The 104,009-nt window shown below is 42.6% G+C and overlaps 1 protein-coding gene and 1 long non-coding RNA gene across 6 annotated transcripts; one reads left to right on the top strand and one right to left on the bottom strand.

The window, feature by feature from the left end:
- Window positions 1-15,623: 15,623 nt before the first annotated feature.
- Window positions 15,624-102,633, bottom strand: LOC129862557 (potassium voltage-gated channel subfamily G member 4-like). The gene is made up of 3 exons (XM_055934335.1): window positions 102,027-102,633; window positions 97,293-98,197; window positions 15,624-22,429 (listed from the first exon to the last, which is right to left on the bottom strand). The coding sequence occupies exons 2-3, from the start codon at window positions 98,040-98,042 to the stop codon at window positions 21,551-21,553; spliced, it is 1,629 nt and encodes a 542-aa protein (XP_055790310.1). The 5' UTR covers window positions 98,043-98,197; window positions 102,027-102,633; the 3' UTR covers window positions 15,624-21,550.
- On the top strand, window positions 39,001-44,757 carry LOC129862558 (uncharacterized). 5 transcript variants are annotated; one of them, XR_008760787.1, is made up of 5 exons: window positions 39,001-39,086; window positions 41,225-41,301; window positions 42,434-42,577; window positions 42,741-42,824; window positions 44,097-44,757. It is a non-coding gene; the product is annotated as an uncharacterized LOC129862558 (long non-coding RNA). The 5 variants fall into 5 exon arrangements; XR_008760786.1 differs by having other exon boundaries at window positions 41,225-42,577; XR_008760783.1 differs by having other exon boundaries at window positions 39,029-39,086; window positions 40,267-42,577.
- Window positions 102,634-104,009: the final 1,376 nt, after the last annotated feature.

The following is a 104,009-nucleotide window of genomic DNA, read 5'->3' as shown; positions in this document are numbered from 1 at the left end:
TTCATAACTTTCGCATACTACTCTGTTATTCAACCCATTGATTCCAAAGGTGTTGTATCACAGGTTGATGATTACAAAAGCAGGGCCTCTTTCACAAGCACTGGTCATGTCCCTACGCACGGTAACTGTAACCTCATGTAACTCAGCCAAACAAGAGGACTCTCATAACCAGGCCAGACATATTCAACCCATTCCTAGCATATCTTTGTGTAAGGACACTCGCATGCATAAGTCTGTGCCTTCAGATTTTTCTACTCTGTTATCCTGTTTGCGCCAGAGGGAAAGAGGTCCTCTCTCCTCTGATAATATGGTGTTCTGTAGGCTAAATGAGCAATAGAGACTGAGTTACTGGTAGAGACCAGCTATATTTAATCACAGATTAGACCCTAGCGGTTTACCTAAACCTCAGAGGGGGACTGTGACGTGGTGTGCTGGGAAGGAAGGCCCAATCTGTCCCCAAGAAAACATACAGCTTTGAACTGGATGAGAAAGTTAGTATTTTCAGTATTGATTTATGAAGCTTTTGCTGAATACTTTGTTTTTGTCGAACTTTGCTATGTTCCACTGTCTCACATCTTTTACTTATTAACCTACTGAGCCAGACTAGTGCTAAAATAGCATCATTTCTCACTCCAAGGGATTCTGGTAACAAAATATTTTATGTGGTGTTATAATTCGCTATGAGGGATTTCGATAGTCTCCTCTAAATTCTTGCAAAAGTCATTCTGGAATCTCCTGTTTGGGGTTTAAAGCTTAGAATGAAAAATTAAATACATCTGCTGCATCCCCAGTTGGATAGTAATTTCAAAAGGAACAGATCTCCCTGCCTGTATTATGGCAACATATCTTACAGTGGGGCAAAAAAGTATTTAGTCAGCCACCAATTGTGCAAGTTCTCCAACTTAAAAAGATGAGAGAGACCTGTAATTTTCATCATATGTACACTTCAACTATGACAGACAAAATGAGAAAAAGAAATTCCAGAAAATCACATTGTAGGATTTTTTATGAATTTATTTGCAAATTATGGTGGAAAATAAGTATTTGGTCAATAACAAAAGTTTATCTAAATACTTTGTTATATACCCTTTGTTGGCAATGACAGAGGTCAAACGTTTTCTGTAAGTCTTCACAAGGTTTTCACACACTGTTGCTGGTATTTTGGCCCATTCCTCAATGCAGATCTCCTCTAGAGCAGTGATGTTTTGGGGCTGTTGCTGGGCAACACGGGCTTTCAACTCCCTCCAAGGATTTTCTATGGGGTTGAGATCTGGAGACTGGCTAGGCCACTCCAGGACCTTGAAATGCTTCTGACGAAGCCACTCCTTCGTTGCTCTGGCGGTGTGTTTGGGATCATTGTCATGCTGAAAGACCCAGCCACGTTTCATCTTCAATGCCCTTGCTGATGGAAGGAGGTTTTCACTCAAAATCTCACGATACATGGCCCCATTCGTTCTGTCCTTTACACGGATCAGTCGTCCTGGTCCCTTTGCAGAAAAACAGCCCCAAAGCATGATGTTTCCACCCCCATGCTTCACAGTAGGTATGGTGTTCTTTGGATGCAACTCAGCATTCTTTGTCCTCCAAACACGACGAGTTGAGTTTTTACCAAAAAGTTATATTTTGGTTTCATCGGACCATATGACATTCTCACAATCTTCTTCTGGATCATCCACATGCTCTTTAGTAAACTTCAGACGGGCCTGGACATGTACTGGCTTAAGCAGGGGGACACCTCTGGCACTGCAGGATTTGAGTCCCTGGCGGCGTAGTGTGTTACTGATGGTAGGCTTTGTTACTTTGGTCCCAGCTCTCTGCAGGTCATTCACTAGGTCCCCCTGTGTGGTTCTGGGATTTTTGCTCACCGTTCTTGTGATCATTTTGACCCCACAGGGTGAGATCTTGCGTGGAGCCCCAGATCGAGGGAGATCAGTGGTCTTGTATGTCTTCCATTCCTAATAATTGCTCCCACAGTTGATTTCTTCAAACCAAGCTGCTTACCTATTGCAGATTCAGTCTTCCCAGCCTGGTGCAGGTCTACAATTTTGTTTCTGGTGTCCTTTGACATCTCTTTGGTCTTGGCCATAGTGGAGCTTTGAGTGTGACTGTTTGAGGTTGTGGACGGGTGTCTTTTATACTGATAACAAGTTCAAACAGGTGCCATTAATACAGGTAACGAGTGGAGGACAGAGGAGCCTCTAAAAAGAAGAAGTTACAGGTCTGTGAGAGCCAGAAATCTTGCTTGTTTGTAGGTGACCAAATACTTATTTTCCACCATAATTTGCAAATTAATTAATTAAAAATCCTACAATGTGATTTTCTGGATTTTTTTTTCTCATTTTGTCTGTCATAGTTGAAGTGTACCTATGATGAAAATTACAGGCCTCTCTCATCTTTTTAAGTGGGAGAACTTGTACAATTGGTGGCTGACTAAATACTTTTTTGCCCCACTGTATATTACAGAGTATTACACAAGATTTCTCATAAGCGAAAATCTGTGTGGCTTCATAGTAATAGCTTTCGCAGAAAAGCTTGTTTTGTCATGGTGATGGGACAGTAAATAATACATTTCAACTGCTGGTCAGTATGCTAAAAGGTTGATAGTGGTGAGACATGATTGAATTATACATATATGGTGGGGATACATCTGCAGAATAATACAGTAGATTGATAGTGGGCATATACAGGACGACCCCTGAATAATGGATCCATGTTGGTGAAACCCAGGACCTCCTGGTGAATATGGAGGAGGAGAGGCAATATACTGTACTACAGGACCTGTGGTGGTGTCCGGTTGTCTGTATGTGTGCTGCTGGATAGCTCTGTCTTATTCCCCTACAGTGTTCATTATTGTGAACTGATGGTTGTTTTCTGTATCCAGATGTTGCTGGTGTCCTGTTCTCATGGGATCAAATGTAATGCATGTTATAGCACTGAGTGGTACAGCAAGATCACACGTAGTCATATGTTGTTTTTGTTTAGGATAATATCAGCAGCCTTCTAAGAACTTTGTCTTGAATCAGCAGTGCAAACATGTCTGTTATTACATTATTCCTACATATCTGTTTGGGTTTGCTTAGTCAGCTCTACTCACTAAGAACCCTATTCAATCATGAATCTACACATTCATTTCTACACTCTTAGGAAAAAGGTGCTATCTAGTACCTAAAAGACTTCTTCAGCTGTCCACATAGGAGAACCCTTTAAAGAACCCTTTTAAGTTTTGGTTCCAGGTACAACTCCTTTGTTCCATGTAGAACAGAGGAGGCTGGTGGGAGGAGCTACAGGAGGACAGGCTCATTGTAATAGCTGTCCAACCTCCATCAATGTCTAACCTCCAGCCAATCAACGAGGAAACCTTGAACATGGGCTAATAAAAGAAGGTAACGATAACAGAACAATGAGGTGTTAATAACTCATGGGTTATTCCACAATCCACAATCCTTGATTAGCTCTCAAATTGGATTCAGTCCAGTGTTTACATTGGAAAATCAGGCTAAATGTGTAATTAAAAATCTTATCTGATAATTACCTTTCATTATTGGAACATACAGATTTGGACAGCAGGGTGTTTCTTCCCACCCCATCAGTTACAGTGGGCAGTCAATGTGTTTGTGATGACCGTGTTCTTGAGCTTACAGTCTGATCTGCCCATCCATCTGAGCCCCACCTCTTTCACTTCCTCCCCCAGAATGTTTAAGTCAATGCCTTGATCAATCAGGAAGGTCCCACGGCATGCCGATGCCTGTTTAATAATCAGAGCACACAGAGCAGCCTGATACTTCTGCTCTGCTTCGTCTAACCCATAGTGTGTTCACAGATCAGATTTGTTTTTTAGCAGAGTGTGAATTATTCCACCCAGCCAGCGAAGACAAGACTTGCAGCGCTCGGGGCTGCTGACAGCGCCAGCCACAGCCCTGTCAGAAATACTGCTGACTCAGGCATCTTCAGGGAAGACTTGGATTGAGGCTCTGGAAATGGATTTGACCTTTGAAGCAGTTAACCATTAATCCATGGCAAAACTTTGAACGTGCCCTCCGAGGGGAGGGGTGGACAGGGAGAGCAGCCACGCGTCACAACCATGACCTGTAACTATTGTAAAGTGAAATTGTAAAACTAATGCCTCTGTCTGTCCTGTCATAACCTCTTTTATCCGCTCCGGATGAGAATGAGTTGGATATTCTGGGGCATTCTCGTCTGGCAGCCCTTCAACTCCTGTGGCATTATACCAAAAAGCACAGTTTTCTCTCGGTTTATAGAGGTGGTTCTACTGTTAGATGCTGTGTAGGAAAACCAGAAGTACAGCCAAATTTTTATAACCTGTCAGGGTCATGTAACGTTCGTCTGTACCTGATCGAAGAGTTTTCCCTATTATCATGCTGGACCAGACAGATGCTGTTGGACTGGTAATACTCCAACAGACAATGTTTTACAATGCAAGATTATAGAAATACAAATATACAGTGCATTCGGAAAATATTCACACCTGTTAGATGCATTCAGGACAAAGAGTTCAATCTTAGTTTCATCAGACCAGATAAACTTGTTTCTCATGGTCTGAGTCCTTTAGGTGCCTTTTGGCAAACTCCAAGTGGGCTGTCATGTGCCTTTTACTGAGGAGTGGCGTCCGTTTGGCCCCTGCCATAAAGGCCTGATTGGTGGAGTGCTGCAAAGATGGTCGTCCTTCTGGAAGGTTCTTCCGTCTCCACAGAGGAACTTTAGAGCTCTGTCAGAGTGACCATCAGGTTCTTGGTCACCTCCCTGACCAAGGCCCTTCTCCCCGGGTGGCAGCTCTTGGAAGCGTCTTGGTGGTTCCAAACTTCTTTCATTTAAGAATGATGGAGGCCACTGTTCTGGGGAACTTCAATGCTGGGGAAATGTTTTGGTACCCTTGCCCAGATCTGTGCCTCGACACAAACCTGTCTCTAAGCTCTACAGACAATTCCTTCGACCTCATGGTTTATTTTTTTCTTACACTGTCAACTGTGGGACCTTTTATAGACAGGTGTGTGCCTTTCCAAATCATGTCCAATCAATTGAATTTACCACAGGTGGACTCCAATCAAGTTGTAGAAACATCTCATGGATGATCAATGGAAACAGGATGCACCTGAGCTCAATTTCGAGTCTCATAGCAAAGGGTCTGAAAACTTACAGTTGAAGTCAGAAGTTTACATACACCTTAGCCAAATACATTTAAACTACATTTTTCACAATTCCTGACATTTAATCTGAGTACAAATTCCCTGTCTTAGGTCAGTTAGGATCACCACTTTATTTTAAGAATGTGAAATGTCAGAATAATAGTAGAGAGAATGATTTATTTTAGCTTTTATTTCTTTCATCACATTCCCAGTGGGTCAAAAGTTTACATACACTTAATTAGCATTTGGTAGCATTGCCTCTAAATTGTTTACCCTGGGTCAAACCTATTTCCTCCAGCATCTTCACAAGGTCCTTTGCTGTTGTTCTGGGATTGATTTGCACTTTTCGCACCGAAGTACATTCATCTCTAAGAGACAGAATGCGTCTCCTTCCTGAGCGGTATGACGGTTGCGTGGTCCCATGGTGTTTATACTTACATACTATTGTTTGTACAGATGAACGTGGTACCTTCAGGCATTTGGAAATTGCTCCCAAGGATGAACCGGACTTGTGGAGGTCTACAATTCTTTTTCTGAGGTCTTGGCTGATTTCTTTTGATTTTCCCATGATGTCAAGCAGAGACACAGAGTTTGAAGGTCGGCCTTGAAATACGTCCACAGGTACACCTCTAATTGACTCAAATGATGTCAATTAGCCTATCAGAAGCTTCTAAAGCCATGACATAATTTTCTGGAATTTTCCAGGCTGTTTAAAGGCACAGTCCTACTTAGTGTATGTAAACTTCTGACTCACTGGAATTGTGATACAGTGAATTATAAGTGAAATAATCTGTCTGTAACAATTGTTGAAAAGATTACTTGTGTCATGCACAAATTAGATGTCCTAACCGACTTGCCAAAACTATAGTTTCTTAACAAGAAATTTGTGGTGTAGTTGAAAAACTAGTTTTAATGACTCCAACCTAAGTGTATGTAAACTTCCGACTTCAACTGTGTGTAAATAAGGTATTTCAATTTTTTTTAAATGCATTTTCTAAAATGTCTAAAAACCTGTTTTTGCTTTGTCATTATGGGGTATTGTGTGTAGATTGATGAGGAAAAACAGTTATTTAATCCATTTTAGAATAAGGCTGTAACGTAACAAACTGTGGAGAAAGTCAAGGGGTCTGAATACTTTCCGAATGCACTCTACATGTATATCAGATCCATTGTCCGTGCGTTTATACTCTGAAAAATAAGAGGTATCCTATTCATCTCATGAGAAATATGGAAAAAAAAATCATTTTCAAATAATTGATGATGTGCCTTTGACAAAAAAGAAAAGGTTGTCCAGCTGCTGTTGATGAGGATGGATATGGATCTCCCTTCTTTGTTGGGTGTGCAAACAGACACTGGAGAATTGTCTTGCTTCCCCCCTACTGTGTTGTCTATCTTAGTTTTCAAGATTACACCTGTCCTTACATAACACAAAGCCATGGTGTGTTAACGAAGTCTGAGATTTTAGCCTAAACTATGCATCGCTGTAAGATTCTATGATGATCTTTCACCCCCACCTAAAGTTAATTAGCACTCTCTCATTGGCTCACAGATACAGTGGGTACACAGGGGATTTTAATGGGTCGTGTGCGTGTGTCTGTTGCAGGTGCTCAGCTCTTGGTGACCATGGTGACAGTTGCCATTTCTTGAATCTGTTGCAGGATTTCCATTTAAACACGTCTAAGAGCTTCAGGGTAGGTAGTCACAATTCACTTACATCAGTTGAGATAACATTCATGCACATTCAAATACAAACTGTGTCAATTTTGGGGAAAACGTACATCAAAACATTCATTTTGAGCAATCTATATTTGAAATCTCATGGTAAGGAATTTGGGACTAGATTAGAGTCAAATTGACACTGTCTAAATGTTTAGGACAATGAGTCTTACCTGTAGATGCTCACCGTTGCCCTCCAGGTGTAACCTCAAGAGTTGTCCTCCCACTAAGTGTCCTGATGGTAGAAGAGTGTTTACAGGTTAACAGCAGAGGTGTTGGGAAGGAGCCTAATGAGGGTGGCTCAGGTAGGGTAAAGTCCCTGAGGGGATCTCTGCTCTGAGTTCATTATAAGGCTGGGATTCAAACCGATCACGCTTTGTCAACGATGCACATTTTAAAGGCAATGTTTCTGCGATTGCGGAGAGCATATTCACAGTGAACACTGCATATGTCTGCTCAATAGAAAATTACCTTTTTTTTCAAGCACACATGAAATTGGATCTACTGGTGATTGGATTAAATTCTGGCCTACACAAAAAGGTTGGTCGGAACCGATCCAGAACAGTTTAAAGTCCCCTAAATAGGGAACTTAAAGTGTAAACCTAATTTTCGGCGCTATGAATTTAATCCCGGCAATGTCCATAACCACCAAATTTATCCAGGAGTTGTGGTTGTGGCATCTGGGCCCATAGCAAGGTAGGTACAAAATAGGTTTTCTAAACTAACAACTTCCTTGTGCATAATGACTATAACTCACTGTTGACTGGGCTTTGGATGAGCCATGTTACTCCTTAGGGCTTGATTCTATCCATATTGAGGAAGTTCAGTGCTGTAGCACGATTGAAATTTAAAGGCAATGTTGACGTATTCGCGAAGACTGCATTCACAGTAAACGCTGCATAGGGGAGTTCTGGTCAACTAGCCCCCCTTAAGCAAAATATCTAATTGCTGACACAGAAAAAGCAAAGTTACGCTTTTTCCACATTTTGTTGAGTTACAACCTGAATTGAAAATGGATTAAATTTAGATATTTTGTCACTGGCCTACACAATACCCCATCATGGCAAAGTGGAATTATGTTTTTTTTAATACAAATTATAAGAAATAAATTGCTGAAATATCTTGAGTCAATAAGTATTCAACACCTTTATTATGGCAAGCAAACATGAGTTCAGGAGTAAAATTGTGCTTAACAAGTCACATAATAAGTTGCTCACTCTGTGTGCAATAACAGTGTTTAACATTAAAAAAATGTATGACTACCTCATCTCTGTAACCAACACATACAATTATCTGTAAGGTCCCTCAGTCGAGCAGTGCAATTCAAACAATGATTCAACCACAAGGACCTGGGAGGTTTTCCATTTCCCCGCAATGAAGGGCACCTATTGGTAGATTAATAAACAAACAGACATTGAATATTATTAATTACACTTTGGATGTCATTACAAAGATACAGGTGTCCTTCCTAACTCAGTTGCCGAAGAGGAAGGAAACCACTCAGGGATTTCACAATGAGGCCAATTGTGACTTTAAAACAGTTACAGAGTTTAATTGCTGTCATAGGAGAAAATTGAGGATGGATCAACAACATTGTAGTTATTCCACAATAATAACATAATTGACGTTGTGAAAAGAAGGAAGCCTGTACAGAATAAAAATATCCCTCCAAAAATGTATCCTGTTTGCAACAAGGCACTAAAGTAATACAGAAAATAATGTGGCAAAGCAATTAACTTTTTGTCCTGAATACAAATGGTTAGGTTTGGGGCAAATCCAATACAACACGTTGCTGAGTACCACTTTCCATATTTTCAAGCATAGCGGTGGCTGCATCATGTTATGGGTATGCGTGTAATTGTTAAGGACTTGTGAGTTTTTCAGGATAAAAAATAAACAGATTGGAGCTAAGCACAGGCAAAATCCTAGAGGAAAACCTGGTTCAGTCTGCTTTCCACCAGACACTGGGAGATTAATTCACCTTTCAGCAGGATAACCTAAAACACAAGCCCAAATGTACATTGGAGTTGCTTACCAAGAAGACAGTGAATGTTCCTGAGTGGCCAAGTTCAAGTTTTGACTGATTTACTTAAAAATATATGGCAAGACCTGAAAATGTTTGTCTACCAATGATCAATAACCAATTTGACAGAGCTTGAAGAATTTTGAAAATAATAATCCAGGTGTGGAAAGCTCTTAGAGACGTACCCAGAAAGACTCACAGCTGTAATCGCTAACAAAAGTGCTTCTACAAAGTATTGACTTATGAGTGTGAATACATATTTAATTTTTTTATTTAATTTGCAATAAATTTGCAAACAATCCCAAAAAAAAATGTTTTTACTGTGTCATTATGGAGTGGTGTGTGTCGATGTGGGAGAAAATACCTATTTAATCCATTTTGAATTCAGGCAGTAACACAACAAAATGTGGAATAAGTGAAAGGGTATGAATACTTTCTGAAGGCACTGTAGATCTAACTTCAAGTCAAATCAAAGTTTATTGGTTGTGTACACAATTTAGCAGATGTTATAGTGGGTCCGGCAAAATGCTTGTGTAACTAGTTCCTAACAGTGCAGTAAAATGTCAAACAAGTACGCAAATAAAAATTATTAAAAACTAGAAACAAGTAATCAAGAATGTAGAACGAATCCAAATAACAGCACAAATAATAATGTATCAGTAATCTAAATGCAAGCTATGCATATATACACCAACAAGCATTTGTGAGTTCGATTACAGGCTCAAAATGGCTAGAAACAAAGACTTTCTTCTCAAACTCGTCAGTCTATTCTTGTTCTGAGAAATGAAGGCTATTCCATGTGAGAAATTGCCAAGAAACTGAAGATCTTGTACAACGCTGTGTACTACTCCCTTCACAGAACAGTGTAAACTGTCTCTAACCAGAATAGAAAGAGGAGTGGGAGGCCCCGGTGCACAACTGAGCAAGAGGTCAAGTACATTAGAGTGTCTAGTTTGAGAAACAGACGCCTCACAAGTCCTCAACTGGCAGCTTCATTAAATAGTACCCACAAAACACCAGTCTCAACATCAACAGTGAAGAGGTGACTCCGGGATGCTGGCCTTGTAGGCAGAGTTCCTCTGTCCACTGTCTGTGTTCTTTTGCCCATCTGAATCTTTTCTTCTTATTGGCCAGTCTGAGATATGGCTTTTTCTTTGCAACTCTGCCTAGAAGGTCAGCATCCCGGAGTCACCTCTTCACTGTTGATGTTGAGACTGGTGGGTTTTTCTTTATTTTTACTATTTTATACATTGTAGAATAATAGTGATGACATAAAAACAAAGAAATAACACATATGGAATCATGTAGTAACCAAAAAAGTGTTAAACAAAACAAAATATATTTTATATTTGAGATTCTTCAAAGTAGCCACCCTTTGCCTTGATGACAGTTTTGCACACTCTTGGCATTCTCTTGGCATTCTCCAGCTTCATGAGGTAGTCACCTGGAATGCATGCTGGTGACACTGTCAGGGATTTATTTAGAATTCAAGGCACACTTAACCAGCATGGCTACCACAGCATTCTGCAGCGATACGCTATCCCATCTGATTTGCAGGCTGTGTAAGGGCTATTTGACCTAGAAGGAGAGCGATGGAGTGCTGCATCAGATGATCTGGCCTCCACAATCCCCCAACCTCAACCCAATTGAGATGGTTTGGGATGAGTTGGACTGCAGAGTGTAGGAAAAGCAACCATCAAGTGCTCAGCATATGTAGGAACTCCTTCAAGGCCGTTGGAAAAGCATTCCAGGTGAAGCTTGGGAGAGAATTCCAAGAGTGTGCAAAGCTGTCATCAATGCAAAAGGTGGCTACTTTGAAGAATCTAAAATCAAAAATATATTTTGATTTGTGTAACACTTTTTTGGTTACTACATGATTCCATATGTGTCGGTTCATAGTTGTGATGTTTTCACTATTATTCTACAATGTAGAAAATAGTACAAATTAAGAAAAACCCTTGAATGAGTAGGTGTGTACAAACTTTTGTCTGGTACTGTATGTAGCGTTTCTAAATTAGGAAATATCAGTTCAACTTACCTCAGAATCATTTATTTGGAGTGACATTTTTTTTTAGATGAGACAGATTACATTTTCAGCTGAGCAAGAGCAGTGGCAGTCAGGGAAAGTGTTTAAAAAGAAATTGGTGACATAAAGTGGTTTCTGTGAGAATTGTTAACCCGGTGGGCTAGTAAGCTCACGTTACCCTATGTCGGCTCAATAGGAAATTACTTTTACATTTAAATTGTGCATATGGCATTTTGAAGACATAACCAGCCATGTAGGAAGGTAACACACCAACTGAAACGTTCATTTCGATTAAAAATGAGTTTGTCTGACCTTTTCTGACCACCCAAAAGGCATCTTTTCCACTATTTGCTTTTTACTTTAGACAAGCCATCCGAGAATTATGAGAGCAGCAAATTTGAATCATTATGTCCGTTCAAACGGAACCTCAATTCAATTTCATCTTATTAATGGAAGCTGGATCTAATGTAAATCTATTTGACAAATGGAGGTAATATTCCAGAGTATCATTTCCATCCCACTCAGCCCTGAGGTGGTTCACATTTTAGAGAATGTATTTCATAAAACACTGCCAAATGTTATAATGTTAAATGTTCGTTGTACAGTGCATTCGGAAAGTATTCAGGCCCCTTGATTTTTTCCACATTTTGTTACATTGCAGCCTTATTATAAAATGGATTCAATAGTTTCCCCCCCCCCTCCTCAATCTACACACAATACCCCGTAATGACAAAGCAAAACAGGTTTTTAGAAATGCTTGCACATTTATTAAAAATAAAAAAACAGAAATATCACATCCCCATAAGTATTCAGACCCTTACTACGATTACAGTCTTCTTGAGAATGACACTACAAGCTTGGCACACCTGTATTTGGGGAGTTTCTCCCATTCTTCTCTGCAGATCCTCTCAAACTCTGTCAGGTTTGATGAGGAGCGTCGCTGCACAGCTATTTTCAGGTCTCTCCAGAGATGTTTGATGGGTTTCAAGTCCGGGCTCTGGCTGGGCAACTCAAGGACATTCAGAGACCCGAAGCCACTCCTGTGCTGTCTTGGCTGTGTGCTTAGGGTCGTTGACTTGTTGGAAGTTGAACCTTTGCCCCAGTCTGAGGTCCTGAGTGCTCTGGAGCAGGTTTTCATCAAGGTTCTCTCTGTACTTTGCTCCGTTCATCTTCCCCTCAATCCTGACCAGTCTCCCAGTCCCTGCCGCTGAAAAACATCCCAACAGCATGATGCTGCCACCACCATGCTTCACTGTAGGGTTGGTGCCGGGATTCCTCCAGATGTGAGCCTTGGCATTCAGGCCAAAGAGTTCAATCTTGGTTTCATCAGACCAGAGAATCTTGTTTCTCCTGGTCTGAGAGTCATTTAGGTGGCTTTTGGCAAACTCCAAGTGGGCTGTCATCTGCCTTTTACTGAGGAGTGGCTTCCATCTGGCCACTCTACCATAAAGGTCTGATTGGTGGAGTGCTGCAGAGATGGTTGTCCTTGTGGAAGGTTCTCCCATCTCCACAGAGGAACTCTGGAGTACTGTCAGAGTGACCATTGGGTTCTTGGTCACCTCCCTGACCAAGGCCCTTCCCCCCCGATAGCTCAGTTTGGCCGCGCGGCCAGCTCTAGGAAGAGTCTTGTTGGTTCCAAACTTCTTCCATTTAAGAATAATGGAGGCCACTGTGTTCATGGGGACCTTCAATACTGCAGACATTTTTTGTTTTTTGTTACCCTTCCCCAGATCTGTGCTTTGACCCAATCCTGTCTCGGAGCTCTAAGGATAATTCCTTTGACCTCATGGCTTGGTTTTTGCTCTGACATGCTCTGTCACCTGTGGGATCTTATATAGACAGGTGTGTTCCTTTCCAAATCATGTTTTATCAATTGAATTTACCACAGGTGGACTCCAATTAAGTTGTAGAAACATCTGAAGCATGATCAATGGAAACAGGATGCACCTCAATTTCGAGTTCCATAGCAAAGGGTCTGAATACTTTTGTAAATAAGGTATTTCTGTTTTTTATGATTAATACTTTTGCAAACATTTCTAAATACCTGTTTTCGCTTTCTCATTATGTGGTAGATTGATGAGCCAAAACATTTATTTAATCAATTTTGGAATAAAGCTTTAACGTAACAACATGTGGAACAAGTCAAGGCGTCTGAATACTTTCCAAATGCATTGTATATTACTGTACTCTCCCTTCTCCTTTACTGGGGGGCACTGTTTTTTTCTGTATGTATTTTTCATGACAAAGTCAGCCAATGGGTTATTCTGATTATTTTCATAACATATCAGAAAAGGGGCAAGCCTCCCTGATGGTTTACACTGATTGTCATCCTGTATCCATCCCACTCCAGGACTACACTGTCTGAGTGGGTCTTACTGGACTGCCATAGGGTACTTGCACTCAACCGGGACATCGTTGACAATTCATAGTGGCTCTTCTCACCCCAATGCTTTGAGTGTGTGTGTGTGCGTGTGTGCGTGCACACTGTGAGAGTCTAATGTAAACTGATAGGGTTTCTCTGCATTTCCATCATGGGAAATTAGAGCCACATTAGGGGTAAATACTCAGTCTCAACCAATTTTCAGCTGATTAAGACGCAATTGGGCCCAGTTTTTCTCTCTTCTTACTGCACCTCTCTCCCTCGCTCTATTTCTGTATCTCTCCCCTCCTCTCTCGCTCTCTCTCTTTCACCTTTATCTTTGAAGGTAGAGAAAATGTTCAATCAACTTGTTGATATTCATCTCTCTACTCCTGTAATTGTGTTGCAGTTCAAACTGTGGTTGCATAGTTTTATGTACAAAGTTATGAATCCCTGTAGTGAGCCACAATCCCAATAGACAGATTCACCAAGATTCATTGCCATTTTCATTTGATTCTTGATTCAACATAGGCAAACAGGCAAGAGTAAACACTGTGAGATAATATCTCTCAGAGGACAGAACAGGCGGATGATAATGGAAATTAGGAGAGAAAACAGACAGATAGTTGTGTGAAAAAACAGGAGAGAAAAAGAGGTGACCTTCAAAAGACCACAGGTCCAAAGGTTGAGTTCTACAGCTAGCTGGTCTCATGCTGTTTCATTAACAGTTCTAGATTAAGGGAATTTAATACATGAACATACAGTACATGTGAATGTTTTTGATCATAAACCCATTTTCAAAGGTTTGAGGGTTTTTTGAAACCCCATTTCAGCAAACCAAAGTCTGGTGGTAAAACTCCATGTGGTCCAGTCTTCTGTCATTCACTACAGTTATCCAGCTGCTGTAAGAGATAACGCTGGTGCTGAACAGAGAGGCACTTGGAGGGTCAGTCGGCGTAATACCTGTGTGATTAAGTCATATACACCCAAATAGACGTCCTTTAGGCCTACAAAATCCCCTTGGGCAGGTCGACGGAGAAGCTATAGCAATAAGCGGTGTGATTCCCAGGACCACCCGTACATAAAATGTATGCACGCATGACTGTAAGTCGCTAGGAATAAAAGCATCTGCTAAATGGCATATATATAGTATATTATTAAGAGTTGGTGTCCTTTAGAAATGGTCTGATCCTTCCTATCTGCCCAGTGTTGTATTTATGCTTAGGTGGTTGGGTCTGTCAACATGTTGACCAGGTTGTGCATGTTGAGAAACATGTCAGAGTCAGTCTTCGTGGTGCAGAGGGAGAGAGAGGCAAGCCTCTCCAGCCTCAGTCAGACCAACTGGGATGCATACTCTGACAGAAGGTTTCTTCTCAGTTTCATGACCTGTGGCTAATGAGATTAGTTCTTACTCAACATATCAGCGTCCCCACTTATAGCCGTGGAAACACTTGAATCTTATGCAATGGTATGTTGACACTAAAACAACCACCTCTAACCTTACACAGTATAGTATGTTTTTTACTTATACAAAGCTGCTCATTTTTGTCTATTCAAAATGACCCCATTTCAAAGGAAACAAGCACTCATTAAGATCAGGTGTGGCCAATTAGTGGGCTTGGACCAACACACCTGAACACACTTAACAAGATAGAGGATAGAGTTTTCTTGTGGTTTTTATGGAAAGTTTTCTTAAAGTTTTCTGATCAATTTGAGACATGACTTGAAATAGAACCATGATGAAACCTGTAGAAAAGGTTATGCTGAAGTACTGAAATTAAAACAGAAGACCATTTGATAACATTCCAAATGTCAACCCAGTTGGAGAACATTCCTAGAACATTACCAAAATTGAAATTAAATTGAACTTATAGGAAAACTTTCTGTTAAAGTAATGAAATACACTGTACCAAGAAGGTAACTTTTTTTTGGTGAAGTTCCATAAATGTGCTGAGAATGCTCCAAAGTCAATCAACTATCCTGCACCATTCCCAGAAAGTGGTGGGAAGGTTGTATGCAAAATAACCATAGAACAACCCCGCTCTCACCAAGTTCTAAAACACATATTGTTCTCAGAACGTTATGTGCTACCTGGGATTGCATTGCAGTGTCTGACTATATATCCTTGTTTGAACTGTCCTATATCCAATCAGAGGAGTTAATGACATAGTATTGATTGATAAGTCTCACCTAGGGGTTCTGAGTTAAAACGAATTATCCTGTCTTTTGCAATGACATTGTTCACGTAAATCTGCAATCTCTCTTTACAACCTGCTCATGTCTCAAATCTCTCTCCAATCTTTGAGGTTTCACACGTCTGATAATTGCCTGTCAATTCAATTCAATTCAATTCAATTCAGTTCAAGGGGCTTTATTGGCATGGGAAACATATGTTAACATTGCCAAAGCAAATGAAGTAGATAATATACAAAAGTGAAATAAACTGCAATAAATTGCTTGTCTCTCTGTCTGTCTATTTGCCTCTGTCTTTGGGAAATGTAATCACTCACAGGATCTTGCAAGGATCCTCCCATCCCTTGTACAGACCTCTCAGTCTATCATAAGGACACATCATAACAAGCTGCTGTCATTATAGTGCACTCAATTACATTTAAATTAGATTTCAATTACAGTTTAGGTACAAGAATTGCATTTACTCATTGTTACAGGCTAAGATTAGTGGTTAGGGTTCAGCCGGGGTGTGGGCATGAAGCTAGGGTTAGGTTTAGGATTAGAATTAGGGTTGAGACTAGGGTTAGAGTGGAACCAGGATGAGATATGAAGCTAGGGATAGGGTGACGCTTAAATCTCAGCCTAAATTTCTAAATAGTCCCATTGAGTAGAGTTATTAAATTGACCTAACTCAAAACAATAACTACAGTCTAAATACAGTTTTTGTTTATTGCATGAGCCACTAATATCTCCAATAGCTTTCTACTGGTTGATTTTGGTGCATTTGATTACTTCTGTCAGTAACCAGAAGTTCATTGGCAAATTCTCTTCATGATAACACCCCCAGCTGGTCTAAACGTGACATAGCATGTGGACAAGTGACTTGGCACTCATACACTGAGTATACAAAACATTAAGAACACCTGCTCTTTACATGACATAGACTGACCAGGTGAATCCAGGTGAAAAGTATGATACCTTATAGATGTCACTTGTTAAATCCACTTAAATCTGTGTAGATGAAGGGGAGGAGACAGGCTAAAGAATTTAGACTATTGAGACATGAATTGTGTATGTTTGCCATTCAGAGGGTGAATGGGCAAGACGAAAGATTTAAGTGCCTTTGAACGGGGTATGGTAGTAAGTGCCAGGCGGACCGGTGTGTGTCAAGAACTGCAACGCTGCTGGGGTTTTCCCACTCAACACTGTCCTGTATGTTTCAAGAACGGTCCACCACCCAAAGGACATCCAGCCAACTTGACACTGTGGAAACCATTGGAGTCACAATTGGGCCAGCATCCCTGTGGAAAGCTTTTGACACCCTGTAGAGTCCATGCCCCGACAAATTGAGGCTGTTCTGAGGGGCAAAATGTGCAACTCAATATTAGGAAGGTGTTCTTGTTTTGTACGCTCAGTGTATATCACTCACTCAGTTCATCCTCCTCTACTGTAAGATTAAGTATAAAGTATAAAATATACACATTAACGTGTCAGCTTCTTGGCTTTCCTGTTGTGTTGTCATACATACAAGCTGCTGCTCACAATTACAATTACATTTGAGGTACAAGTATTGCATTAACAAGTATTGCATTTATTCTACTGTACAGTAGAGATGTTGAAAGAGCTTGGAATTTGGTTGACCTCCTCCCACTCCGTAGAATGTTATGTCACTGGGGATTGCAGAAATCAGTTTCTCCTAATGTGTTTAACTTGGAATATGCCCAAGTTTGATTTTCAAATAAATCTGGTGTTATATACAGTACAGTTTGGATCAATGCCAGCCACCGGCACAACTCAACTTAATGAAGTGTCATTAAAAGAAACAGAACTACATGCATCGATCAATACCGAAGTAGCTTAACTTTTCACTTCACATTTAAAATCCAACGTCATACCTCTATTAGTGGGTTCTCCTCTCCATTCAACTTTCATTTCCCAACTTTCCAATCAATCTTTATATGTTGACGCCAATTAAGTAAAATGGTTAAAGGGGATTAATAAAAATAACCTTTTAAGAGATAGGTAAAATGGAGGCTGACACAATCAAATGGTTCCAAGTCTGGAGTAGAGAGGGACAATATGCTAAATGACTGGGGCTTTGAACTTAAATGATTACGTTTGATAGACCAAATAATCTGAAGAAGTGCTACGTCAATAGCCTTATAGAGCAATACCTCATGAGATATACTACTAAAATAATCTTCAGAGCTAGGTTTTGTGCATGCAGAGGCATCCATCCACCAGTGCAGTTAAAATACATCTAATAAGCCCAAGTGAACCATTATGATTACATTATGACATTACTCAAATTTAGGATAATATGCCAACTATGCAAGTTTGTTACATTATAGAATGTCTTACATCATTCTAAATGATAGACCATATACAAGGAATTCTATGATTATAAGAGTCCTGTGTGATTGAAGTGGATTGGATCCTAAAACAATTGAAAACAACAGAGGGTGCATTTGAGTGGTGTACCGTAACTAAGTACCTGTCCTTCTGATCTGCCTGTTAATCCCCTGTATCATCTAGATTACAGCCACAGCTGTCTAGTGGGCCCTAGCTGACTCCTGCCCTCTGCTCTCCGCACCCAGGGTTTAAGGAGATTTGTTGGCCCTCTAACCCATGGACTCAGTTCTTGGAGAACCTAGACATACTGTGAGGAGGTAGGTGCTGCCACAAAGATATCAGGTTATTAAAGAGTGGTAGCGAGGTCAAAACAAAGCTATGGCCATGCTGCTTCATTCATGCTAGATGACCTTGGGCTTGGAGGATGTGATCTTTATAATGTATGTAAAGATAAGTATTAAGAAAAGCCACAGAGGATGTCTGCCTACAGAGTAATGCTACATTAATGATTTGTATAGGTAAAGGCCCCTACACACTTTTCGGAAACTACACAAACACAGTGAATGAGCATCGTTGTCTACAGTGGAAGTCGGAAGTTTACATACACTTAGGTTAGAGTCATTAAAACTCGTCTTTCAGCCACTCCACCAATTTCTTGTTAACAAACTATAGTTTTGGCAAGTCGGTTAGGACATCTACTTTGTGCATGACACAAGTAATTGTTCCAACAATTGTTTACAGACAGATTATTTCACTTATAATTCACTGTATCACAAATCCAGTGGGTCAGAAGTTTACATACACTAAGTTGACTGTGCCAATAAACAGCTTGGAAAATTCCAGAAAATGATGTCATGGCTTTAGAAGCGTCTGATAGGCTAATTGACATAATTTGAGTCAATTGGAAGTGTACCTGTGGATGTATTTCAAGGCTGACCTTCAAACTCCGTGCCTCTTTGCTTGACATCATGGGAAAATCAAAAGAAATCAGCCAAGACCTCAGAAAAAGAATTGTAGACCTCCACAAGTCTGGTTCATCCTTGGGAGCAATTTCCAAACGCATGAAGGTACCACGTTCATATGTACAAACAATAGTACGCAAGTATAAACACCATGGGACCATGCAGCCGTCATACCACTCAGGAAGGAGACGCGTTCTGTCTCCTAGAGATGAATGTACTGTGGTACGAAAAGTGCAAATCAATCCCGGAACAACAGCAAAGGACCGTGTGAAGATGCTGGAGGAAACAGGTACAAAAGTATCTATATCCACAGTAAAACGAGTCCTTTATAGACATAACCTGAAAGGCCGCTCAGCAAGGAAGAAGCCACTGCTCCAAAACCACCATAAAAAATCCAGACTACGGTTTGCAACTGCACATGGGGACAAAGATCATACTTTTTGGAGATACGTCCTCTGGTCTGATGAAACAAAAATAGAACTGTTTGGCCACAATGACCATTGTTATGTTTGGAGGGAAAAGGGGGGGGCTTACAAGCCGAAGAACACCATCCCAACCGTGAAGCACGGGGGTGGCAGCGTCATGTTGTGGGGGTGCTTTGCTGCAGGAGGGACTGGTGCACTTCACAAAATAGATGGCATTATGAGGGAGGAAAATTATGTGGATATATTGAAGCAACATCTCAAGACATCAGTCAGGAAGTTAAAGCTTGGTCGCAAATGGGCCTTCCAAATGGACGATGACCACAAGCATACTTCCAAAGTTGTGGCAAAATGGCTTAAGGACAACAAAGTCAAGGTATTGGAGAGGCCATCACATAGCCCTGACCTCAAATCTATTGAACATTTGTGGAAGAAGGCCTACAAACCTGACTCAGTTACACCAGCTCTGTCAGGAGGAATGGGACAAAATTTACCCAACTTATTGTGGGAAGCTTGTGGAAGGCTACCCAAAACGTTTGACCCAGGGTAAACAATTTAAAGGCAATGCTACCAAATACTAATTGAGTGTATGTAAACTTCTGACCCACTGGGAATGTGATGAAAGAAATAAAAGTTAAAATAAAATAATTCTCTCTACTATTATTCTGACATTTCACATTCTTAAAATAAATTGGTGATCCTAACGGACCTAAAACAGGGCATTTTTACTCTGATTAAATGTCAGGAATTGTGAAAAACTGAGTTTAAATGTGTTTGGTTAAGGTGGATGTAACCTTCCGACTTCAACTGTGTATTAAAGTAGTAAAAAGTTAATTATTTTGGAAGTTTACAGTAAATAGAAGTGAAATAATCTGTCTGTAAGCAATTGTTGGAAAAATTACTTGTGTCATGCACAAAGTAGATGTCCTAACCGACTTGCCAAAACTACAGTTTGTTAAGGGTATGTAAACAACCTAAGGGTATGTAAACTTCCGACTTCAACTGTATGTACTTTTGTGCGGCAAAGATTTTGGAATGTACCAAAATACATGACTGGACCATTACATTGACGTCCCCCCCTCCATTTGTTTTGTACACTGCTGCTACTCGCTGTTTATTATCTATGCATAGTCACTTCATCCCTACTTACATGTACAACTTACCTCGACTAAGCTGTACCCCTGCACACTGACTCAGTACCGGTACCCCCTGTATATAGCCTCGTTATTGTTGTTATTGTGTTACTTTTTATAATTTGTTTTACTTGAGTTTATTTAGTAAATATTTTCTTAACTCTTCTTGAACTGCACTGTTGGTTAAGGGCTTGTGTGTAAGCATTTCATGGTAAGGTCTACACTTGTATTCGGCACATGTGACAAATAAAGGTTGAATTAATGATGCTCCATCACTCTGTTTAAGTAGGCTGTTCATGTAGGGTGTGTAGGGCCCTTAAAGAAAGAAACAACAACTATCTTTTGGTATTTATTTCATCAGTCCATTGTTGATATAGTCCCAAAATGTTTTGTATGTCAGCAATCAAGTTTTCAAGATATATAACTTTCAAAACACAGAAATACAGCTGGTATTGATGCATTTTGCATCATATGATGCTGCGTCTTGGCAGCTTTATCGCACTTACACAGACTAATGTTTCAACCCGGCACATACCCTCTCTGATTGATCTTTTCAGGGAAAAAGATAGGATATATCTTCCCAGAAAGACAAAAAACTACGACAACTGCGTAGTTGAGATTACTTGTGTTTTGATTTGGAGCCTTACAAAGTTCATTCTATGCAGATGGCTTTCTGTCTCCTGAAGATTATAAAAAGACTACGATCACTGCTCGTCCAATATCCTCTTCCTGCTGGTCGCGACGGAAGACGTGGTGGAGTGGCAAATAACTCCGTGTCCATGACTCCAGACACTCAAGCAGCCAAATCCAGTGTTAGTCTGTGTGTGTCTTTGCATTTGTTGCAAAGGGAGAAAGAGAGAGGGTTTATTCAGCATGGGAGAGTCGGAACCATCCATCTGAGATATTTTTTAAGTACAGCTTTCAAAGCCTCTCAGAAATCAAATCAGCGTTGAGCTCAGTACAGATGGGTCTAGGGTAGACAGATGGCTATGGCTTCCATTGGCCCAGGTCTGCACATTCTGATCTCGGATAGAGATTGAGACTAAAATTAAAACAATTATGTTGTGGGTGAGCTACGCAATATTTTCAAAGATAAAGACAGCCATGGAAAAAATGACTTTGGATTGGATCTTTTACTGCATCTTCTATTAAGTCTGTGATTAGTAAGCCTGCTGAGGCCTCCCTGTTCCTAGTGTGCTGTGAGGTCTGTGGGCCGGGGCAGGTGAGGCCTGTCTGACTGTCTAGAAGGCTCCAGCTGGCAGCCTGGGGCTGTGGCTATGCTGGTTATTCCCTGAGACCACGCCACCGTTCTCAAGAAGGGACAGGGACTCCAGAGAGCGAGTGCTCTCCGTGTCTGGGCACATGTGGCGCAGCCCTGGGGGAGGGAACTCCTCGCTCCCCTCCTGACCTTCCCTGCTGGTTGCCGCCAGGGCCGCTGCAGCCGCACACTCCTCTTTGAACAGGCGGTTGTGCTCCTGCTTGAGCTCCTGGTAGCTCTTAGAGAACATGTGAAAGATGGAGGTGGCAGGGAAGGCCATGATGAGGATGCCACTCAGAATGCTGCTCAGCGCCACCACCTGGCCCGGGATGCTGCGTGGCACCATGTCGCCGTAGCCCACTGTCGTCATGGAGATGATGGCCCACCAATAAGAGGCGGGTATGCTGCTGAAGTCCTGGGCTCCGGTCAGCTCGCTCTCGGCCAGGTGAACCAGCGGGGAGAAGAGGGTGACGGCCACACACAGGAAGAGCAGCAGAAGGCCAAACTCTCTGGTGCTCTTCCTCACCGTCAGGCCCAGGGTCTGCAGGCCCAGAGAGTGACGGGCTAGCCTCATCACATACAGGATCCTCAGGGCCCTCAGGATCCGAAGCACCAGGCCCAGCTTGTCCAGGTAGCTGGTCCCCCCGGCCTTCTCATGGTCCAGGGCCGGATCATCCTCATCCACCACCAGGGACACATAGTAGGGCAGGATGGCCATGGCGTCGATGACGTTGAGGGGCCCGCGGATGAACTCCAGCTTGCTGCGAGCCTGAATGAAGCGCAGGATCCACTCCAGGGAGAACCAGGCCACGCACACCGTCTCCACGATGAACATATGGCGACACTTCTGAGAACACTCACCCTGTGGCACAGATAGACAGAGAGAGAGATTAAGAGATTAAGGAGAGAGAGAAAGAGGGGGGGAGATTTGGACAAACAGAGAGAGCAGTAGGTAGAGAGTGTTGAAGAGGAAGAGAGAGAGAAAGGCACACACAAGGGGAGGGACAGAAATCAGCAGGTTAGATAATCATCTAGGGAGGAATTACACATGCCTAAATGGAACTTCATTCCTTTTTCATGCACTTTCCTCTCTGCGCGCCTTCTGACCTTGAACTTTAGTATGGGGAAACGCATGTGCCAGCCAGCTATTCATTTGGGGTGGAGATCACAGAAATGGAGGTATGGCAGAGGTGTGTCTACAGATAAGTATATTCTGATCTTGACTTGATTCCCTAGTAATTCCACCACCTTTATGTGCAAGGAAACCCTGAATAAGGTCGAGCAAACCCTGTCGGTTTCAAGTGGAAAAACATCTGCTTTCTTTTCCAGAGAGAAATAACAACCTTCTCTATTCACTGTAATGTATAAATTGATAAGAGCTATTGATAAGCTCTAGTTAAATGAGTAATCCGCTTGAAGAAAGGGATTGCAAATACAATAGCAGTTGTTTTAAATTGTTTTTCCTTATGATCCTTATGATTGTGAAACCAGTAATACGGCAGAAAACTGAAAAGCATATCAACATGACACGTATTTCTGCCCCTTTCCCACAGTGAAGTACAAAATGTGGTTTTAATGTGGGCAATGTTGCACCAAATGTAACCTTTGTGCACTCTTGAATGTTTAATTATATACCCCGACTTTCTGTTTCCTACTATTTGTATCATGCTAAATATTATTAGCCTCTATCAGTAGCAACTGTCAGTAATAAATACACATTTAACTGCCAATTTAGTGTTAGTTCCCATTCAGTTGGTAGCCTACATTTAGTATCATTCCAGTCAATGTTTCGTTTAACTTAATTTGCTTCCCTGTAAATTCTGTCACAGCCATGTAGTTGTTGCTGAGGATCACTAATAGTGGATAATATTTTAATGCAATAAAATTGTACATGAAGGCCTACGAAGCAGAAACAAGAACTGCCCCTTCCTACCTTCAGGCTATGCTCAAACCCTACACCCCAACCCGAGTACTAAGTACACCTCTGGTCTCTTGGCCCTCCCACCCCTATGGGAGGGCAGTTCCTGCTCAGCCCAGTCCAAGCTCTTGTCTGTTCTGGCACCCCAATGGTAGAACCAGCTTCCCCCTGAAGCTTGGACAGCAGACTCCCTGGTCATCTTCCAAAAACATCTGAAACCCTAACTCTTTGAAGAGCTACCCTCCCCCACCTCCAAAAAATTAAGCCTTTCGTGAACTAACACTCGTACTTCACTTTTTTCCCCTTTACTAGCTCTGGCCTTGCTGATTGCTACTTTATTGAGGAAAAATGTACTTACTATGACTGTGATATGTGGTTGTCCCACCTAGCTAGCTTAAGATGAGTGCACTGTAAGTCGCTCTAGATAAGAGCTTTTTCTAAATGACTCGAATGGAAAAATTATATTAAATCATTATGGACCGCAAACCAAAATGTTATTACATTTTGAACCTGACGCATGGCGCAATACTTGATGGTTGTCATTACACAGTTCCATGATCAGTGCGGGCAATAGGGTATATGCAGTGCATTCAGAAAGTATTCAGACCCCTTGACCTTTTCCACAGCCTTTTCCACGTTACAGCCTTATTCTAAAATGGAGGTAAAAAAATCCCTCATTAATCTACACACAATACCCCATAATGACGAAGCAAAAACAGGTTTTTAGAAAATGTTGAAATATAATTTACATAAGTATTCTGATCATTTACTCAGTACTTTGTTGAAGCACCTTTGGCAGCGATTACAGCTTCGAGTCTTCTTGGGTATGACGCTACAAGATTGGCACACCTGTATTTGGGGAGGTTTTCACATTCTTTTCTGCAGATCCTCTCAAGCTCTGTCAGGTTGGAGGGGGAGAGTCGCTGCACAGCTATTTTCAGGTCTCTACGGAGATGTTTGATCGGGTTCAAGTCCGGGCTCTGGCTGGGCCACTCAAGGACATTCAGAGACTTGTCCCGAAGCCACTCCTGCATTTCGTTGGCCCTATGCTTAGGGTCATGGAAACAGGATGCACCTGAGCTCAATTTTGAATCTCATAGCAAAGGGTCTGAATACTTATGTAAATAAGGTATATTCTTTTATTTTCACTGTTTTTGCTTTTTATTATGAGGATTTGTGTGTAGATTGATTTGGAAAACAAGTAATTTAATCAATTTTAGGCTGTAACGTAACAAAATGTGGTAAAAGGGAAGGGGTCTGAATACTTTCCAAATGCCCTGTATTTATACTATTGTACACTATGCTCCCTATTCTAATTCAATGTACAGTCCATCATAACCATGGGTTGAAGAATGGTAAAAAAAAGTCATAGAAGTCTGAACCGGGCCCTTAGTAATTAATAAATCCTCAGCTAACACCTACTCTGCATGCTACACAGATAGCTAAGTGAGACACAATCAATTCATTACGCAGGATCAAAGATTAATTCGACACACTGGGCATGACCCCAAAAGACAAAAAAGACGGAATCCCCTCTAACCGCCTTAAGAGGGGCAGGTAATTAAAAACTCTTAGGCCAGGAAAGGAAAAAAAACTGCCTCCAGCTATATCCACTGATCTCACACACACACACACACACACACACACACACACACACACCTCATTCCTCACTCTCACCTGTCCCTCTCCCATCAGCCCTCTCATCCCTCACTCCCTCCCTGGCTAGCTTCTATCCCTCTTCCTCTCTCCCACCTTCCCTCTCACACACATACCCTGTTTTATCCCTCACGCAAACACTTGTTTTCTCACCCTCATTTTTCACCTCCCTCCCCTACTTTCTCTCCTTCTCACACATCCCTCCCCCTAATCTCTTTCTCTCTCTCTCGCTCTCTCAGAGCGGGAGTCATTGTTATCTTTCTGTGTGTACTTCGTGCCTTCTTCAGTCAGTACAGTGGTGGCTTTAACCCGAGGCTTGCTGTAGGGTTATTAGCCTCAATGTAGAGAGGTTACTCACTGTCCCTCCAGCTCCTACAGGCGATCATGCACCTGGCCACTGGAGGGGAGATTTGTACTTCTCTCAGTAGGACTTTTACCTTTCCTATGCTAAAGGGATCTGGGAATCTTTCCCCACTAATGGATCTTTAATCTCTACTCCTCCTGTCTCTCACTCACATTCAGTCCATCTCTTGCCCATTTCTCAACCCCTGGGACTTCTCCACCTCTACTTCTATTCTATCTATTCATCCCTCACTCATTCTCCCCCCTCCTATCTTTCCAGAGGGCTGACCTGGGCTAAGAGATAAATAAATATTCCTTGTGCTCTGGGATTTTGAGCACAGTAAGGCAGAGTGATGCCCTCCCACTCATCTGCGTGATGCTTGATTTCTCAGAGCTAAGGCATTCCCTCTAATCTTATCTCACTGACTTGTTCTGTAACAAATGTCAATGACGTCTCATTTTAACAGCAGCAGTCAAATCAACGCGGCTACTGCCAACTTGCCTCTGACTGGAAAACAAATCATCAAGATCAGTATTGACAAATTCCAAAGTCAGAATGTGTCAAGTAATGACGGAATTTAATAATTAAAAAGGGCCAATGGGAGTAACATAGTGTACAACCAACAGCTGCAACTGGATACTATTGCCTGACATGTATGACAGCTTACTTGGCTAGTCAGAAAGGGTTAGCAATATTCTCAGAGATGCTTCTAACAGAATAGCAGTGTTGTATCACTCAATGGCACCACAATTTCTAGTGTGAAATTTGTCTACTCATTTGCAAGGCTTTGGTTCAAAACCTAGAGAAATTATACATTAAAGGGATAGTTCACCCAAATTACTAAATGACACATTGGTTTCCTTACCTTGTAAGCAGTCTATGGACAACATATGACACGTTGTATAATTCAAGATGAGCTGTTGTTCAGGAAAACCTGTTTTTTAACATCTGAGGTTAAGAGACAGTGAGACAATTCTGATCATGTTCAATGTATTTGCCTATCTATCTGTATTTGCCAATATGCTGCCTATCTTGGCCAGGACGCTCTTGAAAAAGAGATTTTAAATCTCAATGAGCACTTCCTGGTTAAAAAAATAAAAGAATAATAACATTTATTAAGCTTTTAAGCAATGGAGAGATGATGAATTCAATCTTCATCCACATGGCTATAGAATCTATAGTATAGCGAGTGAGGAGAATAAATAGGATTAGCTACTGAGGTTGTAAGACCTAATTGTACGTCAGTCAGGATAAAGGCTCCATTAGTAAATTCTTAAAATGTTTTTAAAAATAAAAAAGAGAAAAAATATGTCTTCTGCTTGGTGAACTCTTCCTTAAAACATTTTACTGCAGTGGGCTAGATCAGGAATACACAGAGAGTTTCTTGTTAGTCTTAAACAAATCTACTTTGAAACAAAAGTATACATGTCACACATACAGTTGAAGTCGGAAGTTCACATACACCTTAGCCAATACATTTAAACTCAGTTTTTCACAATTCCTGACATTTAATCCAAGTAAAAATGCCCTGTCTTAGGTCAGTTAGGATCACCACTTTATTTTAAGAATGTGAAATGTCAGAATAATAGTAGAGAGAATGATTTATTTCAGATTGTATTTCTTTCATCACATTCCCAGTGGGTCAGAAGTTTCATACACTCAGTTAGTATTTGGTAGCATTGCCTTTCAATTGTTTAACTTGGGTCAAACATTTCGGGTAGCCTTCCACAAGCTTCCCACAATAAGTTGGGTGAATTTTGGTCCATTCCTCCTCACAGAGCTGGTGTAACTGAGTCAGGTTTGTAGGCCTCCTTGCTCGCACACGCTTTTTCAGTTCTGCCCACAAATTTTCTGTAGGGTTGAGGTCAGGGCTTTGTGATGGCCACTCCAATACATTGACTTTGTTGTCCTTAAGCCATTTTGCCACAACTTTGGAAGTATGCTTGGGGTCATTGTCCATTTGGAAGATCCATTTGCAAATGTTAGGGTTCGTTCCTTTCGTCCTTGTCAATCATCATTGGCTCATTGGTGAAATTAGCATTATGACAATATATTTAATTAAATCATTCAAAAACCTTTATTAAAGCAATTGCAGACAATCAGGAACATAGCACACATGTTTCCGAGTAAGTTCTGCATCAAAGGAAAAGTCCACGTTGCTTTTATCATGCTTGTAGTCAACCCCCTGTGATGTCACTTCTTACATCATTACCTGCTACTCCTCAGACCAAGCCCATGCATACACAGCTATACTAACTTGCAAGAGATACAATAGTTCCAGTGTTTTCTAAGGCCTCAACAGTAAATGTTCACTCCCTCAAGTTGATTTATTGTGGAATGTCTGACTTAGTCTCTTATCTCCCCCACTCCCCTGCAGAGCTCCTTCTTCACAGTCACACATTTCTGAGAGGGGCCCCTTTATTATTTTTTATTTTTTTTATTTTACCAGGTAAGTTGACTGAGAACACGTTCTCATTTGCAGCAACGACCTGGGGAATAGTTACAGGGGAGAGGAGGGGGATGAATAAGCCAATTGTAAACTGGGGATTATTAGGTGACCATGATGGTTTGAGGGCCAGATTGGGAATTTAGCTAGGACACCGGGGTTAACACCCCTACTCTTACGATAAGTGCCATGGGATCTTTAATGACCTCAGAGAGTCAGGACACCCGTTTAACGTCCCATCCGAAAGACGGCACCCTACACAAGGCAGTGTCCCCAATCACTGCCCTGGGGCATTGGGATATTTTTTAGACCAGAGGAAAGAGTGCCTCCTACTGGCCCTCCAACACCACTTCCAGCAGCATCTGGTCTCCCATCCAGGGCCTGACCAGGACCAACCCTGCTTAGCTTCAGAAGCAAGCCAGTAGTGGTATGCAGGGTGGTATGCTGCTGGCTTTATAATGAGGCAGAGAGAGAGAATTAGAAAACTTCCGACTTCAACTGTATGGTTATGGCCTTAAAAAAAAGAAGACACTGGTACCATGTCAGATATAGAATTTAAATATATTAAATGTTGAGTTTGCATCCCAATATTACAGAAGACTGAAAATTAACAAAACCGTCCGATATAGAAACACCGGATTTTGGGCGTTTAAAAAACTCCAATATGAATTAATTATGAAATAGTGAAAAATATAAATAACATTCCACCCATGAGGCCACTAGGTCGTTTGACTGTAGGCACTGTTCTGCTCAGATACCCCCTGTCCTATCATGCCTTCACTGCTTATCTATAGCTGCTTTAGTGTTTACAGTTGAAGTCGGAAGTTTACATACACTTAGGTTGGAATCATTAAAACTCGTTTTCAACCACTCCACAAATTTCTTTTAAACAAACTATAGTTTTGGCAAGTCGGTTAGGACATCTACTTTGTGCATGACACAAGTAATTTTCCCAACAATTGTTTACAGATTATTTCACTTGTTATTGACTGTATTACAATTCCAGTCGGTCAGAAGTTTACATACACTAAGTTGACTGTGCCTTTAAGCAGCCTGGAATATTCCAGAAAATTATGTCATGGCTTTAGAAGCTTCTGATAATTTGAGTCAATTGGAGGTGTACATGTGGATGTATTTCAAGGCTGACCTTCAAACTCTGTGTCTCTGCTTGACATCATGGGAAAATCAAAAGAAATCAAGCAAGACCTCAGAAAAAAAATGTAGACCCCCACAAGTCTGGTTCATTCTTGGGAGCAATTTACAAATGCCTAAAGGTGCCACGTTCATGTGTACAAACAATACTACGCTTGTATAAACACCATGGGACCACGCAACCGTCATACCGCTCAGGAAGGAGACGCATTCTGTCTCTTAGAGATGAATGTACTTCGGTGCGAAAAGTGCAAATCAATCCCAGAACAACAGCAAAGGACCTAGTGAAGATGCTGGCGGAAACAGGTTTGACCCAGGGTAAACAATTTAAAGGCAATGCTACCAAATACTAATTGAGTGTTTGTAAACTTCTGACCCACTGGGAATGTGATGAAAGAAATAAAAGCTGAAATAAATCATTCTATCTACTATTGTTCTGACATTTCACATTCTTAAAATAAAGTGGTGATCCTAACTGACCTAAGACAGGGAATTTTTACATGGATTAAATGTCAGGAATTGTGAAAAACTGAGTTTAAATGTATTTGGCTAAGGTGTATGTGAACTTCCGACTTCAACTGTATATAGTCTCTTGTGACAGCCTTAGCTGATTCAGTTCTGGGTGTAAAGATGACTGTTTCAATCATTGGGTAAAACTAGCCTAATTTCTCTGTTCACACAAGAGGCTATTACAAAACACCTATAAAAACATTCAAGTCTCATGGTCACAGTCAAGACTTCCACAAAGTAAATACCCATTGAAATAGAAGCTCAAGTAGTGTAAGAGAAATAAAATATTTTGTGGTATTGATTTTGTGATTGCCCATGTAGATTTACTGTGTGATTCTGTCCATCTTTCTCTCTCTCTGTCATTTGTCTTCAGTGGTTCTCTGGCCCTAACAAGGAAATTGATCCGGATTAACCCCATTACCATAATTTGTAGTGAAATTATGGTTTGTCTGCTATTATAACTGTCTGTGTCTATGGCTGTGCACATACAGTACGTGAATGTGAATACAGTACTGTATGTGGGCAGATTGTCAAAGAGCTGTGTATGTGCATGCGTGCGTGCGTTTTTCTGTGCAGAGACACCCTGAGTAACAAGAGCAAGCTCCTCTTATTGAAGTAAGACTGCAGTATAAATAAGTGAAGACAGTAGACAGGGCCGGGAGCACAGTGGATAGATCACAAACCAGGGGCTGCTGCTTTATCTTAGAAGAAGGTCTTATAAGAATGTCTATACTTTGGCTTCTGCCTCTACTCTTTTTGTCAGCTGGTAACTGTCATGTATATAACTGCTGGTCTCACAGTAATTGACTGTTAATTAACATAAACACGTTTAGCATCTCCGGGCTAGTGCATAGCCTACAAGTCACTGATGCAGACCTTTGGAATTCTTCCTTATGTTCGGCCCTGTTCTGGCTATGCCATATGCCAGTGGGCTACATTAGTTAATTTAGCAGACAAGATTTTCTTATAATTCCCATGGAATTATTTTATAGTAACAAGAATACAATTGAACATAGCTGAATAAAAAATAAAGGATATTTTTCCCAAACGATTTCCGAGGGAGTGCGCATGTCGCTATTCTGTGTTGAGCAGTTAACAAAGTGATCATTTGAAACAGGTCCTCTTATATGCTAAATTTAGAAATATTTATGGAACTTTAGTTGTGATACAAACCTTAAACTATATGTTTTGATTTCTAATACATTCTAAGGCTGCATGATGCAACTAATGATGTTGCATGAAAGGCATATGCTTGGCTCTGTTTCTTGAGCAGGCTACACACACCTAATCAGTCTCTTCACAATTTGACAAGCACTTAATAACATTCTAACCCATGAGACTATTCTGAATTTAATCTGGTCTTTAGATATAGCCTACAAATAGGCTACATGTGTGGAATAATTCTTCATTTGGAATGGGCCACAAAAAAAAAAAACATGTATTCTGTTGCCTGCACTCCAATAGCGAATGGAGGTTACGTTTTTAATATGCCAGGTAGGCTATACAAGTTTTAAAGCAGACTAATGTGCTTACTTTTAAGAATTGAGTAATAAATATAGCAGCAGAGAAAGCTAGGATCATAATTTAAATAGTGTCCAGTCAAAACATGTTTCAATAGGCTCTGTATAGGCTATGGGCTCTCCAATCCTGTTCCAGGGGTCCTAGGCCTATTTGCGTGGAGTTATTTGGCCACTTTAGCTGCGATACTAACCTTATCAAAACGTATAGGCCTTTGGGCTAGGCTACATGATGCATGTGACTATGATTTGAAAAAGTGTCAAAAGAATGCATTTGCTGTTTCTTGCCTTAGATTGCACACGCTGGGCATCATTCACAAGTGACGATATTCTCACCCACCAGACTATTCTCAATGTAATCTTGTATTTACATATAGCCTACTAAATAATATAATGCACCTCTTGGAACAGGGGGGAAAAAGATGTCATCTGTATGCATTTGAATTAGAGGTCGACTGGCCGATTAATTAGGGCCAATTTCAAGTTTTCATAACAATCGGTAATCTGCATTTAAAAAAAAAAAAACTTTATTTAACTAGGCAAGTCAGTTAAAACTTGTCTAGGACTGGGTTCCGCTCACATTCCACTGAAAATGCAGCGTGCGAAATTCAAAAATATTTTTTTGAAATATTTAACTTTCACACATTAACAAGTCCAACACAGCAAATGAAAGATAAACATCTTGTGAATCCAGCCAACATGTCCGATTTTTTTAATGTTTTACAGCGAAAACCACGTATATTTATATTAGCTCACCACCAAATCCAAAAAAGCACAGACATTTCTTTCACAGCACAGGTAGCTTATACAAAACCCACAAATAGAGATAGAATTATTCACTAACCTTGGAAAATCTTCATCAGATGAGTCATATAACATCATGTTACACAATACATTTATGTTTTGTTCGATGTGCATATATATATATAAAAAAAATCTCAGTTTACATTGGCGTGTTATGTGCAGTAATGTTTTAACATCTGCTGAATTTGCAGAAATACTCATAATAAACATTGATAAAAGATGCAAGTGTCATTCACATAATTAAAGATAAACTTATCCTCTATGCAACCGATGTGTCAGATTTCAAAATAAACTTTACGGAAAAAGATTAATCTGAGAACGGCGCCCAGAGCCCCAACCAGCCTGTCACGCCCTGGCCTTAGTATTCTTGGTTTTCTTTATTATTTTAGTTAGGTCAGGGTGTGACATGGGGAATGTTTGTGTTTTGTCGTTTTGGGTGGTTATATGGTAAAGGGGGTGTTGGGTGTAGTGTATGAGTTTGTGTTGAGTGAATGTGTCTAGGTATGTCTATGGTTGCCTGAGTGGTTCTCAATCAGAGACAGATGTCTTTCATTTGTCTCTTATTGGGAGCCATATTTAAGGCAGCCATGGGCATCATGCATTTGTGGGTAATTGTCTATGTCAATGTGTAGTGGTCAGTGTCAGCTCCATTTTGTTTATATAGCTTCACGGTCGTCAGTTTTTTTGTTTTGTTTCATTCGTTGCTCTTCTCTAATAAAAAGAGAATGTATTTCTCACACGCTGCGTTTTGGTCCTCTCTTCAAAGTCAAGACGATCGTGACACAGCCAAAGAAATAGTCACTATTTTGGCGTCAACAAAAGCTACAAAAATACTATAAATATGCACTTACCTTCGAATAACTTCATCAGAAGGCACTCCCAGGATTCCCAAATCGACAATAAATGACTGAAAAGTTCCATAAAGCCCATCAATTAGCCACTTGTTGTTAGCATGTTCAGCCCAGGAATCCATTTTCATGACGCACGAGCAAACCTCCAGGCAAAAACTCAAAAAGTTCCGTTACAGGTCGTAGAAACAGGTCAAATGATGTTTGCAATCCATATTTAGTATGTGTTTTACATTATTCATCAATAAGGATCCAACCGGAGAATTTCATTGTCTGTAGAAAGACCACTGGAACGAGTGCTCTCTCGCTCCCTCGCGCGCAAATCCTGACTGAAAAATCTGACGACCACTCACTAGAACAGCTCTTCTGAGCCCCTCCCTTATAGTAGAATAACAAGACTAAAATCTAAAGACGACGACATCTAGTGGAAGCCCTAGGCAGTGTTTGTTCAGCCATATCTACAATGGGTCTCATTTGACACTGTTTTGAAAATCGACTTCTCATTTCCTGTTTTGACCTCTTCTCAGATTTTTGTCTGCCAAATGAGTTCTGTTATACTTACAGAAATATTTCAAATAGTTTTAGAAACTTCAGAGTGTTTTCTATACAATAGTAATAATAATATGCATGTATTACCTTCTGGGACAGAGTAGGAGGAAATTTCGTTTGGGCACGCAATTTGTTAAAATTCAAAATGCTGCCCCCTATCCCTATGAAGTTTTAAGAACACATTCTTATTTTCAATGATGGCCTAGGAACAGTGGGTTAACTGCCTTGTTCAGGGGCAGAACGACAGATTTTTACCTTGTCAGCTCGGGGATTCGATCTTGCAACCTTCCGGTTACTAGTCCAACGCTCTAACCACCTGCCTTACATTGCACTACACGAGTAGCCTGCATGGCAGGCTGACTACCTGTTACGCGAGTGCAGCAAGAAGCCAAGGTAAGTTGCTAGCTAGCATTAAACTTATCTTATAAAAAACAATCAATCTTAACATAATCACTAGTTAACTACACATGGTTGATGATATTACTAGTTTATCTAGCGTGTCCTGCGTTGCATATAATCGATGCGGTTCCTGTTCATTTCTCATCGAATCACAGCCTACTTCGCCAAACGGGTGATTATTTAATAAGCGCATTCGTGAAAAAAAAGCACTGTCGTTGCACCAATGTGAACCTAACTATAAACATCAATGCCTTTCTTTAAAATCAATACACAAGTATACATTTTTAAACCTGCATATTTAGTTAATATTGCCTGCTAACATGAATTTCTTTATCTAGGGAAATTGTGTCACTTCTCTTGCGTTCCGTGCAAGCGGTCAGGGTATATGCAGCAGTTTGGGCCGCCTGGCTCGTTGCGAACTGTGTGAAGACCATTTATTCCTAACAAAGACCGTAATTTATTTGTCAGAATTGTACATAATTATGAGATAACATTGAAGGTTGTACAATGTAACAGCAATATTTAGACTTAGGGATGCCACCCATTAGATAAAATACGGAACGATTCCGTATTTCACTGAAAGAATAAATGTTTTTTTGGACCATATTAATGACCTAAGGCTCGTATTTCTGTGTGTTATTATGTTATAATTAAGTCTATGATTTGATATTTGATAGAGCAGTCTGACTGAGCGGTGGTAGGCAGCAGCAGGCTCGTAAGAATTCATTCAAACAGCACTTTCGTGCGTTTGCCAGCAGCTCGTCGCTGTGCTTCAAGCATTGAGCTGTTTATGACTTCAAGCCTATCAACTCCAGAGACTAGGCTGGTGTAACCGATGTGAAATGGCTAGCTAGTTAGCGGGGTGCGCGCTAATAGCGTTTCAATCGGTGACGTCACTCGCTCTGAGACCTTGAAGTAGTTGTTCCCCTTGGGCCGTGGCTTTTGTGGAGCGATGGGTAACGATGCTTCGAGGGTGGCTGTTGTCGATGTCTTCCTGGTTCGAGCCCAGGTAGGTGCGAGGAGAGGGACGGAAGCTATACTGTTACACTGGCAATACTAAAGTGCCTATAAGAACATCCAATAGTCAAAGGTATATGAAATACAAATGGTATAGAGAGAAATTGTCCTATAATAACTACAACCTAAAACTTCTTACCTGGGAATATTGAAGACTCATGTTAAAAGGAACCACCAGCTTTCATATGTTCTCATGTTCTGAGAAAGGAACTTAAACGTTAGCTTTTTTACATGGCACATATTGTACTTCTACTTTCTTCTCCAACACTTTGTTTTTGCATTTTTTAAACCAAATTGAGCAGGTTTCATTATTTATTTGAGGCTAAATTGGTTTTATTGATGTATTATATTAAGTTAAAATAAGTGTTCATTCAGTATTGTTGTAATTGTCATTATTACAAAAAATAAATAAATAAATTAAATCGGCCGATTTAATCGTTATCGGCTTTTTTGGTCCTCCAATAATCGGTATCGGTATCAGCGTTGAAAAATCATAATCGGTCGACCTCTAACAGAGGCCATCAAAAACATTGTTTTCTCACGCCGTTGCATAGCATAGCCTATAGAAATGTTGCGCAACATGGGCTTATAGGAACGTTTATTTCATTGCATGCATCAATCAGCAATGAGGAGCTAGTTCTCGCTGCGCAACAGGTGATCCTACTCCGCTCAAATTCTGAATTCCAGAAGCTTAGTTGAGGTAATTCAACAGTCACATGGAATTTGACTGCGGTCATGACTCACTGTAACAGCCCTACCCATAAGGCAGTGAACTTTATTCATAGAAAATCGACCTCTGAAATGAAAACAGCGACAGATTTAATCTGAGCCTGGTACTTTCAAAAGATATGCCTACCTTTCCACCCTAGACAGAGTGGGCCTACCTTTCCACCCTAGACAGAGTGGGCCTACCTTTCCACCCCAGACAGAGTGGGCCTACCGACACAGAAAAAAGTAAGCTTTAACTGCTGGCTATTCTTCTTCCGTGGCTTAACCCAATGAGAGAAGGTCACAAGTGTTTCTCTAAAAACTGTCTGGGTTTAAACATCTTCTACACTGTAAAAATATTTTTGAGAATTAAGTCAAAATAACTTATTTCATCTATTCAAGTCAACTAAATGTGCAAAATGTGTTGATTTGACAAATCACGTTAACTTCAATTGACTTCAACTCAATAAAAGCTGTAAACATAAAAAGTCAAGTTCAGTTAGCAAAGAACAATTTGCTCAGTCAACTTTCAAATCAGAACTAATAAGTCAAATTTTGTGTTGACGAGTTGTGTTGACGAAACATGGCAAGTTATAATAACTACAAGTCATTACATTGCCTTAACTTATAAAATCAAGTTGAATCAGCTATAAACTGTATACCCTCAACTTTCAAATTAGATCCAATAAGTCAAATGAACTAAATAAAGACAACAGTTGTTTTGACTTTAAATGTCAAGTTAGGATAACTATAAATCTTGACATGAACTTTACATACAAAATGAAGTGAAATCAGCTAAGACCTGTGTGTTAATTTAACTTTCAAGTCAGAACCAGGAAGTCAATTCAAAAACACCAAGATAACAGCTGTGCTTACTAAACTTTTCAAGTTATGATAACTATAATTAATTACACTGTCTTAACTTACTAAATCAATTTGAATCTGCTAAGAACAATTTGTTCAGTCAACTTTCAAATCAGAACTAATAAGTCAAATAAACTAAAACAAGATCCCAGTTGTTGACAAAAATGACATTTTATATTAACTACAAGTCATTACATTGTCTTAACTTATAAAATCAAGTTGAATCAGCTATGAACTATCTGTTCCCTCAACTTTTAAATTAGATCCAATAAGTCAAATGAACTAAATTAATACAAAAGTTGTCTTGACTTTAAATGTCACGTCAGGATAACTACAAATCTGTACATTAACTTAACTTACAAAATTAAGTTTAATCAGCTAAGACCTATGTGTTAATTTAACTTTTAAGTCAGAACCAAGAAGTCAAATCAGTGGTATGTGCAACTGCCTCCGGTGCACATGTACTGCTGCGTGGGTTTGAACTTCTTAATTATTGCCCTAATAGTGTACCTATTGTTTAATAGTGGAAACTATTTTTTATTTTAGAATTTGTGAGTGTTTTTGCCTTTCCACATTGTGATTGATGAAAAATGCCTATTCAATGCGTGTTACCTTATTTTTATACCCCAGTTAAAGGGAGATATGGAAGGCCATAATACAGCTCCTTTTTTTCATAAGTAAGAATCCCTATGGGGTGCCAACAATTGTCACAATTGTAATTTTGTTGATCGGTTTGTTTTAAGTGGAATTTGATTGGTGCAACTTTGCTGGAGTGACTTGCCCCATATTCCTTGCAGCCAAAAACAATCATGTTTTGTCTGTGAGGTCAAAGGTCACATGCAATATCTAATTTTCTCCTTTCTGACACCAATGCAGCAAATGTTAAAGAATATGAGCCACATAGCATGAACTGTGTCAATTGTATGGGCTATGGGTTCATATTGTGTTAGCTGAGGGTTACAGGTTTTTACTGCATGAAGGTCATGTGTAACTAAGGCCAAGCTGCTTGCTTAGCAAGTAGGCCTATTGCTTATTCCTGTAAGACTAACTGTAAATTGCTCTGGAAAAGTGTCTGCTAACTGACTAAACTGTAGGAGAATGCTTTACATATACTATATTTCTCTATGCATGCACAAGTATTAGTGATCCTAGTAGTGGGCCTAAGCTTTCATGGCTAGCCATCTAACAGTTCGTGTTTGGTGAGGCCAATGTAGTGAAAGTAATATATGTAATGTTACAATTGGCTATAAAAGAGATTAACTTAAAAAAACAAAAACAGCACTCGGAATGCATCAGATCACCTATCCCATTGTGTGATGTTTGTGTAGAGCAGTGGTCGGCAACCTTTTCTGAGTCAAGATCACTTTCGCAGTCAAAAAGCAAGCTGAGATGTACTGCTCAGATTTTTTTTTACATGAACCTCACACTAGCAGTTTTGTAGGAATGAGGTTTGGGCAGTAAGCCTAATACATTATCACAGCATACTGGCTATATGATTGGCCTGTCAATATTGTTAATCAGACCATATTATATTTCAAAACTTGAGCTTTGATAACAAAATATATCAGTTGGTTTAGCACTTGAGAGACTGTGGAGTATGAATTGAAATAATTCGCTTTTTTATTTTACTGGACTGATGGTACCTGCATCTGATGGTAAACGAGGTCAAACCACGACGTCAGAGATCTTGAGGTCGAAAAGTCGGAGCTCTAGAAAGATGCCCGAGTTTCCGAATTCCGAGTTGGATGACCATTCAAAAGATTTTTCCCAACCGCCTCTCGCTCCCTGCTCTCTCCTTCCTTTCCTCCGGTGAGACTGACCAGGGAGAGGGGACGTCTTCCACCTGATGGCGAAACTCGAGTCGCACCGCATCTGCCTCATGCACAAATTCATGTTGCTCCTATGACCAGAGAAAGTTAAATATTCTTCAACATTAAAATCACAACGAGCTACTAATAATAATAAAACGCAGGGCTATCGATACTTGGCTACTCATTCATTGCAGCTGCAGCCCGAGCGGAAGTACGGAGAAGCGTGTCTGTAATAGTGTTGAATAAAAACAGTGACAGTGCTGAATATAAACTTAAACATTAACTCACTCATAAAAACAGCCGCTCTTTGCTGTATTTGTTGACAGTCTCTGTTGTAATGTTTTTAAAAGTTATTAAATCTTACATTGGCTAGTAGTCTATTGAACTTAGCTGTGGCCAGGGTCATGGAAGCTCTGTTGCCACGGTGATTTGAGCTATCCGATTGGGCAGCACAGTACGTGCGCTCGATTTAGTCACAGATTTGCCGGGGTGTTGGGTAGGCAGTGTTAGTTTCATGGGAACACTCTGCTTACCCAGTGCGCAGCACTTTTGAATCAAGTGCACCTACCGGCAACAGCTCAATATGACTTTAAAAAAGGACCACAAGCCTTTATCGTTCCTTGGCTTTTCTACAGAAATATTTGGTGATCGACTAGGAATGCCTTGAAGATCGCGATCGACCGGTTGGCGACCATTGGTGTAGAGTTTGCTCCTTGTTTTGGCATTGATAGGGGATATAGATCAAACTTAATTTGGTTTAGCACTTGCTCCTTGTAATTCTAGTAATCAATTAATTCTTAAACGTGTATAATGTTTAGAATCAAACATATTCTTTATTTACTTAAGCATTGTCGCACTAGGACAATTTATTTTAGAACTCAGTGTTAATTTATAGGCGGCGTCGTCATTTCAGGAAGTGGCTTGATCAAGACGGTGCTTCGGCAACTCTACTGCATTCAACAGCTTTCCAAGCTAGAGTGAGTATCTTGGCAAAATATTAGTATCTCCTTTAAAACAATACAACCACTAGCATGTTATTTACCTACTTGGTAACCTACACGGTATACATATTTATTGGTGTTAACAAGTGCCCTTTGTAAAAAATATTGATAACTTTTCAGCACAAGAATAACAAGGATGTTAGCTACTACGTTACATGCTAGCTAACGTTAGTTGATTAGCGCGGTGCTAAACACACTCCATGTTAAAATGGAAATTTGGTTAAATTAAGAAAGAAAAACAGTTATTTGGCTACGTTTGGCAAATAGCATTTTACTATCAGTTTAAATCGGATTAACGTTACTTGTGAAATTCTGCTAAGTGTACTGTAGTATAATTGTAGCTAAGCTTGCTGTTAAATAGTACCACTCTAGCCAGCAGCACACAGCGCCAAATTGCAGACAAATTACTGACTAGTCATTTATTTTGATAACCTGTATAACAGCTAGCTACAAAAGCCAACTGTAGATATGCTCGTAGTTATAATTACTATTATATGGTGTGGTAATGAACTTTTATCGGTTTTACTATTGTGGTTGTATTCAGTGGCTTGCTAGCCAAACATCAGATATAGGCATGTGTACGTTAACCAAGTAAATTATCCAGGGTATGTTGTGGCATTTAGCGCGATGCTAATTAACAGCATACTAGCATGGTGTTATGACCGTTAGGACACGTGGCCGAATTTGCCCATGTTAGTTAAAGTGTGTTTAGTTAGCATTGGGCTAGATAGCAGTGGTCGGAATCATGTGCTGATAAAAGCTGCTTGTTGGCTAGCTTGGAAATAGTTTGATAACCTGCTTAATAGTACAAAGGAAAGGTGTTTGCTAGCCATGCTTCTAATTAGTATTGTGAGTTAAACCCTTTATTTTTTTCAAAATATATTATTTAAAAACCTAGCTAAGAATATTCTAATGATTAATTAGCCTATTTTTGAAAGTAGTAATGTTAGCATATATTCTGTTATTTTACAATTGTTAGTTTGGGTGTAACGAGATGTTGAACAATCCATGTTATACAAATACATTTAGCAGTTAGTAAACAGGTTTACCTAGACAGCACTTATATCTTGAATTTTTAATCAATTTCAGAATAATTTGTTAATTAACATATCAACTAAAGTGAATTTAAAAAATGTTTGTAAACATTCTTTTTTAGATTCTTGGAAAGCCAAAAGCATTATTCCTTCAATGTGTAACGGCATTCCTCCTCCTCTGACGAGGAGAAGTTTGAAGGATCGGAGGACCAATGCGCAGCAAGTGTCCATAACGTTTATTTTAAAACAAACTCAACACTATGAAATACAAAACAATAAATGTGAACGAAACTGAAACAGTACCTTGTGGCAACAAACACTCACACGGAAACAAACACCCACAAACCAAAAGTGAAACCCAGGCTACCCAAGTATGATTCTCAATCAGGGACAACGATTGACAGCTGCCTCTGATTGAGAACTATACCAGGCCGAACTCAAAACCCCAACATAGAAAAACACACAGACTGCCCACCAACTAACGTCCTGACCATACTAAATAAAGACAAAACAAAGGAAAAAGGTCAGAACGTGACACAATGGAGGAAGTGGAACTGTAAGTACTGCAGATTTGACACATCAAATCAACGCATCCTTATTAGACTTTACAAATTGAAGCATAGACATTATGCAAGAACCTGTCCATTACCATGTATCCATCAAGACTGTCCGTGCACCTTTAAAACAGAAATAGCACTCAAGAAGCATTTGACTCAACACCGAAGAAATGTTCATTAAACAGTTACTGCTTGTATGAAATGTGACCTCTGTAACTTTTCTGAGCCCTGTAATGTTAAGCAGTACTTTTCTCATTTGAGAAGTAATTTCAACAATAAGGATTATATGCAAGAAGAGTTTCTGAAAATAGGTCCTGACTGGGTAACTGTTGATGCAGTAATGACTACTTTCTCATTAAGAAGAAAGGAGATTGTGGAAGATGATCCCTTTGTCATTGACATCAAATTTAGATGGCCAGTGCTGTTCAGACAACAAGTGCTTATTTAAAATCTGCAAAAGGTCCAGTAAGATTTTCTGTGATTGTTTTAAATCAATAATTTACACAGTTTCTTATACCTCAAGAGCTTGTCTTTGTAACGGCTGTCGTCTTCCTCGGACGAGGAGAGGAGAGACGGATCGGTGGACCAATACGCAGCGAGGTATGTTGACATAATGAATTTATTGAAAAAACTGAAGAACACGACGAACACTTGAATAATTACAAAACAAATAAACGAATGTAGACAGACCTGGACACGAACTTACATACAATGTGAAGAACACATGAACCAGGAAAACAGACTATATAAAACGAACTAACTAACAAAAACCGTAACAGTTCCGTGTGGCGTAACATACAGACACTGACACAGGAGACAATCACCCACAAACAAACAGTGAGAACAACCTACCTTAATATGACTCTCAATCAGAGGAAATGCCAAACACCTGCCTCTAATTGAGAGCCATACCAGGCAACCCTTTAACCCAACATAGAAACACAACACATAGAAATGCCCACCCAGCTCACGCCCTGACCAATAAACACATACAAAACAAGAGAAAACAGGTCAGGAACGTGACAGTCTTCCTTCAGACCTTTGTGCATTTTGAGATGAAACGTGATTAGAGGACACAAGGAACTACATAAGTTAATGTAATACGCTTTCCAAAAATGTATTCCTTTTATCTGTAGTGCTCTTAGGCTGGTTGTAAAAATCCTAAAACTCTGACTGTTTATAGGTCACACAAATGCAGGGCTCTATACAGTGTACGTGTTTTACTCACATTTTCTGAAGTAATTTATGGATTTAAATCATTGTTGTTTTCAAAGTATTTCTGTCATTTAGTTTCATAGCTTGACTCTGAATCCCTTAACTATATTTAACATTGAGCGCAGTGGCAGTCACAGGTTGTCATAGATGCATTTGAAATATCCCAACTGAGACTCAGCTAGTTTTCATGTTTCCTAGCTATGTATATAATCAAGATATATTTTCCCCAAATCAGTATAAGTACTGTAGCTCCATTACCATGGTAACCCTTTGGGTTGAAAGTGGCAGCGGATCATTTTAATAATTTTCCTATATTAAATGCTTATAGGGTTTTTTAACAAGTGTTTATTGCTTTATCTTTGTAGCAATGTAATTGGCTATTTTGCTTGATGGCCTTAGTGCCCTGGCTGATTGTTTTGGTGCACTGGCAGATTAGGCACCCCCTTAAGGCATAGTGGCCGTGTCCCTAAAATTCCTTCCCTGGTATGTTATGCTCTTCAAACATGTTGCTCTGGAGTTCACGAGACTGGTGTCTGTGGACCTCAAGAAGACATTTAATGAATGCCTGGACAGTCGTCTTTCCAAGCTCCTTGAATTCTCCTGGGCCAAGAGTGGTGGAGGGATGGAGCTAAAACACCTTATGGACAGTCTTGACAAAGACGTAGGTTCCATTATGTTGATATTAAAGTATTCTGTACAGTTATTACCTATGTATTGATAATTGCTACTTTTTTTAAATACACATCAATATTGGGGATGAGACCTTGTCATTGACAACCACATTAACAATGTTGTAAAACAGTCAATTGTGCTTTTGTTGTTAGAGTTCCAATCAAAGGAAGAGGCTGTGCTCCAAGGCTTGCCAGACTTCCTGCGAGAAGACCCTACCAATGTTTTGAAGACGTGAGGTATACAACCCTACAACATAACCTTATGCTTTCTCCCAGGAGTGAAATTTCCTATGAATCATGATGCACTATAATGTTCAATGGAGTCAAGTTGAATGTCTGTTGCCATCTGATGTGATTATAACACACAGGCCAAATCAAATGTGAACCAACTACAGTATATAGGATATCTCTTTTAGCAATGTTTTACTTTTACTCAACCTTTCTCCCTTGCTAGACATTTTGTTGAGAATAGTGATTTAGCATGTTTTTTGTCCAGAAGAAACTAAATCTTTATCTTGGACTGCAAAGCAAAAATCAGGACCATACATTAAACACAATACTACGATTGGGGCGATAATACCTAACTTCTATTGATAGCTGTTGTCGACGGTTGGGAAATGTAAGTATGCTCAAGTTTTAGCATATTTGAACGAATCACACATTCCTGGTGTATGGCAGCACACTGCAGTGCCCTTAGTGATATGTCAAATTCCCTATTGTTAGTGCCACTTTAATGCTGTTAATTGTCTATGTGGAATTCCAAATTCTATACAAAAGTTTAAAGACGATATTTCTTGTTGAAAAATATAAAAAGCGATTTTGATAGGACAATTAATCCCTACACCATGCAGTGCTGATTTTGCCATTTGATCAGGCATTGTAATCAGTTTTGCTTCAACATTGTTCGTCAGTGGGCTCGCGCCCGTCCGTCTTCAATATAAACTTTGCATTGTAGGCTGCTTTTGTGTAATAAATGATTTGCTTATTGGAGAGAATCATTGTCCTATCTAAATAACGTTTTATATTTTTTAAATATCTAGAAATATTGTTTTTACAGTTTTTGTAAGCTGGTCATTTAAAATGAAAGTAGTAGAGGTGGAATTCTACACAGTGCACCTTAAATATAATGCATGTTGTAGAAAGAGCTGATTGCCAAAACAGCACTGAATGATAGATGAGGCTTTACATTGTTTTCCCCCTCATTTTCAGTGTTGGATGACCATGGGTCTTTGCGGCACTATAGCGGACAATCAATTGCTTTTTGCAAATAGGAAAAGAACGGACCATGTTATACCTCAACTTAGAATGCATTCTATGTAGACCTGGGAGCAATCATGGTTGACTGACGTGCTTAAGGACCATGCTTGTTTACTGGCACAATGCTCTTGACCACTAGTCTACCTGCCACCCCACTTGCCTGCATTAATATGCAATAGTACAAAAAATGATTGGAGGATGTTTTGTAGGGCAATGCCTCTAATCTTTGCCTATTTTTGTTCTGTTTTTCAGAAGACAACTGATTCTGAGGAAGTCACTCGCGGAGTGAAAATCGGTATACTTGTCATTGTGGATGGAGCTGCAGCAGATGACCCAATGCCAGCTGACAATGTGGATGTTGCCCTTGTGATAGAAGAGCAAGGGATCATACATGAGCTTCACAATGTCCCAAATGCAGTGCCACTTTGATTGGACTTCTTTATTGTCTGAACCTGGATTACCCAAAATGTTTGAGGTACACTTTTGAGGTAGGTCAGAAAATATTCTTGAAGATTGGTGCAGAAAACTGTACAGAAAAAGTGCATGGGCTGAAGAACCGTCTTCTTCGTTAAGACAACTAATTGGTGTGTTTTTGTTTTACTCGCAGTAGAGTTAATTCCTCGGACAATGATGCTGTTATTTGCCTAAATCTTACAGATCTCAGTTTTTGGTAGACTTAAGTTACCCTATTTTTACGTGTGCCCTTCAGTCTACAAACTACAACCATCTTTCGTTAGAGACCATTGATTTGCTATCATCTCTTCCCATTAACTACATTGCATTCTTAAAATGTTGTGCGTGTTAGAATTTCACATTCAACACCAACTTGTCTTAGAAACCATTCTGAAGATTGTCTTTGAATTTTTATTTACCGTGCCATAAAACTGTTTCAATGGTGCCATTTACAAATGTGTATGGGTTGATTGGACAGTGGATTTTTTTTTTTTTTAATTTTACAAAATATTTATTAGCTGATATTGGTTAAAATACCAATTAGTGACAGCAGAATTTGTCTGCCTGTTTAAATGCAACCAAAGACATGCATCTAAAAAAAAATATGCAATGTTTTTTTCCTCATGACAATCAAAATGCATTCCAGGGAACAATACATTGTTCTAACTTTATTTCTTTGTTAATACATAGTGTAATAAATGTTATTAAATACACGATAGGACTAATTCATGGAATTAATTGATTGCAATATAAGTTGTTGAATAGATCAATGTACTCTATAGTAAATCAATCATCGTAAATTATAATGCCATTTTAAAATGGAGGTAAGCTTTACTAAATCTGAACTTTGTTCAACTGTACATTCTGGGTTATATTAAGTAATTTTTTAAATTAAAGACATGTTGACTTAGAACAGTGGTTCTCAACTTGCAGCCTGTGGCTGTAACGGCAGATTTCCTCCTCTTCGTCTGAGGAGGAGGTGTAGCAGGGATCGGACCAAGACGCAGTGTAGTAAGTGTCCATGTTTTAATATAATCAACTGAACAAGACACAAATACAAAATAACAAACTAACCTAACCAAAAACAGTCCCGTGTGGCACGAACACTGACACAGGAAACAAACACCCACAAACCAACAGTGAAAACAGGCTACCTAAATATGGTTCCCAATCAGAGACAATGAAAAACACCTGCCTCTGATTGAGAACCATATCAGGCCAAATGACAAACCTAAACATAGAAACACAGAACATAGACTGCCCACCCCAACTCACGCCCTGACCATACTAACTAAAGACAAAACAAAGGAAAATAAAGGAAATAAGGTCAGAAACGTGACAGTGGCAAGCTTGTCTGTTGTCATTAATAGTATAGTTATTTATGTATCTGTGGCAAGCTTGTCTGTTGTCATTAATAGTATAGTTGTGTGGCAAGCTTGTCTGTTGTCATTAATAGTATAGTTGTGTGGCAAGCTTGTCTGTTGTCATTAATAGTATAGTTGTGTGGCAAGCTTGTCTGTTGTCATTAATAGTATAGTTATGTGTGGCCTGCTTGACTTGTTCGTAGCCGCAGTGTAGCACCACCAGCCAAACAGTTTGAGAACTCTGTTACAATAACTCAATATGAAGTAGGCTTTACTGAAGTGCATGTTGATTGAACAAGGGTTGTAAATGGGTAACTCTTTTAAATGTGGCTTTAGATCAGATAACTCACACTTTGTTTCAACTTGTTATTTCTAGTTGTGGCCTTTTTCAAGCTCAGAGGACTGAACGTGTCACGTTATCCTAGCTTAGACAATTTTGTTACGTTAACTTTAAATGTAGTTATCATAACTGTTACTAGTTATGGTAACTTTATTAAATGTTGACGTAACAAAATTGAAAAAAGATTCAACTCAGAATAGTAAGATATGGTTAACTCTTATAAATTGTAGTAACTGGCTTTAGTTCAGAACTCAATCTTTAAGGTTGTTTCAACTTGTTATTTCCAGTCATCCAGTTGACTGGCCTTTTTCAAGCACAGAGCACTTAACATGTCATGTTATCCTTGCTTAGACCATTCTGTTATGTCAACTTTAAATATAGTTATGATAACTGTTACAATAGCTTAATTTAAACTTGACTTAACAAAATGTAAAATTAATTTAACTAAAAATGGTCGGTTATACTGTCATGTGGAATTAAATTTCTTATTTATCAACATGTTGCTTTAGTTATGATAACTCAACATTTATTGTTGATGTAATAAATGTTTAAGTTGATTCAAATGAGAATAGTAAGTTACACTGAAATTAAGCAGTGGACTTAACTGTCTTTTATTTGTCAACAATAATGTAGCTTTAGTTATTAGAACTCCACATTTATTGTTAACATAACAAAGGTTTTAAGTTGCTTCAAATAATGTTAAATTAACAAACGTCAAATTAACCGTCTCTTGTTAGTCAAAATAAATGTAATAAAGCTAGGATAACGTGGAATGTGAAGTACTCTGAGCTTGAAAAGGGCCACGGAACTAGATCACTGGATATATAATAAGTTGAAACAACACATTTTTTTTGTGTATTGTACAGAAAGTACAATTGTGACCGAAGGAAATAACTTCCCAAGCAAAATCAAGATCTGAATGTCAAAGAAACGAAACCATAATATCCCCATATACATTGGAGTCACCAATATCCCCAATATTTTACTGCTTGTTTCTAGCATAAAGCACTGCTGACCAAAGTGCTGTTATAGATTACTTTATAAACTCAGCAAAAAAAGAAACGTCCTCTCACTGTCAACTGCGTTTATTTTCAGCAAACTTAACATGTGTAAATATTTGTATGAACATAAGATTCAACAAATGAGATATAAACTGAACAAGTTCCACAGAAATGGAGTAATGTGTCCCTGAACAAAGGAAGGGGGTCAAAAGTAACAGTCAGTATCTGGTGTGGCCACCAGCTGCATTAAGTACCGCAGTGCATCTCCTCATGGACTGCACCAGATTTGCCAGTTCTTGCTGTGAGATGTTACCCCACTCTTCCACCGAGGCACCTGCAAGTTCCCGGACATTTCTGGGGGGGAATGGCCCTAGCCCTCACCCTCAGATCCAACAAGTCCCAGACGTGCTCAATGGGCTCGAGATCCGGGCTCTTTGCTGGCCATGGCAGAACACTGACATTCCTGTCTTGCAGGAAATCACGCACAGAACGAGCAGTATGGCTGGTGGCATTGTCATGCTAGAGGGTCATGTCAGGATGAGCCTGCAGGAAGGGTACCACATGGAGGAGGATGTCTTCCCTGTAACGCACAGCATTGATTGCCTGCAATGCCAAGCTCAGTCCGATGATGCTTGGACACACCATGACAGACCCTCTACCTCCAAATTCGATCCCGCTCCAGAGTACAGGCTTCGGTGTAACGCTCATTCCTTTGACGATAAACGCGAATCCGACCATCACCCCTGGTGAGACAAAACCTTGACTCGTCAGTGAAGAGCACTTTTTGCCAGTCCTGTCTGGTCCAGCGACGGTTTGTGACCATAGGCGACGTTTTTGCCGGTGATGTCTGGTGAGGACCTCCCTTACAACAGGCCTACAAGCCCTCAGTCCAACCTCTCTCAGCCTATTGCGGACAGTCTGAGCACTGAGGGAGGGATTGTGCGTTCCTGGTGTAACTCGGGCAGTTATTGTTGCCATCCTGTACCTGTCCCGCAGGTATGATGTTCAGATGTACCAATCCTGTGCAGGTGTTGTTACACGTGGTCTGCCACTGCGAGGATGATCAGCTGTCCATCCTGTCTCCCTGTAGCGCTGTCTTAGGCGTTTCACAGTACGGACATTGCAATTTATTGCCTGTCAGCTGACTAGCTTTTGCCTGTCAGCTGACTACCTAGCTAGCTTAATATGTCGTTTTTGAGTCAATGTATGGTTATAGCAGATGCTAAATGTTTTTTCTGGTTTGTTATTACAACCCCGTTTTCATGATTTCTGGTAGATACCTAGTAGAATAATCCTATCAGATTTTGTAACCAGTCCTATAGGATAGATTCCAAAATCTGATTGGATTTTATATAGGATTTATTTACTAGGGAAAATATGGTGGTGGATCATTGATGTTATGCTTCAACTGGTCCTGGGGTCCTTGTTAAGGTCTACGGCATCATGAAATGTACCTAGTATCAGGACATTTTAGCCAAGAACCTGGTTGCTTCTACCAGGAGGCTGACACTTGGCGGCAAGAGGATCTTCCAGCAAGACAATAACCTTAAGCACTAATCAAAATCCACATTTAAGAAGTAGTTAATTGACCACAAAATCAACATTTTGCAATGGCCATCTCAGTCTCCGAAGTTGAACCCCATTAAAAACCTGTGGTTTGAATTGAAGTACATAAGCGCAGACAAAGAATATCAAGGTTCTGGAAAGATTCTGTATAGAGGAATGGTCTAAGATCCCTCCCAATGTATTCTCCAATCTCATAAACCATTTCATAAAAAACCTTAGTGTTCTTATCCTCGCAAGGGAAGGTGCTAGAGTATTGAAAACAGGGGTGCCAATAATTTCAATTAATTATTAAACAAAATCTCTTTCTCTGAGCAATTGTATTAGTATAGCATACAATAGCTCCGTTTTTGAATTATTTATTTTATACAGTCTGCTTTTGCTCGTTTTTATCAAGGGTGTCAACTATGGACTTCGCTCTATTGTGCTCACTTTTCAATCTCCAAAGCACAAAGAGGAGGGGGTTTGAGTGCCCTAATGTCTCATGTCCCCACTCGTCTGTTCACTTCCTGGGTTAGCATCACACACAGGAAATACTACAGCCAGATGCCAAACTGGTACATGACCAACTCAACAGACAAATATCATCACACACTGAGAGACTGAGCACACACACACCCATCTTAAAATCTTGAATCTTTATAATCCTGACTTGACGCAGTGTACTGTAGATGAGGCAGACCGACATTAATGCCTCTATACTTTCCTGTCTATCAGTGTAGTGTAGACTTTATGTTAACCTGGAGCGTAGCGTATAGTAGCCCAGCCTCATAGGCATTCATCTCAATCTCCCTTGTTTGGGAGGCTGGAGAGCATCCTGGCTCCCACAGGAGAGAATAGCATTCCCCTTAACAACAGCCTTTTGTGTCTTAATGGAGAAAAATGGCTCGCTCAGAGTGAGAAGTGGGATGAGGGGATGGATAAAGATGAGGTGGCATGGAAAGCATGTGGTCCCCTTCACACGTCATAAGTCTCTATTTCTGTTATGACACTCAGTCACGCAGCAGCAGCGGCGGAAGCAGTAGCAACAGCAGTAGCAGGTGCCTTACCTCTGTTCTCTTATGTACAATCTCCTCAAATAGAAGCACACTTCTGGAAGTTATCTTCATTTTATTTTTTTTACCAAACACTCATCAGGCACGTGGATTTTTTTTTCTCAACACAATCACACACATGCGCACACTAACGCAAGTGCACATACGCACACACACACACACCCTTAAGCAATCGCACACATACACTCCGTCACCACAGGGGCATTAGGGCGCCCTGCTGGCAGAATGAGGAGGCGCTTGGTTGCGGTCTAGTTCGGTCTAGCTCCTGGCGGAATGGGATTCTAATGTGCTGCTCTGGTTAGCTGGGGACAGCAGCACTGCAGGGGGGCTGCCTGCTGTTGAGTATGGCCCGAGGGAGAGAAGGAGACATGGGGAACAATTCTCTCATTGTCTACCCTATCTGTCTCCCTGAACACAAGGGTAATACACCTGCCTGAGCCTGCGCCTCCATGACCAGGGTCACCTTCAAACCACAGTACATCCACTATTATTTCTATAGTGTCTGTCTGTGTATGACTGCTTGTCTGCAGAAATATGTGCAGTGCCTGTACTGTTTGTGAATAGACACATCATGTGCTACTATGCTTTATCTAAACACAACTTGACAACCATAAAACACATTTACATATGACCAGATAGGCTGTAATATCCATAATAGTCCTTCCATACAGCTCTGCCTCTCTCTTAGGCACCTCATTCCTCTACTCCTCTGTGGCTCTCCACGGCTCTATAGAGGGTTAAATCCCCTGTTCCAGCTCCATCTCAGCTCTTAAGCCCAGACATGCAGACACCGAGCAGGCCTGAGTGCCTCTGTAGGTGTGCGTGTGTGCATGTGTGTGTGACTCATAAGAGAATGACTCATAAACACCTCTGTGGAGGAGAGGTAGAAAAGGTCATTCCAGTGTGTGTTTACTCTATCCTATCTCAGCCGTCCCATCCACCAGTTTAGTCTGCTTGACTCCTACATCCCAGCACGGCACAGAAAGTTAAGAGGGAGACTTGTTTATACCCAATTTCATGTCAAATTTAAAAATGCATCTTTAATTCGGTGCTGTTTTTACATGTAAAATGAGGCTGTTGATTGATGATACTGTTTGCTTCAGTGAGTATTTCTACATTTGGAGAATGGAAAATGATTGCGTGGGAGGTGGACAGGGCCCTAACCAGGGTCTTATTTTTAAGCCCCGTTTATACCTGGTTCTAACATGTCTGTTGTACTGATCTCGTCCACATTCTGATTGTGCCCACATTCGTTTACAGGTGTAGTCAATCAAAAGATGCATTGTGATCTGATTGTAATGAGATATTCCGGAGGTAGTCGAAGACACATCTTGCACGGATATCCTTGAAGTGTAAACAAATCTGGACAATGAAAGCATATACAGTTGAAGTCGGAAGTTTACATACACCTTAGCTAAATACATTTAAACTTAGTTTATCACAATTCCTGACATTTAATCCCAGTAAAAAGTCCCTGTTTTATGTCAGTTAGGATCACCACTTTATTTTAAGAATGTGAAATGCCAGAATAATAGTAGATAGTGATTTATTTCAGCTTTTATTTATTTTGTCACTTTCCCAGTGGGTCAGAAGTTTACATACACTCAATTAGTATTTGGTAGCATTGACGTTAAATTGTTTAACTTGGGTCAAACGTTTCAGGTAGCCTTCCACAAGCTTCCCACAATAAGTTGGATGAATTTTGGCCCATTCCTCCTGACAGAGCAGGTGTAACTGAGTCAGGTTTGTAGGCCTCCTTGCTCGCACATGCTTTTTCAGTTCTGCCCACAAATGTTCTATAGGATTGAGGTCAGGGCTTTGTGATGGCCACTCCAATACCTTGACTTTGTTGTACTTAAGCCATTTTGCCACAACTTTGGAAGTATGCTTGGGGTCATTGTCCAGTTGGAAGACCCATTTGCGACCTAGATTTAACTTTGTGACTGATGTCTTGAGATGTTGCTTCAATATATCCACATAATTTTCCTCCCTCATGAAGCCATCTATTTTGTGAAGTGCATCAGTCCCTCCTGCAGCAAAGCACCCCAACAACATGATGCTGCCACACCCGTGCTTCATGGTTGGGATGGTGTTCTTCAGCTTGCAAGCTTCCCCCTTTTTCCTCCAAACATAACGATGGTCATTATGGCCAAACAGTTTTATTTTTTTTTCATCAGACCATAGGACCTTTCTCCAAAAAGTATGATCTTTGTCCCCATGTGCTGTCGCAAACCGTAGTTTGGCTTTTTTATGGCGGTTTTGGAGCAGTGGCTTCTTCCTTGCTGAGCGGCCTTTCAGGTTATGTCTATAAAGGACTCGTTTTACTGTGGATATAGATACTTTTGTACCTGTTTCCTCCAGCATCTTCACAAGGTCTTTTGCTGTTGTTCTGGGATTGATTTGCACTTTTTGCACCAAAGTATGTTCATCTCTAGGAGACAGAACGCGTCTCCTTCCTGAGCGGTATGACGGCTGCGTGGTCCCATGGTGTTTATACTTGCGTACTATTGTTTGTACAGATGAACGTGGTACCTTCAGGCGTTTGGAAATTGCTCCCAAGGATGAACCAGGCTTGTGGAGGTCTACAATTGTTTTTCTGAGGTCATGGCTGACTTATGATGTCCCCATTATGTCAAGCAAAGAGGCACTGAGTTTGAGGGTAGGCCTCGAAATACATCCACAGGTACTCCTCCAATTGACTCAAATGATGTCAATTAGCCTTTCAGAAGCTTCTAAAGCCATGAAATAATTTTCTGGAATTTTCCAAGCTGTTTAAAGGCATACTTAGTGTATGTAAACTTCTAAACAATTGTTGGAAAAATGACTTGTGTCGTGCACAAAGTAGATGTCCTAACCGACTTGCCAAAACTATAGTTTGTTAACAAGACATTTGTGAAGTGGTTGAAAAACAAGTTTTATTGGCTCCAACCTAAGTGTACATAAACTTCTGACTTCAACTGTATATTTGTCCTCTAAAAACAATCAGATTGGCAAGTTGAGTTAAGATCATAGTTCTTCATTAGAAACCAAGTGCCTACTGGCACTGTGATTGAATGCCACAGTGCAATACCATGTCCGACTCTGAATAAAATGGGCATACATAGAAATAAAGATATCGGTGAAGAGATATTGTCCCAAATGATAGAAAAAGAGTTCTCCAGTTCCCTCCTCCAATACCTGCGCAAAATCAAATATTTGAAAACATTGTATGCTAAAGAAAGACCAAGGACTAATAGCAAAATTTAAACTGAACTACAAATGTATTGTGGATGCATGGGACGGACTATGATAGAGTGCAGTGTATGACAAGTGTATGGCAAGGTATAATGCATAGGCCTACTTTTCACCTGTAGTCTACCATTAGATCTAGCCTGAGTGAACAGTGGGCGGCTGGTGAATAGTCTTTCAATTGCTATATAAGATATGAAAATAATACATAATGCAATCCTTTTCGATTTTATTCCATTATAATCTGTGAATATTTTAGCATTTTTAGAACTATCAATAAAGTGCAGAAGATGTCCAAATTGTAAATAAAGGCACATGGCTTTCTGTAAGCATGAGCGACGCCAATGCTCAATATAATGTAGGCTTCAATACAAAGGACTCTTTAAGCTACTTTTACAGTAGATTGACACTTTATTAATTTATAAAGCCATTTGCTAACATGCATTCTCCTTTCTCCTTTTTTATCAGTTGTCGCTTTTATCCATGCATTTTATAAATGGACCACGCATCTTGCTATATAGTATGTTATCATATTGCATGCATATTGATGTTCAGTTAGCGAATCATCACTGATCAATGAGTTGGAGGAAATTAAACCACAGTCGAGCTCCCAGCATGTCGCTTTATCCTCTTTGGCACTGTTTAGCAGGGGCGCAACTTTCACACATTCTGAAGTTGCAATTCCCCCCCCCCCCCCTCACCCCCAGTTTTATCATTGCAATGTGATTAAAAAAAAGTAGCACCGGGGTGCTTTAGGACCATGTGGACACCTCAGAGAGGACAGGTAGGCTGTTTGGAGTGTTCAGTCAGCTGGATTTAGGACCACAGACAACACAGAACATCTCCTCTCGACTGAGGTGAATGAATAAGCTACACTAGCTAGTAGCTACCTCATCCAGGTCAGCTCTAGCTTCTAGTTATCTGTCAGATATCAATATGAGGTGGCTATTATTACTATCTGACAGCTGTTGTTTGTATGGAAATGTTTTGTCCCGTTTCAGAGGTAAATGAACTTGGCTAGCTTTCGCCAGTTGATGTACCGTTAGAGAGAGAGATCTGGTCAAAAGTTGGCTAACGTTAGCTATTCTTTTTGCCTCAATCACACTAGACTTGAATCAAACGATGAAACCATCGGCCAAACGATTGAAAATAGATATTATGACGTTTTTTCAGTGCAATGTGAGTTTTATGAGTCAGTATGGCAATGTAACATTGCTGATCTGGCAGTTTCCCAAGCTAATTCCCTACTTTTCACACTGACACAGTAATAAACAGCTCTAACTTTACAGGCTTCACTGTCATGGTGCACCTATAGAGGTCTAAGCTGGAACAATTTCTTCATCCCGCTCCGCCCCCACCTTCTGGCTTTCTGTCAGATTCCCACCTGCTATCGCAAGAACTGGTCCCAAATCAGACCGCAGTCCTGCAATGTTCTTTTTTTAGGTGTATGTGACGTAGCCATGGTCCCAGAAATGTTGCACCCTATAGGCAATATCAAATGCGCAAAAATAACTTAAGAAATAGGTTAAATTACCAGATATTGCCATTAAATGGAAGATTGGTTATCCCCCACAATGTCAAGTTATGTATGACTAGATTTTATTTATTACAAGATTAAAGGTATACTGGGCAAGTTTCACAAGGTCTGGATACCTTATATGGAATACAGTACGACTAAAGAAGTCTGTATTGAAAACATGCCCACGTCAGGGGAGATACCTAGCTGCTGGGCTGCTCGGTCCTGGCCCTGGAGTTCTGCCGTCCTCTGTGTTGTCACTCTGGCCTTGGCCTAACACACCCGAACCAATAATGAATGTTTCACTAAGATCCTTAAGCTGAGTTGGTTGTGTTGGGTTGGGGCGCTGCAGGGTGGTGGACCCCGAGGGACAGGATGGGGCGACACATCTAAACTCAGCAAAAAAAGAAACGTCCCCTTTTCAGGACCCTGTCTTTCAAAGATAATTCCTAAAAATCCAAATAACTTCACAGATCTTCATTGTAAAGGGTTTAAACATTGTTCCCCATGCTTGTTCAATGAACCGTAAACAATAGATGAACATGCGCCTGTGGAACTGTCTTTAAGACACTAATAACTTACAGACAATAGGCAATTAAGGTCACAGTTATGAAAACTTAGGACACTAAAGAGGCCTTTCTGCTGACTCTGAAAAACACCAAAAGAAAGATGAGCAGGGTCCCTGCTCATCTGCGTGAATGTGCCTTAGGCATTCTGCAAGGAGGCATGAGGACTGCAAATCTGGCCAGGGCAATAAATTGCAATGTCCGTAGTATGAGATGCCTAAGACAGCGCTACAGGGAGACAGGACGAACAGCTGGTCGTCCTCGCAGTGGCAGACCACGTGTTACAACACCGGCACAGGATCCGAACATCCGAACATCACACCTGCGGGGCAGGTACAGGATGGCAACAACAACTGCCCGAGTTACACCAGAAACGCACAATCCCTCCCTCAGTGCTCAGACTTTCCGCAATAGGCTGAGAGAGGCTGGACTGAGGGCTTGTAGGCCTGTTGTAAGGCAGGTCCTCACCAGACATCACCGGCAACAACGTCGCCTATGGGCACAAACCCACCGTCACTGGACCAGACAGGACTGGCAAAAAGTGCTCTTCACTGACGAGTCACGGTTTTGTCTCACCAGGGGTGATGGTCTGATTCACCTTTATTGTCGACGGAATGTGCGTTACACCGAGACCTGTACTCTGAAGCGGGATCGATTTGAAGGTGGAGGGTCCGCCATGGTCTGGGGCGGTGTGTCACAGCATCATCAGACTGAGCTTGTTGTCATTGCAGGCAATCTCAATGCTGTGCGTTACAGGGAAGACATCCTCCTCCCTCATGTGGTACCCTTCCTGCAGGCTCATCCTGACATGACCCTCCAGCATGACAATGCCACCAGCCATACTGCTCGTTCTGTGCATGATTTCCTGCAAGACAGGAATGTCAGTGTTCTGCCATGGCCATCGAGAGCCCGGATCTCGAGCCCATTGAGCACGTCTGGGACCTGTTGGATCAGAGGGTGATGTTTGTGTCACGCCCTGGCCTTAGTTATTTTTGTTTTCTTTATTATTTTAGTTAGGTCAGGGTGTGACATGGGGGATGTTTTTGTCTAGTCTAGGGTGTTTGTATTGTCTAGGGGGTTTTGGAGAGTTCATGGGGTTGTGTTCAGTGTAGGTGTTTGGTCCTCTCTTTCACCTAACGACGATCGTGACAGTTTGGGAACTTGCAGGTGCCTTGGTGGAAGAGTGGGGTAACATCTCACAGCAAGAACTGACAAATCTGGTGCAGTCCATGCTCTGCAGTACTTAATGCAGCTGGTGGCCACACCAGATACTGACTGTTATTTTTGATGCCCCCTTTGTTCAGGGACAAATTATTCAATTTATGTTAGTCACATGTCTGTGGAACTTGTTAAGTTTATGTCTCAGTTGTTGATCTTGTTATGTTCATACAAATAAACACATGTTAAGTTTGTTGAAAATAAACGCAATTGACAGTGAGGATCGTTTCTTTTTTTGTTGAGTTTATATTGTGTGCAAGTAAAAAGAGTTCTACTATTAGTCCTATGAGATCATATGGAGGATTTACTGTTTCTGTGTGTTTTATGTATTTATTTGTATTTCACCTTTATTTAACCAGCTAGGCTAGTTGAGAACAAGTTCTCATTTACAACTGCGACCTGGCCAAGATAAAGCAAAGCAGTGTGTCACGTTCCTGACCTGTTTTCCTTTTTCTTGTATTTATTTAGTTCTTCAGGGCGTGAGTTGGGTGGGTTTGTCTATGTTTGATTTTCTATGTTGGGATGTTTATGAACACTAACCATTCTGCGTATTGGTCCGATCCGTCTCGCCTCTCCTCGTCCGAGGAGGAATATGACGATAGCCGTAACAGAAACACCCACCACCAAAGAACCAAGCGGAGTGGAGAAGGGCGGCAACAGCAGCGGAAAGAAACCCAGGACTCCTGGACTTGGGAAGAGATTCTGGACGGCAAAGGACCCTGGGCTCAGCTAGGGGAATATCGCCGTCCCAAGGCTGAGTTGGAGGCAGCGAAGGCAGAGACGCGCTGGTATGAGGAGGCAGCGCGGCGACGCAGTTGGGAGCCCGAGAGTCAGACCCAAAAATTTCTTGGGGGGGGGGGGGCACACGCGGAGTGTGGCAAAGCCGGGTAGGATACCTGAGCCAACTCCCCGTGCTTACCGTGGAGTCAGAGGGCGTCGTACTGGTCAGACACCGTGTTATGCGGTAAAGCGCACGGTGTCCCCAGTATGCGTGCTTAGCCCAGTGCGGGCTATTCCACCTCGCCGCACTGGTAGGGCTAGGTTGGGCATCGAGCCGGGTGCGTACATGGCACCAGCCTTACAGATGGTGTCCCCGGTTCGCCAGCATATTCCACCTCGCCGCACTGGCAGGGCTACGGGGACCATTCAACCTGGTAGGGTTGGGGAGGCTCGGTGCTCAAGAGCGCGTGTCCTCCTTCACGGTCCGGTATACCCGGTGCCACCACGTACCAGTCCTCCGGTGGCAGCCCCCCGCACCAGGCTGTCTCTCCGGGTTCTCTCTCCAGCTGCTCCCACCTGTCCAGCGCTGTCAGAGCCTTCCTCCTCTCCAGCGCAGCCTGAGTCTGAACTGCCTGCCTTCCCAGCGCTGTCTGGGCTGTCTGCCTGCACAGCGCTGTCTGAACTGTCAGCCTGCCCAGCGCTGTCTGAACTGTCAGCCTGCCCAGCGCTGTCTGTACTGTCTGCCTGCCCAGCGCTGTCCGTCTGTCCAGAGCCGGGATCCGCCAGAGCCGGGATCCGCCAGAGCCGTCCAGCCGGGATCCGCCAGAGCCGTCCAGCCGGGATCCGCCAGAGCCGGGATCCGCCAGAGCCGGGATCCGCCAGAGCCGGGATCCGCCAGAGCCGGGATCCGCCAGAGCCGGGATCCGCCAGAGCCGGGATCCGCCAGAGCCGGGATCCGCCAGAGCCGGGATCCGCCAGAGCCGGGATCCGCCAGAGCCGGGATCCGCCAGAGCCGGGATCCGCCAGAGCCGGGATCCGCCAGAGCCAGGATCCGCCAGAGCCAGGATCCGCCAGAGCCAGGAAGCCAGGATCCGCCAGAGCCAGGAAGCCAGGATCCGCCAGAGCCAGCCAGCCAGGATCCGCCAGAGCCAGCCAGCCAGGATTCGCCCCTCTGTCCGGTGCTGCCCCTCTGTCCGGTGCTGCCCCTCTGTCCGGTGCTGCCCCTCTGTCCGGTGCTGCCCTTTGGTATAGTGGGATTCACATGGAGGGTGGCCATTGGGAGGAGGCCACGGAAGCGGGGTTTGATTATGGTGGGGTGGGGACTACGACCAGCGCCAGAGCCGCCACCGTGGACAGACGCCCACCCAGACCCTCCCCTAGAGTTTATGCTGGTGCGCCCGGAGTTCGCACCTTAAGGAGGGGGGGTTATGTCACGTTACTGACCTGTTTTCCTTTTTCTTGTATTTATTTAGTTGGTCAGGGCGTGAGTTGGGTGGGTTTGTCTATGTTTGATTTTCTATGTTGGGATGTTTGTGTTCGGCCGGGTATGATTCTCAATCAGAGACAGCTGTCAATCGTTGTCCCTGATTGAGAATCAAACTTAGGCAGCCTGGGTTTCACGTGTGTTTTGTGGGTGTTTGTTTCCGTGTCTGTGTTTGTTGCATCACACGGTACTGTATCGGTTTATGCACTTCGTTTATTTGTTTTGTAATTCAGTATTCAGTTTCGTTTTAATAAATCATTATGAACACTAACCACTCTGCGTATTGGTCCGATCCGTCTCGCCTCTCCTCGTCCGAGGAGGAAGAATATGACGATAGCCGTAACACAGTGTGGCACAAACAACAACACAGAGTTACACATGGAATAAACAAGCGTACAGTCAATAACACCATAGGGGGGGAAAAGAAGGTTTATATACAGTTTGTGCAAATGGCATGAGGAGGTAAGGCAATAAATTGGCCATAGTAGCGAGGTAATTACAATTTAGCAAATTAACACTGGAGTGATAGATGAGCAGATGGTGATGTTCAAGTAGAAATACTGGTGTGCAAAAGAGCAGAAAAGTAAATAAAAACAATATGGGGATGAGGTAGGTAGATTGGGTGTGCTATTTACAGGCTATGTACAGCTGCAGCGATCGGTTAGCTGCTCAGATAGCTGATGTTTAAAGTTAGTGAGGGAAATATACGTTTCCAGCTTCAGCGATTTTTGAAATTCGTTCCAGTCATTGGCAGCAGAGAACTGGAAGGAAATGTGGCCAAAGGAGATGTTGGCTTTGCGGATGACCAGTGAGATATACCTGCTGGAGCGCGTGCTATCGTGACCAGTGAGCTGAGATAAGGCAGAGCTTTACTTAGCATAGACTTATACACTGCTCAAAAAAATAAAGGGAACACTTAAACAACACAATGTAACTCCAAGTGAATCACACTTCTGTGAAATCAAACTGTCCACTTAGGAAGCAACACTGATGGACAATACATTTCACATGCTGTTGTGCAAATGGAATAGACAAAAGGTGGAAATTATAGGCAATTAGCAAGACACCCCCCCCCAAAAAGGAGTGATTCTGCAGGTGGTGATCACAGACCACTTCTCAGTTCCTATGCTTCCTGGCTGATGTTTTGGTCACTTTTGAATGCTGGCGGTGCTCTCACTCTAGTGGTAGCATGAGACGGAGTCTACAACCCACACAAGTGGCTCAGGTAGTGCAGTTCATCCAGGATGGCACATCAATGCGAGCTGTGGCAAAAAGGCTTGCTGTGTCTGTCAGCGTAGTGTCTAGAGCATGGAGGCGCTACCAGGAGACAGGCCAGTACATCAGGGGACGTGGAGGAGGCCGTAGGAGGGCAACAACCCAGCAGCAGGACCGCTACCTCCGCCTTTGTGCAAGGAGGTGCACTGCCAGCGCCCTGCAAAATGACCTCCAGCAGGCCACAAATGTGCATGTGTCAGCATATGGTCTCACAAGTGTGAGTGGGCATTTTTGCCTACTTTTTGTTCTAGAGACGGCATATTGGATTGTGTACAAATGCAGGAAATTAGCTTTAGATGCACCAAAAACATCTGTGGGAGGACCCCCGGACTCCCTCGACAGGTTATGTGTCCCCCACTTATAAAACCAAAGTGGCGCGCCCCTGCTGTTTAGGCCTATACTATTTTTATTTATTTTATTAAACTGGATACTAAAGGTTAATTACAATACATTCTGTGGCAACCCATCATTCAATATATCATGGAGTTAAAGCCGCATACAAACATGGTTTCTTTTTTGTTTTCTTGACTAAAGGCAGCTCCAACATGTAGGTGTTTCAGCCTAGCTCAGTGCTTTCTGTGGTGGTGGGGCGAGCCAGCAGAAAATACGGAGGGTTGCGCCGTGATTTGTGCAGTGTTCTGTCACTCATGGGGACACTACGTCACCAAGTCTAAGGGTAGACCTCAAATTCTTACCCCTTGGGTGCTGCCATAGAGTTAGATTAGAAGTGCCCATCCAAGAAGGCTCAAGATCATTGGCCACAGATAAAATGACGTTAAATCACATATCTACAATAGCTTTGATTGGACTGATCATGCCAACATCATACTTTCAAAATCTTAGCTAGTAGTCATCATCATGAATCAAGTCAACAATCTACTGGCAAATCCTTTTTAATCCTTGTCATATGAAGAGAAATAATGAAGAGAAATTATAGATAAAGCGTATCGGTGCTCATCGGCCATTGGACATAAACGTTACACAACATGTTGGAAATTGCATATTCAACAATGAGTGGTTTGGAATGAATCAGTGGCTAACTGCAAGCAATGCAAAGCAATCATTCAGTGGAGTGGCTGTGTGGTCCCAAGTCTAGGATTAAGGGTCTCTTTTCATAGTTTAAAATGTTAAACATTCAACATTGGCCATGATGTCAATGAAGCATGATTTGTGCCACGCTCAAAACAACTTAACTCAGAACTGCAAAATCTGACTTCAATGAGTTCAAGACAACTGGGAACTCGGGGAAAACGAGCTACTACTGGGAAAATACATTTTGACCTTTTATCCAACTCAGAATTGTAAATCGAGAACTCGGGTCTCTTTCTAGAGCTACGACCTGAAGATCACTGGCATCATCATGATTCAACCTTTTTTTTATGTTCAGTTTTCTTGAAAGCACCATAAATCCAGAGAATGAAAGACTTTGATGACATAATTTGCCCACAAAGGACCGCCGCGCCACCATCCTGAGCACAACACAAGGTGAGTGCAGAAATGTCTTGTATGATGCTGCATAAATTATGTAATATGCCAGGGAGATATGTATACTGTAGTGAAGAAAGTAATATTAAGTGTATGTTGTGTAGTAAGCTGTTAGTAGCCCATGTGCCTCACCCTAATAATTTGGTCTATTTTCACCTCTTAATTTTGCCTATTGTCATGTGTTGCTGGTGCACATGTAGCCTATAACCTGTTTTTGAGAAATGTAATCATCGAATATTGTAAGAGCTTTCATTGTCTGCTTATATGCCCCATTTATTTATCCTACGGTTCTGACTTGGTGTACAGGGAGAACACTAAGAATGGCCCATTTTCTGAATTCTGTCGCTGTACATTTCAAAACTTCTGAATAAATAGTTACACTTGAAGTCGGAAGTTTACATACACTTAGGTTGGAGTCATTGATACTAATTTTTCAACCACTCCACAAATGTCTTGTTAACAAACTATTGTTTTGGCAAGTCAGTCAGGACATCTACTTTGTGCATGACACAAGTAATTTTTCCAAGAATTGTTTACAGACAGATTATTTCACTTATAATTCACTGTATCACAATTCCAGTGGGTCAGAAGTTTACATACACTAAGTTGACTGTGCCTTTAAACAGCTTGTAAAATTCCAGAAAATTATGTCATGGCTTTAGAAGCTTCTGATAGGCTAATTGACATCATTTGAGTCAATTGGAGGTGTAGGACCACGCAGCCGTCATACCGGTCAGGAAGGAGATGCGTTCTGTCTCCTAGAGATGAACATACTTTGGTGTGAAAAGTGCAAATCAATCCCGGAACAACAGCAAAGGACCTTGTGAAGATGCTGGAGGAAACAGGTACAAAAGTATCTATATCCACAGTAAAACGAGTCCTTTATAGACATAACCTGAAAGGCCGCTCAGCAAGGAAGAAGCCACTGCTCCAAAACCGCCATAAAAAATCCAGACTACGGTTTGCAACTGCACATGGGGACAAAGATCATACTTTTTGGAGAAATGTCCTCTGGTCTGATGAAACAAAAATAGAACTGTTTGGCCATAATGACCATCATTATGTTTGGAGGAAAAAGGGGGAGGCTTGCAAGCCTAAGAACACCATCCCAACCGTGAAGCACGGGGATGGCAGCATCATGTTGTGGGGGTGCTTTGCTGCAGAAGGGACTGGTGCACATCACAAAATAGATGGCATCATGAGGACGGAAAATTATGTGGATATATTGAAGCAACATCTCAAGGCATCAGTCAGGAAGTTAAAGCTTGGTCGCAAATGGGTCTTCCAAATGGACAATGACCCCGAGCATACTTCCAAAGTTGTGGCAAAATGGCTTAAGGACAACAAAGTCAAGGTATTGGAGTGGCCATCCCAAAGCCCTGACCTCAATCCTATAGACAATTTGTGGGCAGAACTGAAAAAGTGTGTGCGAGCAAACCTGAATCAGTTACACCAGCTCTGTCAGGAGGAATGGGTCAAAATTCACCTTATTGTGGTGAACTTTTGCAAGGCTTCCCAAAACATTTGACCCAAGTTAAACAATTTAAAGGCAATGCTACCAAATACTAATTGAGTGTATGTAAACTTCTGACCCACTGGGAACGTGATGAAAGAAGTAAAGGCTGAAATAAATCATTCTCTCTACTATTATTCTGACATTTCACATTCTTAAAATGAAGTGGTGATCCTAATTGACCTTAGACAGGGCATTTTTTTCTCGGATTAAATGTCAGGAATTGTGAAAAGCTGAGTATAAATTTACTTGGCTAAGGTGTATGTAAACTTCCGACTTCAACTGTATTTTGACTACGTCCGTCCTAGCTCGCTCATGAATGTCTTAATCAAAATTACGGATTGCCTCTTATCCGCTTGTCGTACCCTTATGCCATAGTTTGTGCATCTCAATTGTCAGTAGAAACCACATTTGTTTAAGCAAGTCAGCCATATCAGTTGTGTTTTCTTAAAAGGCATTAAATGAGGCTGAATGAACTGTTTTGCTGCCAGACAAGGCTCCACCGATAGCCAGGTGTAGCAGTGGTATAGTGCAATTAATGTATTGTTTAGTGTTGTGTTGTGTAGTGGCTTTGCTGGCATGCATCCAACATTTAGATTTTTTTTGGCCCAACAAGATTTACATGCTAAAATTGCCACTGAATACAAAATTACAATAATATAAAGACAACAGTATGTAAACAACCATGCATAAAGAATGTAGTGTCTTAGCTCTTATTACTTATTTATATCTGTTTGGAGATGGCGCTCCCGGCCACCGGAGAGCATCTTGGCTTGTTTGTTCAGCACTTCATTATGCCTGTTAGGCTTCATGATGTCCAGCCGTGTGCGGAGAGGCCTCCCGAACATCAGTGCGGCTGGGCTTTCATTTGTCGTGGCATGTGGGGTGTTTCGGTAGTAGACCAGGAACTTGGCCAGTTTTGTTTGCAAAGTCCATTCGTCTCGTTTTGCTGCACGGAGTCCTTGCTTTAGGGTTTGCACAAAGCGTTCTGCCAGCCCATTGGTGGCAGGGTGGTACGGAGCTGAGGTTGAGTGTTTGATTCCATTTACTGACATGAATCTTGTAAACTCGTCACTTACAAAAGCCTACGCGTTGTAACTTACTAGCTGCAGCGGAAATCCGAAGCGTGCAAACGTTGTTCTGAGACACTCTATCATCTGAGCTGAAGTGGAGGAGTCAGTGCAAAACACCTCTGGCCATTTGGAATGGGCATCAACTATAACCAGAAACAGTTTGTGATAGGTCAGTTTGTGATAGGTCAATATTTCTTTTACTTTGCAACTGAAATGCATCTTTCGTCGCGATTTCCATAGTCACAGCAATTTCAACAGCCTTTGCAAATGTGAGATCTGATTCTGTGAGCAAACGTTTTTGAATGTGTTCATGTTTCAGTCCACAAACAAATCTATCCCCTAATGTGTCATTTAGGTTCTCTCCAAACTGGCAATGTTCAGACAGTTTCTTCAACTCTGCTACATATGTACTAACACCCTCACCCTCATTCTGATCTCTCTTGTGGAAATGAAAACGTTCCGCGATGAGGAGTGGTTTAGGTGATAGGTGATTTTGCAATATCTCCACAATCTCTGTGAATGTTTTATTTGAGGGCTTCAGAGGGGCAGTCAGATCTCTTAGCAAACTGTACGTTTTTGGGCCAATTAAACTCAACAAGGCTGGTACTCTATTGTTATCAGCAATGTCGTTTGCAATGAAGTACTGTTCCAGTCGTTCAATGTAAGTTGCCCAGTTTTCTTGCGTGTCATCAAACACATCTATTTTCCCGATGCTAGCCATTCTCTTTACCTCCGGCTCCACGGGTCTTTGATCTGCCGCCTCGTTCTCGTTAGCTCTCCCCTCGTCGTCACTGCTTGCTAGCTGTTGTGCTACAGGGTCAAAATCTTCCTCTCTTCCTACGAGCTCCATCTGCATTCGTGATGCACACTGCAGGTAATCATCCTCGTCGCCATTGTAGTGTCTTAGCTCTTATTACTTATTTATATAATAAGAAAGACTCTGAATACAAGAAATGGTACTGGAGCTTCACATTTTACTGGAATCAGTTAGTACCAGAATAGCATAGAACAACACTGCGCATGACCAAGGGTGCTCCATTCTTACAGGGGACATCAGTAATTAACAGAACATAACAAAGAACAATCCTGTCCAGACCTGTTTGAATAATGTGTTACGACATTCGGAGATGCACTCTGTATCTAGGGTGAGCACATGTCCCATATTGTGTGGGGACAGTCCGAAATGTGTCCCTTTGTCCTACAACCAAACGATCATGTCCAGCATTTTATCAACAAATTCAAACACCACTAATTTAGAAAAAAAAGGTTAATTTGTCCCGTATTTCAGTCCGACATTCAAACCTGTCTCTTGCAATCATGTTGGCTTATAAAAATATATATCATAAGGATGTGTTACTGGTGATGTTAAACACTTCTCCAATTGTTGTTGAGATCTGATATTCTGCGCAGCACAAGATAATCGTAGGCCAATGTCTTAAGCCTATCCTCAAACAATCATATTTTTCAAATCCTTTCTGGTTAAATTCCAGCTAAACTTGGAGGACAGTTAGGACTAACTGCTAAAAGCGTGATTCTGACGAAGAGCTACAAAAGTAAGTAAATAGCCATATTAGACCGAAAGATACAGTCTATGGTAATTTCTTCAAACTTCTGAGGCTCTCCATGCTCATTGCTCGTTCAACATATTTGCTGCTACTTCACTCAATTCCGTTTTAAAAGTACCCCTTCCTGTTTTACATTCCCTGAGACCAACCAGAAATGTTTCCGTGGCCATATATTACCAGATGTTCATAAAACAGCCACACGTGGTCTCTCGTTTCTGCATCACCAAATTTTGCGAGAGGCAAAATAGTATAGCCTACTAGCTGCGCTTCATTCAGTACAGCGGGAGCAGGGGTGTACTTTGCCACTTCTCGCCAGTTAAAACTTAATCATTGTCTTAGAAGATTACATAATGGTTCATTAGTATACTACATAACAGTAAATCCAACCGGCCTCACAACCGCAGACCACATGTAACCACGCCAGCCCGGTACCACCACATCTGGCTTCTTCACCTGAGAGATCATCTGAGATCAGCCACCCAGACAGCTGATGAACCTGTAGGTTTGCACAACCGAAGAATTTCTGCATAAACTGTCAGAAACCGTCTCAGCGGAGCTCATCTGCGTGCTCGTCGTCCTTACCAGGGTCTTGACCTGACTGCAGTTTAGTTCAGAGTCGTAACAGACTTCAGTGGGAAAATGCTCACCTTCGATGGCCACTGGCACGCTGGAGAAATGTGCTCTTCACTATTGAATCCCGGTTTCACCTGTACCGGGCAGATGGCAGGCAGCGTGTATGGCGTTGTGTGGGCGAGCGGTTTTCTGATGTCAACGTTGTGAACAGAGTGCTACATGGTGGCAGTGGGGTTATGGTATGGGCAGGCATAAGCTATGGACAATGAACACAATTGCATTTTATCGATGGCAATTTGAATGAACAGAGATACCATGATGAGATCCTGAGGCCCTTTGTCATGCCATTCATCCCCCTCAATCACCTAATGTTTCAGCATGATAGTGCACAGCCATGTCATAAGGAGCTGTACACAATTTCTGGAAGCTGAAAATGTCCCAGTTCTTCCATGGCCTGCATGCTCACCAGACAAGTCACCACCCATTGAGCATCTTAAGGATGCTCTGGATCGGCGTGTTCCAGTTCCTGCCGATATCCAGCAACTACGCAGAGCAAAGAGGTGTGGGACAACATACCACAGGCCACAATCAACAGCCTGATCAACTCTATGGGAAGGAGATGTGTCGCGCTGCATGAGGCAAATGGTGGTCACACCAGATACTGATTGGTTTTCTGATCCAAGCCCCTACCTTTTTTCTAAGGTATCTGCGACCAAGAGATGCATATCTGTATTCCCAGTCATGTGAAATCCATAGATTAGGGCCTAATTCATTTATATAAATTGAATGATTTCCTGAAATGAACTGTAACTCAGTAAAATCTTTGAAATTGTTGTGTTTATGTTTTTGTTCCTCGACTAAGTGTGCTTCGACGCTTGCTTCTCGCTCAGGTCAGAGTGCTACCATAGAGCTTGTGGTGCACAGGTGATAGAAGGCTATTTCTGAATAGAGACCGTCTTTTCAACAGCTCTGTGGAGAGGGGGAGATGCAGGGCTGGTTTACACTGGCCTCTTCTGATTAATGTCCTGGGAGGGATGCTATTAAACATCACATATAATCCCACTCAAATATACTGCAAATAAGAACATAAAACCACCATTCAATTACTTCCTCTGTCTGAGTTGCTGAATTAAATACAGGAGCATATTTCAGGAGCTTTTCTGGTGCCACAAGGCCATGCAGTTAGGGGATATGAATCAGAAAGATACTTTAGTGTCCTACACACACTGGGCCGCAAAAGTATAAATAACTTGAGAAAAGGCCAATAGTTGTCTGACATAGGAAATAAAATGTTCACTTGGACATGCTGAGAATAGACCTAGTTCTTTGTCCGTGTGATCGAATTATAATAGCTTTTCATTATAATCCAAAGCATTCCAACATTGTCTGACAAAGTGGGATTCAATCAAGGTTTGTGTTGTTGGGGTCAGAGCATGGTTAAGCATTCTGGCCCTGTGGGTGTTGTTGGGATTTCACTTTTTATTTATCTGCTGCGGACTCACTGGGGGTTTACACAACCACACTCAATTTACTCTCCCTGAATTTATACACTATGCATTTGCATTTAATAAATACATCAGGGATTGCCAGCCTTTTCCTCAAAGTCTTACTATATTGAATTTTGGGGCTCCCGAGTGGCGCAGCGGTCTAAGACACTGCATCTCAGTGCAAGAGGTATCACTACAGTCCAGGCTGTATCACATCCGGCTGTGATTGGGAGTCCCATAGGGCGGCGCACAATTGGCCCAGCATTGTCCGGGGTAGGCTGTCATTGTAAATAAGAATTTGTTGTTAACTGACTTGCCTAGTTAAATAAAGGTTACATTAGCTGAGGCACCGACAGTGCAAAATGAAGATATGTTGCAACATACAGCACAGAACAAATACAGTATTGACACTCTCTAAGAAAAACTGTAAAGATTTACTAACAGCAATAATCAAACCTTCAAAGGAAGCTCTGCTGCTGTGTATTCCTCCAAACCATTTCCTGTAGTGGGGTAAATTGAGCAATTCTTTAAATTCAGCATCATTCTTTCAAGGGAAATGTAGTATTTTTCTAACAAACATATCTGCATATATTTGAGGATGTTATGTTTCCCCGGAAATAATCCGAATTCATGTAAACATTAGTTTTGAAAACATAGCTTGTCCAGAAAAAGTGTCTCTTGGCACAATTTACACTGGTATGGTATAGGTTGAGCCGCGGGACAAGGTAAGTCAAGCCACCTACACATTTCTGTACTGAATGAAATATTTCTTTTTAAAACCATGTCTATCTTTATTTCCCAAACACAATTCAACACAATCACAATCGCTTTTTTCTCTTTTAATAATTTTGAGCATCTTTTAACACTTTGTACTTTTTTTAAACAGGCCCTGTTGTTACCTCATATCCCAGAGATAATGCCTTGCATTACGCCTGAGGAGAAAACACTTCAATTTGCTCAACTTGCCATTGGCTAAACAATTGGCTCAACTTGGCCATTGGCTCAACCAGTGGCGATCGGCGCCTTTTAAGACGAGGGAGGACGATCATTGTTTTATGAATATGGTTTTATTTCTATGACAGCATACTAGATGACTGTCATTCATATTCCATTCACCCAGTTCGAAGTTACATCGAAAGCTTTAGACTGCAACATGATACTCAAATTGTCCTTATACCCATCATGAGGTTGCTACAACCTAGCCTATGAATGTAGGTGCACACAGGTCGAGAGAGAAAGTTGAGATGAAAGACATTCACCTTGCACACTCTTGCCTGAATCTAGCTGATGTGGAAGGACCACCAGAGGGCAGGCTGGGCTCACGGATGGTAGCCCAACAAGGCATGGGAGACAAGGTAACCAGAGGCAATTAAGCACAGCTGACACTACTAATGAGATATTCTCCTTCCCCTATAAGAGAGAGTATGGAACCAGCAGAAAGGAGACTATCTCTGGAAGATGGCCACCGAGACAGAGGAGCTATCTATGAAGAACCATTAAGACGGTGACAATGCCTTGACTTTTTGTTGTAGTTTAAAGACAATCATATTGTGTTCCTGTTTTTGATCTGGAGAAGAAGATATGCTTTCTTTTTCCTTTGAGAGATTTTCGTTGATTACTTTGGAGTGTTTGTGTTGTCTAAATGCCCTCAATATAGAACTATGTTCAATCAAGAAAACCTACTCCTGACTCGTTTGTTCCACCTTCCTGCTTTTGAGTGACGCCCAATTACTTGGTCCGCTCACATTGGTGGAGAATGTGGGCATTAGGTGGACGAGTGACACAAGGATAAGTGAGTAAATCAAGATTCTTCCAGTAGACCAGGAGGAACCTTTCAAGAACGATGGATAACGCCCTACTACAACAATTGATCGCGGCACAGCATACAACCATAGAACTCCTGCAACAACAGCTGAGCCGGCGAGAAGAACCTAGAGTTAAGCCAAGAGCGGCTGCTCATGCCATCTTACCTCGTCTCTCCAAGGAGGATGATATTGAGGCCTTCCTCATGACCTTCGAAAGGACGGCCACCTTGGAAGAGTGGCCGCCCACAGAATGGGCAAGCGCATTAGCTCCTCTTTTGACCGGGGTGGCTCAGGAAGCCTATTTTGACCTGGATGCCCGCGAAGCTGCGGACTATGGGCGACTACAAACCGAGATCCTATCCCGGTACCAGCTGACTGCCAGAGATAGGGCCGCAAAGTTCCATAAATGGACCTATACAGCTGACCAACCCGTCCGTGCCCAGATCTTTGCATTAATACGACTGACGAAACAGTGGCTAGAACCTGAAAAGGGAGTAGGACAGGTGATAGAGATTCTCGTAGTGGACAAGATATTGAGGGAATTACCCAGTGACTTAAAAAGGGTTGTGGGGCAAGCCAACCCGTTGTCAGCCGACGACATAGCTCAGGCGGTGGAAACATATCGGTCTACAGGGGAGTTGTTAAAAAGTGACAAGGACGAATGGAAGGATTCTTCCAATCCCGTACCACGACTCATCCCGGCGCGTCCGCCACCGACACGTCCAAACCCCCTCCGGAGGTGGGAGAAGTCATCCCCCACACAGCAGGGTCGGTGTTATAAATGTCAGTCTCCCAACCATTATGCCCCACAATGTCCTAGCAAGGACGAGCCCATGGTCACAGAGTCATCACTGCCCACCCCCACACATCGCGGTTTGAGAGGGCAGGATCAACACTGTTGGTTAGCAGAAATAGCCCCAGCCCCAGAGATTCCAGTTCGAGTCGAAGGACAAGATGTGGTAGCCATTCTCGACTCGGGAAGTATGGTTACGTTAGTAGAGGAGCGGCTGGTGACCTCCGCAACACTGCTACCAGACAAAGTAGCCGTATCCTGTATCCATGGAGACACCCACTATTACCCCACTGTGAATCTGCCGATTCTCACTCCAAAAGGAAGGTGTACAGTCAGGGCAGGGAAAGTGCCCCAGCTGAAGGTACCATTATTGATCGGGAGAGACTGTCCCCTATATAAGGAGCTTCGGCAGATGACATTATGCATGGAAAGAAGGGGGACAGGAAAGAAGAGAAAATCCAAGCCCGAGGTAGTAGTCCTACAAGGAGACGTAGCTGCGTCCTCGTCCTCTGCAGCAGAGGAAGAAATAGCAACCCAACGTTTACGACAGATATTCCAGGAAACCACCGATGAAGACACCTGTGAAGGGTTATACACTACACAGGAAGGAAGGAGCAACCAGACGCTAAGGGATATATTTGAAGCTCCATCCGAGGAGGGAACCTGGAAGGGGTTCTCATCGGTCACCCCTGAGGGGGATGGGGAACATCCTCCACATCCCTCTACCGAGGTTGATCTGCCCCAGGAATTAAAGGGACAGTTCGGCACCTCGCAGCATAGAAACCCAGACCTAAGGGAGGCCGGAAGGTGAAGGTGATCGACGGGAGGAACGTCGATGGATCAGGTGAGCCCCCTCTTCCTTACTATGCAATCAGGCGGGGTCTCTTATACTGGGTCGTACGACGAAGGGGGGAAAACCAGGAATTACTAATGGTGCCTAGACCATACAGTGATACAGTTCTACAGTTAGCCCATTCCCACATCCTAGGAGGACACCTGGCACGAGACAAGACTATTGACAGAATCATGCAGAGATTCTATTGGCCCCGGGTCACCCGGGATGTGGCCAGGTATTGTAGGACGTGTGATCAATGTCAACGTACAGCTCCACGGCCACACCTACGTAACCCTTTGATTCCTCTCCCCATCATAGAGACTCCCTTTGAACGCATAGCTATGGACCTCGTAGGACCCCTCCCAAAATCCGCCAGAGGACACGAGTACATCCTAGTGGTCATAGATTACGCTACCAAGTTCCCGGAGGCCATACCCCTGCGTAACATGTCGTCAAAGGGAATTGCCAAGGAATTATTCATGATGTTCTCTCGGGTGGGCCTCCCCAAGACGATCTTAACTGATCAGGGAACCCCATTCATGTCGAGGTTGATGAAGGACTTGTGTCGGTTGTATCAGGTTCAACAGATACGTACAAGCATATTCCACCCTCAAACAGACGGGTTGTGTGAACGCTTTAACAAAACGATTAAAAGCATGTTGAGAAGAGTGGTGTCCCGAGACGGGAAAAACTGGGACATGCTTCTCCCACACTTAATGTTTGCCCTGCGAGAAGTACCCCAAGCATCCACTGGATTCTCTCCATTTGAATTGCTCTATGGGAGACCCTGTCGAGGGATCCTCGACTTAGCCAAGGAGACCTGGGAGACCCAACCATGCCCCTTTCGATCCACAATAGAACATATTACCCTGATGAGAGACCGCCTATCAGCAGTGTGGCCCATAGTCAAGGAGCATATGGAGAAGGCACAAAGGACCCAAGGCCGGGCCTATGATAAGTCCGCGACCCCCCGTGAGTTCACCGTGGGAGAGAAAGTGATGGTGCTCGTGCCCACGGCCGAACATCGCTTGCTGGCACAGTGGAGGGGACCCTACGAGGTAATGAAAAGGGTCTCACCGGTCAATTACCTCATCAAGCAACCTGATAGAGTTGGACCTTCTTCATTCTATCACATAAACCTGTTGAAGCCGTACCATGGAAGAGAGGAGGAGGTGGCTTTGATGGCCCTGGAGGGCAAAGGAAAAGAGGAGGCTCTACCACAGGTGCGCCGTGGTCAAACTCTCCTGCCGGAGCAGTCAAGACAGCTAGACAAGCTGATTATGAACTTCGGTCGAATATTCTCTCCATTCCCAGGACAATCAGATGTCCTGTTCCACCATATCCACACTGAACCCGGCAAGAAGGTGCATATCCGCCCTTACAGGATTCCTGAGGCACGCCGTGTCATCGCTAAGAACGAGGTAAGGGAGATGTTGAGGATGGGTGTGATCGAGCCATCGACGAGTGAGTGGTCCAGTCCCATAGTCCTGGTCCCCAAATCCGATGGTAGTATGAGACTCTGCAACGATTTTAGGGCCGTGAATGCCATCTCTACATTCGATGCGTATCCCATGCCCCGCGTGGATGAACTCTTGGAGCGCTTAGGAAAGGCCAAGTTCATCACCACCCTGGATTTGACGAAGGGATATTGGCAAGTGCCGGTGGCTCCGGAGGATCGCCCAAAGACGGCCTTCGCCACACCAGAGGGGCTCTTCCAGTATGTGAGGATGCCCTTTGGACTGCATGGTGCCGCTGCAACTTTCCAACGCCTCATGGATGCCATTCTACGGCCCCATCAAGAGTATGCAGCGGCGTACATAGACGATGTGGTTATCCACAGCGAGGACTGGGATAGTCACCTCCTGCGATTACGGGCGGTGCTCGTGAGTTTGGAAGCCACAGGGTTGACGGCGAATCCAAATAAATGCTGCCTGGGTCTGTCCGAAGCGGAATACCTGGGGTACACCGTGGGGAATGGGAAAATACGCCCACAGGCAGAGAAGACCAGGGCAATTCGGGACTGGCCGCGACCCCGGACCAAGCGGGACGTTCGGGCCTTCTTAGGGATAACGGGATATTATCGCCGTTTTATCCCGGGATATGCAACCATTGCCAATCCCCTCACAAACCTCATCAAGAAAAACTTGCCAAATCAGGTAGAGTGGAAAGACGAGACGGAAGAGGCCTTTCAATCGCTAAAAGATGGCCTGTGTTCTGATCCCGTCCTACAGGCTCCGGACTTCTCACAAGAGTTCATTGTGCAGGTCGATGCCTCGGATACGGGGCTCGGGGCCGTACTAGCTCAGGGTAAAAGCGAAGCAGAGAAGCCGATTCTCTTAAGTAGGAAGCTCAGCGATCGGGAACAGAGATATGCTACTGTAGAGAAAGAGGCCTTAGCCATTAAGTGGGCCCTCGATTATCTCCGGTACTACCTACTGGGTCGGAGGTTTGCTTTCGTTACGGACCATGCGCCCCTCACGTGGATGGCTGGTAAGAGAAACAATAACAACAGAATAGCCAGATGGTTTTTGTCTTTACAACCGTTCTCTTTCCATGTCATCCACAGGGCCGGATCGAGGAACGGGAATGCAGACGCGCTGTCCCGACGCGACCAAGACGGTGCGTCTGGCGCCCGACCCTCCGGTTCGGTCCTGAGGGGGAAGGTATGTGGAAGGACCACCAGAGGGCAGGCTGGGCTCACGGATGGTAGCCCAACAAGGCATGGGAGACAAGGTAACCAGAGGCAATTAAGCACAGCTGACACTACTAATGAGATATTCTCCTTCCCCTATAAGAGAGAGTATGGAACCAGCAGAAAGGAGACTATCTCTGGAAGATGGCCACCGAGACAGAGGAGCTATCTATGAAGAACCATTAAGACGGTGACAATGCCTTGACTTTTTGTTGTAGTTTAAAGACAATCATATTGTGTTCCTGTTTTTGATCTGGAGAAGAAGATATGCTTTCTTTTTCCTTTGAGAGATTTTCGTTGATTACTTTGGAGTGTTTGTGTTGTCCAAATGCCCTCAATATAGAACTATGTTCAATCAAGAAAACCTACTCCTGACTCGTTTGTTCCACCTTCCTGCTTTTGAGTGACGCCCAATTACTTGGTCCGCTCACACTGATCTAGGGTGTAATCATTAGACCAACAGTTACAAACGATAGTTTCTATTGGCCAAATTCAGGTATGTCTATCCCCGTTTTGTTCCGTTTCCTTCCAATTAAGAAAAGTTTTTCAACAGAATCGGTGGAATGAATACCCCCCGGATCACACGTAAGCACAGTTCACTTTCATAGCAGCCATGTTGTATTCCTTCTCGCATCTACATGCTCTTCTCCTCTCACCTTTTCCCTTCACTTGTGGACTTCAATGCGCAACACAAGGTGAAAAAACCTTTCCAAGCCAAACCATATCATAACAGCTGAACGCTACACACAGCCTACATCGTTGTCACCATATTACCTAAAGTAACATCATAGTCAACATAGCAAATAGAACTAATGCGTTAGTAAACCCGCTACAATCATGTTATACAGTGTACAGTCAATAATCAGTTTAGCAGTTACACCAGCGGGCCCGTTTTACTAATAAACCAAAAGCTTACCTTGACTTGGAAGAGTTCCAGTGTTGGATAGTCATAGTCAGCTAGCTAACATAGCATTCCTCTGTTTGAGCCGGGTGTTTGAGTAGGCTAAACTAGCTAGCTGCATTTTCTAGCTACAGTTAAAGTCGGAAGTTTACATACACTACTCACATTTTTTGCACTGCAGTGCTAGTTAGCTGTAGGTTATGTTTTCAGTACTATATTCATTCTCTGATCCTTTGATTGGGTGGACAACATGTCAGTTCATGCTGCAAGAGCCCTGATAGGTTGGAGGATGTCCTCCGGAAGTTGTCATAATTTATGTGTAAGTCTATGGAAGGGGGTGAGAAACATGAGCCTCCTAGGTTTTGTAATGAAGTCAATGTACCCAGAGGAGGACAGAAGCTAGCTGTCCTCTGGCTACACCATGGTGCTGCCACACAGAGTGCTGTTGAGGCTACTGTAGACCTTCATTGCAAAACAGTGTCTTTTAATCAATTATTTGGTGATGTGAATATATTTAGTATAGTTTTATCTAAAAAGGATAACTTTTTAAATGTTTCACTCTTTGTATTTTTATGAAATTTACTGAGGTGGATGGTCCTCCCCTTCTTCCTCTGAGGAGCCTCCACTGGGCTCAACTTACCCCAAAGTATTTTGACTATATTGGCCCACACAGCTACAAGGATGCACTTTCATGCTAGGTTTAGGAACTCATATTAAAGCTCATAGAGACCCCAAATGATGGATATAACAAACTTAAAAGTATCTACTTTGGTTTAGATGCAAGCATTATCAAAACTCTTAACACAATACATTCATTTGACTTGGTGAAAATCATTTTTTTCAACATTACTTGCTTACCACATTTTCCATGTGGTTTCCTAAATATTTGGTCAAATGATTAATAATTTTGTGTATGGTTTTATCCCTCTCTCTCTCACACACACACACACACACACATTAACACAGAGTAGAGATGCCTGAGTGAATAGGGTAGTTTGGCTCATGCCAGCCAGAGACAGTGACATACAGCCCTACTGTGTGAATTAAATATTACATGCCTGCAGCTCCTGCAAGACCAATCTTGCTGGACCTTCTCCAGCTTCCCTCAATTGGAAATGTAAATGAGACTGTTTGTCTATCTGGAAAAGATCTGCAAACAACTTCACTCACGTGTACAGTACGTCACACCCGCTGGCACACAAGCACACACACCACACACACACACTTTGAACATTCTCTCTTTCTCTCTCTCTCGCTCTCTGTCCAATACTGGGGACACTGCCAGAGAATACTATGATATGATTGTGAATGTGACTTCTGCTGTGATGTGATAGTTTCGCCCATAGAGCTCCAGTGTCTGAGGAAACCACAGTGTGTCATCACCCGCTGACACACTGTGGTTACGATGCAGCGAGTTCATTATTAGCAGTGTGTGTGTTAGCTGACATTGGTGAGGTCTGGCTGGGCCCAGTTCATTACCTCCCACTGTTGACTGACATTGGGGAGGTCTGGCTGGGCCCAGTTCATTACCTCCCACTGTTGTCTGACATTGGGGAGGTCTGGCTGGGCCCAGTTCATTACCTCCCACTGTTGACTGACATTGGGGAGGTCTGGCTGGGCCCAGTTCATTACCTCCCACTGTTGACTGACATTGGGGAGGTCTCGCTGGGCTGACTTTATTATTCCCTGCTGCTATGAGCAGACACAGATGGGAGCACACGCTAAGCTAGGGAACAGACCTCCACAGGCAATCTTCCTGGGGCATTAGTGGCGTGTGTGTCAAAATGAAATCCCATTTTATTGGTCGCATACACATATTTAGCATATTAGCACATTTATGTTATTGCAGGTGTAGCGAAATGCTTGTGTTCCTAGCTCCAAAGGTGCAGTAATATCTAATAATTCACAACAATTCACACAAATCTAAAAGTAAAAGAAAGCTATTAAGAAATATATAAATATTAGCACGAGCAGTGTCGGAGTCCGGAGTATATACAGTGCCTTCGGAAAGTATTCAGTCTCCTTGACTTTTTCCACATTTTGTTATGTTACAGCCTGATTCAAAAATTGATTAAATACAACTATTTCCTCAGCAATCTGCACACAATACACAACAATGTTATAAAAAACAGAAATACCTTATTTACATAAGTATTCAGACCATTTGCTATGAGACTCGAAAATAAGCTCAGGTGCATCCTGTTTCAATTGATCATCCTTGAGATGTTTCCACAACTTGAATGGAGTCCACTTGTGGTAAATTCAATTGCTTGGACATGATCTGGAAAGGCAAAAAACAAGCCATGTGGTCGAAGGAACTGTGTCGAGGCACAAATCCAGGGAAGGCTACCAAAAAAATTCTGCAGCATTAAAAGTCCCTAAGAACACAGTGGCCTCCATCATTATTAAATGTAAGAAGTTTGGTACCACCAAGACTCTTCCTAGAGCTGGCCGCACGGCCAAAATGATCAATCTGGGGAAAGGGTCTTGGTCAGGGATGTGACCAAGAACCCGATGGTCACTATGACAGTGCTTCATAGTTCCTCTTGGTAGATGGGAGAACCTTCCACAAGGACAACTATCTCTGCAGCACTCCACTAATCAGGCCTTAATCGTAGTGGCCAGACGGAAGCCACTCAGTAAAAGGCACATGACAGACCGCTTGGAGTTTGCCAAAAGGCACCTAAAGGACTCTCAGACCATGAGAAACAAGATTCTCTGGTCTGCTGAAACCAAGATTGAACTCTTTGGCCTGAATGCAAAGCGTCACGTCCGGAGGAAACCTGGCACCGTCCCTACGGCGAAACATGGTGGTGGCAGAATCATGCTGTGGGGATGTTTTTCAGCGGCAGGGACTGGGAGACTAGTCAAGATTGAGGGAAAAGTGAACGGAGAAAGTTCAGAGACAATCTTGATGAAAACCTGCTCCAGAGCTCTCAGGACCTCAGACTGGGGCAAAGGTTCACCTTTAAACAGGACAAGCACAAAGACAAGACAAGGCAGGAGTGGCTTTGGGACAAGCCAGAGCCTGGACTTGAGCACAATCTAACATCTCTCGAGAGCCCTGAAAATAGCTGTACAGCGACGCTCCCCATCCAACCTGACAGAGTTTGAGAGGATCTGCAGAGAAGAATGGGAGAATCTCCCCAAACACAGGAGTGCTAAGCCTGTACCCAAGAAGATCGCTGCCAAAAGTGCTTCATCAAAGTACTGAGTAAAGTGTTTTTTTTTGTTTTATACTTTTGCAAAAAAATCTAAAAACCTGTTTTTGCTTTGTCGTTATGGGGTATTGTGTGTAGATTTATGATTATTTTTTATTAAATCCATTTTAGGATAAGGCTGTTACAAAATGTGGAAAAAGTGAAGGGGTCTGAATACTCTCCGATTGCACTGTGTGTATATACAGTTGAAGTCAAAAGTTTACATACACCTTAGCCAAATACATTTAAACTCAGTTTTTCACAATTTCTGACATTTAATCCTTGTAAAAATTCTCTGTCTTAGGACAGTTAGGATCACCACCTTATTTTAAGAATGTGAAATGTCAGAATAATAGTAGAGAGAATGATTTATTTCAGCTTTGATTTCTTTCATCACATTCCCAGTGGGTCAGAAGTTTACATGCACTCAATTAGTATTTGGTAGCATTGCCTTTAAATTGTTGAACTTGAGTCAAATGTTTTGGGTAGCCTTCCACAAGCTTCCCACAATTAGTTGGGTGAATTTTGGCCCATTCCTTGCTCCTTGGCCTCCTTGCTCGCACACGCTTTTTCAGTTCTGCCCACAAATGATCTATAGGATTGAGGTCAGGGCTTTGTGATGTCCACTCCAATACCTTGACTTTGTTGTCCTTAAGCCATTTTGCCACAACTTTGGAAGTATGCTTGGGGTCATTGTCCATTTGGAAGACCCATTTGCGACCAAGATTTAACTTCGTGACTGATATCTTGAGATGTTGCTTCAATATATCCACATAATTTTCCTTCCTCAGGATGCCATCTATTTTGTGATGTGCACCAGTCCCTCCTGCAGCAAAGCACCCCCACAACATGATGCTGCCACCCCCGTGCTTCACGGCCGGGATGGTGTTCTTCGGCTTGCAAGCCTCCCCCTTTTTCCTCCAAACATAACGATGGTCATTATGGCCAAACAGTTCTATTTTTGTTTCATCAGACCAGAGGAAATTTCTCCATCTTCGTCCCCATGTGCAGTTGCAAACCGTAGTCTGGCATTTTTATGGCGGTTTTCAATGGGCTTTGACTATAGACTCAGATGCAAATGTTGCGTCGCACAAGGTAAACATCGAAATAGCTAATTCCACTCAAACTCCAATAAGTCGATCTGTTTTAACCATGAACACAAATGGCACATCACGTTGTTGCGAACAATCACTCCACTTTGTGGGGAATATGACCACAAAACGCAACTCAGAGGTCATACCTGGAAACAGTCCTGGAGGACTGCTTAACCCGTGATGCGCTAATTGTTTCCTGTTCGACAATATCTCTCATCTCTAAAACATTGTTCAATGATCTCAAAAGGGCTTTGCACCCAGCAAAACGTTGGTTAAAAATGTAACGATACGACACTACACTGCAAGGTTTCACTCAAACTACCTCGCCTTTCACAATGCGATTCATGCTGAAACTACAGTTCCAAGACGTATCGCTTGTTCATCCTGTGTATGTTAGCAGCCTTGAAACTGAACACCTGCTACTCGAAGTAGACTTGATGGATCGTTTGATCCCACTGATGGATTCAAAAAACAACCAATTGTGGTCACAGGTAACTGTGCCGTTTCCACTGAACACACTGTCTTCTACTACCTCTGGCTGCAACACAGTCATCCACAATGAGTATCTGTCGACAGGACCCCTTGGGAAACAGACATTTCAACAGCTCTTGGTGCAGAATCTGACTCAAACAGATACCACGATATCTTGTCACATTCAATCAGCAAACCTGATTGACTATTCTTTTCATGATTTCAAGCCAGCAGTCACTGTGAGTGAGCAACTTCCATCCTCCTTGGAGTCATGCGATGCTGTCGCTAAGATTAACTTCTCTTGTCCTTTACACACATCCGCATGCGCCCCGTCTGTCTCAGGAAACAAAGAATCAACCTACAGAGTGGACTCTGCTTCCGATTATACATTTTCTGCTTTGAGAGACACTGAAACCCCTTTCTATGAAACTAATGATGTTAGTCCCACCACTGACCCGATGACTCCCACTGGTGAAACACTGTCGATATCACAGACAAATATCCTTGTCTCAGTTCGCAGGTCCTGGAATGGTTGCCACACGTGGACGCTGTGGTGACTGGCAGGCCACAACAGCCACTGAGCGTTTTGAAGCACAAACACCAGGAGATTTTGTTGAAAGGTTACAGCCAATCTACTAACAACGCGGCTGCTGACAACTCGTACAAAGGGTTCAACTTTTTTGTTTGTGCCTCGGACACCAACACCAACCGCTGGTGGGGGGAATACTAGCACAAAGGGGGGGAATACTAGCCCAGACCCTTGATGAGCCTCGTCGAGGCCAGTTGGGGGGGGGGGGGGGGGGGGGTCGAGACTACGTGCAACACTGTACGAGGCAACCCGATCAGGAAACAAATCAACTTGTAAATTTCCCCAGGAGAACAGAGAGGAGTGGGCCGACAAGTCCCTCAACGGGGATAACCTTAGAATCCACCTGAGATATCACTGATGTGTACAACACTGGTCGTAAAAGAAGTCCAGTGGACTTTCCACCTCCAAAAACAAATGGTAACATTAATCATTCCTTGCCATGCGTAGTTTCAACTATAATGAAACTAGTAAAATGCTCTAATCATGTGTTCCGATAGGATAACATTTCTGAATGAATTGGTAGGATAGCTGGTCCCCTTGGGTACCAGTACCAATGCCAGCAACGGTCAGTCTGGCCACAGTCAGTAAGAAGGTTAGAGACCGAACAAATTGCCCTTGATAACAGCAACAGAGGTAGTAGTCACTCAGATTGCAACACGTGGAAGGGAATCTCCAAAACACTCTTCCGATGGTTAACCTTTTCACACGTACCAACACATGGGTATGATCATTCTACAGTGGTCCCTGTAGCGTACGATCAAACCAGTGTGATTAGAACGTGTATTTAGAACGTCCAGTTTCGAATGACTCAACAATCAGCATTTGAGCTGGCCACACTGTTTTTTCAGAAGAATTTTGCACAAACACAGTCCTTACAAAGTTATATCCAGAATGTGAGCAGTTTGTTTTTGGATGCAATGTTCAGACATTCACAGAAGTAGCTTCAGCATAACACAATCATCCAAACCGGAAAAATGTAGGCTACATTTGTCCTAGCGCTAACTGAGGAAAGATTGACATAACCCAAGCAGTCATATTTTTATAACTCTCGGCTGACAAACTACAATATGAATTAGCTAATAGCAATTACTATTTATAATTAATCACATCACAGGTGAGCTCACCATTGGTCGAAATAATTGAGTAAAATACTTTCTAGAAATCTAAAGTAATCCGAGAATGGGTAGTTTGTGCACATCGCCATGCTTGTTTTTTTCACATCAAACAAAGATAATAAGAGGAGACAAGATGAGTTTGGTCTCTTTATAGTATTGTCATGATGTGGCACTTTCTGGGTATAGATAGTGGCTTCTCTCTCTCTCTATCTCCTGCACCCAGGTTCTGTTATCTCAGGTCATAAATTCCTGGCGGAGACGCTCTCCCCCTGGTCATGCAGAGAACACAGAGAGAACAAAGGATTTCAGGTGGCGAACTCCTAAATCCCCAAAAGGGTAATTTGAAACAAAATGTCCACTTGTGAGAAGTTGGGAATGGTCCGTGGACACTTAAGGGACGGGTATGACGAGTGTGTTTCATTTGGTGACCTCAGAGAGGACAGGAAACACACATAACTATATCTCCGAATGTGTACATTCCTCAATTATGAGGTTTTCATCTAATTCTTGTATAAAATGAATGAGTAAAGATAAAACTATTTGTGAAATGATGTAACGTGATGTTAAACCTTTAATGTGAGAGAATTGTATTCCCTTTACAGTTGAACTAACTCATTGGCCCGCCCCCGTGAGCACAGACATGATCTGGGGTCATAGAACCGCCTTTTCTATTGTTACGAATAAAAAACCCTTCTGAGGAAATCCTCTTCAGACCACAAAAACCTCAGTGTCAGCTAAGGTTGTAATGGTTGTTGAATTTCTAACCATACCATGTGGAGCATTGGCTACACAGGTGGAAATGGTTCAAATCTGAGACTATCGATCCCGACAGAAAAAGAGCAAATCTTAAATACTAATTACTAGTTTGCAGCTAGAAATTATGTAAATCTGGGATTGCGAATACCGACAACCGCCGAAACATCTATTCTATGAGAACATTTCTGAACGGTACTCTGAAGTATCCATTCTAACCACGAAATACTTGATTTTCAGGGAAGCAGAAAGAAATACACTGACTCTCCGCAGATGGACTGGATTCCAACAGAAATCACGACAACACACTGGTCCTAAGTATATATTGATTGCAATTATTCCCGATTGAGTGAGCTCTCATGTGCAAAGGATTAGCATTTCAATTAATATAATTATCAACTGTGTAGTGATTCCTTTTGTCTTTCCCGCATGTTCTCAGTCCACACCCACTTCCCTTTGTCCACCAAGCCGTCATATCGGCTTAGCCCAATAGAGAACCCTCCCCTATCATTTCCTTGTAACCATATCTACTGTCTGTTTGTTTAGGCATTTTTGTGATTATTTAGTTACTTAGTAAATAAATTATTAAGCCAATTGGTGTATGGATGATTTATAGTAAAGGCTGGGTTCGTGCAGATGACCAACAATTTACAACGTTTGGAATGACTTTCTAGTTAATTACATTTACATGATTAGTTTAATCACGTAATAATAATTACAGAGAATTGATTTGATAAAATACATCTTCGCTTTTAATGATGCCAAAGACACGACATATTATGATGCCCATGCGAGGAATCTAAGATAGAATTGGACTTTGCTGTTGAATTATATATATATATATCAATTGTGCAAACAGAATTGTGCAAACAGACTATTGTTTTCGAATAGAGAAAGATATTGGTTGTGTTTGTTTCCATTTGAACAAGCTATTTGTAAGTGCCTCCGGTCGTGTATCGATTGCATCAGAGCATTGAGTTGTAAATTCCAGATTTAGTCCATTAGGCCAAACGGTACGATTTCTGTCGCTCAATATGAATTACTAGATCAAGGGCATAGAGCCAGTAAGGTTAGAAATGAGAGGGAATCATTATCTGTCCGCCTACCGCGCTAAGCCATTGTGGATAGGCCACAGGCGTATCTGTATTTATGTACCGCGTCGCCCCGGTCAACATAATGCTAGCAAAGTATGCCGAATGGGTTCATGTGAGACGTCACTACTAAACCCCCTTTAGATGGTGAAGGGGACCCTATTTTTTGCTTGGAAGTTAGATGTCTGTACAAAGTAGGATTAGCTTGCACGAGATGCTAAGCTAACAAAGGGAAACAGGATTTTCATTTTCCTGTGAGTTGAAATTACTTCGCTTTGCGCGACGGAAGTCCCGCCCTTTGTACTTCCGTTTGATTTCAGCTTTCTGCGATCAGTGACCCCCTGGTGGTGAAGAATCGGCAGTACATTTCTTGAAAAAATAATTAGGTGACACCCAAACGTGGATCACGTTCAACAAGTGGGTACATAGGATATCCAGGCAATCAATTGATTGGATATTGATGTCTCATTCAATTTGACTAACAAGTGAAATTGCCAGATTTACTTTTCAGGTGGATCTTTTAAATAATATCCAAATTGATTGGTTTTCTACACTGTGACAATTTAAACTTTTCACATTAATCTAGATGAAGCAACGCTCTCAGATTAATTTAAAGTTTAAGTCCCAAATGGCTATACAGGTTTGATTTATCATAAAAAATTGATTTATCAGTCAAATTTGCTTTTGCAAATCACATTCAGTAACCCCAGTACTGACGGAAGTCCCGCCTCCAGCGGGTATCCCATATGGCTTAGGCCTTAGGAAGAAGTGAACCTAGTAGTGAATGTACACTAACATTTAAACTACTTGTTACGTTTATGATAATCTAGACAATCCCAATTGATTGGATATCATCGTCTCATTCAATTTAATAAGTTAAATTGTCGAACTTACCTTTCCAGTTTCTTCCAATTAAATTAGATATTTTAAACTTTGCAATATTAACCTAGATGAACCAACTTCCCAGGTTAAGTAAAGTTTAATTCACAGATAACCTATCCAGGTATGATTAATCATTATCATTGATTAATTAATTCAATTTGCTTTTGCAAATTCATTCACGTCCAACTCCCACATTCCTGGTACAGTACTGATGGTTCATTAATGTCTATAAATAGATTCAAATCGTCTTTGCACCTTCCAAAATATCCCAAAACCAAACTTTGAAAAATTAGGAAAAACCTTTTTCCTTTCAAATGTTCTAATAATGTGCAAGGGGGGTAGTCCCCAATCGCCCACTAATTAGTGAACCTCCACCCATAAATAGATTGATCTCCGAACTCAGCAGCGATACCAACCCTAATTATACCATTAGTGGAAAAACAGCAGAAATTCCAAACAAAGCTCTCAAAAATCATACATCGGGCGCAGGCCTCGTAAAGGTTCTCTCCAGTATAGCCTTGATGTCTTGCCATCCGAGATTGGCATAGGTCCAATACCGCAGCGCACAGCTGAAGCACGAGCGGGTAACGGTAGACATAAATGAACAGGTGGAGAGAACCGGAAAGCCAATGACAAATGCAGAAAAGTAAAACGTTCTGATAGCTATGGAACTGCGTTTGAAAACGGAACAATTAAATGTAATTGCAAAAACGTATGACGATGAACAAGCACAAACTCTTCAACAAAATCGTCTTCTACAGGAACAAAATCGGATGCTACAGGAACTCGATTTAGCCAAAACTAAATACGATGATGTCAACGCCAAACTGATTTGATAAAATAACCGTATTCACTTGTAGTGATGCCAAAGACACGACAGTATGCATGTAGAAGGGGGTGTAGTAGGATGTCCCTTGGGGGTATCCTTACCTATGTATGACATGCGAGGGTTAGGTTAATAAACAGGCTGGAGCTAGAACCTCGTTGTCGCGCGCCCTTATTTTAGATCATACTACATGGTGTCAGAAGTGGTTTTAAAATTCACATAAACGTGAAGGACGTGCCAAGTAAATCATACATTCAGGCTGTTTCAAAGCAGGGAGGGCACAGTGTTGGAGATAAAACAGCGCATATCATTATTTTGCTAGCTAACGAGCAAGGACTAAGTTACTGCTAAGCAACATGTTGCAAGAGTAAGAAGCTTGCGGGATTTCAGGGTTTGCGACTCCAAATTCAACCGGCTCTGGCGCAAACACGGACAGGCCAGTGCTGGCGGATTTCGCATTAGTCCCCCGGAGAATTTTGTTTGTATGGTCATTCAAAACTGGCCGAAAAGCATCAGGCTTAAACGTGAAAAATGAGGCATTTCAAGTTAATACACATATCTACTCTATGGGTGATGAAGCCGAGGATATATTAAATGCTTCAACGTTGACCGAGGAAGAGAAACTTAACTACAGTGCCGTTAAAGACTGTTTTGAAACGCATTTTGTAGGGAGAGATAACATTCTTTTTGAGAGAGCTAGGTTTAATATGCGCAAACAGGAGCAGGGTGAAACCACCGACAGTTTTATCACAGCTGTTCACAAACTAGCAGAACATTGTCAGTTTGGCGCGCTCAGGGAAGAGCTGATCGGATTGTAGTCGGAATAAGAAATATATCACTTTCTGAAAAGTTAGTTGGATTCCCAGCTTACCTTGTCCAAAGCGGTAAACCAGGTTAGGCAGAGTGAAACAGTAAAAAGACAGCAGACGATACTGCGCGACAGCAGCTCCTTGCAGAACGAAGAGAGTGAGGAAATACATGCATTTTCATACAGAGCTAAAAAAAAAAAAACGGAGGGGAACAGAGACGGACGTGGAGAAAACAATCACAGACAGCACCAGTAGCTAGTTTAAGTGTTTCTCGCAAATGTGGGAAATCCCCTTTCCACAGATGGAAAGATTACCCAGCAAAGGATGCGGAATGCAGGAAATGTCACAGGAGAGGACACTTTTCAGCTGTCTGTCGATTAAAGCAAATGCATGAGGTCTCAGAGGAGGTACTTTAGGACAGCATCTTTCTGGGAGAAGTAAAGGAAAACATTGCTGGCTGGCATTCAGACATTAAACTCAATGGGGAGGTTGTGTCATTTAAACTAGACACTGGGGCAGCAGTGACAGCTATCCCAACTAGGCTGTATAGCTATAGCAGAGATGGCTCTTTGCTCTCTACAAACAAAAAAACTGTACTGGCCCAGTAATAAGATTTTACCAGTGGTAGGGCACTTGGTGATTAAACTGGAGAGTAAAGACAAAAGTGCCATCCAGCCTGTCTTCGTCATTGACTCTCTAGCCAGACCGTTGCTGGGGCTGCCAGCAATTGAAGCATTGCAACTCATTGAGAGAGTGAGCGAACTGGAGGACCCAGGTGAGGTTATCAAAAAGAAATTCCCAAAAGTGTTTTCTGGTCTAGGAAGGATAGAAGGTGACTACAAAATCTGCCTGAAAGAGGACGCTGTCCCCTATGCCCTTACCACCCCCCGCCGGGGGCCTATCCCTTTATTGGCCAGAGTAAAGGAAGAGTTGGGGAGGATGGAAGAAATTGGGGCGGTGTCTACAATAGAGAGTCCCACAGACTGGTGTGCAGGGATGGTGGTGGTGGTCCCAAAAGCCATTGGGGAAATAAGGATCTGTGTGGACATGACTAAATTGAATGAGGCACGCTGCAGAGAGAGACACATCTTACCATCAGTGGAGCAGTCACTGGCTCAGTTGGATGGCTCACAAGTCTTCACAAAGCTGGATGCCCGCTCAGGTTTCTGGCAGATACCACTGTCATCAGAGAGTAGGGCACTCACAACGTTTATAACACCGTTTGGCCGTTACTGTTTTAATGTTTTGCCATTTGGAATCGCTTCCGGTCCTGAGCATTTCCAAAGACGCATGTCCCAGCTGTTGGATGGGCTGAGTGGCGTCATAGTTCACGCGGACGATGTGCTCGTGTGCGGAAGGGACAGAGCAGAATATGATGTAAGGCTCACAGCAGTTCTGACCCGACTCCAGGAGACTGGCCTGACACTCAATGAAAAATGCACTTTTGCACAATCAGAGGTCTTGTTCTTGGGAGACAAAATCAGTGCAGCTGGAATAGAGCCGGACCCAGAGAAGATCAGCGCCATCACAGATATGCCCAGACCCCAGAATGTGGCTGAAGTCAGGACCTTCTTAGGCATGGCCACATATGTGGGTAACTTCCTCCCACAGTTCTCAGATACAACCAAACCTCTGAGAGACTTACTAGCCAAAGAGAATGACTGGTCATGGGGTCACATGCAATAGATAACGCTCCCCAGTTCTCTGCGAGCTCCTTTTCTGCTTTTGCTGCAGAATATGACTTCATACATGTGACCAGTAGCCCCTACCATGCACAGAGTAATGGTGAGGCAGAGAGAGCTGTGAAAACAGTCAAGGGACTGCTGAAAAAGAACAAGGATCCATACAGGGCTCTGTTAGCTTACAGAGTTACACCACTGCATCATGGGCCGTCGCCTGCCAAGCTCCTGATGGGCAGGAGGCTACGTTCCCCATTGCCTGTCTCGCCGGCTCAGCTTAAACCCTGATGGCCTAACAGGAAGGCCTTCGCTGAGAGGGACAAACGGCTGAAACAAACTCAAACTGGAGACTTTAAATCGGAGACACCGTGCTAAGGAGAGGCCAGAGCTGACCGAAGGTCAACGTGTGTGGATTACAAACTCAAAGACACCAGCAATAGTGCTGAGGAAAGCGGATGCCCCACGCTCCTATGTGGTGGACACAGGCTCAGAAGAGGTACGAAGGAACAAAACACAACTCAGAGCTCTTCCAGATCTACCAGCCACACAGACTGAGGCCACAGAAAATGCACAAAAAGAGGGTGAAGGAGAGAGAATGCTCACAGAGCCACAAGCGCGCCCAAAAGGGGATGTGAAGCCACCAGTGGCTGAAAGACTATGTTACGTGAAGAGAAAACATACTGTTGGGGACCATACCCAGCAAAAAGAGACTGTACCGTAGTTCATGTTCATACTGTGTGATTTAATGCTTTCATACTGTTTCAGGATGGGAAGTAGCATGTTAGAGAATAATACTGGTTTCCAAATTGCATTTCAGTTATGCTTCAGTGGTTATGCATGTTGAGTTCTTGTTCATGGTAGAGGGGCAGATGTAGTAGGATGTCCCTTGGGGGTATCCGTACCTATGTATGACATGCGAGGGTTAGGTTAATAAACAGGCTGGAGCTAGAACCTCGTTGTCGCGCGTCCTTATTTTAGATCATACTACAGGGGTGTGTCGTCTACAGTCATCCACTTCCCTTCATTCACTTCCGGAAGCTTACCCGAAAGATGAGTGAACCATTCCTTCACCTCATTATAACATCTTTGGTCTGGAAGACTACGTGACACCCAGAATGCATTGTATAATGTCAATAAACATGGCGCCACACATAGCTGGCAAATAGCTTAGCTCATTATAAATCAGTACAACCTTCAGAAAAGTATTTTACACACATAGTTGTCCATTACAATATATGCAATAATCGGAATGCATTATTTGTCACCAGTAATTGAAAACGTGAATAAAACTGTAAATACATTATACTCCATACATACATACTGTATTGGCCTATATTAGAAATGACAACACGATATACCAAAAATAAGGAACTTACTTTGATAGGAGCGCACACATGTCCAAAGTTATTATGTGTAAGGAAAACAACAAGGAAGGCAAAGCAAGTGCCAGCAAGAAATTGTTCCAATTCTTCCAAGACTGCGCAAATATATGCATACTTGATCTGCACAAACATGAGTGAAGTGCTGTGGGTTCTCCTGGAAGAGAGAAGTTTATCCGGCTCAGTAAAGCCTCAAACATAAAATGTCCGCAACGCTGAAATGGACTAATTCTATGAGAATTAATGAGGCAGAACACACCTCAATTCAAACTGTTGTTAGAAAATACAACTTGTTAGAAAATAATTAGAAATTGACATGTTGAAACATAGCCTATAGATAATTAGCAGGCAGCGTGTTGACTGTCCTGTTGCGTAATAATCACATTTTGGAACAGTGAGTGCATTCTGACATCACGTGCATAAACAACTCACGCTGGGACGACCGTTAGAGATATTTGGAACTCACATGTGAAAAGGTTAACACACATGCTGCTAATAAATAGAACCCTCCATTCAGGAGGAAAGTTATTAGAAGTCATGAACCATGATCACACCGCCTACGACTGGTTCAGTGCTTACAGAGTAATTCCGTCGTGGATAACATAACTATGAAATAGACTCCTTCATATCTATCGCCACTACAATGGTGTAAGACACATTGAATTGTAGTAAAACCACTACAGGTCCCCTTGGTATATGGCTTGAGGTCGGCAACGATTCTCACTGACACACGGTCATTGACACAGAAATTATCTGATGAAGTCAGACTCATTCTGAACAGGTTTGTAACATCTGCTTCCAACTCACACCATCAAACACATAGATTCCCTGAACGCAGCTCACTTTACAGCTCACTTTCCAGCTCACACTCTCAAACCCCTAGATCCCCTGAACGTGGCTCACTCTCCAGATCCCAATCACCTGAATTCTAATCACCTGTTCACACACCTGTATGTCATTATCACACACTATTTAGTTCACTTCGTTGCCCCCCATCACTGTGGGGGTATTGTTTGTTTTGTGACTCATTGTCACGCCCTGGCCTTAGTATTCTTTGTTTTCTTTATTATTTTAGTTAGGTCAGGGTGTGACATGGGGAATGTTTGTGTTTTGTTGGTTTTGGGTGTTTCTATGGTAAAGGGGTTGTTGGGTGTAGTATATGGGTTTGTGTTGAGTACATGTGTCTAGCGTTGTCTATGTGATACGTTTGTAGCCAGTGTGTGCACATCGTTGTTTAGCTTCACGATCGTTTTCTTGTTTTGTTTAGTGTTTAAGTGTGTTTGTTTCGTTTGCCTTCTTCTTCAATAAAAAGGAGATGGCTTATTTTCCTAAAGCTGCGTTTTGGTCCGTCAATCCTCCACACGATCGTGACAGAACTACTCACCAATACAGGACCAAGCGGCATGGAAAGCGGCAACAGGACCCACCTACACAGGATTCGTGGACATGGGAGGAGATACTGGATGGTAAGGGGCCGTGGGCACAACCGGGAGAATATCGCCTTCCTCGTGAAGAGCTGGAGGCAGCTAAAGCCGAGAGGAGGCGATATGAGGAGGCAGCACGGAGACAAGGCTGGAAGCCCGTGAGTACAACCCAAAAATTTCTTGGGGAGGGCCTTAAAGGGAGTGTGGCGAAGTCAGGTAGGAAACCTGCGCCTACTCCCTGTACTTACCGTGGAGAGCGAGAGTACGGGCAGACACCGTGTTACGCAGTAGAGCGCACGGTGTCTCCTGTACGCGTGCATAGCCCGGTTCGGTACATTTCAGCTCCACGTATCGGCCGGGCTAGACTGAGCGTTGAGCCGTATGTCATGAAGCCGGCCCAACGCATCTGGTCACCAGTGCGTCTCCTCGGGCCGGCGTACATGGCACCAGCCTTACGCATGGTGTCCCCGGTTCGCCTACATAGGCCGGTGCGGGTTATTCCACCTCCCCGCACTGGTCAGGCGACGGGGAGCATACAACCAGGTAAGGTTGGGCAGGCTCGGCGCTCAAGGGAGCCAGTACGCCTGCACGGTCCGGTATTTCCGGCGCCACCTCCCCGCCCCAACCCAGTACCACCAGTGCCTCCTCCACGCACTAGCTATATGGTGCGTGTCTCCAGCCCTTTACCACCAGTGCCTAAACCACGCACCAAGCCTCCTGTGTGTCCCCAGAGTCCTGTGCGTCCTGTTGCTGCTCCCCGCACTAGCCCTGAGATGCGTGTCCCCAGCCCGGTGCCACCAGTCCCGGCACCACGCACCAGGCCTACAGTGCGCCTCAGCCGGCAGGAGTCTGCCGTCTGCACAGCGATGCATGAACTGCCCGTCTGCCAAGCGCCATCTGAGCCATCCGTCTCCCCAGCGCCATCTGAGCCATCCGTCTCCCCAGCGCCGTCTGAGCCATCCGTCTGTCATGAGCCTACAAAGCCGTCAGCCCGCCATGAGCGTCGAGAGCCGTCAGCCCGCCATGAGCGCCGAGAGCCGTCAGCCCGCCATGAGCGTCGAGAGCCGTCAGCCCGCCATGAGCGTCGAGAGCCGTCAGCCTGCCATGAGCGTCCAGATCCGTCAGCTAGCCATGAGCAGCCAGATCCGTCAGCTAGCCATGAGCAGCCAGATCCGTCAGCTAGCCATGAGCAGCCAGATCCGTCAGCTAGCCATGAGCAGCCAGATCCGTCAGCTAGCCATGAGCAGCCAGATCCGTCAGCCAGCCATGAGCAGCCAGATCCGTCAGCCAGCCATGAGCAGCCAGATCCGTCAGCCAGCCATGAGCAGCCAGATCCGTCAGCCAGCCATGGGCCGTTCCTCAGTCCGGAGCTGCCGTCCCTCAGTCCGGAGCTGCAGTCCCTCAGCCTGGTGCTGCCCCTTATCCTGGTGCTGTCCCTTACCCTGGTACTGCCCCTTAGTTCGGAGCTGCCCCTGACCCTGGTACTGCCCCTTACCCTGGTACTGCCCCTTAGTCCGGAGCTGCCCCTTAGTCCGGAACTGCCCCTTAATGCAGTGGGGTTAATGTGGAGGGGGGTCTTTTGGTGGAAGCTAAGGAGGCGGTTAGGGACTGTGGTGACGTGGGGACCACGACCAGAGCCGGAGCCGCCACCGTGGATGGAAGCCCACCCAGACCCTCCCCTAGACTGGTTAATGGTGCGCCCGGAGTTCGCACCTTAAGGGGGGGGTTATGTCACGCCCTGGCCTTAGTATTCTTTGTTTTCTTTATTATTTTAGTTAGGTCAGGGTGTGACATGGGGAATGTTTGTTTTGTTGGTTTTGGGTGTTTCTATGGTAAAGGGGTTGTTGGGTGTAGTATATGGGTTTGTGTTGAGTACATGTGTCTAGCGTTGTCTATGTGATACGTTTGTAGCCAGTGTGTGCACATCGTTGTTTAGCTTCACGATCGTTTTCTTGTTTTGTTTAGTGTTTAAGTGTGTTTGTTTCGTTTGCCTTCTTCTTCAATAAAAAGGAGATGGCTTATTTTCCTAAAGCTGCATTTTGGTCCGTCAATCCTCCACACGATCGTGACACTCATCTGTCAGAGAGCTGGGTTTCCCGTGAGTTACTCCTCCTGTGTTTGATAGTTTTTGCCTATTCCCTGCCTGTACTTTAGCCTATCGGATTTTCTGTTATCTACCTATTGCCTGATCTCCCGGACTGCGTTACTATCCTTTTCCCTGCCTGTACTGTTGCCCTTTTGGACCCCCTGTGTATGACTTTCTGCCTGCCCCTGGACCCAGCTACCTGCCTCCTCCTGTGGTCCTTTGCAATTAACACCTGCTACGCCCTGCGCTTGAAACCAGCTCTTTGTCTCCCTTCGTGTTCATTACAGGTTGCAGCCTACCAGGATAACTGTTTCTTTCCCTTGGCATGTGCGCCTGTGTAAGCATAAACACACACGTACAACAATAATGAGGATTTATACTAGGATCACTTGAGGGCAAAATACCAGCCTTGGTAGTTGGAAATTGACTCTACAGCTACATTAATCACCAGAGGTCCATAGGTCATTCCTATAGACTGTCTGAAGCTAGTGCCTTACAGCTGTAGAGTTATCATGTAATTATCAACTTAGGATAGTGCCCTAAGCAACACACTGCTAAGTAGGATCACCCTAGATATGACATTAGACAAAATGCCACGATAGAGTCATTTAGCCAAGACCATGGATGTACAGATCCAGTCAAAAGTTTGGACACACCTACTCATTCAAGGGTTTTTCTTTATTTTTGCTATTTTCTACATTGTAGAATAATAGTGAAGACATCAACTATGAAATAACACATATGAATTCATGTAGTAACCCAAAAAGTGTTAAAAAAAATCAAAATATATGAGAATCTTCAAAGTAGCCACCCTTTGCCTTGACAACTTTGTACTCTTGGCATTCTCTCAACCAGCTGCATGAGGTAGTCACCTGGAATGCATTTCAATTAACAGGTGTGCCATCTTAAAAGTTAATTTGTGTCACGATCGTCGTAAAGATGAGACCAAGGCGCAGCGTGAGTAGAGTTCCACATATTATAAATAAATCGAAACTCACCAAAACAAAACAAATAAAGAACAAACGAAACGTGACACTACTGGAATGCACAAAGGCAACTATACGTAGACAAGATCCCACAACACAAACGAGGAAAATGGCTTCCTAAATATGATCCCCAATCAGAGACAACAATAAACAGCTGTCTCTGATTGGGAACAATATCAGGCCAACATAGACATACAAAAACCCTAGACATACAAAACTAGCGTACCCACCCTAGTCACACCCTGACCTAACCAAAACATATAGAAAAACAGAGATATCTAAGGTCAGGGCGTGACAATTTGTGGAATGCGTTTGAGACAATCAGTTGTGTTTTGACAAGGTAGGTGTGGTATACAGAAGATAGCCCTATTTGGTAAATGGCGAAGTCCATATTATGGCAAGAGCAAAAAGAAATGACAGTCCATCATTACTTTAAGACGTGAAGGTCAGTCAATACGGAACATTTCAAGAACTTTGAAAGTTTCTTCAAGTGCAGGCTACTTTGAAGAATCTCAAATATAAAATATATATACACTTTTTTTGGTTACTACATGATTCATAGTTTTGATGTCTTTACTATTATTCTACAATTCTACAATGTAGAACATAGTACAAATAAAGAAAAACCCTTGAATGAGTAGGTTTGTCCAAACTTCTGACTGGTACTGTATATAGAATATTGTCAATTTAGATGATTAAGGTGTGCGTTTATTTTTACTTAGGAAGTGACAGAGCCACAACCAAGTTCCCCATACAACCGCCAGTTAGTGTCACAACGCCACTCATTTGGGGAAGAAATGTAAGGATGCATTTTGTAAATACATTTTTATTTAAAAAAAAATATTTAACCTTTCTTTAACTAGGCAAGTCAGATAAGAACAAGTGATTTTTTACAATGATGGCCTAGGAACAACAACTGCCTTGTTCAGGGGCAGAATGACAGATATTTACCTTGTCAGCTCAGGGATTCGATCTAACAACCCTTTGGTTACTGGCCCAACGCTCTAACCACTAGACTAACTGCATCCCCAATGCCGCCCCAATGTTAATGTTGTGTGTTATTAACGTCTGTCTTGTCACGTTCCTGACCTGTTTTCTGTTGTTTGGTATGTGTTTAATTGGTCAGGGCATGAGTTTTGGGTGGGTAGTCTATGTTATGTGTTTTCTATGTTGGGTTGATGGGTTGCCTGGTATGGCTCTCAATTAGAGGCAGGTGTTTTGGCGTTTCCTCTAATTGAGAGTCATATTAAGGTAGGTTGTTTCACATTGTTTGTTGTGGGTGGTTGTCTTCCGTGTCAGTACATGTTACCACACGGGACTGTTTTCGGCTTGTCTGTTCCTGTTCGTGTGTTCTTCGTTTCATGTAAGTTCGTAAGTTTAGGTCTGTTTAGTTCGTTTTGTTATTTTGTATTTCTAAAGTGTTATTTCGTGTTTCGTCGTTTTTGTCTAATAAATCATTATGTCCACATACCTCGCTGGGTGTTGGTCTGATCCATGCTCCTCCTCATCCGAGGAGGAATATGACGACGATCGTTACATGTCTAAGTTACTGCCTAGATCCACCAGCCTGGACAACCCGTGGCCATTCTTGTGTGGGTCTGCAGCTTGCAGAAATCCTACCAGGGTAAACCACCAGAGGGGGACTGCTACGATGATCCAGAAACCAGGACATCCCGTGGTCATTTTTATGGTAGGTTGCGACTTGCAAAATCCTTCCAAGATTGAACCCACCAGAGGAGGACTGTAATGACTGTCCTGTGAGGATCAGGATGGGTCAGATCAGTTTGGCGGTGGATGACAGTAGCCAGGCCCTCTCTTTCCCCTCCAGTATGATCCAAAGGAATGGCTGTTCCCGCTGAAACTCTAACACGTTCAAAAAGTGAATACTGGAACAATATTTCTAACATAAGAATGTGGGGAATGTTCAGAGGGGATCTAAAGAAAAATAGTGCCATATTGTTTTTTATTTTGTGATGTCTTTAAAAAAGGTTATAAAGGAAATACTGTACATGAAATATGAAAAACGTAGAAAGTATTTATGTTAAGATAGGAATGTGATTTTAGGAGCCATAAGAGAATATATCCCTTAAAAACTGCATAGTAAGTAGCCACGCCCCGAGTGAGGTCAGAGAGCGTGTCAGACTGACGGAGACGTCCCCTTTGGCCAGAGTGCATAAAAGGATTGCCAGGCTGATCAGCTGTTCTAAGTCAAATATCTAGAAAAGCGAATCTAAGTTGGACCATCCTACTACTCTTCAAATCATCCTACTGTATTACTCTTCTTAAATCACAGTATCTTACTACGCTCATCACCAATGGGAACCGTCGACACGGCTGGCTAGCTATCTTCCAGAGTGAACAACAGTAGAAAAGGGGAGACCCCTTTCGGACATTCGGAGCCATACAAGCTTGCCGCTGAAAGGCCAACAACCTTCCTAAGGAGGACTGGTTCCGACAGAGATAAACGGCGAACGAAAGCATTCACACTTAACGTTAAATACATTCATGATTCCTTACTTAAAACGGGCGGCGGTTCGTGTGCAAAGTATATGATTACTGTGGGAATCGTTCTAAAATGTATCAACGATAAGTATCCTTTTTTCTCTCTCTTTCCTCCCTCTTCATTTTCTGTGTAAGAAGCCGCCATATGTTGTCAGTACATTAGGGACCTATTTCTCAAGTATTATGTGTGTATGTTTATTGTGTGTTATTATTTAGTTAGCTAGTAAATAAATAATTAAACCAATTTGTGTACTGAATCATGAGTAAGTCTGGGGATTTTGCAGATCCTAAAAGATTACGACTGTTCAGAATTATATGATAAGAGGTTATGATTTAATACCTTGACTGTTTGATGGATGTGATAGGTAAAGACCTTTTTAGTTTAATTCGGGAGATGGTAACTCTTTAAAAAAACGCTCTTGTGGTGCCCCAGATTCCTAATGAGTTAATTGTTACCTGATTAATTTAGTCAGGTAACAATTAAACATAGTTAGTTGATACGATAAATAACAGTCATCAGATTAATGAAAGTAAAGTCACGACAAGGTGATATGATCTTTAACTAGTCTCTCAAAGCACTTCATGTTGACAGAAGTGAGTGCTACGAGGCGATGGTCATTTAGTTCAGTTACCTTCGCTTTCTGAGTGACAGGAACAATGGTGGACATCTTGAAGCAAGTAGACTGGGATAGGGAGAGATTGAATATGTCCGTAAACACTCCAGCCAGATGGTTTGCACATGCTCTGAGGACGCGGCTAGGGATGCTGTCTGGGCCAGCAGCCTTGCAAGGGTTAACACGCTTAAACATCTTCCTCAAGTCAGCCACAGAGAACAAGAGCCCACAGTCCTCGGAAGCGGCCCGCGTCGTTGGCACTGTGTTATCCTCAATAGCAGGCGAAGTAGGTGTTTAGCCTTTCCGGGTGCAAGACGTCAGTGTCCAATGTGTGTGTGAGAGGGAGAGTGTGTGTCAATGTGTGTGTGAGAGGGAGAGTGTGTGTCAATGTGTGTGTGAGAGGGAGAGTGTGTGTCAATGTGTGTGTGAGAGGGAGAGTGTGTGTCAATGTGTGTGTGAGAGGGAGAGTGTGTGTCAATGTGTGTGTGAGACGGAGAGTGTGTGTGTCAATGTGTGTGTGAGAGGGAGAGTGTGTGTGTCAATGTGTGTGTGAGAGGGAGAGTGTGTGTCAATGTGTGTGTGAGAGGGAGAGTGTGTGTCAATGTGTGTGTGAGAGGGAGAGTGTGTGTCAATGTGTGTGTGAGAGGGAGAGTGTGTGTGTCAATGTGTGTGTGAGAGGGAGAGTGTGTGTGTCAATGTGTGTGTGAGAGGGAGAGTGTGTGTCAATGTGTGTGTGAGAGGGAGAGTGTGTGTCAATGTGTGTGTGAGAGGGAGAGTGTGTGTCAATGTGTGTGTGAGAGGGAGAGTGTGTGTCAATGTGTGTGTGAGAGGGAGAGTGTGTGTCAATGTGTGTGCGTGAAGGAAAGCATGTCCTGCATGCAACTTTTGATGGTCAGTGACTGAAAGACCAATTTAGCTGCATTATACTGTATGCAGCCAACTGAGAAGAATATGAATCAGTTGAAACACACACAAACACGACAAAAACTATACACATACTGCACACACACGCATGCATACACACGTACGCACACACACACACACACCTGACATTGGGTGCAGGGTAATAAAGTGAGAAGTAATTTCGGAGCTTGTTCATGCCCTGCTTGTGCTATGGCCAGCATATTGATCATTGTTGTTAATGGACACTCTCTGTCTTTCAGAATAAATCTGATGAGAGGTTGAATCACTGTGGCTTTAAGCAATGTCCTTAATCACTAGTCATTATCAATCTGAGTCCAAGGAAAACTAACCTGTCGAGGAGGCCCCAAACACACACACACACACACACACACACACACACACACACACACACACACACACACACAAATAAATGAGAAACACTCCAGTGAGGGTGACACATGTAAGTTACCTTGGTGGATATTTCTGAAGCTACAGCCTTAATGGCACTATGGCGGTCATTGTTAAGGTTGGCCTCACTCACCCTGTCCTCCTCTTCCCTGAGGTCCGGCATGGTGCTGATACACAGGCTGATGACGGTCACTGCTACCATCACCACCGACAGGCAGGCAAAGATCTTTCCTGGCAGGCCAGACTGGGGATTCTCAACCATATCCCTCAGCTGGTTCATGAACTTGCGATAGCGTGTCTCCTCAACTGGGGGGCGCAGCATGGCGTGCCTCTGCCTTTGCTCTTCCTCCTGCCGCTCGTGTTCCTTCATCTCCTCAATGCGCGTGTACATCTTCCTCTTGCAGCAGCGCTCCATGTAGGTCATCTCTACGCCCCAGTAGAGCAGCTCATCATGTAGTGACAGCACGCACATCTCCCTCAGCATGCGCAGCTTCCCCGCTGCCAGGAAGTTGAGGATGACGCGGAAGGCCGAGGGGCTGCGGTCAAAGAAGAACTCTCGCCGTGTCTCGTCGTAGTCGTCACACACGCCGGCAATCTCCTCTGGGCTGCTGAGGCCACAGAGCCGTCCCAGCCGGGTCAAGGGAAACTGCTCCAGCGTGCTCCAGGGAAAGGTGTAGCGGTTGCCTCCCACATTGATGACCGCTAGTAGACCGTGGTCCACTGACAGTAGGTCCTCTGGTCGTCTGATGAACTGGGCCCTCTGGTAGTAGACACCCTTGACCGTCTCCGTCTCGGGGATCTGGGTGAAGATGGCATCGAGGCTGCTATCATCGCTGGCCGAGAGGTTGCTGAAGTCGTGGTTTGCATTGCTGATGATAGGCATGGTGGCATCGGGGTGGGTGGCCGGCTGGGCTGGTCACACTGGGAGCTCAGTGGCTGGTCTTGATGTTGGGCATCCCGGGGCTGGGGATCAGGTGAGTCCCTTCAGGCTCTGCAGAAGGATCAAGCGGGTCCCAGGCTGGTGGCGTCATGCAGACACTGAGAGAGAGAGAAGAGAAGAAGGACATTAAATCTCAGTTAGACTGCAGTGGTGTAGAGGCTCCTCCTCGTCTACAGCACATCCCTAGTCCAGAGACTGACATCAGTGAGTCAGTAATGGATCAGAGCTCTGTACTGCACTGTCAAATAAAATACAATTGTATTTGTCACATGCTTCGTACACAATAGGTGTAGACTAACAGTGAAATGCTTACTTACGGGCCCTTCCAAAAATTCAGGAAAAAATAAAATAACACAAGGAATAAATACACAATGAGTAATGATAACTTGGCTGTATACATGAGTCGAAGTGCAGCGGTACAAGGTAATTGAGGTAGATATGTACATATAGGTAGGGGTAAAGTGACTATACTAGATAATGATAGATAATAAACAGTTGCAGCAGTGTATGTGATGAGTCAAAAGAGTTAGTGCAAAGAGGGTCAATGCAGGTGGTCCGGTTAGCTATTTAGTAGTCTTGGAGGTAGAAGCTCAGGGTCCTGTTGTTTCTAGACTTGGTGCATCAGTACCACTTGCCATGCGGGAGCAGAAAGAACAGTCTGTGACTTGGGTGACCATTTTTAGGGCCCTGACACCGCCTGGTATAGAAGGATGGCAGGGAGCTTAGCCCCTGTGATTTATTGGGCCATCCCCACTACCCTCTGTAGCGCCTTGCGGTAGGATGCCAAGCAGTTGCCTGCCAAGCGATGATGCAGCCAGTCAAGATGCTCTCAATGGTGCAGCTGTAGAACTGTTTGAGGACCTGAGGGCCCATGTCAAGTCTTTTCAGCCTCCTGTGTTGGAGGCTTTCAGCCAACACTACTGTGTTGGTGTGTGTGGACCATTCCTTAGTGATGTAGACATCGAGGAACTTGAAGCTCTTGACGCGCTCCACTATAGCACTGACGATGTGGATGGCGGCGTGCTCTGCCCTCCGTTTCCTGTAGTACAGTACAGTACAGCAGTATGGTCAGTAGAGTCAGAATACACCTCCACTCTTCCCAGACAAACTAGCCCAGACACATCATCTGTCATAATGAATGGGTGTGAATCTCTACCTGTGAGGATGAGTAAAGCTGAGGATTGAGCTTGAAATGTGTGGCTCACTGTGGTCATGTTTATGCCATATGGTAGTGACAGATATCTAACAGGGCTACTCTTGTCTCAAGATGTTTATGACTAACAACTGATCTGACTACTACTTAGATTTGTTGCACAGTGGAGTGCTTTTCACACCTCTACTACTGCACATTTTAATTGTGATATAAAATGTCACCATCAATTTAGCATGTGGGGTATGGCTATTAGCCTATACCTTGGAGAACATTAGGGAGGTGGATAATAGTTGGCGGATAATTACAGTTTAAATCAGCGGTGGGCTACATAATGTAACTCCTCTAGTTCTGCATAGGGGATTCAATAAATCACTCTTGTCAAGGTGTTTCATTTCTATCGTGGTGGGAGAGAATTATACACTATTTATTAATATAATAACTGGTAATACAGTATTCCCGTCTGATGGTTGGTTGCTTTGCCGAGTGGAAAGTTAATTGAAATAAGTGTTTTAGCGACGCAGTGGCATTATCAGGAACATTCCCTCCACTGCGCTCACTAGTGACAGACACAGGAGATCAGAGCAATGAAATTTCCATCTGCTATAGGTCCATTACAAATCCATTGCGTGCCATTTCATGAAATAGCCTAAGAACCATGTAGCCTGAGACACACACACACACACACACACCACTGGCATAACGCAGTTTCTCTGGAATCCTGCGATGTCGAAGTTGGGCCCGTATAGACCACCAATCGCTGTCCATGGTGCTGAAATTGAATGGATGATGGGCTTTCTGTGTTGCCAGTGCACGTATATACTTGCTTTAGCTAATGGATATATGTTTATTGGTAGGCCTATTTGGTCAAAATGTTCTAATGTTATGCCTAACATTTCACGAAACTGTCTCGCAATGCGGCCATTTTTAGACTGTGGGCTGGTGGCAATAATGTAATTACTTGTTCAGTAGGCTAATTAAAGTTGGAAATTCAAACATTGCAGATGGTAAAATAAATATTCGATGCAACTGCATGCTAATTTGATATGTAATTCTTATACCAAAAAATATTATAAATATCAAATAACCTAACAATATGGAAAAAAGTAGTCGCTTGAAGATAAATTCAGCCACTATTGTTGAACTATTGTTTTGTGTGGCTAATAGCAAATGGCCTGCAATATTCAAGGTAAATTCAATCAAATTAAATCCAACTTGAGATACTCTACCTGGTCTGCTGAAGTCCTTGTTTGTGTGTAAATGTTTTCCCCGTGGCCTGTAGGGGCCTGACTGTTTTCTAAACTGAGTGTTGTCGACCCAGACAGTCTTTCCTGAGACATTGTGCATTATATGTCCATTGCACTGCGCACAATGTAAAGGTAGTCTTTCATGATGCATGCTAAGATATAGGATAGACTGTTGATACTGCAACCACACAACTCAAACGCCGATTCACCAGTAGCCTATGTACGAAATCACAAACCGCTTTTTTTGTTCAAGCCCTCAAGAACTGTTGTCCGCTAAATATAATCTGTTTGCATCTGCCAATTTAATGGCTGTCCAGAATCCAGACGACCTGTCCCCAGAGTTTCCTATACATGTAATCTCTTTCTGTAACGTGTTGAGGCCGGCAATTAAGGAGAATGAGACGCTTTATTTGAAGCACAACCCAGTTTACCTGATGTTGCTATGGCAATCAAGCTGTTTTTACATCCCTGTAACTGTCGCTTCTGCGAACTGATCGTTTTATAAACTAAAACTCATAAAGAACTAGGCCTACCTAAAAAGGATTAGGCTATCAGTCTGATATGTGCTTTGACCACTTGAGGAAGCTCCGCTCATTGCACTGGCGCGGTCATAGCCTTGACCATGGCATTTATTTACCGATATCCCCCTATTCTTTCAAACTGTTAAATTGTTTATTTTTATTAAAGGCCTGAGTCACTTTTTCAGTCACATTTCTGAAGCCCAAGAAACAAACACTTATTTTCCTAGCAGCCTACATATGGAAAATAAAAAGGTTTATGAATTCGTTTTTGGAGGGTTTCTATCAAAACATCAACATCTATCAAAACTATGTAAAAAAACATGTACAACGATGACAGGCGCATGGGCCCCCAGAACTCGTGGGCCCACCCGCCTTGCGGGGGCTGCGGAGGTGTGCGATACACACACACACACACACACACACACACACACACACACACACACACACACACACACACACACACACACACACACACACACACACACACGGTGTTCTACTTCAAGTTACAAAGCTACATGTCGACAATAATAGGCTATTACAGACTATTATAACAAGTAGCCTATTTTATGGAACCCATAGCCTAATCGTCTTTTAACGTTTTATTATAAAGCTTATTGGTATGTGTTGAATGCCTTGTCTTGTTGTCTTGAACGTCCCACTAAAGCATTGGCTGTCACTGTAGAATACTGTAGGCTACATCATTTTAAACAGCGAAGGCTGCTCTCACTATATATCATATAGACTATTGGTTATTTATTTTTAAACAGATCAAACAGCTGTTTTGGTTATTCCAATTTATCAAACGAGGAGTGTAAAGGTGATTGTACATTATATAACATCTAAGCTACTTGCTATTCTATCATAATAATTTTATTATTTCCAAGATATGATCAGATTTGTAGTTGACATTAAACTCCAATAAGCGCAATGACCATGACAAATAGGCCTACATTATTTGACAGTGAACGTTGAATAATAAGAATGAAGACTAAATAAACTTGTCACGTACCATATGAGTGAAGAGAACAGCTCTCTAGTTCTCAGTCCGTTTGAACAATCAACATCAGTCATTCTCACCGAAAAATACCAGATGCTACATGTTGTATCCACGGGATCCACAGTGTCCCAACCTGTAAACGCGATTAAAAAGTCTTCAAAATACGAAGAGAGAAAATGATACAAGCGGAGTGTCCCGTTACAAGATCCGTACTGCAGAGGCGTTGCGATGCGCGCGCTCCACAGATGAGCACGGGTAGGGTATAGCTTACCCCAAGTTTGCGAAGAGTAGGTGAGTGTCGTGTGTAGCCTAAGTGCCTTTCCCTTACCAGTTAAGTCACCTCACAAAGCCTAACTTTGAGTACCACATTTTGCCTTTAATTGCTACGATAATACCATACGATAGATTCGATGGACCCTCTCGTACTATACAGCCCCAGCAAAAAAACAAATGTAGGCTATCCTGATGTACTGTTTGGTTTTCAGTGCAGCACTGCCTATGGTAGTCTTGTTCTGCGGGCAATAGGGTTAAATCGACTGACAAACTCTGGCGCCAAGCTAACCTTTTCCATCCCGTAGCCAGCAAGCGGTTCTGCTGCTTTGATACTCTTCAAACCTCCCACTGGGGAGCGCGGATCATTTCGACCCCAATAATGTTTTTATGCAGCGGTGGATTATGGTCGCAGTGGGAAATAAGGTCCTTAGTCTGATAATACTAGGCATTAATCTGAAATAGACCAATAGGTATAGGTAAGCTCATATAAAATGTAACATATTTAGCAGGAGTATAAGGTAGCCTATGATCATCAAATCATTCTAAAGGAATGGTCAATGTGGTGAATTCTGGGAAAGGGTTTCATCATGTCTTACCACCTATGTTTTAGGACTTGTCTTTATTACAGTCAACATGGGTTATACAGTTAGTTTAGTCACTTGTCAGTGTATCAACATCAGCACTGCTCCCTAACAGAACAGAAAGAACACGAAAACCATCATCTAATGTACCTGGCAGGCAGATCCAGGAAACATTGCATGATCATCACCAACAGCAAGAAGTCAATAGCCTAACAATGTTTTATTCACAGAAACCTATATTATGGATAGCTTAGCCTACGTACATGTGCTACAGTCATCTAGCCAACCACACACACACCTCATCATGTTGCTATCATACACCTAAAAGTACAAAATACAATCCAGACACTCATTGTGATGTACAGTACACCTTGAGATCAGCTCACCCAATCAACAGTACATCAGCATCATGCAAGCGTCACATCCTCACTCACCAAGGACAAAAATATAAATGCAACATGCAACAATTTCAAAGATTTTACTGAGTTACAGTTCATATAAGGAAATCAGTCAATTGAAATAAATTAATTAGACCCTAATCTATGGATTTCACATAACTGGGAATACAGATATGTATCTGTTGGTCACAGATACCTTAGAAAAGGTAGGGTGTTGATTAGAAAACCAGTCAGTATCTGGTGTGACCACCAGTTGCCCCATTCAGCACGACACATCTCCTTCGGATAGAGTTGATCAGGCTGTTGATTGTGGCCTGCGGAATGTTATCCTATTCCCCTTCATTGGCTGTGCGAAGTTATTGAGTATCGGCGGGAACTGGAACACATGTCGATCCAGAGCATCCCTAACATGCTCAATGGGTGGTGACATGTCTGGTAAGTATGCAGGTATTGGAAGAACTGGGACATTTTCAGCTTCCAGAAATTGTGTACAGATCCTTGCGACATGGGGCAGTGCATTATCATGCTGAAACATGAGGTGATGGCGGCGGATGAATGGCAGGACAATGAGCCTCAGGATCTCGTCACGGTATCTCTGTGCATTCAAATTGCCAACTATAAAATGCAATTGTGTTCACTACCCGTAGCTTATGCCTGCTCATACCATAAACCCACCGCACAATGGTGCACTCTGTTCACAACATTGACATCAGCAAACCGCTCGCCAACACTGCGCCATGCAC

The sequence above is a fragment of the Salvelinus fontinalis genome, chromosome 9 (genome assembly GCF_029448725.1).
Source record: "Salvelinus fontinalis isolate EN_2023a chromosome 9, ASM2944872v1, whole genome shotgun sequence".
Classification (NCBI taxonomy): Eukaryota; Metazoa; Chordata; class Actinopteri; order Salmoniformes; family Salmonidae; genus Salvelinus; species Salvelinus fontinalis.
The sequence above is the reverse complement of the archived record's forward strand: the minus strand, read 5'-3'. Positions and strand labels throughout refer to the sequence as shown.

Bases quoted from the DNA above. Each gene is read 5' to 3' on its own strand.
- LOC129862557 (XM_055934335.1), bottom strand. From the start codon at position 98,042: ATGCCTATCATCAGCAATGCAAACCACGACTTCAGCAACCTCTCGGCC. The intron at 22,430-97,292 runs GTGAGTGAGGCC...TCTGTGCCACAG, and splicing joins TCAGGGAAGAGGAGGACAGG to GGTGAGTGTTCTCAGAAGTG.